Here is a 103,946-nt window from a genome sequence, read left to right as displayed (position 1 = left end):
CCGCTTAAAACCGGCTTGACTTGGCTTGAAGTGTGTAAGTAGGTGGCGGCAGAGTAGCGTTCAGGCCCGTTTGTGTGGCCTGCGTGTGGTGAGTGTTGGCAGAGGAGGCACACTACTGTTATCTACTGTACTGGTGTTGATATTGAGCGTGAACTGTGTGCATCATGGTGTACATTAACGAGAACTGTGTGTGTTGTAGAAGTCGTAGCAAGTCGTTGCCGCTTTTGTTGCGATGTCCTCCGGTTCAGTGGAGCACTGCCAAATCTATAAGCAATGATAACGAGCTGTACGAGCATGAGATAAAGGCCATGAATTACGTGACTTGTGAATGTCTGTCTGACGCACAGCTTGTACTGTGGCGGACGTGTATGTGTGGTAAGTGCGTGCTTTGCGTGGATCGATCGCTTACAGTTAGAAAGTCATTTGGGCGAAGTGTACTTGAACGATCACTTTTATTTAACGGTGCGGCTAGGGTTACGTCCAGACGCAACTGTAGCCGTCGCTATCGTTACGCCCAGACTTAACTATAGCCACCGCTAGCGTTACGTCCACGGGCCCGGGTCCACGGTGCAATTCTTCCTCCGTGGTTACGCGTCCTATGCGCAGACTAAAACAACTCCTTGCTGTTTGCAATCTACTGTCCCTGAGAATATTTGACGTAAGTTAGGGGTGGTCACCTTGTGGTCGGTGTGAAAGGTTAGACGTTTACACATAGCCACTGTAACTGTAACGTTCAGCACGGCCGCTCGCTGAATTAAGCGGCCATACATTCGGTATCACTGTCGTATCACCGATTTACCAGCATCACTTGTGTATTGAGACGTCCGTGGTTTGTTTGCCGGACTGTTTCGCGTATCAGCAGCTCTGTTGTCGAGACAGACCAGGAAGACGTTAATTTCGGCCTTCGCCGGAGCCACGCTGCCTTCAGCCATCGTCTCGGGTGCTGCCTTTTCCTTAGCTTCGTTGAGGCGGTCAACCTCAGTTTGGGGCAATCACGGTTAGTGAAATAACTGCAGGTCTCCATCGAACTTGATGTAAGTACGGTTTGCGTGCCCGTGTTGATGTATCACACGTCCACTAGGGTTACGTCCATACAATAACAATCGGTACAGCTGCCCCGCGTGTGTACACATAAATGTCGTCTTTAGAAAGCCTCCTTCCGTCCAGTTATGTTGGTGCAGCCTACTTGGCCTACTCGCAACACATTGTTGCGAGATTGGGCTCACCGTCGCGGCGTTAGCAGTGTAGTATGGATGGGCGGTCGGCGGCACATATCCAATCAAGTGTTGCACATATCCAAGAAAGCGCGTTGACTACAGCCCAATGGTGGTATATACGCCCTACATTGCCACATTAATGCACGAAGCCGTCCTAACGTTCCTATTACGTGTGTGAGAAGTGCAATCCGCCAATCAATGGGGTACTGGCCTTCGGCGACAGTCGTGTTTTCCACTGTGCTCGATGTTTTTTTTTTTCTTGCTTTATTTGTACGTGCTTAGGTTGTGTTCTGCCCATACTACAATATAAATGGTGTTGTGCGACTGAACCAATATACTTCTTGCTGTAGCGGCTACAAAAAAAAAGCCTGTATTTCTGTGTAATTATAGTTGAAGTGGAACTCTGTGCACATCTGCTTTTCTGTTTGCATGAATCCGTGTACCTCTCTAAGAGTGCGTGACTTGAGGTCTTTTTTACTGCTAACCGGCTTTTGCAGACTATAGTTCATGCTTGGTATCACAAGGATTTCTAAATCGCCAACACTTCACGAGATTGCGAACAGTCATTTACGAAAAGTCCTTAAAACACAGTTCTCTCCCGACTGATTGGAAAATGGCATCGGTTGCCCCTATACATAAATCTGGCCCGCGCAACGTTATCAATAACTACCGCCCCATTTCACTCACTTCTGTGTGCTGCAAAATTCTTGAACACGTTTTATATACCGACAATGTTAAGCATATAGATAGTAATTCTTTATTGAACTCAAACCAGCATGGATTTAGACATGAACTATCGTGCGTCACACAACTGGTAGAGTTCACACATGTTTTAGCAGCAGCACTGGACGATAACTCTTCGGTTGATTGTATTTTCCTCGACTTTCAGAAAGCGTTCGACACCGTTTCGCACTACTTATTACTGCAAAAACTGTCCAGCTTTGACATTAATCCCCAAGTTATTGCATGGGTTGCTGAATATTTACGTGAGAGGCGTCAATGCGTAGTTGTAAACGGCGAACAGTCTGCAATAACTGATGTTACGTCAGGGGTGCCTCAGGAATCAGTTCTGGGACCCCTTCTTTTCTTACTTTATATCAATGAGATTAACGGAAACGTGCAATATCATATTAGGCTATTTGCAGACGACTGCATATTATACCACAAAATTACCTCTGAAACTGACTGATCGTGATCCAAAACGACTTATGTGCGATACACGCATGGTGTGAGCGATGGGAAATGAAACTGAAGCTTAAGAAAACGGTGTGCATGAGGTTCACCAGAAAAAAAAAAGTGGTGAATTCGAATACACAATAAACTGCTCACCGGTAAAAATGGTGTGCGAATACAAATACCTAGGCGTTTACTTTTGCCCCTCTTTATCATGGAGTCGGCATGTGGATTATACCGTAGGTAAAGCTTGTCGGAGTTTGGGATTTTTGCGACGAAATACACGTGCATTTCCACAGCAAACCCGGGAGTTATTATATGAAACATACGTAAGATCAGTGCTGGAATACGCGTGCTGCGTGTGGGACCCTTCAACAGCATCAAACAAAGAAAGATTAGAAAAAGCTCAGTCCATGGCGGCAAGATATGTGCTTAGTGCAACGGAATCTAAGGCGATATTAAAATGGAAGTCTCTGCAGCATGCGAAGAGCGGTCATTTCGACTGAAGCTATTACACAGCATATATTATTTTGTGTATACATTAACCGGCCTCACTACACATCAGCACGCAAAGATCGCGAACACAAGATAAGAGAATATAAATGGAATACATCGTCCTTCAGCAACTCGTTTTTTCCGAGAACTATCAGTCAGTGGAATCGACTTCATTCCACAATTGTAGGAATTTCGTCTAATGACGCATTCTTTTGTGCAATAAAAGTGATTGAATCTTTTGACCACTGAGCCTTAAAAGAAATCATGCGTATGCCTGGTAATCACCATGGTCTATAGCATTTGTAAACTGTGTTGTTTTCTTTTAGTGCTCCCTTTGCATCTTGTGCTGTACTATATATGTACCACTGCCGCACTTTGTTGTAATTACTGTTCGCATTGCCATTAACTATTATCACTGCGTTTTCTGTTTATTTTAGATTGTTTTCCCAATGTATACGACATTTTTGATGTAGCTGTGTTCGACGCAGCTGTGTACGTTTGTGTCGGCGTAGAATAATCTACATTTTCATTTGCACCTGCAACTTCCATGTTTGTTCTTCTTCTGTACCCCCCCCCCCCCCACTGTAATACCTGTATGGGCGCTATGGGTATTAAATAAATAAAATAAAATAATAATTGTGTCTCAAAAATTCTGCATTCACACCTCCATACCGACGCATGCATGCACTACTTATTAAAAATATAAAACAGCGCTTTTTTAAACACAAGACGAAGGAAAGAAGAGACGTATGTGTCCCTCCATTCTTTCGTCTTGTGTTTAAAAAAGCGCTGCTTTATATTTTTACCATGGAACCTCACCAACTCGCCCAATTTGCGTGTCTTCCTCACTTATTAGTCTGCATACAAGCCTTGGAAATTGAAATGCTTGTTTATATCGTGCAGACATACGTACAAGCATTTGAGGACGCGCGCAGGACGTTCGCACACTAGCGAACACGGTGTGGCTAGCAGACGACGCAGGGAGCCATAATCAGCTGCTAAAGTTACGTCCACCGTGTGATTCACAATGCGCACTTAAGTTTAATAATTATCTTGCCAGTCTCAGTGGTTGGCTCGTGTCACTGGGACGCTGTCGCTTCGCGGTGCGCCGTCGTCGCTCCACTATTTTGCTCGAGTGGCTCGTGTCACTACACAGCAAGAGTACGGAGCGCCAACGACGTGGGCTGGGGCGTCCACCGCTGCCACCAAGGCGATTTCCTTAAACAAAAAAATATTACGGCGCCCGTGGAGCACTTAATAAAAAAAAAGAGAGAAGGACAACAGCTAGGTTCGAACCAACGTCCTTGCAGATCCGAGCACGACACGTACTAGCCCGCTGCGCCACTAGAGCCGATTGGTTCAGTGCGTCTAATCTCACGCTGGACATAACTTTAAGACTTGTTATTCTTACGTCCAGACGTAACTGCAACGGCTCCTATAGTTACGTCTAGACGTAACGCTAGACACTCCGTTCTTCCTTTCCATCAAGAACCAATTATTATAGACATTCACAAATCGCATAACACATATGGCCTTTATCTCACGCTCGTTATCGTTGTTTATAGATTTGGCGGCGGTCCACTGAACACGGGGACATCGCAGAAACAAAAGCGGCAACGACTTGCACATGAATAACTTTCTACAACACTCCACACAACGCGATCACCCCCACATGTCCATATCCCCACGGTTACACCACGGCCAGAGGCGGTTCTCGCGCACACAGTTCACGCTCAAAACCAACACCAGTAGTGCCTTCTCTGCCAACACCCACCACACCACGCAGAAATAAACGGCGGCCTGAACGCTACTCTGCCGCCACCTACTTATACACTTCAAGCCAAGTCAAGTCGGTTTTAAGCGGCTATATGGGTGAACCGAACGCTTTACCCCACCTACCGTCTCCTGCCACCCGCGCGCAGAAGACGCGGCCAATGAGAACTGCGCTATTTTCAACAACGTACTAATTGCGTGCTCATTTTTTCCCGGCTGATAAAGAAAGCCCGCGAAATATGAAAATAAGACGTTACAACGCTCCCACCCGCAAAAGAAAGCAGCGCAGGGTTGCCGTTGGTGGCTACTTTGCGCCAAATTGGCTACTTTACGACCCAGTCTGGCGACAAAAATTTCAGGTTGGCGCCATGGCTACTTTCTGGCTACTTTGAACCTCTATTTTAGCACATTCAGTAGCCATTTTTCTCATTATCTGCAGATAAAATACCAAGCAAGCCTGACGACTACCCTTTGTTTCCAAGCTTTTCTGACGTGTCAGCCAGTGTATAAGCGCGTGTCCTAGCCCCGCCATGAGTCTGGTGCTCATCGAGGCACCCGAACGCAACGCGCGGTGCGCCTGCCGAGACGGAATGATGAAGTTCTTGTTCGCCCAGTCAGTGTCTCACACCCACTATGGGGGATAAGCCATGAATTCGGTGGTTTTAAGAATTTAAATAAAAATTAAGAAATTGGAAATATAACTTACAAATAAATTAAAGATGAAATTTAAGTACGCCTTTTGGCTAAGATCAAACTGACGAAGTTGCGCGCATGTTGGCAAACGCGTGCCTAGCACGCTGTTCACGCTGCCCGCCATCGATGCTGACGCTACGAGCCAGTTTTGTAGTGCTGATGCACGGCGCGTGTTTTCGGGTGAACTTGACAGACACAGAGATCCGCTACAAAATGAAGCTGGACCGGTCATCTTCAAGCGGATATTGCTACTTGAAGCTGGTCGTGCTTGAAGTCGCAGACTTCAAGCACAACCTTCTTCTGCCATTAGTATTCCTACTGACTGGTTGGCTGGAATGTTTCAATCTTACTGTCTCTCTGGCAATTACTATATCTATTCTATATAAAATGTATACAGGTGCACGGAACTTATAATATGTTCATTTATTTGCAACTTGCTTACAGCTTGAAGACCAAGCATGAAGGAGAAGATAACTGTGCTCGTATGCTATTTTATTGCTGACACAAAATGGTATATATTGTTCAATGATAAAACCTCTTTTCATAATACCGCTTTTCTGCCATTTGGCTACAAGTTTGGCGATAAGATTAAAAGACCTGGCTACTTTGGCTACTTTTAGCTTGAATTCTGGCTCCTTTTCAAATCTACCCAACGGCAACCCTGAAGCAGCGCCCTCAAATGAGCTTACTGCAAGCAACCGCTTTGCCTGTTGTCCGCTGCCAGAGACAGCGTTTCGCACTTTGGTAAGGTTTCAGGTCGGGCGCCAACATGCGTCACAATCTTACAGGGATGCGCACGCTGCAGGGATTCATTCCACTCGATTGTAACATCACTATCATTATCCAGATCTCACGACACACTGTTCTCATTGATAACTTGCCAAGAGCACCTTTCTGATTACAGCCTGAATGTGTAAGATCAAAGCGGCGCGTTTCTTCGGCCGGGGAATGGCAGATAGGGCGATCCATATATATATATTTTTGTTCTGCATATTTTGTCCCTTTATACTGGCTACCTCACAGTGAGCCTGTACGAGGGCGCAGCTTCCTGATGCGCGCAACAGTCTAGCCACGTGTAATCTTTCAGACTTCGCTGGCTTTCTTTATGAACCGGTAAAAATGAGCGCGCAATTAGTACGTTGTTGAAATTAGTGCGGTTAGATGCACTTGAACATGCCTACCAGGCCCGTAGCCAAGGGGGGGGGGGGGCGCCCCCCCCCCTCGAAATTTTGGTGAAATATGTGTTTTTACCAAAAATAAATATTAAAAATAGGTGTTTTTCTCAAAAAGTCAAGGTTTTCAGCAAGTGCCCCCCCCCCCCCCCCGAAAAAAATTCCTGGCTACGGGCCTGATGCCTACATATGCCTCATTGACATTTTGATAATTAGGAGAGTACTTGTCGAGTTACAAATATAATTGACTAATTAATTGAACTTGATTAAAGAAAAAAAAGTGGTGGCTGCTCCAGTGTACTAGGAACAATATGAACTAGGTTCAGATTCAGATTCAGATGCTTTATTTTTCTTGAATTACACCTACAAAGGTACAGAAGCTAAACATTTAGCAGTATACCTGACAAAAGGCCTCTATATCGGTTTTATAAAAATATGGAACAACAAATAGTTGTTAAACAAAAATATTAAACAACAAAGTTTGCTTTGAGTAACACCCTTCCTCTTTTTTTAAATCGTGCTGCGTGATAGTTGGGACACCCTCTATATTTCTCAGGCGTGCCAATGCAACCTCCTTAGCAGGGGCGAACGCCCCTCCAAATGTGTTCACCCGCACTGCATAGTCTGTTCGGCGACTATGGATCGCGTTTAGTCGCCAACGTCGCCATGTACCGTTCTAGAGCAACGTAGCTCCTCGTAGCCTGCATGTGTACACCTCCAACGTCTGGTCATACAGAATGTTTTAACAGCAGAGCTGCATGTTTGAGCTTGAGGTTAAGGTTGAGCCGGTCGTCGTTTCAGAAAACTCGGTAGGTACGCGCCACAGAAAGCGGGTATGGGCCAAGCAGCTGCTAGCATAGCATAGCCATGCATAGTGTTAGTATACCAAGTGGGTGGGAAAGGGAAGAGAGGATGAGTGATGTGAGGGTGAGGAGGAAGAAAATGAGAATGGAAGAGGGTAAAGCATGCATGACATAGCCTTGTATAGTATATCTTATTAGGCACTGCGCCGTGCTCCCTATTGGGCTGCAGAAATTAGGTGCATTTTTCCCTTCGCTTGAATCGCCGTATATATATTGAACAAACAGCGCAGGAGGGAGGGACAACGCACAAAAAAAGAAACAAAGACAGCGCGTGTCTTTATCCCTTTCTTTGTCCGTTGTCCGCTCCTGCGCTGTTCGTTAAAGATGGATTACCAACTGGCCCAATCTCAAACCTTGCTTTTATAGTACAGTTTAGCAAGGGAATGGGAAAGTGAGGGTGAGTATGAGGAAAAGGAGGAGAGAGGACAATATAGAAAGAGATAAAGAAAGAATAAGATATAGAAAGAGGTAAAAAAGAAAGATGACAGAAAGAAGATGTAGAAAGATATAAAGAAGGAAAGAAAGATGACTGAAAGAAGAAAACGAAGAAAGAACTCAATCTTCTGTTCTAAACAACACATACTTTCAGCACCATGGGTTTTCGTGGAACAGCACATGGTGCAGTACAAGGCAATTGGAAGTAACGTTAACTAGACTGCGATGCAGAATGCCGTCACTAAATTTTTATTTACACAGGCCTGGTTTCATTCCTTCCCCTAACTAATTATTGTAATCAAGCAGAAACAATAGAGCACTGACTTCACAGAATGTCGAAGATACCAAAGCATAAGGCAAAGATTTCTAAAACCTCCTTTTCAAAAACTTGGCCTTGAGCTTTCCACATCGGCATTACTCTCCCTGGGGGCGTCGGCACTAGGGCAATGCAACAGGGGCATATATGATGCCATATTCATTTATATTAAAGAAACAAAGAGACTGCCATGTTAATATTATAAGTAGAAATATATCATTTCATTCCCTTACTTAAGCTTGTGTAATTGCTTATTTATTTAATTCTATTATTTAACAATCGTTTAATTAACATTTCATTAAAAAAAGAAAAAAATCAAGATTGCCCCAACATTTTTTCTTTACTATAAATTATCTTTTTCGCATATTCCTTTTATTTTATTTTTTCACAAAGTCTACTGCCGCACGCTTCGTGGCCGATCCCCCGTAGTGGGTTGAGCTATTCCCCTAAGGAACCAACCAGCCAACCAATCTGCGTTCGCCAGGCGGTGGCGCTTGCTTGCCAGCTCCGCTGTTTACTCGCATTTCACAGGCGTGGAACTGGTTTAATTTTTTTTTAGACAATGCAGATTTTTTATAAAAATGCTACGAAAGTCAGGCACCTGTCGTCTTCACACACGAACTCTACCTTGAGGCGGAAATACTTTGTGGCAGCTAGAGTTACATTGAAAGGACTAATTAACAAAAAAATCCTTAGTTGACTTTTAGTAATCAATTTGAGGAGAGTTCTTGATGTGGGAAAGTTCTAAGCCGTGACAATTTATGGCATACTCATTTTCTTGGTAATCACAAAAATTGCACGTAAAATTGCACGAAATCGAACTAAGGACGTTATCGAAACCGAGCGCGCCAGGCGCACAGGAAACGCGGCCGCTCTGTTACGTACACGCAGTAAGACCCGACAGGAGCGCCGACTCCGCTCGTCTGGAAGGGACGCATTCTGCAAAGCTGGATCTTGTGTCACAGCGTGTTCGCCAGATGGCGCTACGAATGAAGAAAATCTGCAGAGGAGAGACGCCGTTCCTCGAGCAGAGTTGCGCGCAGGGGTCTCGCTGTGACGCGTTCCCGCGTCTGCTTGCCTACCCGTTTTGTCGTCTTTGCCGCGCACACCGCTTTCCGCGCCGTCGCCGCCACCCTCCGCCAGTCAGCGCATGCGCTCATGAGAGCAGGTTGCTGAATGATTTCCAAGCGCCTCGACAGATGGCGCTACGCGTTGTGAGTGGCGCAAGGGAAGGAGAAAGCATGCGCGAAAGCGTGAAGAGGAGCGGAGAGAGAGAGAGATCAAAAGAATGAGCCAGACCCCCCGCACCGCACGGTTTGTTCCGCCATGGTTTGTCCTGAGCGAATGCGTTTCGCGGCAGCGGAGGCGGCACTCTTGTCTTGCTCCGCGCTCAGTATGAGCTACATCATGCGAGCGCGTGGCCGAGCGCTCTGCAAGGTTAGGGTGCCTTGATGCGCGTTTCCTTGAGGGGGGCGCACGCATCGAGGCACACTTAGAGTGCCTCGATGCGCGCGCCCCCGCTTAGAGTGGTGTCAGCTTTTGAAAGGGCAGGTGCCGCCTCCTCGGCCTTGGCGGCAGCGTGGCCGCCATGTTGACTCCCTCGCCCGGTCTCTTGTGCATGGCGCGCGTGCTGTTTTTAGGTCGGCGCTCGTTTCCCTCCAGTTTTATCGCTCGCTACCGTCACCACGGCCGGGTGTTGCGTGCCGCAGTGCACCAATCATTCCAGAAACGCTGGAGCTGTATCATTTTAGAAGATACGAGATTTCTTTGGACAGTAAAAATCAAAGGTGACAAGCGGCATTCGAAGAACACATTATGTACTTGCAGAGTAAGTTTCCGGCCGGTATTTCGAATGCACATGCAAGGATAACTTCTGCCGGTGTTAACTTTGCGTAATAAATGGACACACTGATATCAGCTACATGCTTAAAATGCTTTGGTTCACGTGTGCATGAATCCTGCATTTTCTTCGCAAACATTCGTTACTGCATTTGGTTGGTCCTGTATCTGCCTTTCATTTTTGCTATCGCTATTTTTGTGATTTGAAATGTATCATGGAATATATTATGCGTGTTTGTCTGCAGATGAAATCCTTCTTTTTTCCTAATAATAATTATTTGTGAGAATTTACGTCCCAAGAACCCCGACATGATTATGAGAGGTGCCGTATATAGTGGAAGGCTCCCAAAATTTTGACCATCTGTTGTTCTTTAACTTACGCCTAAATCTAAGTACGCGGGCCTCTTTCATTTCACCTCCATCGAAATGGGACCGCTGCGGCCGGGATTCGATCCCGCAACCTTCAGGTCACCAGTCAAGCACCATAACTAAAACCACGGCGGGTTCTTGTTCTTTATATTCCTCTCTGTGTTTCAAGTACGCCTCCTGTGCTGGTCTGATGCCCATGTATGTATGTGTGCAGTTAAATGTTTTTATCCTTCCCTGTTTCTGTGGTTCAAGGTTACATTTTCGTCCTCTCTTAAATAATTACGCAGTTCCTGTTTTTTTAATCATTTACGATCACTGTGAATCGACTAGTGGCAGTAGCGTTTTATTGTGTAATTTGCGTTTTACTTGTGTAATTGCTTCTGTCAGCGCAGCATTAATGCGCACAAATAAATGGCCTGGATATTAACGCGCGCGCACACACACACACATTCAATGAAAAAATCCGTAAACAGGGGGTGGGTGCTCGAGCCAACGTTTCGACAAGTGGACTTGTCTTCTTCAAGGCTGGAACTGGAAGACAAGTCCACTTGTCGAAACGTTGGCTCGAGCACCCACCCCCTGTTTACGGATTTTTTCATCGCAGCTTCCATCTTCCACTTCCTGCCGTTTTTTGGACGCACACATTCAGTATTTTATTTCTTTGAGCAAGCATAATTTATTTATTTATTTATTTATTTATTTATTTATTTATTTATTTATTTATTTATTTATTTATTAATAATGTAAACCCTGAAGGCTCATACAGGAATGCGCATACAAACAGTTTTCGCGAAACTATACAAGTCTATACAAATAAGACGCATGAAAACAAGAAGAAGACGGGGAAGCATTGTGTACAGTAGACACGCTATGTCAGTAAAAAAATACAGGAAACAAAGTCAAGTTGCAGAATGAGTACGTCATGAAAAGCCAGTTAATGAAATAAAACTCATACGGTCCCTTATGCGTTCGCTTAAGACGGCTCGAAAGCGAAAACCATGCATCTTCTTAGTTTTTTGCGCACCTAACGCGGTTTTGCATTGCCTCCAAGATCGGAGGCACCTCACCTGGTTTTGCACTGCCTCCTTGATCTGCACACTTTTGACCAAGCTACGATGTCATGTGATAACGGCATCATATGACGTCACGCCAAAACTTGTGAAGCCGTAATGACGTCATATGGTGACGTCATCACGTGACGATGACTTTTTGCATCCCTCGTCCCCGACGTCGTGGTACGCTGACGCCGTAGACGCGGGACGCCGACGGTCAAATTTCGCGTTTCATGAGGCATTTAAGGCTTTCGCGTTAAAAAATACGTCCGCCACGGTGGTATAGTGGTGACGGAGCTCGGCTGCTGACCCGAAAGTCACAGGTTCGATCCCGGCCGCGGCGGTCGCAATTCGGTGGAGGCGAAATGCTAGAGGCTCGTGTACTGTGCGATGTCAGTGCAGGTTAAAGAACACCAGATGGTCAAAATTCATGGAGCTCTCCACTACGGCATGCCTCATAATCATATCATGGTTCTGGCAAGTAAAACCCCAGATATTATTATTAATAAAAGAGACACATAAACGACGCCCTGCATCTGCCGCACAAAGTGTAAAACAGTATTGGAAACACTCAATAAAATGTGCATGCAATTGGGCATGCGAGAAAACCTGCAGATACAAAAAAGTCACAGTTTCGCCGCAACGGCGAAGCAATGAATGCGATAGCAATAAATTGGAATGTAACTCGACGAACGGAAAGCAGCTCGAAATTGCCAGCGCGTCGATCAAGCCCAGAGGACGCACGTCCTTTGGGCTCGATCGACGCGCTGGCAAAAGAACGCGCACAGGACGAACGCGAACTATCATGCGTCACAGCTCGACATTTGAAGCGCACTGCTCAAAGATAAAGCAGGACGCACGAAACAAACTAACAGGTACACACAGGACGAGCGCGAACTTTCAGAGTTCTTACTTATTTCTGTTTGAACAGCGCGCTCCTTTCGCAAACGTGGCCGCTGCGAAGTGACCTTCGTACGCTCTGTGGCTTCAGCGCGGACATCGCGGGGAAAGCACAAGACATACAACCGCCCGCTCCATGCTTCCTTAATAAACATTTAGGCAAAAACAGCAATAAAAGCTGCCCAAGCTTCAAAAAAGAAAAGAAAAAGAGAAAGCTCACTAGCGTGCACTTATTTCCGGACGTATCCGCGCACCGCAAGCGCTTTGTGTAGCGCGTTTCGCATGCTGCCGAGCTGCGGCGGGATTCGCAATGGCGGCCGTCGTAGCAGACGACGCGCCTGTCCTCACCCTCAGCGGAGCGCGCGGGCATCAAGGCACCCTAGGCACACTATGCAAGGTTGTACAAGGGCGCCGATGATGGCATATTTTCGAGTTATCGGGAGAGAGTTTGGCTGCTCGTGCGAGCGCGCATCGCCCCCACTTGCTTGCTTTCACCTTCGAAGTTATCATTTTCGAAGCTGATATCACCGCAGGGCAAAAAAGAGGGCGAGGGTGAAAGCAAGTGAAGGCGATGCGCGCTCGCAGGAACAGCCAAACTCTCTCCCGATAACTCGAAAATATGCCATCATCGGCGCAACTGTACAACCTTGCAGAGCGCTTGGCCACGCGCTGGCATGATGTAGCTCATACTGAGCGCGATAGTACATCATAAACCTCAAGCGTAGCCACTGCGGTTGGTACTTCTTGAAAACAAGCGAAAAAGTGCTTTGTGCCTATTTATAATTTAAGAAGGAAACACACACGCAGCAGTCGTCGTCGTGTTTTCTTTTCTTCGTCCCGTGTTAGCGCTGTCAAATCCCTTCTTTGAGACATACAGGGTACTCAAAGTTAAGCTTTACGGTATTGTTAAAATTCAGCACTGGGAAGAACGTGAAAGCCACCTTTGCGGGTATCTTTTTTTATCCAGGGGGACACAAATTTAGATAATAATTATCGCTTTCAGCCGCCCAATTGACTAATATTGAATAATGAAATTTTTAATGAGTGCAGCAAGCGGGCATGTTTTTATTCAAAAGTTGGAAGCAGTCGAGTTTCTACACAGTTCCACTTGGAAGACCTCTTTTACCATTCCTGCGTTCCGAGATACCAGGCTGCGAAGTTTAATTGCGGTTTGCGTGATTACGCATGCAAGACAGTGAGCACTGGAGCACTGTTACGTGACGAGCAGTCACGTAACATCTCCTCGATGTGACGAGCAGTCATTGCTTGTTATCGCCAGCCGATAGCAAAAGGGTAACCGTTCTTTGCCTATGCCTTTGACCCGTTGTGAGAATAAACGCCGCATGCAACTGCCGCGGCACATCGGGGAGGAGCTTTGTGCCAGTGCTCACCGTCTTGCATGCGTAATCATGCAAACCGCATTTAAACTTTGCAGCGGGATATCTCGGGACAGAGACACGCTGGAAGAATTCTTCCAAGTGGAACTGTGTAGAAACGCGACTGCCTCCAACTTTTCAATACAAACATGCCCGCTGGCTGCATTCATTTAAAAGTTCATTATTCAATCTTAGTTAATTGGGCGGCTGACAGCGATAATTATTATCTCACTTTGTGTCCCTCTGGATAAAAAACTTATCTGCAGAGGTGCTTTTGACGTACCTCCCAGTGTTGAATTTTAAGAAAGCCATAAAGCTTACTTTTGAACACCCTGTATATCAACTACCCGCCTTTCGCCGCTTGTTCAGCACCACACATCGCACGCAAATAATATTTCCGATTGGCCGTCCGGCCTCCGCCGTGTCGGCTTCATACATCTCGGCCCTCCGCCTCTAAAGGTTGCCGACCCCTGGCCTATATGAAAAAGAAGCTCACCATGATCACCCACGTGCTAAGGTTTCTTGCAGGAAAATCAAGGGAGGCATCTGTACGAGCGGTGCTTCAACTTTACGCCTTGTTCCGTTCGGTGTATTTCAGGCGTTCTGCCAGAAATACACAAGTTTCAGGCGTTCTTGATCAAGAGTTCCTGATTTCAGGCCTTCCTGACCAGATTCTTCTTCGACGCGCCTTGACTGAAATTTCTTCATTTTCTCACCACGGGTAGTTTTATTGTGACGTAACCACAGAGCAAGATAAGAGAGAAGCGCTGACTCCGCCGCCGTTCAACGCATTCGCTCGGGATAAACCATGCAACGCGGACGCGGGCGTCTAGTTCATTCTTTTGCTCTTTCCCTCCGCAACTCTTCACGCTTTCGCACATGCTTTCTCCTCTCCTTGCGCTCCCAGCCGACTGGTCACAACGCATAACGCCATCTGTCGAGGCGCATGGAAATCATGCAACAACAGGCTGTGAGTGAGGTGGCGCCTAAATTATTTCCGTGCGCCTCAACAGATGGCGCTACGCGTTGCGTAAGAAGGATGAAAGGGCGGGCCATTAAATGTTCTTCCTTCCTGAACACTTTGCAGCAAACCGCATTAAAATCGGATACTTTGTCGAAAAACTACAGCCACTGAAATAGGACAGTTCTAAAAGAATCACCCTGTAGGAACAATGAGCAGCTCTAATACTGCTGACTGCAGAGTGCGGCCTAGAAGCAGGAAGTGAGGCGATGTGATGAAATCCGAGCGAAATGCTTCATGTGCATTCCCAAAGCATCGACGCGGATATATGCAGTGACTGGATGATCACACGCGATGATGACAGTCGCTGTTGAAGATGCACACCCGGCAAGGCCAAGGCAAATCCTCAGTGCTTGAGCTTGAAGCGACTGGAGGGCACGTACGTTTGTTCTTCGGGTCCCGCGCAGCACAGGTAAGCTGTAGCGCATGAAACCGACGAACGGAACAAGCACCGCTCGTACAGATGCCTCCCTTGATTTTCCTGCAAGAAACCTTAGCACGTGGGTGATCATGGTGAGCTTCTTTTTCATATAGGCCAGGGGTCAGCAACCTTTTGAGGCGGAGGGTCGAGATGTATGAAGCCTACACGGCGGATGCCGGACGGCCAATCGGAAAGAAGGGGGCTTTGCAGGCAGAGAGAAACGATTCGGCAATAATGTACAAAACTGGCTAACTTTTAGCTAAGTTATGGCGCAATTCTGGCTAAGTGTGCAGATGTGGGACAATGCCAAATGGAAGCGATCTTCCTTTGTTCCTGTCTAACCCCATTTGAGGTCAAAACTGCCATGTCGGCCTTCAGACAGGAAGTGACAAAGGAAAGGGGGGGGGGGGGCTGTTCTGACGTCGTGTTGGGGACCGCATAATACTGTCCTGCGGGCCGCATTCGGTCCGGAAGCCGCAGGTTGCCGACCCCTGATATAGGCGATATGAGGCAGGCGTAGCCAGAAATTTTTTTCGGGGAGAGGGGGGGGGGGGGGTGCAACCATACTTTGTGTATATTTGTGCGTGTGTTTGTATGTGTGCGTGTATATATACGGAAGCAAAATTGAAAAATTTCAAAGGAGCTAGGTTTGAACACCCCCCCCCCTCCCCCGGCTACCTCCCTGATATGAGGGCTCTGTGATACGCCGCGATCAATAACTTCCAGAAAGCGTTGCGTCTTCTCATAACTGATTGCGTGTCCATTGATCTTATTGACGTACGGGCCCATCGCTTTGCGCGTATAGGGAGCTGACTAACGAGCTCTTCTCTGATGATTACTCAAGACCCCGTCCTTGGAGGTAATGTGATGTTAGTGTTGCCGCTCTCTGAAGCCTAGCCCGTAAGTGGAGACGCATCGCCCCTGACGCCAGATTGCAGTGCCCATTAGAGTTATTGCATATGCTCCCTACGGGAGGTTCCCGCATCAATCGCCATGACGTCATAGATTTGACGGCCTCTATTGGTGCCCACGTAATTCCTAATCGGTAAAGATGAAGTACATTGTCCTCCGAGGGGGCCAAGGACTATCTTATCGTGCCAACTTCCAGGTAATTTCTTTGAACCAGTTGGGCGAAGCTACCAAAAAACTTTTTGAAATCCGTGGCGTCATCTGCAGAGTTTTCGCCGCGAAATTTAAGAATGAAACTTTGATCTCGCTTTTCTCTTGTATTAATAAAACCTATGATGATAAAATGAACGACACTAGAGTTTTCAGAGTATATTTTCTCAGTCTAAACTGACTCAATGTTTCACTTTAACGTCCCTTTAAGACTTCGTGTCTCTTAAAACACGTTGTGAATCATCTTTAGCGAAGAATGGTTGCGTTGGCCCTAGAAGACACCGTCAAAATCTATGACGTCATGGCGAGCTGTTGCGAGAAATTCAAAGCGGTGTCACCGGCTGTAGTTTCTTTTTGCGCGTTTTCTCACTTATCAAGCGTCTTCTCGCGGTAAGAGTGGCGGCTTTCGGTAATACGAAAAAAAAATGTTTTTCTCTTAGTGTCCTTTGATTCCCAAAGTGTGCAAAAAAACGTGAGTACAGTGAAACCTCGGTGATACGATTACAGCTCATACGAATTTCGGGGTGATACGAATTTTTCGTTGGTCCCGGCCAAGGTCCATTGGATTGCAGTGTAATGGAGTACGGTTGTTGCGAACCGATTTTCACCCAGCGACGTTTGATACGAACGTGCGCTACCCACCAGGTACGAAGAGGTGCTGTCCGCGCTGTCGCAGAAGACGCGCCAAGCACGTGCGAGCGCGGGAACGCAAGCGTGGGCATGCGCGCCGCACCGCCAAATCGTCAGAATCACGGTGTAAGAAAGCACTTTTTTTAGGGTCAGAATAAACCTTCAGAGACGCGTCACAGCCTCCGAGATTGTGTGCGTGAATCTCTGAGGCTCTTATGAGCCCCCGTTTCCCTTCGCGTTTCGATTACAGATGACATTAGCGCCATGCTTTTTTTCTAACTCGTCGACGCGGGCTGCTGTCGTGTTTACACGTGGCTGCCTTGTGCAGCAGACATCCTATGAAAGGTGGACGAGGACCGAAAGAAGGCGAGGACGGTCTTGGCGAAGGAGTCAGGCCTCACAACGTCCACATGTGCGACCTTTGAGGTCGCACTTGGGCGGGCACGGCCGTAAATCTCTCAAAAAACATCCCCAACCCCTCCGCGATAACAAAAACATAACACAGGACCGTGGTTCTGTAATTCTGTGGCCTTGATCCATTGCGTCAAAGCGCTTCTTTCGTTACTTACGCTGCAGTACTCCGGTGTTATGCAAAAATTGGACCATCTCCCCGAAGGGAACGCTGATGGGATGCGAAACAGCAGCGTTGCGCACGGGTGGCGTCACGGGTTGAACGGCGCTAACGCGGGTGCCGCGGTGAGCGCTGAAAGATTCGTTTGAAGCGAAACTCGGTGTAGCGTTTACTGATGTAAACATTTGTTTGAAACGCGGACACGGGAGGCGAGCGGGCGTTCGAGCCGGCAGCTGCGGCGCTCCGGCGGGCGAGGGAGAAAGTGACGTACGCGCGCACCTGCGAGGGAAGCGTGCGAGGGGTGCGTGACGTCAACGCTCAGCTGCGGCGTGACCTACTTGGCACCGCTCCAACACCTGCGCCGAGGGAAGCGCGTTGCCTCGCATTTGCGCGGACGGACAGCGTTACACAGGCTAGTCAAAGAGCTGCTACGCATCTAAAAAACATACTAAACTTTGGCAGCGGCTACTGCTGTCGCGTGTCACAACGCACCTGGTTCATTAATTAAATACGCGCGTACGGGCCGTATATTTACGAGTGCTGGTGTGATTGCCGACATTTAAAAATTTTACTGACAATAATTCACGATTCTTCCTGACGTTGCTGCGGTCCTGAAAAACAAGAAATGAAAATGTTCGCCAGCATTCTTTTGTCGGATGCTATTTTTCATGCTTTCTGGCGATACGAATTTCTGATGATACGAATATTTTTGGTGGTCCCGTGAGATTCATATCACCGAGGTTTCACTGTATTGTGGTTACTTTTATGCTTCAATCCCCGAAACGGCATTTTAATACAATAATCTAACTGGAAGAACAATACATCTTAAACGCAAGTTTCATGGGACATACAGGATGGAAGGAAAGTATACCTCCCTATTAATAATTGTTTATAAGTTTTGTAATACTTAACTAATTTTAATGAAATAAGAAGTATTTTGTTCCTTACAGTAATTCCGTGTAAGCACCGCTATTATTCTTTTTTTTTTTGTAAACGATTGGAGGTGTTTCCGACACAGTTCAGCAGATATTCATATGGCGTTTGCAAAACCTTGCTGAATTCGCTTCTCGAATTCATCAATACCCTTTTCGTGCTGTGCGATGAACTTCCTCTCTGTTCCACCTTAAGCGGAACAAGTCTATAGGCGTGAGGACTCCTTGCAGACCATTTTAGGAGACCACGACGCCCCAACCAGCCTCTGGGAAAACTTGTTCCGAATAACTTATGGATCGACAACTTTTGTTGAAGTCATGTCTCTGATACATCCAGTGATATGAAGGTGACAATAAGTTCTCAAATTGTAGGGAACAAAATATCTTTCTTTTATTAAAATTGATTAAGTATTTAAAAAGCCGCAGTTTCGCCGCGAGGGTGAAGTAATGAAGGCGGCAGCAACAAATTGCAATGTCATATGAAGAATGGCTAGCAGCTCGACTTGGAGCGCTGCTCTAACACAAAGAAGGACGCACGAAACGAACACACAGGTATACACAGAACGAGTGCGAACTAACAGCTGGTTCGCACTCATCCCGTGTATACCTGTGTGTTCTTTTCGTGCGTCCTTCTTTGTGTTTGAGCAGCGCGCTGCAAGTGTCGACTATGCACAACCCCGCTTTGCACAACCCGGCCCCTGCTTTGGCTCTTCCAGCTAGCAGTTGACCCCTACTGCAAACACTGCCGCTGCAGCGAGTGAAGTGACTTTCGTGTGGTCCGTAGCTTCAACGCAGGCTTTGCGGTGAAAGCACAACACGTACAAACCTCCCCCTCAAGAGATAAGCGCGCGATCACGGGCGCCCACGTCCTGTAGGTCAAAATACAGGGCGGAGGCACGCATCCCAACTTCGGCGAAAGACGAGCGGGGCGACGACCCCTGATAGGGAAGTTTTTGTTTGTGCTTTTTTATTGTAATTTGTAGCTTTGTCTCTGATAATCCTGAGATTGGATCGGAAATGCTCTACGTATAGTATAATTAATGCTAGCGTCGTTAATTGTGACCAGTTTTAGCGTCACTTCGAAACGCCCGCCTAAAATCATAAGAACTAGCGCCCCACCGCGGAGTAGCGCCTAAGATCACAATACCTCGCATAAGGGGCGAAGTATTGTGTGCGCCCGCAAATCTTCTGCGACGTTGACAGTACATCCGCTTTACTCGTGGAAAGTCACGCAGGGCACCGACCTACATACCAGTGACGATTTCGCGAGGTGCTGCCAACTCAGGTCAGCACTCACGCTTATTTTAAAACCAAATCAAAATACCTTAAAGGCAACGTTCGTCACTAATAATAGGTCAGAAATGCCCACGTATGCAGGAAAATCAAACAACACAAACATCTCGAGGTTTCAGCTTTAGTGCCAGGGGTCCAATAAAGCGCACCCTTTGCGCCATCTCGCGAGTGATAGTGAACAAGCCTCTGCCACGCTGAAGCATCTCAGAGCTCTGCGCACCGCCAGCGGGGAATGGTTTATATAGATATAGCTCGCCGTTTTTATGCTAGGTTGCGTGGCGGAGTTGTTTAACGCGTCGCGCTGCGGAGCGAGAGGTCGCGCGCTTCGGAAAAATTTTCTTCTGAACTATTTTTGTTTGTGGATTTTATACATAACTTGCAACTACGTCACACCGCGGAACTCTGGGATACGATTTCGCGGCATGTGCCGCCATTACCGAGCACATGGCAGCAGACGACACCGACTCAAGCTGTGCGGCTCTCGCATTTCCCGTCAACGCTGCACATCGCAACGGCGATTTGCGCGATATTTGGCTGCTGCACGAGAAGTGTAAATCAATAATAAAAAAAAAAAACAGACGTGGGGACGTACTGTTTGCCAAACGTGATCACAAACCCGTGCGACCGCACGAAAGAGCTGTCCGAGAAGCGGATCACATGGCTTATGCGCGCGTAAACAGGAAGGACCTCGGTGCACAACGTTTGTGTGTGTGGGTGTCACTTCACAACAGGCAAGTTATGCTTCCGAATCTCCTCACCTTTTTGCCGAATGTATCACCACGGAGTTATGCGCGAGGTCAATTTTTGTCGAAACGCGAAGCACCGAATTGAAGAGAGCGGTCGCGCCTTGGTTTTCGGAAGGCCGTCTTAGCTCTTCGGTGAAACGAACCCCGACTGGGCGCCAAACATGTTATTGGGCCATGGTTTTATGCAGCAATCGGCGACGAAATCTGTGCAGTTTGAGTGCCGCAAGATGCAGGCGGCGAAGAGCGCCGCTGTAGGTGATTCGTGCGAAGTTGTTTGCGACACCACTGACGACACTGCAGGCTGCATAATGTCCTGAACGATTCCCGTTCGTCATAAGCGCAAGGCGAACGATCAAAACACGCTCACTACGCCGAACTATCCGCGCACGAACGTAAACATAGCGCGGTCACTGAGAGACTGAGACGAATGTGCTAGGTGATGGTGGACGGAAGACAGGAACTGACGTCACTTGCAAGTTATGTATATTGGCCTCGAGGAGTTACGGAGTCGCCCTCTATCGGACGCGCCTCGATTGCGTGCTAGGCAGGATACCGCCGGCGCGCTCCCCATAGGTTTTGCTGTCGGCGCTCTACAAAAACACCTCGCGGAAGCCCTCCAGGGCATTTCTGTAAGTACTTTCGAAATGAACTGTGTTCTTTAATGTCAAAATAATCATTTTCGACGAACTGAAAGCACAAGATAGTCTACAGTCGCTGTCTCTGCAGAAAACCGAGCACCGCTTCACGCTGTCACCGCGTTGCAGACCCCTGAACCGTTTTCTTGCGTGAAAGGTAGTCACTCGTAGTGCAAACTGCCGTGTGACATGGGCAAACAGAAAGAAGCCTCAAGCATCTCCGTCAAACTCCCTCTGCGTGTATGAGCGTCTGCAGTTTTCGTACATTGATGGAGTTTAACGAAGAGAATTCGGTGAGCCGTGTGACAGGAGTAAAAACAATTAGCTCGGCTTCAGTGCGCATCTTTAACGAATGCATAAGGGACCCTGTGCGTTTTTTAATTCAACGTATCTAAACATGTTGCGCATTGGGCCAGCGGGCAAATGGTTTTGTTTCTTTATGCAGCGTTTGGTGCTCACGGAGCCGACGAATGCTCCTTATTATCGTGCATTGGAGGGTTCCAGTGAGTGCATCGCAAAAATGATGCTGGTGGACCATCCTGGAGAACAGATAAGCATCATTTGAAGAGCATGCCGCTGGAAAAGAAAGAAAATACTCACCGTAACGCGGGAGAACAAAAGTCAGTCGTGGGAAGTTGTTTGCGACACCACTGTACGACACTGATCGGCTACTCCACCGAACATCGCAGGCCCGACGCAGTAACAAAGTCTTCGTCGGGGAAGTGCTTGTTGCACACAAGACTCCGTAGCGGATGGCACTTGCCGTTATTAGACTATCAAAACCCTGTCCACGCTGTTTCTTGTCCCGCGGTTACACAGTGCAGGATGACACTGGGCTCCTTTGCGTAAGCGCGGCGACTGCCGGCACGAGCGGTAGACCCCAGTTCGTCGCATTCGGGAGGTCAGCAATCTATACAAGGTTTCAGTGAGTAGAAAATGAGAGAAAACTCCGCATTTGAACCGACCGCGTCGATGTGGGACTTGAAATCAGTTTTCAAAGCACGCGGCAGTGCGCCACAAGCAGCCGACGGCGGCCGCGGAGACCACGTGATCCTGCCAAGTACGCCCTGCCGACGGTGGCGCCGCGTTTCCAGTGGTGGTGCCTCGAGGCCAATATACATACATACCTATACATATACAGAACGGCACGGCGAAGCGACGACAAAAACTCACCGAGTCTCCACATAATTACTATCGTAATGAGAGTTATAAACAATTCTTAATAGGGAGTTACTTTCCGACCACGTGTACGTATATCTCAAAATCAGCGTAACCCTGAGATTTCATTCCAAGTGGATATGTGTAGCAAGCTCACCGACTGAAATTCGTCAGTCGTGTGGAGTACGCAATCTTAATTTTGTGTTTTTCCGCGGTTTGTAGTTGGGGGTACGGGGTTATATGCAGGGGCGGGATATACGCAAGAAAATGCGGCATCGATGTAAATAGCGCCTCAAAATCTTCATACGCAGCTGTACGTACTCGTCGGGCGCCGGAAGCGTCTAGTCTGCCCTGACCCTAATGTCGGCCTTGTTCTTCGATATCATACTTAGTGCGCTTCTTGAGATGCTGCACGCAGCGGCGACGTAAGGCTTCTTTTCCCCACGTTCGACTGTATCGAATTATCGCCAGATGTGCGGAGTACAGCAGGTTCTTCTCTTTTACGGCATCTATCGCGTTAACGAAACGAGCGAAGAAGCGAACGGCGACCGGGCTGGCGCCGCAACAACGAGGAATCGTGTAGGGGAAAAGCACAGGCTGGCAAGCGGTAGTTTCTGCTCGCTCCGCGTAGGCGCTCTCCTAATGAAATTACACTGCTCGCTCTCCCAAATGCACGCGGGAACGTCCCCCACCACGAGGAAAAGCCAAATATTTGTGAGGGAAAGCCAACTTCTTGGGGCGTTTCGCGCTGCCCGATGTTTGATATACCAAGTGTTCCGGCTATTTTTGTTTGATATAGCCCTAGATTTTCCTATGCATTGACGTTAAAGCACGGCTGTGCTCTAAAATAGTTTCATATAAAGGATAATTCGATTTACCCGAGTCCGACGGTATCCGACGCGGCTGACGAATTTCAGTCGGCGAGCTTGCTACAAATATCCACTTGGAATGAAATCTCAGGGTTACGCGGAGTAGGTGCTAGTTGGTTGTGCACAGTCGATATTTGCAGCGCGAGTTCTGAAGGAACAAGCGCTGTGGTTAGGGTCGGTGTAACTATTTCATTCTGTTTCTGTATATTCCGTATCAGTGATTCATCAACATCCTCAGGTCACGCCGACTATGCTTGTCGGCGTGTCGGCGTCGGAGGCCACGTATTTCAAAACTGTATGTGCACGATAAGGTGTAGTACAAAAAGAGAATTAAATTATTTACGCTTCTAGATCTTTCCGCCTCATTACGCACGTAAGAGCCATACGAATTTTTACAAATGCTTTAATTTTCGAACCTTCGCTGTAGTCGTAGAAATTAAAAGAGAATGTGTGGCTTGGCTTGAATGCATGACAACTGGATTAGACATATTTTGTTGGTAAGTGGCTAAGGCGATTCCTGATAAGTAAACTGTGTTCCGTAGCCATGGATTATTTCGTGACGTACAGCTTTCTACATATATATTAAACGTGTTTTTTCTCTCCGAACACGTGCTCATTTTATATAGACTACTGTACAGAAGCGTTGGCAGACCCAAAACCACCCGTATAAACCATGGCAAATCTGCATCGTGTACGCGTTTAATATCGTGGGCGTGAAGGATAATACCTATATTACTGTTTCAATCAAATCACGACTAGGAAATATGTGCTGCTACAGCCACTCTCTAGGCTGCAGTCATCGTGTTTATTCACAATTTCCCGGGACGCCGCGTAAACAGTCCTCTAATTTCGCTATCGAGGATTGCGCTTTCCAAGGTATAGCCTAGCTTACCTTAGGAAGCTCGGCGGCTTTGTATGTCCGTGCTCACTGAATGTGCATCTGATACTCATTTTCGTCGCACAACGCTATCAACACGGGCGCTTTCAACAATAGCTGTGCGGGACTATAGGATCGACTCGAATGGGTGAAAGACGATTGTATATACAGCCGTATTCGGTGTTTCAGAACCAGATTAAGTTGCCACTGCTCAGCAAAAAATTGATAAATTCTTCGTGAATTTTCGTATCCCGTACTACCTCATTTTCTAGCTAGGCCGGCCCGCTGTGTGGCGCCGAGCTGCCCATGCTGCGGCGCGTGGTGTGGGGCCACGAGCCTTGCGCCGAAACAGGCATCGAAGAGGAGGAAGTCGTGCAAAGGAACGCGGCGGCCGCAACCCAGCCAGGTGTTCCAGCGTCTGAGAGGAAAGACCGAGCCCGCGGCGTGTATCGGCGGGAGCCATGATGCCCTGGGGCAGGCGGCGCCTTGTGCGGGTGCACTCGCAAATCATGGGCAGCCAGAGCGCCGAGCGGGTCAGTCCAACCGCCGCCGGCGCCCCGTACTCGGAGGACGAAAGGTCCGCCTACGGTTCTCGCTCGACCACGGGACCACCGGTGCCCAAGCAGCTCAGCTACGATACGGGGGTGGCCGGGGACTGTCCCGTCATGCTGCTTAACGTCGAGGTCCTTGATGAGGACAACCGGCCACAGCAGCAGCCCCTACCGCCACTGCAGCCGCGCTACTCGGTATGTTCATTAAGTTCCTCAATGCGCGACATTCCGGGCTCTGGTGAGCACGTATATATATATATATATATATATATATATATATATATATATATATATATATATATATATATATATATATATATATATATATATATATATATATATATATATATATATATATATATATATACATTGGCGAGAATTTACCTGGGTTACCATGCTGCGCGAAATTTATTACGAATGTAACCTAGAACGCGCGTAAGTTCTGTCAAATGATATGGCGTCTACAGATTATCTCGATATGCGAATACGGAGAGGTTTACAAAAAACTTGGACGGCGCTTGAGCGTCGCCTTCAAGAGTAGAACGCGATAGCGTACTCTGGCCCCGTTCGCATCGTCTTCTCAACCGCTCGCCTGCCTTCGCTTCTCGGTGGACGCATCAATCGTGTCGCAAGGAAACGATCATCTGTGCGCGTAACATTGGCCGTTTTAAACTATCCAAGAATGCCTACTGCAAGTACAGTTGCGAAGTGCCCACTACGCCGTTAGCCTTCCTTTTGAGAATTGACCAAGTACCCACTATGCGACTGTAAAGGGACACTAAAGGCAAATATTAAGTTGGCGTTGATTGTTGAAATAGCGGTCCAGAAACCTCGTACTTTTATGCCAAGGAAGTGCTTATTTTGAAATAAAATCACGTTTTAATGGTCCGCATCGCGTTAGCGCACTTCAAATCACCCGCCTGAAAGCGGTATTTCGCACGTCACTGTTGCCGTGCCCAGCGTTGCCCGCCTTTACTGCGCGACGTGCACTGGCGGCGTGCACCATTCGGGCATTCGGCAACATCACATGCATGCGGTATTTTGTCGTACTTTCTGTCAGAGCCAGGGGCGTAGCCAGAAATTTTTTTCGGGGGGGGGGGGGGGGTTCAACCATACTTATGCATGTTCGTGCGTGTGTTTGTATGTGTGCGTGTATATACACGCAAGCAAAACTGAAAAATTTCGGGGGTGGTTTGAACCCCCCCAACCCCCCCCCTTGGCTACGCCCCTGGTCAGAGCGACTTTCACGAGCGTGCAAAACACACGCGGCAGTACGCGATACCGAAACTACCACTGAGACGCGACCGCGTGAGCGTAGCAGGGCGCCGGGCGAAGCGCAGTTCGGCGAAAACGGAACTTTTGAACCACGCGCGCCGTTCCCCATGGCAACGCCAAAGAGGTTCTTTTTTCCATGAATCAAACAGAAACGAACAAGCAGCATTCTATTACGTCTCTTGATGCACGGAAGGTTCTTTTTTTATTGGAGCTAGTTTGATTACTAGTGATTAATTGTATTCAGACTCTCCCACGGGACTTCCAAAATGTCCCACCCGTGGCGCTCATCGTGTGATACATTTAGCCTAATTTCTCGGTAAGTAGGGACACTGCTGTTGATAATACTGCCATTTTAGACGTTGTCATACATTGAGCTTTCACTCTGACATAAATTATTTGCCCTTAGTGTCCCTTTAAAGGGACACTAAAGGCAAATATTAAGTCGACGTTGATTGTTGAAATAGCGGTCCAGAAACCTCGTAGTGCTGCTGTTGTGGAAGTGATTATTTTGAAATAAAATCACGTTTTAGTGGTCCGCATCGCGTTATCGCACTTCAAATCACCCGCCTGAAAGTGGTCTTTCTGACGTCACTGTTGCCGTGCCCAACGTTTCCCGCCTTTACTGCGTGGCGGCGTGCACATTCGGCCATCCGGCAACATCACATGCATGCGGCATTTTGTCGAACTTTCTGTCAGAGCGACTTGCACGAGCGTGCAAAACACACGCGGCAGTACGCAATACCGAAACTACCACTGAGACGCGACCACGTGAGTGAAGCCGGGCGGCGGGCGAAGCGCAGTTCGGCGAAAACTGAATCTTTGAACCACGCGCGCCGTTCCCCATGGCAACGCCAAATAGGTTCTTTTTTCCATTAATCAAACAGAAACGAACAAGTAGCATTTTATTACGTCTCTTGATGCACGGAAGGTTCTTTTTTTATTGCAGCTAGTTTGATTACTAGTGATTAATTGTTGCCGGACGCTCTCACGTCATCGGGATCATTTCCAAAATGTCCCGCTCGTGGCGCACGTCGTGTGATACATTTAGCTTAATTGCTCAGTAAAGAGGGCACTGCTGTTGATAATATTGCCGTTTTAGACGTTGTCATACATTGAGCTTTCACTCTGACATAAATTGTGATTTGCCTTTAATGTCCTTTTAACGCCATTGCGTTAAAATGAAAACATTGACTATGTTGTAATGCCTGAAGAAACAAATTGCAGTTAAAGTGCGAGGAGTGACGAGGCATGGAAAACATGCCTGGTCGCGCATACTTTGCGTCGCAGTAGCCAAATTTTTTTCTTGTACAATGTTTACTTTTTGGGGAGCAACTAATTAGTTCTTTTGTATAGTCTGGTGCAATCAAGTGAATGACATTTTCTTACGTGACGTGGAATACTGTGAAATATGCGGCACATGTTATTTGAATATACAGTACACCAAGCCTACTGAGCGGTCGTGGATTAACGTGCGTTAACGTATATCCCATAGGCAGCCAGGATTTTATTCCCGGAGGCGCCCGGCCCCAGTACGTGGCGTATGCGTGTATATACCGGGTGTTCCAGCGAACACTTTTAAATTTTCTAAAGATAGTTTGTTAGAGAAAGAAAAAGCAATGATCTCAAGAAGGGAGCTGCCAGGTTCGGCAGGTGGCAGTAATTGAGAAACATGCGAATCACATAGTAAATTGTTTAAAAGACCTTTTAATTAGCGACGTTTGGCTGTTATTGCCAATGGCGAGTTTGTAGCCATGGAGACAATGCCGTATCAGCTTTTGAAGCAAAAAAGTCTCTCTCTGAGGCTCAGCAGCCTGCGAAAATCCTCTTCTTTTTTTTCCCCCCGCATGAAACAAACTCGGCGCATGAGGAGCACTGGAAGCCTTGAGCCAGAGCAAACGCAACGTCCACTGGTCACGTGCTGCAATGTCTGCAGCAGCCATTCGAAATATACGTGCTATTTTTCCTATAGCTATCTCGAAACTTGCGGCCGCGGATAACCGGCCTCTTTCTTGCGCCCTGCGAATTAGCAAAAGGTAACGCTGGCTGCTTCCTATGCTGAGCGCCGAGGCTTTCTAGCTAAAGGAAAATAACACGTACAGGGTGGATGAAAAAAAAAAAAGCGCGAACAGCGCGGCACGCTGTTTTCATCACGCTTGATGCCATCACGCTTGATAGCATAGCCATCACACTTTGATGGCTATGCTAGAATGGTTCTTGATTGTATCATGGATGACTCTAGCGGTTTTTTATTACGATCCAGGCTGCAACCGCTTGAAAATAAATTCGGAACAGCAGAGAATGTAGATGCCACTCTGTTCGCGTTTCTTTCCATTCCCACTGTACATTTCGAATTCGCTGCCACAGCCATTGCAACATCGCCCCGCCACGGTGGTCTAGTGGTTACGGCGCTCGACTACTGACCCGAAGGTCGCGGGATCGAATCCCGGCCGCGGCGGCTGCATTTTCGATGGAGGCGAAAATGTTTGAGGCCCGTGTACTTAGATTTAGCTGCACGTTAAAGAACCCCAGGTGGTCGAAATTTCCGGAGCCCTCCACTACGGCGTCTCTCATAATCATATCGAGGTTTTGGGACGTTAAACCCCAGATATTATTATTATTGCAACACGTCAGCAGCGGACGTTGCACTTACTCAAGACTTCGATCCGGCGCTTCTCATGGGCTGAGGTCGTTTTGGTGTGCATGTCCTGCACCACTCTGAATGTGCGTGGCTCACTCATACCCGTGTTACACAGACAGCCTAAACCTAGGTTAGTGTAACCGCAGTTACGCGTAACCGCGTTTCGCTTACACGGTATGCGAAACCGCGGTTATGCCGCTAACCGCGGTTGTGCCAAACCGGGCTTGGCGACCTCGGTTTGGCAGTTAACCGAGAAAATGGCAGCCTCCATGGAGGACGTGTGCACGCCGACGAGCGTTCGTGAAAAACGAACGAATTGCACTGCACGAACCACGGAAAGCCTGATGGCTTTGGGAAAACAATTTGCGTCATCTACGGAGCACCTCAAGGAATGCGAAAGTGGACGCGGCAATAACAGCCAAGTTGAACGCCGGACTTCCGCCACACGCAGAGCCATTCACGCCAAAGCAAGTCCGCTTTAACCGAGGACGATTGTGCGCCGTGTAACATCGGCGAACCGTGGTTGGCGCTAACCGTGGTTCAACGCGGTTAACCGTGGTTGGTCGTAACTGCGGTTATATCAAGCGGTCGCGTTTCGTCGCCATCTGCTCTGGGCGTTAAGAAAATCAAAACATTACTACTGCGCCTGTGTGCCCCACTTCTCTCGGTCGTCATTTCGTGCGCTAAAAGCAACATCATGTCACGCATATCAACACACTTCTTGCGAATAAACAAACAAACAAACAAACAAACAAACAAACAAACAAACAAACAAACACTCAAACAAACCGAGTGCGTGTATATAACTGTGTTCCGTCGAACCCTGGGGTGATATGCAGGATGGCCCGAGTTTGGCGAAACTCGGGATCTTTCCGAGCTCTGGCGACACCCCCTTTTGTACGAGTTAACAGTACGAGAAGGTGAAATCCATCCCTCAGCGCGCGCTCCGTTCCATTGGTTACGATGGAACGCGGCGTCACGTCAAGGGCGGTCGAGAAGGTTGGGTGGTGTCCTCAAGAGGCACCTTCTTTCATTTGTTTGTCGTTCCACTGAGTGCAGAAGTGCACCCATGCAAGAAAAGTGACAGAAAGCTCTACTAACTATATTTTTTGTGAGTGCGCAGGCCGTTTGAATTCATTTTCAAGCGTTTAATGTCTGCACTAGATATCCTTTAGGATAATCAGCACCGTGGCCTCTGAAATTAGTTCCGACCGAGCGCCTTACAACACCGCGGCTGGAGCTAATCGCCGAGGCCACGTGTATAATCACCATGGTCGGCCTGTACATTCTAGCGCGTTGCTCGGCCGGCGCGCGCCCTCTTCCTCTTCTTCATCGTCTGCTCGCTCCCCGACCATGTGCGCCCCGCTGATTAGGCTAATTGGCTGGGCGGTATACCTAGCTAAGTCAGGACATGCTATGACGAAGCTGATTAAGCCAAATCATGCTAAGGCCGAGCTAATTAAGCCACGTCTTACTAAGACCATGATGAAGCCGTGTAAAGCTAAGAACAAGCTAATTAAGAACATGCTAATTAATGCGACGTTAATTAGGAGCCTGTAAAAACAAGATAATCAGGACCTTACTCACCGAGATCGTGTTACTTAGGGTCATGCTAATTATGGTTATGCTAATTACCTCTGTACTGTTCAGGACCTTGGGAATTAAAACTGAGTAATTAATATCGTAGTAATCAAACAATTAACAATTAAGGACATGACTATTCAATATGTTATTCAAGACCTACCTAATCAATAGCACCATTATTGAGACCGAACTGACACGGTCATTACTCCGAAGCAGACCAAGCATACTGAGTAGATGAGCCGCGTAAAAAGCTTGAAGAAGCTAGGTGATCACAAGCTCCTCCGATGGCCCCAGCCTTGCACAAGTAGTGCAAGCTGACCAAATTATTTTATATGCAAAGAAGCTGCTGAGTAGCGTCCACTGCATGAAACACTTTACAGGCACACCGTCACTATGGCAGTCACGAGTTGAACTGGGGCCTTTTCAGAATCAACGAGTTTGTGCCCGAGTTCGCGCGTCAATCGATTTGATTGACAGACGCCCGCTGCGAAGATCGGGCCTGCCCACCGCGTTTGCTCTTGCCGAGGAGCAGTGCTCACGCCGCAACGCCAGCGAACGGCCCGGTTCATCTATGAGTTTGATCGCACAGACTATGCACACACGCACGAAGAACTAAAGGTTATGTCATCACGTGGCTACGATGTCTCGCATTCAAGTTTCACCGCGCTCACGACGTATACCACTCACAGCCTAAAGTCACTGGATCACTGGTTCCCATTCCAGTGACTTTATCACAGCCATGAAGCAAGCGCCCCTGGTGGGATTTGCGGCGAAAAATGTTACTATTTACCGATTCGTTACTACAGAAAAATCTTCAGACGTGTAATGTAAGTATAGCAGTAATCTGTTCATTTATTTATTTGTAATATTCAGAGAAGCGAAACGAGCTGCACAAGAGTGCTCCCTTGTTGCATTCGAGAGTGGAAATTTCCATGCTGCAGGTGGAACGAAAGAATTTTGCGAAAGAGGACAAACGCCCACGAACACGCCCGTGGGAGGCGCGATGATCAGTTGGCAAAAAGATAGCGCGACAATCACGCTGACGTCGCTGCACTGTCAAAATGTTGACTGAGTGGTGGCGCTGACGCGTTCGCACGCGGTGTTCCTTTGAAAAACACCGCAAATGCGTTTGTGATGCCATGCTCGTTCTTGTAGCCTTTTTTATCAACGCTGCTATCGCGTGCTCCACACTGTCTTCCTGTCATGACCGCAGTAATGAATGCGAGCTCGGAGCAAACTGGTGTGCCCGAGAAGCTCGGGCCAGCACCCCTGGACTATATCAACACACTATACATTACTGCCGTATTATCGATTTTTTTTTTTAATGCGTAAGCACTTCTATGCCGGCCGACTCGAGAAAACTGCGCGTTAGTTCGTCTATCAAGTATGACGAATCGCTACAAAGAAACAACTCTATAAATGAAGTTTTCTTAGAACTGCTGGATTTCGAACCTAGGGCCCTATGCCTTGAAACTCAGTGTCTCAACCACTAGACTAAACACCCACGCTTGCGGAATGTGAATATAACTGAACTACATGAATGCGTTGTACCGGTGGTTACAACGTACTTTCTACGAAGGCTTCGCTGAAAAATTTCGTGGTAGTGTAATAAAATACCTATGTAGGACAAGAGGTAAAGCCGACATGTAGGATTGTGCGCACACGTAAAATTTCGACTAGGAGAAAATTTATTGCCTAACACGCGTTTCGGTGGTCGCGAGATGTGCCTTCCGTGGGGCCGTCCCAGACGCTGAGGAACACCAGAAATAAAATGAAAGACGCCGTGCCGATGCCGCCCGACAACAACGTTTCAGGGAAGGCCGCAACCATGGATGGAGTTTTCTGCAATAAGAGCTGTACGCTTGCGCATCAGTTAGAATCTCCGAAAAGAGATTCCATTTGGATTTCTTTAATAGCTATTACGATTGGACAAAAATTGCTGCAGAAACTACCTAAACGATGATTGTCACAGTCAATATGTGTATAGCACTGTCGTTGATGTATTTGCACACACATTCGACTCGACGACACTTTTCCAACGTTGTGGGAAACGCGCCACACGTGGGACATTCTGAAATGTGGTACAGTTCCTGAGATATAAAGATAAAGCTGCAAACAGGATACCCCCTTAAACGATATGGGAGCGTATGTAGACTTCACCCCATATGTGCTCACATGCGTGTGATTCTGAGGTAGCCGTCGTTTGTGCTCGAAAATATATAATCAAGCTTATTCGGTAAAATATTATTGCGTATTTTAAAGCATAGCCGTATACGTATGCTGGCTGCTGCGCTCGAACTGTTGCCCTCTCACCGTTCCCCGTGTTTCATTCGCAACGACCGTCTATTTCTACTTCCCGCTTCGTTCTGTGAAACGCGAAATATTTACTATCCATTCACAAGTGAACGCCAGAACACGATCAGCGCGCAACCGGTAACAAGCGCGTCGCAGAAGTGCACGCGTTTCCTCCCCAATTACACTGAAGAGCAGGCCCGTTGAAGCAGCGAAGAGCTAGGCCTCGAACCGGAAGTACCCTAGCAGACGACGAGACACGATCGCTACCGAGCGATCTACGCACCACGTTTGCTTGTTTGTAATGCCCAAACTTGGTTAAGGGCCCTTCAAAGGTGTTCCATACCATCTGATGAGACATGGGCCCGTGGCCTAGTGACTAGAACTTCGGGAGAAGCCGAATACGATAAAAGGAAATGTACAATTTATAGTTCATGTAAATGTCGCATGAAGACGGCCACTGCGGAGCATAATAGACTGTGTGAGGAGGAGGTAGTATAGGTTTTGGCCAATTGAAGTACGTGCCCTCGTGGTTCTCTTTCGCTAGTGATTAGCTGGCAAAAAGTAAGTAATCGTTTGTGGGATGTAGTAAACACTGCGGTGACTAGCCTTTTCTTTTTCACTATCGTTTTCAAGCTCCTAAACGCTGTGGCATGTCTTCCGAGGAACCTCCGTAACATGCAGTTCTAGTCATTGTCTTCACTCTGCAACATGCACGCCAGTGGTGAATTTTAAGCAAGATGCGTTGTGCAGGAGCCAATATCCCCAGATCGACTGGAGAGGGAGCGAGAGCGCATGGAGCGCATGGAGCGACTGGAGCGGCTTGAGCGCGAGGACGAAGACCGGCCTCGTTGGCAGCGCTCCGTCGAGCGGCCGGCCGCGTCACCGCTTGCCGGGGCCATGTCACCGATCGCGGGCGCCGCTTCCCCGTCCGCCGTGCAGCAGCAATACATGAGGCCATCCGTGATGGCATCGCCACGACCGCCCATGGGAGTCATGTCGCCGGTCGGCTCACGACCGCGGCTGGCCATGTCCCCGCTGATGTCTCCGCGCTCACCGTCGCGCCAGTTTCTGTACGGTGGCCCACCACCCGTGATAAGCCGACCCTTATCTGGACGCGTGAGCCCGCTGACGCCAAGGTCTGGGGCGCGTTCGCCGTCCTGGCCCTTCATGTCCGACCGCCAGGTATGCTGATTGCGCTTATGCAACACAGGCTAATGGGGTGGGTAAACACTTCATGGCTGTCCACCTGGCTATCTACGCGGACTATGCGAGTACTGCAAGACGTTAGTAAACAGTATTTGCTCGCACACACCGCAGGTGATGGCAGCGCGGAAGTATCGCAGGGAGCGACACAACCTGCTCGAGTGGATCATGACCTGGGTGTTTGTGGTGACGCTGGCTGTGGTGCTGCTGGCCATCCTCGTTTTCTACGCCTCATGGCAGACGCGGCTGGACAAGAAGATGCAGGAGCACCTCAACCTGCTTCAGCGGCTCAGCCACTCGCCACGCTTCGGAAGTGCTGTCTTCAACGAGCTCTACAAGGTCGACCTGCCCACTGAAGTGTCTCTCCGCACTATCCTCAAGTACGCTGTACCCTGACTTGCACGTCTTTCATTGCGCCGCTACATCGCTGGTCTGCTCGTGCTTGAGGGATTTCGTATCAGTGAAAAATCTTTATTATAGAGTAGCGTGCTGACTCACGAAATTGGCGATAAGGTCCGTAACGTCCGTAATCATAGCACGGTCTTCTTGCTATGTGTACTATAGTTGAAAAGCGATCAGTGGACCCCGCACGCCTGACCAAGTCGATCAGGATACCACGACCTCGGGAACAGCTAAGCAAATTATGCAGAGGCAGAAAATTTACGTGACACAGGAGTACCACATGCATGTCACGCGTGGAGTGCATAGCACGAATATTTTTAAACGATGTTTTTTAAAGGTGAAAAAAATTCAGCGAAGAACACGCAACCGATTTCTCTCTCCAGCTCCGAACACTTGGCGGAAAGTTTGAACGCAAGCTAACGGTAAAATTGTTATGAATCTGCCTATAAGAATCAGGATAAACTACACGCCAAAAGTGCCATTTGATATCGTTTTTTTTTTTTTATCCTGTTTCAATATATTCACAATCACTTACTTCAAGGTCGGTGCTATACATAGCTCGCGACCTTGCGGGGAAGGAGTCTGTGGGTCAAGCCGCTAGGTTCAGCGATGTCGCCATTTTCAAACGATATATCATAGTAATATCGATGGGGGAATGGAACGGGTGCACTTTACGGGAATGCGTCACCACGGGCGTGATACGATACACTATAGGCAACTTGATGTGCTCGGCATTTCGTGCGATGCAGTGTCAGACTTTACCGAACGTCGCGGCACATAGCGACCTTACCATATACATAGACAATCTATGGTGACCAAAATTTTACACGTTAAGCATACTCCGGTTCACGCTGTGACTTTCTATAGCATTATGGTATGTATCCTGCAGGACGATAACAGACCTGAGATACATCGCCGGCACAGAAACGGAGTCTCCAGTTACCACCTACGTCGACAGGTTTATGAAAGACAATAAGATCAATAACACGAAGATCTTTACCTACGTTGTCAGCCTGTCTCATCCAAGCACAACGGAAAGAAACAAGGTAAACGCGCGATCGTCTTAACCACTATATAGATATATAGCTAATTGAAAATCTATTCGTAGTATACATCTGAGTGGACTCGTTGCTGTATTCGCTGTCGTAATATAGCGTGACATGACCTACACACTTATGCAGGAGTTATCTAATGTTCAATTCAGTATATCGTTTAGATTCATCTCTAACGAGATATTTTGATAGTCAGTGTATGGGGGCAAAATACAAACATGCTCGTAACACTGCCGCTCGATGCCCATTTGTGATCCGATGATGAACAGGGTGGCTCACTTGCCCTTGCATAAAATTGCTGTTCCGGTAAGGTTGTTCGCAGTGCGTCATTTTTCAGCAATCACGTTTTACACAGCGGCATAGCGCTCTACAACCGTGCATTGCAAGGCAGGGTGTCTGAATCGACCAACCTATGATCCATTATTGTAAATGCCTAGCAACGCTCATTGTTTGTTCGCGTCCGCTTTGCAGTTGCTGTTTAATGATTCAAGCGGCAACATTTTAGACATCACTGATGAAGAGCCGTCATATCTGGGGAAAAACATGGGGCCTCAGCTGGCGTACAGCGCATTCGGAAGGGCCGGAACTATAAAGGTAAGACGCGCTCGTTTCACACACGTGTGTGTGTGTCGCAGCTCAAATATTCGTGTGCACAAACGTGTGCACACAAAGGAACATCCAACGTCGTATTAAGGACGATACCTACGAACTTTCAAAGTTACCTTGACGAAATGTTACGTTTCAGAATTTAACACGGTCAAAGGTATTAGTTTATACAGCATTATCGCTATACTGACTGCAGCGCGCTGCTGGGACACAAACTCCAGGAAAAACCCATGCACTGACTCACATGACTGATGAACAAAATCGACAGACTCAGAAATAGCGGGTACCCCGATCGGTTCTGTTGTCGAGAATCGGAAGATAATTATGGAACTTAAACGAAAATATGAAGAGCAAGAACGCCATGAGATGGTCCAAATTTCCGGAGCCCTCCACTACGGCGTCCCTCGTACTCATATCGTGGTTCTGGTACGCAAAACCGAAGCAATTATTATTGTTCTAAAGAACGTTGCAGGCAGGCACGGCACATCTACAATCTTCACGGCTCCCGATACACTAATTTCACTTTGTCATGGAGGCAACCAGTAGACTAAAGCTTATTTGTGCGATGTAACCACTCGAGCAAGTTTGCGCAATGCGACAATGAAGTTGTATACTGGGCTCCACTTTCTTGCGACAGAAAGTACATTGGTAAAACCGGTAGGTTTTACCAATGTAACACATAACTGTCGGATCAGTTATCCACTGCACATTTCAACACACTGCAGCAGATGTTCCAGGCGCTTTTACAGGCGGCCATTATTTTTTACTTCGTTTTCACGCTGTTGTTTCAAATAAACAGTTGCTAGGATGTGCTTGTTTTGTTCGTGCATCTGCTTTTCTTGCGTTATTTTTTCTCAGTCGCGTTGCAATCAGTAGCTATGTATAATTAACTATGCCCCAACTTAAAATTATCGCTCGGTTACCGTTGCACATCCGGTGCGCAGCTTCGGCTGCAGGTGTTGCAAAAGAGATGCATTGGTAACGGTGTTACATTGTTTAATACTTCGAAAACCTCATAAAAATGCTCATCACGCCACTCTTCTGGCAGCATCGCTATAGCGACGGCATCTTGTGACGGCATCAATGCACAGAAGCGTTTTTTGCACCACATTCTCAAATATAATGCACAAAAATGGCGATTTAATTATTGAGGATACTGACATGTTTACTTTAACAGTTTAATGCAATGCATCAGCCTGTTACATTAACCTTTCCATTAAATACCGATGAACCGTGGCCGAACATGGGATGCTTCATGCAGGTTGCAAGCGTCTGGACTGTATAGATGTGGACTATATTGCTTGCATTGCTATCAAATATAACTATCTCGGAATGCATGGTGTAGAGCGCCGGTGTCCCCGGTTTACATTTTTCTGCTGCATATGGAGAACTGGAAGTGTTTCGAACATACGGCACTGTTTTTCGCAGCATATGATAACGCTGAAACGAAACGAAACGCAGGGCGCCCTGTGTAGTGTTTTCCCTGGACTTAAGGGCTGTTTCTGTTCAAACCAGCGCATTTATACAAAATAGTGTATATAACCAACTGGCTTCGATTGGAGCCCTGCTTAAACTAGGACATCAACGTGCTTTGCAACGCATTTTGATGCAGTATCTAGCATAATAGCGGACTCACTACTGCACTTACAATACCGACGTTACAACACCTGAACAAACAATCTAATAATTAATTAGTAATAAGTGAAATATAAGTCGCATTTATAATCATCACACGAATTCTGATGTCAGCCCTCTCGCGCTATGAACAGCCAACAAAAAGTAATAATTGCCTCGTTTCCCCCATTTTCTAAAAAAAAAAAAATAATGGACAGTCCTGTTGTATACCGCAAGCAGTGCACGAACTGCGTTCATGAAGGTACAGACAACCGGCTAGAACGTGTGATTTGATTATAGTGGAAATGGAAAGAGTGTGAATTATCTTGACAGAATCGAACATTCTGTATGATGATTTAAATGGAATTTGTATTTTTCATGTGCGTTTGAAAGTCACAAAAAACGGTACATCGCGCGCTGCCGGTGAACAAGTCTTCGCTCCGCGCTCGGGAGTCGTTCGGATTGCTGTATGTAGTCTGCTGTTATTTAGGCGCACCATAATTTTGTGGGGGGCACGGGCCCGGTGTGCCACCCCCTGGCTAGCGCCACTGTGTTTAGGGGACCTTTAAAGTCCAAACATCGGCGCAGCACAGAGATGGAAGACCGCACCATAAGTGCTTACTGATAACAGTTGTCGGTCAGCGCTTGTATGTGTTTTTTCGTTGTCTTTCGTCGTTTTAGCGCCGTTTTCATAAACATGCGTAACAAACCAGCCTCTATATAACGCAGCGAATTTCTACGAAATGCGTGTAGTTGGCTGTAACTGAGAAGCTCGCAAGTGACGGGCTGAGCTTGCCGGCGTGCAGGAGACAAGGATCATGTACGCCAACCGGTGCTTCAAAGAGGACCTCGAATACCTGGGCACCCTCGGTCCCTCTATGTGGGCCTCCGCGCTGCTCTGCCGCTACAGCACAACCGAGAGCCCCGGGGTGGCGGTGGCCGCGGCCGCGAAGCTAGGCGTGAGCGCCGTGCTCCTGTTCAGCGACCCGCACGACATCTCGGGCGGCGGCGGAAGCAGCGCCTTCCCGCAGTCCTGGTGGATGCCTCCCACGGCCATCCGCCGCGCCAGTGTGCGCATGCCGTACGACATCGGGGACCCCGCCACCCCCGGATACGCGTCCCGCTGTGAGATGCCTCGTTGTCACGGCACAAACGACGCAGTTGTCCATTTGTTCGAATTCCACATATGCAGCCGCGTTCTGCGGAAGTCGCGAGCACGCACTCCCCGAGGAATGTTAGTGGAGGAAAAAAGGATCGGCAACGCAAAGTTCATTCTCCCCAGTGTCTGTTATCGAGCACTCATCTAGCCTGCTTGTGAGCCGCTAACGTATAGCTCGCAAACATGGCAGGCGTCCATAACGGTTGCGGTGAACCGTGAAGATTAGATCTGAAGCTTCCTTTCTTTCGGCGCCGAAATCGATCCCCCAGGCCTGAACAATACCCGAACGCACTATCCGGCAATATTAGTTTAAAACAAGGTGTTTCGCTCGCACTGCTGCCTCCCTCCCCCCCTTCCTGTTTTCCTTCTGTTATTGATGTGTTTCCCCCCTACTCATCCATTTCTGACAGGTCCATACTATCTAAATAGCTACCCTCCGGTATTTTAAGGAAAGCATTTGCTATCTTGACGAAGACAACTGTCGCTACAGCCAACGTTGTCGCAACGTTGGCTGTAGCGACATCCCTGTTCATTGAGTTTTCATCTCTTAAAGCCACCCTTTTCTGCTTTGAATAGAAGCGTCTGCTTTGAATAGAAGGAAAGCGTAGTGGTCGGGAACAGCGTGCAGGCAATTAGGTGGCGTGATGTAATTAGGAAGTTTGCCAATGTAAGATGCGATTGCATCTTACGTCTGCATGACTTACTCGTTCAGGACAGTAATAAGTTGAGATCTCTCGGACAGACATTCGTCTCAGCCTTGCTAGGCTTCAAACAGTTATACTACATATACAATACCAAATCTATGCATAAAATTTAAAAACTGCGGGGAAAAATATTTCGTTTGTCGCGCTTTCTTTCTTTCTTTCTTTCTTTCTTTCTTTCTTTCTTTCTTTCTTTCTTTCTTTCTTTCTTTCCTTTCTTTCTTCTTTCTTTCTTTTTCTTTCTTTCTTTCTTTCTTCTTTCTTTCTTTCTTTCTTTCTTTCTTTCTTTCTTTCTCTCTCTCTTTCTTTCTTTCTCTCTTTCTTCCTTCTTTTTTCCTTTCTTCTTTCTTTCTCTTTTTCCGAAGCTTATACTTGCTGTAGCGTTTTAAATTTAAACAGATGCCGTCGGAATACAAACAAATCTACATGAATACTCTGGTGAAATGCTATTCACGTTTCAAGAGCTCCTGCATAATTTTCTCGCAATAGATGGCGATGTTCGAGTGCATCAGCACCGCGATTGAAATAAGTAAGAGACGGTTGTAGTACTGGTGGCAGAAAAATAGAGAGAAAGGACAAAAATAAATATTGGGGAAAAAATAAGGACATTCAGCCGTAAAGGACGGAGAACTGGGCTGAGAATTTACGTTCTTTTCCCTGCAGTAAGATAGATTTAATTGAAGTGGAGACGTTAGGCCAGCATTAAGAAAAAGAAGAGAAAAGGGAAACTTTTTTTTTTTTTAATCGAGCCTGGTGGCACACTTGTCACCGCCCCGTTATAAAGGGGACGCTCATAGCATCCATCCATCCAGCTAAGACGTCCGGGATAAAGTGCCTCCCGCAGTTGCATGAAACCCTCTTTGTTAATCATAATCCCGAGTGATGCAGCTGATGATCAGCTCCTCTATTTTTTTTTCACAATGTTCATCTGTTTTCCCACATTTTTTTTAGCCCAGACAAGACGCCAGTGAGAACGCAGGAAAATGATACAACGCGCGTTTTAGCCAGGGTAGAGAACAATTTTTTTTTTTTCCATCGTCGCGTGTAGTGTTTCCTAAGCACGAGTAGGCAATCGTGTCCTTCAACAACCAGTAACTGGTACTAGAGTTAAACCATCTCATTTAATACTACCCGGGGCATCCCGGGACTGGGCCGGGATCTTGTAGCCTTTCTAAAACGGAACATTTTTGCCGCACGCGATTGGTCGATGCTCGCGCATGCACGTCCCCCGTTCGTAACGAAGCGCGAGCGTCGACCAATCGCGTGCGGTGAAAAAATATTGGCTCGTTTTACGACAGCTACAAGGTCCCGTCCCCTATCATCTCGCACTGCCGGCGTTACTAGCCATTTCGCTTTTTTTTTTTTTTTACAGACGCCTTCAGTGACCTACACAGGACGCATATGAGTGAAACGTTGGTGCCCAAGATCCAAGTCCACCCCATCAACTCCATCGACGCGGCGGAGATCCTCAAGTATGATGTTTGAAATGCGGAAGGAAAGTAAAATTAGAGGGGGGAAATGTGCAGGCGCATCAGGCATAAGTTTAATAGGAGCTAAATCACAGAAAGCGCCAGGCATGACGACATGTCACTTAAAAGTCGGATTCAGATGACGAACCAAATTGTGACTGAACCCTCCTGCGGTGCTTCCGCCCTCGGAGTTCACCTCGGAGATTTCTGGCACGGATAGTGAAAGTCCCTCCCCGATTCGGCTACCGACTTTGAAGACTTGAGAGGGTGCCGTGCAATGTCGAAGCCGATTCCCTTCACGACAAAGTTTTGGTGAAGTTGGTCACGTTCTCGACACGTTTCCTTGTCGCATTGGCGCTCTTAAAAAAAAAATCAGGGTGACGCAGTAACGACTTAACTTTGAGAGATGCGAAATGACATGCATTTACCTATGCCGCGTTAATTTTTTTCTTTCGATTGGCACAACATAATGGCACGGCGCACGCGTGGTGCATTCTCTCATGACGTAATTATCACTTCGGGTATAATAATTGCACTTAATAGGCCAATACCCGCGTAGGTTTTTCAAAAGAGTGCTAAGCCGGGCTAGTTGGTAAGCGTTCATAGTTAATTTACAGGTTTTTCCTTTCTTTGTTTTCTTTTTGCGGTTGCATGCAATGTCTTTTGTGGGGTATAGCATGCAGTTAGAACCATTTGCGTTGTCTTGTTATTTACTCACGTTAATGAGTACTGTTTCCCACGCGCACATCAGCGTTCAAGAGTCTTGAAAATGGGGAGCGAAAGCCGAAAAATGCGGCAGATAATGCGGGAAATACATGTGCTTTTTTTTTTTTTTTGGCAAAAACTACGTTCTTTCACCTGTGTCGTGTTAGACTGCGGACGTAGCCGGGGATCGTCTCCTGTCCGCACGGGCGCTTCCGCGAGCTCACCTGGCATCCTGCAAACTTATTTATCTGTTGAACTACTGCTGTGCTGTGGACATCAGTAGATGTGCTGGACAGGACAGAACGCCGACGACTTGATGTTTATTGAGTCAGACCAAAAAGCCGGTATATATATATATATATATATATATATATATATATATATATATATATATATATATATATATATATATATATATATATATGCATGCATATCACATTCGCCACCCAACGCAAAAAAAAAAAGACAGCAGCACGATCACTTATCAACACCATCGCAAGGTGGCGAAATATACGGCCACCCTTATCAGAAAGCCCAACAGTAGAGTTTCTCTACACGATCACAATGTGAACAAGTTACCTTTCTGTAGCAAACATTTCTTTTTTACTAACTGCAAGCTCATGATGACTTTACTTAAAGGGACTGTCTACCTCGCTTTATTGTTTTTTTATTTTGTGTTGCAATAGAAAGTGTGGGATGCGGAGTCGGTGAAGGACGGATCCCAACATAAAACGAAACGATGTTTATTAACGTAGTAGCGGCAGCAGGGCAAGCATGCCGATGCTGCGCTTCGGAAGGTTAGAGGAACAAACATGAAACCAAGCTTGGTAGCTTGGGTTATATAGCCAGCGGTGGTGACGTAAGCCTCCGGTGAAACTGCGTGGCGCTGTCTTTTATCGGAAGCGTGTTGCAGCAAGTAGCTGTGTCACGCCGGGCTAATCAGTGACGAGACGGAGGCTGCGTAGGTCTGTGCGCAGTGGTCACCACAAAAGCATACCATCTGAAGTGTCGAACCGTGCAGCGGTTTCTATGGAAAGCGAGAAGATATTTGTAAAACAGAATTTTTCGATCTACGTTTTACCATCTTCAAATGGTGTAGGAACGTGAAAATGGAGGTGAAAGTCGAAAACTGGAACCACATGCAGTTTTTTGCAGGCCTAATTAGGTTTTGTTTAATAATAAAACGGTTGCCGTAATGGTCGTTTAGAACTCGCAAACTGTCAAATAAAGTATTATTGCCACAGTCTTTCCAGCTCGCTTAGTCAGCCTGAAAAGCCACCGCAATCGACGGAAAACTTGGTGTCTTCCAGCCACACTGGTGCGCCGACGCTGTGAAACAAACTTAAGTGGTTCCATTCATGCCAAGCGTACGACAAAAACGAACTTGAGACGTTCTTCACAGAAGAGAAGGTCCGTGCTGTTTTTCAGTTATATTTAGGTGTTCCGTGTTGCATATGCGACATGATCACAGCCAACACGGACGCTTTGGTGAAGTGGAACCTGAAGGCAAAATCTTCTTCAATGTAGAACTCATGGGGTTGACCGTTTAGCGATGTGACTTCAGCCATACTTCAGCGTCGGTGAATACTGGTGCAGTAAAAGCTCTTTAAATCGGAATTCACGGGACCGGAAAAAAATGTCCGAATTAACCGAATGCCAAGTTATGAGAAGTATCAAGAAAATAATAAACAAGTGTCTCATTACATCAATGCATTTTCATTTGCCTTGATGAACACGTAAATCCAGTACTTATTTTGCATAAGAGCACTGTAAAAGCCGCAATTTTCGTCATTCGCGACTTCGTTCACAATGTGACCGCTGCTCGAGACCCCCGTGTCTGAAGCCGAAACGTACTCTGAACCCATCCCTTATTACCAGGCCCGTAGCCAGGGGAGGGGGGCTACCCCCCCCCCCCCCAAAAAAAAAAAAGATTTGGTGAAGTAGGTGTTTTTACCACAAATAAATAATGAAAATAGGTGTTTTTCTCAAATAGTCGAGGCTTTCAGCAAGTGCCCCCCCCCTCTCGAAAAAAATTCCTGGCTACGGGCCTGCTTATTACGTACCGCCACCACCAACACCACCACGCGCACATGACGATAATGCTTTCGCCGGAAAAATGGCCGACAACTGATCGTTCGTCCTCGTCCATCACAATGTAGCAAGCGAGTTTTATGCCATATGTGGACCGCGGCTGAAGCTCTTCATCATAGCCATGATGATCACTCCATCGCCAACGAGCGCCTCTTCGAACGCGTAAGAAAAAAAAAGCAAAAATTATTCTCTGACGCAAGGGAAAGCTGCCAAAAGTGCATATTAAGATATACATATTTGTTTTGAAGCAAAATAAGTCTACCTGCGAGAGTTTTTTGCTTCTACCAATAGATTGAACCATATCGCTGTTGGGTACGCTAGCGGTCATACTTTCACGACATTCAGAGCCAAATTAAAAATACATTTCCTTTTTTATTGGACAAAAGTATGCTCATTGCCGCCGATGTGACAATCTTCTCGTTTTGCCCACAACAAAAATAAAATTTCCGGGTGGTAGACAGTCCCTTTGACACCAGAAAACAGACTACTTCTAGTAACAACGAAAAACAATCAACACCGTTGCTAAGAGGAATTGATCGCAAACAAAATGAATGACATAAGATGAAAACAAGACCAATGAAGGTCTAAAACCTAGCAGCGTTACACATGGCCATCGAGGAAGGCAACTTCCGCCTCCGAAATGAAAATCAATAATGCGTACGCACTTGCACGATAAAATAGTCTTCATTGATTTTCTTTCATTAATTATGAGCGATTTCTCTTTCACTCATATCACGTGACTTTCACACTACTCTCGCTTTGTCGAACTGGGCTCAACTCGTGCAATGAAAATCCAAGTGCTTACCATTGTTATCCCTTACAGCCAGACAGTGCTCACTTATGCGTTCATTAATGCATATGTCGCCCAGTTTACCCGGCGTGCGCTCTGTCATATAATGGGGTGCGGTCGACAACAGTGTAAAACTCATTTACTGAAATAATTTGCGTGCTACTCTGCGCACTCCGCCATCTTCCATTTGTCCAACTTGCTAAACACATCTACACCGTACCTGCTCTCGACCTTTGTTTTGAGATTAAGATTCACTACGAGCAATAATAATGGTGTCGGCAAGAACGATCCTGAAGTTTGACCACCGATGTCTATGCTTCGACTCTATAGTGCCGTTAACTTTGACCATATCCGCCCTCTTATCTTTTCATAAATTTTTATTTGTGGTCACCTACAAACTTGTATTCCTCTCGTTATTCATTTCAATCTATTTTTTCCCGCTGTTTTTACACGATGCAGGCGACTGGATGGACCAGAGTGTCCGGAAAAGTGGGTGCCAGAACTGGGCATAGGGTGTCGCATCGGAGACAAAACCAAAGGAGTGTAAGTGAACTTCATCCAATACCTGTACTTTTCGCCTTCTCATTTAAACGCTAGGTTATTTCATGTTTACGAGTGTAGCCGACCGAATCGTCTCTCGATGTAAATTCGCAATTAAGACTGGGAAATTTACCCAGACGCGAATGACTCAAAAAGCGCCAAAAAAAAAAAAAAAGCAAGACTTGGGCGTACAGTGTGCAAAACAAACCTTTTTTTTTTATCAAGCTTGGCTGTATATTGCGTACTGCAAATATGTTCTGCGGGAACTTATAGGGAAGGCGTTCCCGCTGGCTCTACCACTTGACCTGAGCCCACAACAGCGACGAATTCGGGTGCAGGAACAAACTCCCGCATCAAATCTGCGCGGCAACACGAAAATGTCGAAAGACGCGGAACGAGCCATTTGTTCGTGCACCGCAGCATTCGCCCTGTGTTCAGCTGGTGTAGCCACTAATTCCTGCTCTAATTTCAAGCATGGGCTCGTTTGAACTATTTTCGTTTTATGCCGTATGGCATAGTAAACAGTCGCGGTAACTGCTTGCGCGCGGTATCACGAGGTACTGAGTGATTGTTTAGCGTTTAGTGTGGAACGAAATAAAATCCTTCTCGCGACGTCAAAGTGCTTTTCGCTAGTACGGTTTTTCGCTGATCCTGTACTCGGCTATTTCGCTCAGGTCATATTATTCGCCCGTGCAATTTAAGCGCTGTTTTACATCTGCACAAATCTATCGAGTTAAAACATGCCCCGTCGCCTCTATATATAGCTTCCCCGCAGCGAGTAAAGTACGGTCCACTGTTAAAGGGAACACTCGAATGAGCAACTTTCATTTTGTTGGCCCCCTAACGGCTAGTGGATGCGGAAAGATTGTTCGTCTATCATAAGGGTTCGGAACTGTCAACCACTAGTAGCGTTATGCAAATCTAAGCCATTATGCTTTTGCAGGAGAGCGAAATACGGACATACCCGAAACGCGAGTGTTCCTTTTAACAGTGGGCCCGTCTGTACATGTGTCCGCGCGCTGTGTCAGCGCCTTACCACGGCGATATTATGCGAGACCGGTAGGGCGCGCAATGCATCTCCAGTGCAAGCGTCCCCCACTGCGCTCTTTCATGACTATATACACGCTCTGTCATACAGTGTCTGGCTTGGTCTCTTTAAATGAATTCAAAGAAAGATAACAAAATATGCGTGAAGAACAACATGCGTGCGACTAAGATTGGCAGCATGCATTGCCGTTGCTCGCGAATGTTGGATTAAAGAAGAAAATGTTTCGTAATATTGCCATCTGTTGCTGTGACTGCGCGCAGTGCGGCCCGTACATAACATAGGCAGGGCGCATTTCCTTGCGACAGAAACGGCCTAGCAGACGACGCTTGCACTGGATATCGCTCTGTGGACATATTTCTGCCAATCTCGCAGATTATCACCGATAACGACGACGTAAGGCATTGACCTAGCGGGCCGTCAATGTATCCGGCGATATAGCTAAAAATGCGGGAGGCGGCGCTGTTTCGTTAACTATGCGCATTTTGACTGTGAGGTTATAATATTTTACGTATATTTTTCCACCCTTGTCGCTTATCAAGATCCTGCAGCGGCAAACTCTCCGCGGCTCCTTCTAGCGCATTATACAGCCGAAACACATCACGCACCGTGTCGTGTCTTTTTATCGCCCACCCGCCGTGGTAGCTTATAGCAGGCTGAGGTGTCGCGCTGTTAAGCTCTAAGTCGCTGGCTCAATTTCCAGCCACTGCGCCCGCATTTCGGGGAGAGCGAAATGTAATAACACCCGTGTACTCCGACTAAGGCGCGTGTTAAAGAACCCGTGGCGATCAAAATTAATCCGAGTCTCTCACTACGGCGTGCCTCATAATCATGTCGGGGTTTTGCCATGTAAAACACCAGCATTTATTATTTTCATCGCCATCCTCTGTTAGCATGCATCGCCATCACCGTTGAAAAATAGACAAGCGCAGACCCAGTGACAACGCACATCGGCAAAGTGGAGAAAATTCACGACTCTCGAACGATAACGACGACGCCGAGTGTCTGCTCTGGCTCCGTGTTTCCTTCTCGTCACCGGCAGAAAAAGATAAGAATTGCTTGAGGTGATAACACAGGGCGCCGCTGGTATCGAAGCACACGCGTGTGTGCCGTTAGTCAGTTCGGAAACTTCCGTGTCGAGTTGCACATAAGAGTCGAATGAACCGCATTGGGAAATAGAAAATGGCAGTAAAAAACATGGCTGAATCCCTCCGTCGTAGGACTCGGTATAACACAAAAGTGAAACGTGTCTTCACAGAAGTAGTGCTTATTGTGTAGTGATATATGAGAACATGTACAATGTCTGTTCGTGTTTGGCAGCTATAGCACCGTTTGACGTGGATGCACGCATGTTGACGCCTAGTGGCATGTCTCGATTGCGACGACTAACGCCCATGGTCATGATTAAACCGTTGTGGTAGCTCAAGTTGTGAAAATATATTTGGACACAGCGAATCGTGAATCCCGCGTAAAGATGACATCAACAAGCTCATAATCAACACTGGTACTCGACATGCACTTCTTCAAAACGTCGTGAATTAAGGAGAGAAACGGCACGGTGTGCGCTTTCTAGTAATGGGCATAGGCGTGCGCAGGGTTCCCCATAAGGGGGGAGGGGGGCGAAGGTTCATCGCAGCGCCCCCCCTCCTATTAAGTCAATGTACGAGGCAGATTTCGCGACCCCCCCCCCCCCACCAGGTGACTAGAAGGGTCAATGTACAGGGCATATTTTGCGCCCCCTCTCTTAGGTGATCAGGGGGGCGGCCGCCCCCCCCCCCCCTGTGCGCACGCCTATGGTAATGGGTAACCAACACCTGTGCTCATGCATACATAAAACACTGCGCTTCAGCAACACGGGAGGCAGAGGTTCGTAGCTTGAGCCGCAAACACGTGCGTCCCGCTGGCCTCTGTCTCGCTCCACCAAGGCACCACATTCACCCGTCGAAATCGTGTCCTTTCTGCAACGAGTATTGCAGCTGTTTTGCTAGTCGGTGCTCTCGCAGTCGAAGCGGTCGGCGGCGGAGAAATCCCGTTGGTGCATGTGGAAGCTACACTACTCCGATGAGCCAGCGCACGCCTACACGAAGCGAAAGGCAAAGAACGTAACTGCGCCTAGGGTGCCTCGTCGACGCCAGCGCGGCCAGTGTCCCTCGCTGGTATCGAGACGCTTTAACCATAACCTCCGATATCGCGTGCAATCTCGGAGTCAGCGCTAGTAAGTGTCGAGCGTGTGACGCATTACGTATTTTCACCTCACAGACGGCGGTACCGCCCCTCTCCGCCCCGCCTACCTACACCGTCATCAGAAAGAACCGTGCGAGAGAGAATGTGTGAAAGATATAAGGCGCGTTCGTGAAATGGCCACCGGTGCCAAGGTAGCTTAGTCGGTTGAGCGTCGGGTGCTTACCGTCGTGGCCGCAAGGTCGTAGGTTCGATTCCCAGCAGCTTAACTTTTTCTTGGTTTTTTCTTTCTCACCAGTTGGCATCCATTTTAACAACGTCATATCCGTAACGGAAGTACTTGGTGGACCCCGGCATAAAACACTTTCGTGTTAAAATGAAGATATATGTTCATCATATACGAATTGAAGAATGCGCATCGAAAATCGTCTTTATTGCTGACAAGGCTTAGGGCAAACTCTGCGGTGTATATACGGCTTCCTTGGGCGTGCACCCGTCGTGGTGGTCTAGTGGTTATGGTGCTCGTGTGCTGGCCCGAAGGTCGCGGGATCGAACTCCGCTCACGGCGGCCGCATTTCCGTTGGAGGCGAAATGCTAGAGGCCCATGTAACTAAGATTTAGGTGCACGTTAAAGAACACCAGACTGTCAACATTCCCGGAGCCCTGCGCTACGGCGTCCCTCATAAACAGATGGTGGTTTTGGAACGTAAAACCCCAACAATTATTATTGTTCCTTGGGCGTCGTGTCGACATGATATGACGCAGTATTCAGACAAACTTACAAAGTATCAGTACTGTGTGAAGGGCTCGCCCTGCGATACCAGAGATACGAGTGTTACTTGGAAGCGTCGGTTGCATGTTAGCACGCATTTAAACGAGGAAAGATACTTTATGGGATTTATAGCCGTCAGAACCAACTGGCATTGACAGAAACTTTTTTCACCTCATACATGGAACTCTTTGAGGGGAGTTGAAAAGAAGGAATAAGAAATTGCGTTGTCCGAAGATCGTCGGAGGCGAAGTGGACGCAGTGGGCGAAGTGGACGATGCATCGTCTACTCCGCCTCCGCCGATGTTTGGACAACGCGATTGTTTACAAGCTTCGTTAGGTTGATCAGGGGCGGAATCTTCACCACGTTCGGACTTTATGCGGTCTTCGAACATTTGGTTTCCGCTCGTGCACTTAGTAAGAAGCCAGTGTCGTTGAACAGCTGGCCAATCGCTCATGCGATTGGCCAGCTGTTCGAAACCGTTCGAAACTAAAATGATTGATCGTATAGGAGATTTCGCCCCAGCTGTACCACGGCAGCTCGATGTGACGTTTCGCCAAGCCGCCGTGGCTGTATGCTGACCACCCTGTGAAATTGTGATATCTTGACACTTTAGTTGCGAAAAACCATATATCAGACCCGAAAGGACAGAGATTAAATAACGAGATAGAGCCACTAGTCTCTGCTGTGAATAGAACACGCTTCGAGACACAGCCACGTCATTTTGCCGTCCCGAGTCACACTGGCGTCATTGCTGAGAATTTCCACCAAAATTGTGATGGTGGCACCTCGACTGCCCTCGCTGGTTGCCTCCATCAGACATCGCTCTACATCGCAGCATCCATGCTGATTGTATAAGCCATCATAAATGTTCCCAATCTACGAACGCTCAGATGCCATGCGGCCTATCGTGGAAAAAAAATCTGTTTAACTGAAGCGTAGCCAAGACAGCCTGTCTGAAGCGTGTTTCAAATGCGAAGCTTTCCTTGGTGATCCAAGAGCACAAATTTGAGTGCACCTATCTAGTATCCTGCGTTTTGGCGCTCTAGTGGTCGTTTCATGAATTCGGCATATATATCAAGTTTTGAATGGAACGAACACGAATGACAGGTCGCTACCTATGTATAGCATGACATGCATGTTATGTATGTCGACGATATTTACGACAAGGTGGCACCGCGATGGCATCGTGGTCGCTTCATTACCTTGGTATGCATATTCTAGAATGGGCATGGTATGACGTGCATGTCCCATAAACCTAAAAAGGCAGGTCATAGCAAGTTGGCGTGACATGCATGTCTCAAATCTCATAAATGAATGGCAATATAACATGATGATGCTGCTGTCGTTTCTTTAACTGGGGGGTCGTAATGTGGATAATATGGCATGCTGTTAGAAACGGACCATCATCTGTCAGGTTCTTCGAACACAACCAATCGATACTGCATGGAAATTATGGTACGCGGGTACCCGACGACCATGCTGCCGAACCCGTCAGGTTGGCTGGCCTGGCAGCATCCGGGTGCCCTTCAAGAGCGACCTTCCTCCAGTAGCCGAGCGCCTTCCAGGAACGAAGAAAACGCCGGAAGGAAATGAGCCACGGAAGAACAGAATTCGCGGGGTTTCCCCACGGGCCGAAAATGACGCCACATGCACCGGATAGACGACTGCATGGCTGAAAATGACGTGAACCCGACAAATTGAAGGGATTATAAGCCAAACGCATTGTGTGATGAGAGACTTAAGCCTGCCGTGGGTCGCAGCATCCAATTTGCTGCCGGACGTAATGATCACTTCTTCCATTCCTGTACTTCACGTAAATAGTTTCCCTACGTCTTCATCAACGTCGGCTAACTTCCCGCACGCATAATATAATTTAATAATTGTTGGGGTTTTACGTCCCAAAACCACGATATGATTACGAGGGACGCCGTAGTGGAGAGCTCTGGTAATTTTGACCATCTGATGTTCTTTAAGGCGCACCTAAATTTAAGTACACGGGCCTCAAGCATTTCGCCTCCATCGAGATGCGGCCGCCACGGCTGGGATTCGATGCCACGACCTTCGGGTCAGCAGCCGTAACCGTGCACTAGACCACCGTGGCGGGTCTTCCGCACGCACTGTCACATGAAATGATGCATAAGTTAATGTAAATTACATGACAAGCATGTCATGACATGAATTGCATAAATCGCACCGTACTGACATGGTCGTTGTTTTAAGCGAGCAATAAAAAACATGGGAGCGCGCACGTACCATGAATAAGATGTAATGACATCGTTATGCATGTCACTGCATGAACGTCATGATGCAAATGCATCACATAACATGAATAACACGACACGCGTTGCTAAACGTAATTGACATTAAATGCTATGACAGCACATGTCATGCCATGACATAAATGCGTCAAACATGAATCACACGTCACCAGATATGTCGCGTATCTGGAACGTATGTCATGACATGAATAGCATAATTTTCATGATCTCATGTCCGTGCTACCGCCATGGTCTCTGCATGGTCGTCATTCGACCATTGCTCTCTTATTAAGGCAGCCGCTCGATAAACTTTTCTACCGACGTTTCCTGGAAATGCCCCACCTTGCGTCGTCTTCTACGACGCGCGACGCCGAGACCTAGCACGTCGTTATCTGGGCGCTTCGGCTTGTCGCATTCGTCAGCGTAGAAGCCGAGCGACGACGAGTGACGTCGGGGGATGAGACGCCCGTAAAACGCTGAGTGCATGTGGGGCGCACTCAAGCGGCCACGCCCGACAAGGTCAAGTTATACAGTTGAAACGTGATTTAAAGACCACGTTAAATCGGGAAATTTGTAAAATAGAGAAAAGGGTTTTCCGGTCTTTCGAAATACCGCGGCATCGCATTCGCCGCTAACCAATGTCTGCGCGTGTGAAAGACATGGAGCCTACCATGCATGACATGGGAGACTCTTGCAGGCTGCCGAAATGCAAATGCGTGGAAAATGAATGCCATGATTGTGCGAGTATGCCGAGCAACAAAGTTGTTGATGGTGGCGATGATGATGATTTGCTGCTGCACCATTTCTAACGGGCGGGTGTAGTGACACCCTAGTACATACATATGAAAGAGAAAAATAACGCACATCACACTGAAGAAACCCAGCAAAAACAAAGAAAAAGAAAGCTTTGTAAAAGCACACACAGGCATGCGTGACACGCTCTTGTCGTTACATGTTTTAATGTGTCACTGTTGCACTGCATCGCGCTGCACTGTGCTCTCGCCTGCTCTTGCCCGTTGGGAGACTACTGCCCTCCAGCGTTCGAGGCGCCGCATCGTCACCTTCATTGCCCGTGGACCATCTTCGCCCGCGAAGCCCAGCGCTGTGCGCAATGACTGTGCATGCGCACGGGAGGCCTGTCTGTTCGCACTTTAACACAATATGTGCAATTGTTTTGTCAGCACTGCCACACGCGCGACACAACACCGAAGCCCCAGCATCGTCGAATATTCTTCTGTACGTGAGGGTTCGAAGCGCTCCCGCGCGAGCCTCGAACAGAAGTGAGCTCCCAATGCAATTTTCGTACAGACGAACTGAGTCGATGGTGTCTTTGTATGTGCAGTAGAATCCGAGGGTGGTTTTATCACTCATTGCGTGATGCCACATTTCATATGCCTTCTCACGCAACGCTCTCGCACTTACTTCGAATAGCAGCGTACGGTTTCCGTCTGTACAGGATCTGCGAATGTTAGATACGCCCGGTTCATCCAAGTCGGACGGAGGACATGTTGCCGCAAGATATTCGAACACCTGCCTTGTCCAGCGACCTCGACGTATGAATTGTACATGACCCCGGTACGTCAACTTGCTGGAGGCCTCGCGAGCTTCAAAGCCAGACCCGCTGGATTGCCTCATTCGCCAGCCTTCCATGGCACTCAAGCGCCGTGCGGCCTACATCTCGTTGCCGTCGCTCCAACCATTCCCTGGTTGCCGCCGTCATGCATACTATTGCGTTGGTGAATGTCAGGCAGGGAACGTGGATGAGCTTCCATAGGTCTCCGACCACGATGAAACGGTTGCAACCCCACAGTGAGCAGCGCCGGACGATGCATTGTGCCTGAAGAGCGGTTTGGCGGATATGGGCTTCTTGGCGGTCGTATATGTTGCCCTCGGAACAGAGCTGCACGCCTAAATACTTACAGGAAGGTATCAAGGGCGATGATCTCGCTTCCCAGCTTGAGGTCTGTAACCTCGGTCATCTCGGGCATAAAATAACGAAAGCAGTCACCACCGCCCTTAGCGCCATCTGTTACGTGAAAGCGCTGCCGATTGCTGTGTCCCGCCTACTATGTTATTCATTGTTTCAATGAGTTATACCGGTAACAATTGTGTTTTAATGTATTAGAAGCCCTCACAGAGAACTGTGCTTTTTACCCTATAGTTACGCGCCTTCTAGACTTAGGAGTAATAGATTGCGAGCGACACGTATCGTACAGCTGTGAACCTATAGAAACTCAACACAGCCAGTTCTATCTTATAATGGTTATAGTTGACATCGCCTGTGGATTTAACGCTGAGACAAAATATTATATACCTGGATATATCTTATACAATCATCAGTAATGCGTACTCATTTCCAGCATGGACTTATTGTTCTTTTGTTTTTGTCTTATTTTCACTATACGCACCGCAGGTTGTATGGTCAACTACACAACGTAATTCACGAGAGCAACATCCAGAACATCCTGGCTTTCTTCCCTGGAGAAGTCGAACCAGGTTACATGACTTTTTTATATATCTCGACTGCTGGTCTATGAAAGGCTTGCCATTCCGATCACTGAGCGTGTACATTTCTTAGGCTCATCTAAGCGTGATAGTAGCAACTGTGACTGTGCGGATTGCTGAGTGTTTCGGTACAAGATCCCTTCGTCGTTATAGCTGAAAAATAAAGTGTGATACAAATTAAGACGTCATATAACAGCAAATGCACTGAGGGATGCCGACTGCATGGATGCCCTTTCTCGAAGTTCTACTCATTGCAGCAGTGTCTTATTGCGCTATGGAAGCGGCAGAGCTTTCCCCTCCTAGCAGAAGCGTAGCCAGAAATTTTTTTCGGGGGGGGGGGGGGGTTCAACCATCTGTTTTGTATGTTCGTGCGTGCGTTTGTATGTGTGCGTGTATATTATACACATGGAACTTTTTTTCAAAAATCCCCCGGGGGGAGGGCAGTTTTGAACCCCCCCCCCCCCCAACCTCGCCCCTGGCTACGCCCCTGCGTCCTAGCTACAGTTTTGATGTTCTAAAACAGTCTGATTTTTATCAAGCGCAGCCTAAAGAAGAAAGCGTGCCCTGAGGAACTCGAGTGCATTGAATCGTGTCCCATGGGAGAAGCAGTAACTGTTTGAACTTTTTCGTGGAAGTGCTTATGGAGCTCGAAAACTCGACGGACGAACTCATTCGGCCTCATCTACTTATAAGAGCTCTAGACGTAAATCCATCAACGTTGTATTTCAACATTTTAAGTTTTGTTTACGATAATTTGTCTATATCTTTGCTGCAATATTCAGAGTGAAAAATAATTTTTTCGTAGTCTTTGACATTTGCCTTCCTAACAAATACGAACAAATTTTTGAACCCAGAACCAGAGCCTAGAGGCTGTCAGTAAATATTAGTTTGTCAGGGCAACTTAAAGTGTATCGCGATAATGAGGCACGAATAAAATATAATGTAAACAAGTATTCAATATCAGTGAATAAGTCAAGAGTAAACTGTAGAAAATAACAGATGCGATAAAGGGAGAATCATTGTTAAAAAAAAGTGATGCATTCTTCTCAAAAGTAGGATCTTTTAAGGCTGTTTAAATAAATAGCTGACCTTTGTGGTTACTTCCATATTCGGTGGCGTAATGAGGTTATTGTTTCTTTTACTTCATTTTTTATGTCTACTTTTTGTAAGTAAACACTACTTTCGATAGTGTACTCTAATTACTTACTAGAATGCAGCCTATAAAGTTATTCCACTAAAAATACTTGCTTGCTGTATGTTACAAATGTCAGCGTCTTTAATGTACAGTTTATTACACCGAATCTCATTTTCGTACGTTGCGCTGTTCCGACTGCCTGAGCTTGTTGTGGAAGCGAGCGGCATAAAGACACGGTGCGTACGTTCGGCGCCCAGACCGGTACGTTGTGTTTGGCGTGCCCCTGGACTCGTGGGGCGGTGGCGCCGTGGCCCCGGGTTCGGCCTTGGCGCAGGCTCTCGGTCTCTGCTACATCATCAACAAGCAGTACATGAGCAGGAAGCACCCGTGGCGGCCACGCAGGACCATCGTGTTCGGCGCCTGGGACGCACACGAATTCGGCGAGGTCGGAGCCACCGAGTTCCTCGAGGTGCGACCGTTTGCCTTCCAACTTCCTCGCGTAACCCCATTTTGTGACGGTTTGGGCGGAAATTGGATGCGGGTGTCTTTGGAGATTCCGCGCCTGCCAGCTGCGAGTGATAGAACAGACGCGAATGCGATTAAACGGTCTTTTTTTTTTAATCTTCGATAGGGTCAACTCCACAAGATGTCAGCGAGAACAGTAGCCTACTTCAACTCGGACATCTGCACCTCAGGTCAGTCAAAACTTTGCGTGTGTCGATCGATGCATGCGGAATAAAGAATGCTCGTGATATATAGACCTTGTATCGCCTTATACGCAGTCAAGTTCCGGTCCCTTTGCTAGAATCTGTACTGTGGTCGTCTGAAGGGCCATCACTGACGCTTTTGTCTCTCCTACCGACTGCAGGTCCAGAGTTCTCGGTGACCGGTTCGCCCGTGTTCTCGAAGCCATTCAGAGAAGCGACCAAGTGGGTAAGACGATTACCGAAAATGGTTCCCGCGGCATTTTACCGTACCGCCGCGGACGGATCGGGAACGAGTCTTCTCGTAACCTTTGACGTTGGCCCCTTGAAGGTTGTCTGCTCCCTGACAGAAGGCGCTGCGACGCATATTGCAGAAAAGCACCTATGGACTGCTTCACAATAACTGGGCGACGCACTATAGGTACTATAGCCGACGACAGTTGATCACTATGTGCGAATGGACGTATCCTATAATCCACGTGCCTTTATACATATCAGAGATTCGCCCCGTCATGCATTCCTGTAATTTCTTACTTCCGTGACGCAAACAAGGATGCAGGTAGAAATAACAAAGGAACAAAACCGAGCTTCATCTACTTTCGCAACACCCATCGCTTTGGAAAATATTGATGCAAAGGAAATAAACTCAAGAAGCGTACGGTGGGGGGCCAGTTGGTAAGACATCGAAAACATAAAATCGCGCCTACATACAGGACACAAGAAGAAAGGTGGTCGCTGGTCCCGTCCACTTCTTTCTTTTTGTGTCCTGTATGTAGGCGCACTTTTTTGTTTTCCATGTTTTGCAAAGGAAATATTTGACAATTTTCCCGTGCGAGTGTTTCTTTCGCATTCAATCAAAACTTGTGAATGTCAGTAAATGATTTGGCAAGCTCGTTCGCAAGGGTCACGTTAGGAGGAGGGCCAGTCTTCCTGTATGCACACACACACACACCGCCAGGAGCAACGTCACATCCCGATGTCGTTACTTTCTGCAACTTCCCTATAGACGAGCAATGATACACATACGATTGTGACGCATTCAGTGTCCTACATCGAGGCCACCCGACTTTGGTAAGTTGTTGGTACGCGCACCTGTGTGGTAGAGCATCCGGTTGCAGCTGTTTGCTTTACGTGTCGAGACATACGCAACGAAGCGAGTGAGCGTGTTTTTTTTTTCTTTTTAATGCAAAGCATTTCTTTGCGAACCGAACACTTTGACTATCTATCTATCTATCTATCTATCTATCTATCTATCTATCTATCTATCTATCTATCTATCTATCTATCTATCTATCTATCTATCTATCTATCTATCTATCTATCTATCTATCTATCTATCTATCTATCTATCTACGTCTGTGTGATCTCGTGGTCGCCTCCTTATATTGCTATAAACTAAAAGCTTATGGATGCTTGAGCTTCGCCTTCAAAAGTGGAACACGATAGCGCAATTGTATTCCGTTCGCATTATCTTTCATTCGCCTGCCATGCTTCACGGTAATCCATCTATATACTGCTTTGTTTCATTAAAGTTTATGCTCTCTCTCGCTTTTCGATGGACACCTCAACTGCGCCGCGAGGAAAGGGACGCCTGTGCACTTAACACTGGCCGTCTTCAACCCTCCTAGTTGCGAAGGGCTCACTACGCCATATTTCATCATTTTGTGAATTAGCGAAGTACTCGCTGTACCTGTGCAAGGCAATAGGCGCACCTACGCAAGGCAATAAGCGCACCTACGCAGCTGCGCACTTTGTTGATGCTGTGGCTGATGATCATTTATGCCTACGCGCTTTGTATTGCGTGGCCATTTAAACCACCCACTCGTTGCGCTATTCCCATGGTGCGATTCTACGCGTTTGTCACGCAATATTACATTTCTTAACGCTGCTCGTCGCACTACATGACACTTGTATGTTTTGAACGCGATAGCGTTAAAGAGCTCGTTTCGCAGAAATTCGGGTGTCGACGTCGATAGTTGTGAGTGAAAAAACCCCATAAGCGAATACATGACCGAATGAGCGAAAAATCCATGAGCAAATATTCGACATAGATGTAAATAAAGGAACAATAAAAAACCTTTGGTTCGAGTGGGAATCGAACTCGGGGCTTCTGCTTGGCAAGCAGGTGTTCTATCACAGCCCGTGCACGAAATTTCTGTGGAAGAAAACACTATATGAATGTTATGTCAGTAACATATGCAATATTGCTTGGCAGAAGCGTAGAGTCACACCAGGTGTCAAAACATGGGAATTGCGCAACGAGTGAATGGGTAAAGGCCCGTCATTTACAAAGGTATAACTAAGCGTCATTATCAGCAACAGCATCAAGAATGTGTGCAGCTGTGCAGTTTCGCGTTCGGACGCGTAATGGTTACCTCGCCAACTCGCAAAAGGCAGAATTATGTCGTAGTGGGCACTTCACAACTGTACTTGCAGTAGGCATTCTAGGATAGTTTGAAAGGGCCAATATACAGGAGCACGGACGTTCCTTTCCTTGCGGCACGGTTTAGGTGTCCACCGAGGAGCGAAACCAGGCTAGCGATTGAGAAGGTGATGCGAAGAGGGTCCGATTACGCTATCGCATTCTACTCTTGAAGGAGAAGCTCAAACGTCCTCCAAGTTTGTGTTTTTTAACACGAAGGTGCTTGATGCCGGGGTCCACCACGGCAGGGGCGTAGCCAGAAACTTTTTTCGGGGGGGGGGGGGGGGTCAACCATACTTTTTGTATGCTCGTGCGTGCGTTTGTATGTGTGCGTGTATATATACACAAGCAAAACTGAAAAATTTCGGGGGGGGGGGTTCGAACCCCCCCCCCCCCCCCTTGGCTACGCCCCTGCACCACGGCTCCACTGACGTATATCCGTCACGGATATGAAGTTGTAAAATAAGACTAACAGATGGCAAAGAAAAAACTAGAGAAAAAGTTCCGTCACCGGAAGTCGAACTTACTACTCCTCGCTCCGCAGCGCGCGGCTCGAAGCGATTCGGCCACAGATGGCACGTTCTTTGCCATTCTAACGGCGAGCTATTTATATACACCATTTGCCGGTGGCGGTACTCAGAGATCGGTGGTACATCAGCGTGTTTTCGTTATCACTAGCGAGATGGCGCGAAGTGCTCGAAAGGCGCGTTTTAAAGGTCGTCGCCCCACGCGTTGCGATGAGTGCGCGCCTCTACAGAGCGTGGTCGCTCGTGCGCGCGCGCTTATCTCGTGATGGCGGTGGTTTTTACGTCTTGTGCTCTCACCGCAAGTTTTCGTTGAAAGCACGAAGGTCACTTCGCTCACTGCAGCGGCCGCTTTTGCGAAAGGAGCGCGCATCTCACACAGAAATAAGTTACAACTATGACAGTTCGCGCTCATCCTGTGTATGTTCGTTCCGTGCGCCCTTTCTGCTTGAGCAGCGCGTTGCAAGTGCCGAGCTGCTTGCCGTTCTTCGCGTGATATTACAATTTGTTGCTATAGCATGCATTCCTCCGCCCTTGGGGTGAAATAATGCACAACAAACGCTCAACTACCTCTGTGAAGACACGTTTAACTTACGTGTTATACCGATTTCTATGACAGAGTGATCAGCCATGTTTCTTTCGAAGCAGTTTCACTCACAGACGTGGCTCTGTGGTAGGACACCTGACTGCCACGTAGAAGGCTTGGGTTCGATTCTAGCTCGAATCCCGGGTTTTAACTGCTGAGCTGTTTAAGCTCGGAGTAAGGCCGGTGTCGTACACAGAAAACTCGGCGGATATGCTCCACAGACAGCGGGTATGTGCCAAGCAGCTCCTAGCATAGCGTAGCCATGCACAGTATAGTACAACAAGGGGGTGGGAAAGGGAACTGAGGAGGAACGATGTGAAGGTCAGGAGGAAGGAAGGGAGAGGGTAAAGCAAGGCATAGCCTTGTATAGATTAGAGAGGGGATGGGAAAGGGAAGTGAGGTCTAAGATTGATGTAAGGGTGAGGAGGAGGTGAGAGGGTAAATCATAGCATAGCCATGTACACTATATCATTGCAAAGGGTGGGAAAAAGAAGTGAGGCTGAGGATTGATGTGAGGAGAAGGGAAAGGAGGAGAGAGGGCAATGTAGAAAGAGATAAAGAAGAATATCTAGAAAGAGATGATGAAAGGAACATGAAGAAAGAACTCGAAGCAATCGCCAGGTGGTGGCGCTTGTTTGCAAGCACCGCTGTTTACTCAGATTTCCCAGGCGTGGAACTGGCTTTAATTTTTTTTTATTATTTGCAACAATCGAGGTTTTTCGCTCAAGGACAACGCTGATTTTTCGCTCACAACCAACGACGCCAACACCGACACCAAAATTTCTGCGACACGGGCTTTTTAGTTAAAATTGCCATAGGAGGGTATGACTGTGTGACGAACATGGCTGGCAGGTCATGGCATTATTAACATGACATGCCTGGCGCGTACGATATGAAATCATTTCCCATAGCCACGTGTGGCGCATACCCACAGGTGATTCACCGTCTATATTATCTTTTTGAGGCCAGGGCATTCCCCAAGCAAGTGGTAGAGATTGAGGTTCGTTCCCATGTTCTATGTCCTACATTGCTGTGTACGTGTGAGAGGGATACATACGGAGAGGGAGAGCATGTTTTATTTGTTTGTTTGTTGTTTTTGAGGGGAAAGGGGGTTGGTGTATAAAGCAGTTATTACGTTTAATGAACAATGTCTTTACAGATGCGTGCGTTACTGGCCCGAATACATGCGAGAACTAAATATACGAATTCCTTAGATCACAAACGATTTATGTATATAAATTTTTATTGCAGATACAGTCAAACCCATATATTGTGTATATAAAGCATACACCGAACAAAAAAAACGGGAATGAGTTCGATATATCGTATAACTCGATATAAAACTTTTAATGAATTGACCATATTTCCGGTGCGAATTTCGGCGCGCAAGTTGGCTTCATGATAATGCGAGGAGTGGCTTCACGGCGATACGCGGGGATTTTTTTTTAACTTTTATTTTTCCGCGGTTTGTAGTTTGGCGTGCGGGTTATATGCGAGAAAATACAGCATCGGGATGTAAACAGCGCGTCCATATCATTTGCAGGTGTGCGTACTCGTCAGGCGCCGGAAGCCTCTAGTCCGCCTTGGTCCTAATGTCAGGCTTGTTTTTCATTACCGTACTCAGCGTGCTTCTTTGCATGCTGTACGCAGCAGCGACGTCAGACTTTTCTTTACGTTCACTTGTCTTGATTATCACCAGCTTTACGGCGAGCAGCAGGTTCTTCTGGCGACGGCACTCCCACGAGAAAGAGATTCTTTATTTGGGAAAATTAAGTGAATAGTGGGGGTAAGTGACGCAGTAACTGTCTCTCAGGCGAGGACACCACAACCGCGACACCTGGGGGGAAAGGGGAGAAAAGTATAGGAGAAGTTAGACGGGCGCGACCATGAGGAGTCGTGGGAGAAAGCACGTGAACCGGTAGTTTCTACTAGCTCCACGTGGCGCCATATTCATGCGGGAAAGCCCACTTCCGCGAAAGAAAGCCAATAACTTGTGAGGTTCGATATATGAAGTGTTCCTGCTATTTTTGTTTGTTGCAGCCGTATATCTACCTATGCGTTGACCTCCAGGGATCACCGTGTTGGAAAATAGTCTGATATGAAGGATAATTCGATTTACCAGAGCTTGATATTGTCGGGTTTGGCTGTATTGCAGTTCGGAGAGTAATACTGCTCTCGAAACCCGCTTATTTTTTTTTCCATTTATTGCGAAAAGCGTCAGGTGAGGCATTTCGTCGGATTCATCGGTTGTTTCTTTTCTGCTTGCGCTGTGTACCGCTTTGAGAGCGAGCTCGAGGACTACAGCTATGCTGCCTTTCACAGACATTTTTTGTTTTGTTTTATTTCGGTATTTCTTAGAGGGAAAAAAATACCCCGCATATACCACGCCATGTTTGCACCTTTACCTCTCCGATTATATAAAACAACTGCTTTAGTACAAGGAAGGTGAGAAAATGTGAATATTCTCGAAACGCATAGAGATGCTATACCTTCAGTGCCTTGCCTGAATACCTAAACAAAATATTCATGACATACCACCAGTCTGCATTAAGGAGAGACTTCAATAGCAATTTCTGAGCTGTCCTTGGGTCTCTATGAGGAAAAATAGTACGAGTTTGAAAGGGATTACAGATCACGTACTCGAACGCTATACAATGTCGTTTTTTTTTGTTTGTTTTTTTTTTCCTGTTTCCTACTTCGTGCCTGTGTGTGCTCAGAATGCTGCAGCTGTACACTGTGTGGCTATTACTGACTCGATTGCACAGTCAAGTTGCGTGCCTTTACTAGAAGTTCTGAAAGTGTCACCGGTGACGCAGTGCGACTTCGCGACGTGCATTGCGCAGTGTATCATTCTATTCTTCTTACTCTATTCGGTGGAGGGACTTCAATAGCGATTGCTGAGCTGTCTTTGGGTCTCTATGAGGAAAATAGTACGAGTTTGAAAGGGTTACAGATCACGTACTCAAACGCTATACAATGTCGTTTTTTTTTTCATTTTTTATTTTCCTGTTTCCTACTTCGTGCCAATGTGTGCTGAGAATGCTGCAGCTGTACACTGTGTGGCTATTACTGACTCGATTGCACAGTCAAGTTGCGTGCCTTTACTAGAAGTTCTGAAAGTGTCACCGGTGACGCAGTGCGACTTCGCGACGTGCATTGCGCAGTGTATCATTCTATTCTTCTTACTCTATTCGGTCTGTCTTGGAGGACGCGCAGGTGCGTTTCTATTGATAGCCAGGCGCTGCGTACGACAACCTTGGCGCAAGACGCGTACCTCCGTCTACTCATACAATCGCAAAGGGCAGAGAAAGGGGCAGGGAAAGACCACCGTCTACCTCGCCGTGCATGACGCTCGAAACCAGTTCGCCACGATCGGCTGTCCCTTTCGTTGGCGTATTACACGGATCTCGAATGCACGCCGAACATTCCTGCTCGGTTCGTGTCCGATTCGAGAGCACCCTTTCAGCCTTCACGATTAATACTACCTGAACGCAAAATCGGGCAGTATGCTAACCTCTTATAGTGCCCGACTGAGTGTAGGAAGCGCTCCTGAACATCGGCGTAAGAAGGATTTTGTCTTGGGCGGTGTTAACGTTGGTTGCATCGTAGTGGTGGAGGGGAGGGGGGGGGGAGCGGTGGTGTTTAAGGCTTGGGGGGTAGGGGCGAAGTGCCCCCTTTGCACCCCCCTGCCGACGCCTATGCTCCTGACCCCCGCTCCCCCCCCCCCTGCTCTTTCTTTTTTCAGATGAAATACATTTTTGTAGCAGGAGACATCATATGGGCGCTCATACTACTGATCACTTAGCAAAGATGCGAAAGAGCCCTTGCTTTTTTTTTTTTCAAGCGATATATCTTGTAGAAGTTTGAGTGACCCAATAATTAACGGTAGACCGTAGCCCGGGCTATAGTTTATTCGTTACGTTTCAAGCGCTCAACAAAAAAATTCGGCAGATCCCACGCGTTGTGGGAATCGGTTTCACACGAAGCGTTCAGCGAGTACTTTTATGCTGTATTTGATGTCCTTGCGCCGAGCGTTACGATGTGGATCGACGTGCTTTTGTAAGTGTAGTAGCTGTGTGCACATCGTGGGCTTACCAGGCACGTCGACAACACGGGCGTTTAAAGGGTAACTTGTGGTGCGACGTAACGGCAGCTCTCACGTCAGAGTACATGCCTCAGTATTATCGAAACTAAGTGCACTTTATGGTGCAATCATGTGAATATCACACGTAACTTTCGTTAATGTATTCCTCCGGGGTTGAGCAAAGCTTCAATGTTTCAAAAACTTTGGCCTGATGTGGCCAAAGTTTTTGTTGATTTGGTCCCTCGTGCCTTTTGTCTCCTCCTTTTTTTGCCCTCTCTCGCTTTTTCCTGCCCTTTATATTGCCTCGTTCTTGCAATAAAACTTCAGTTGATAGTCTGCGCTTGTTTGTGCTTTTCTCGCCCTTCGTGTTTCCGTCCGTTTTTTGCGCAGTTACAATAAGTATGCTTCAATGTAGCTTGCTGAATCATAGAAATACAAATGTAATGTTTATTAGACTGCTATAAAAGCCGAGCCAACACTGTAACCACAGACGTTAATCTGGTATGATGCCTGTATCGTAGGAGTAGATATGTAGTGTTTAGCGCTTTCTTGTAAAATTAATAGCCAGCAACACAACCACAATTGACGTTGCACCGACATTATGCCTGCATAGGCTGTTGTTCCAAACCAGTTTATAGACGTGGCGTGGCTCTGTGGTAGAATACCTGACTGCGACGCAGAATGCTTGGGTTCGATTCCTGTTGGGATCCTAATTTTTATTCTTTCCATTCGTCGGGTCAACGCTGGCGATGTCGGTTTTTCTTAACACTCTCTCATTTAAATTACCAAATCATGTTCTAGCCGCTCCTGGGTAGATATAAACTGTCAATCACCTGTGGCGCATACCCTTACACCGCGGCCCGTGGTAAACGGGTATGTGCCACACGTGTCTGGGGGAAAAGGTTTGACGACGCACGCGAAAGGATTTTTACGTTATTCATGTCATGACCTGACAGTCATATTCGTCAAATTCTCTAACCCACCCATGCCAATTTTAGTCTACACCAAGTAAAGGAGGCGATCATGACAGCACCTAGACTTAGGCGGATAGATAGATAGATAGATAGATAGATATAGATAGATAGATAGATAGATAGATAGATAGATAGATAGATAGATAGATAGATAGATAGATAGATAGAAACGCTCAAAGGGCCAAAGATTCGCTAAGAAATGCTTCGCATTTAAAACACGGCGGGCTCAGGTGACTCACGTTTTCATCTTTTACAATTTAACTGTATTAGAATATGGTTGAGCGGCATCGTATTTGAAATACCTGCGTCGCATACAAGCAAAGCGATCTCGACGTATGTTACTGGTAATGCCCGGTATGCGCTTGAGTTTCCAGTTTTCGCTCACTTGGGGCGTAGCCAGAGATTTTTGTCAAGGGGGTTGTCTATCCTTTATGTATGTGTTCGTGCGTGCGTTTGTATGTCCGCGTATATATATATATATATATATATATATATATATATATAGATATATATATATATAGTATTATATATATATAATATAGTGTGTGTGTGTGTGTGTGTGTGTGTGTGTGTGTGTGTGTGTGTGTGTGTGTGTAAAATTTAAAAAAAATATTAGGGGATGGGTCTGACACCCCCCCTGCATGGCTATGCCAGTGTCGCTCACCATCCGAGCGCACAACGAGGAAAGAAGTGAGCTCGGATGACGACAAACGTAGGTTTTCGCAGATAATCCAGCAAGCAGGAACCTGCTTGACCGCATGTCGTTCCTGGGCTACACTTAAACGTTCTCGAGCGCGCAATGATACTGCATGAGCGGTTTCGATATGCGGTGCTCCCGATTCTGTCGACAGGTGCCTCACTACCGGAACACGAGCTACTACAATGCCTGGTACACTGACCTGCACGCAGCGGCTGGAGAGAGCGGCCAGCCAGAGTGAGCTTACTCCTACAGTTTGCCGATGAAACAACGCAACGGTGAAATTAGTCGCTTGAGGCTGCTTTTAAACAAAAAAAAAAAACAGAAAAAGAAACACCGACTAAACGCTCAGTACAAGCGACACGTAGGCGTATTTCCTGTTAACCACGTTTTTTTTTCGTTTTTTTTTTTGCGTGTCAGTGTCAATTCACCTTTAAAAAAACGGCGCGTTTTGCTTTTGCAAGCGATCTATATATATATATATATATATATATATATATATATATATATATATATATATATATATATATATATATATATATATATCGCGAAAAACTCACACGTGTGGCGCCATGTGCGAGGAAACGCGATCGAGCAATGCATGCCGCGTGGGAACTCGTGGCTTGAGGTCGAGCACTTGCGAAACTGCATAAATTAACATCCGTGTAACGGCTTCCTGCCACAGCACCTTCACAAAGCACGTGATTCCGTGCGTCAGGGTTTGCCAGCCAGCATGACCAACGTCTCGACAGAGGACAGGGGAACATTTTCGGCAGAAACGCAGTTCAGCTTGACCGTCCTTTCTTGAGATATGTGCCATGATGGTTTTACTATACATCGAAAGCACCGCGCCCTGTAAACGAAGTGTCTGTCGAACTGCAAGAGCGTCTTTTCCCTTTCTTTCGCGTATAACAGCCGGTCAGGATGTTGCTCTAGCGAAGCTTTTTTTTTTACTTTTAAGATGTCGCAAACGCAATAAACGTCGCTGCAGAAGTGGATTCGCCGCATCCTTTATACTAAGTAAAACTAGGGCGCTGGCACCAATACGGGCCTCGCTATAGAAAAAGAAACGTGTCGGAAGCAGCAATGCGTGAATGGCCTAAAGCAGTCCTGAAAGCGTCAGCATAAACCAGTGCCGTTGTGGCAGAGCACATACCGCGGATTTCCATGTACAGCTCTTTTCGAAATTTGCTGAGTTATTGAGCATGGGATCAAAGCCGCGAACCTTCGGGCTGCACAGTGAGGCTTACATCGTAACCTAACGCCACAAGGCCCTGATGGGGCGGCACCAGGAAAAAAATCGCTTTCTCCGTCTCACCTTTGGAGTACTCGGCAGGTCTAGGCGCGAAGCAAATCTGGTCTTAATTTTGGCAATTTCTTTTTACTGTGCATCAACTCATTCGGGTAATTATGAATCATAGATACAACTTAGCATATGCCGATCCTTCATGCCAACTAGAGCACCGCTATGAGCACTCGAATACCATGACATCGTTCGGAGAGGCCAAGCATGCAAAACACAGATACAATAACGTCAATAATAACGCAAACGCTCGCTCTTCTTGTGATCGTGTTTACGCACATTTACTTATTACGAATCCCTACCAACTTGCTTAGCTTACTGTCAATCTAAGCTAATGATGGTCCCGCCCTATTTTAGCGGGAGATCTTGTACAGTGTTGGGCAACAGTTATATGCTAAAGGGAAACTGTATGCCTAGTCCACATATTCGAGTGGGCAGCGTGAGACTGCGCTCGGGTGCCCGCAAGGGACCTCGTGAGACTGCTGCGCCACAGCACAGACAAGATTTAGCATATCAGCCCTTCATAACCCGTCTATTCGTGCACAGTCATCATATTTCGTCACTTGTCATCATATTTTGTTATATATTTTATTACCTTTACTATCACTTGATTTGAGGTCACTATATACAGCCATATTACATTGCCATTCGCACTTAAAAATTTCATTGAAACCTCATTATTACTTATTTGCTAAGAGTTTCTTAGCCAGACTAGGCCGTTGCGCTATCTATACGTAATTCATGACCATTGAGCTATCTACCTTCATAAAAGGTTCCGCTCAAACTACCTCCGCCTTGGGCATAACTCACTGGGTTACGTTTGCATCCATGCCAAGTATAAGTGTGTTCCACCAAGTCTACTGTTCACGAAGACGGATGCTTCGTTTACGTGTACAAGGTTAGCTGCACTCATACCATTAGACTTGGTTGCACTGATTGGATGTCGTGTTCACTTTTCAGTCTACCAATGCTGAGGAAGACCGGGGGCTTCACACCGTTTGTACAACTTGCCGGAATTCCGAGCCTCGACGTCGCCTTCGGAGTAAGGAACAAAATAACCGTGTGCATACTGTAGTCCGCGTTCTTGAATTTCCTTCCCTGTGCGAATTCACCCTCTGATGTGCCGTCGAATAGCGCATGCACAGGACAGCATTGTCATCTTATACCAACACTCAAGATGTCCACTGGCCCTGCTTTCTAGGGTATTACGCAGTAATACAACAAATGATGACTAAATATTCTTATTGAAACTGAACATACGTATGCCATCAAGAGCACAAATCTTTTATAAAAGCGAACTTTTTCAAGCGTAATTGCCCGGTGATTCTGTTTCGATGCACATGCTTCGTCGGTTTCTCACTGAGTAAAGCGCAGTTTACTATGATGCATAATCTCTTGCAACGGCTAACTGTATCTGCTCGTACAATGGGCATGTGGCACTCTGTATACGTAGACAATTCTTCCGAGGAACAGTGTCGGGTAGAAAGCAACTGTTTGCGTAAGGTAGCGAGGCACTAGAAGTAGTAGTAAAGGAATACGTCTGTTTAAGGCAGGTAGCGACCGCAGGTCCGAACCGTGAGACTGAAGTAAGCTAGAATAATAAGAATGAGGTGGAAAGCATTTGGCGGCTATTCCCTAGATCATGAATGGCAGTTTACCAGTATCTCTCAAGGGGAAATGATCTAACAGCTGCATCTCATACCGGTATTTACCTATGAGACAGAAACCTGGAGGCTTACGAAAAGGGCTCAACTTAAATGAAAATGATAGGTGTAACTTTAAGGTACGGGAACAGAGCAGGGTGGGTCAGGGAACAAATGCATGTTTAGGGTAGCTAAGTCGAAATCAAGGAGATATGGACATGGGCAGGGCATGTGGCGAGAAGGCAAGACAACCGCTGGTCATTAAGAGTAACAGACTGCACTCCTAGAGAAGGCAAGCGCGCCATGGGGAGGCAGAAAGTTAGGTGGGCAGATGCGATTGAGAAGTTTGCGGCAATAACGTGGCCGCTGCAAGCACAGGGCCGGGTTGACTGGGGAAACATGGGAGAGGCCTTCCTAGCAGTTCGCGTAGTCAGACTGCATGATGTGTGGCGTAAATTGAGTGAGAATTGTTGAGCTGCATATAAGTGAAAAGAAATTTTGAAGTGATCACATTTTAATAAATATGAAAGAAAGCTTTTTTTAACCGAATCACACATACGCGTGAGATCGGCTACTTTTCGGCCTGCTTTGCTTCTGTTTTCACTTACTGATGCATCTTGCAAATGCCCGTGTTTTATCGAAGCCCACGCCGATTTGCGACAGCTTTGTATAAAGTAAGTCGTGGCTCCGTGCGTCAGCATGTGTGGTCAGTTTAGACTGTACACTAAAATAAAAAAACTTTGTCCATGGCTGCTACCGCTAACCACTGGACCTCGCACAACCACGCTTCGACGCGGAGGTATACAGTAGCGCGAAGCAGATGCGGTGCTTGGTGCAGCAGTTGATCGTGCGGCTTTGCACGAACTCGGTGGTCATGCTCAATGTCGTCCATATTGAAAAATGGAAAGAAGAGTAAAAACATTACCGCGCAACCAGACCGCATATGCTGCGAACGACCTAATTATCGCTCAGAAAAAATCAGTTAATATCACTAATGTGTCTTATATTTCTTTACGCAACCTATAGCATTCTCGCAGATGTATTGACGTAGCTGCAGTCGTACACAAACGTATGCACCTTGAGTACATCTAGTTGCTGCCCACGCGAGAGAAATTGTTTTATTTTCCTCGTAAAAGCTTATTGTAACAAAGGCGCGACGTTCATTTACTCCAGCTTTAATTCAGGCATGCGTATGCACAATCGACCAGATTTTTCACATCACGGGAGCGCCGAATTTTCTATTTGGCATCGCCATATATCGACGAGAAATGGTGAGACTGGCGATAATTGGCGCAAGCGCACTGTGCGAGTACAGTGCGAGCGTCACCTGTTAATGCAGTTCACATCGGCAGGGCACACTCCCCGGTTGTGTTGTATAGTACGCTTGGTGCCTCATATTGAAAACAACGTGAAGCCGAACACGTGCACGAGTAAGATGTGACATCTGTAATGCGCTCTGCTCTCTTCATTTTATAACGCATAGCGCATCCATCACGAAGGTGAAATGAAGAGTGGTAAGTGATCACGTGCTCCCACCGATCTCACCGCTTCTTGCCAACGATAACACGCTGACGTATATATACACATCGTGCGGTCGATGCTCGGGCGATCCTGTTAAAAATGCAGCTGGTCGTTCCGTAAACATGCTCAATCTGTTGCCCCAATTCCACTTGACTGAGAATAAGCTGGAAGCTCGCGTTGAGTGAGAGAGAGAGAGAAAGAAACAGATGGTGAATGTACACATTACGCATAAATGCATCGAACGGACTCGTGGCTCTGTTTTACAGCGGTTGCTGCACGCGTGCGAAACCGCCCTACACGTTACTTTAGCGGCGCAAGTTGCCTACTACTCCTTCCACTCTTGCGTTTGATGGAGAAGGAAACCGGAATAACGTATCCTGCAAACAAAACACTCGCACACCCGCACGCAAGCAGGCTGGCACTGTCGTGGCAGAACATGCACACAAAACTGTGGTACACGTTTTTTTTTTTTTCTGAAGTAGCAAAACCGTGCCAGCTGTGCGATTTATTACACCACTCCCCGCATAATTGGCAATGCATAAGGTTTACCGTAACGCCAGAACATGGTCCGAAATCGCGAAGCTTCGAACTCGTAACAAAATATGAAATGCGCACTGGAAGGAGCGCATATGTACTGGTCACGCACTTTGGACACACTCCGCACGCGGTGTAATTCATTGTGCACGAGCCGGCTTTGTACATACCCTTGCTTGGTTATGCCAGAAAGGCGGTCGCCACATTTTTGTGGCGACCGCCTTCTGTGTAGTAGGGCGCCCATTAGTGCAATCAAGTATTAAATGCTGTCGTTGAGCCCAATACTGCATCATGCATAGGGAATGATCCTAAACAGATAAAGGAGGGGGGGTACAACTTGGCTGGAAGGCGTTAATCTCTCGAGAGAGTCCTTACGCCGCAAGCACACGTACGTCCCATACACGCTACCAGTGTCGAAAACTCTGAACAACGTTGCTTCTCCAGTTAGGATAACCACATGGCCGGTTGATTCTTTTTCTTTTGTAGGAAGCTCTTTGCTCCGCGTGTTGGGAAATTGACCGTATACGAACGCTGTAGTGCCTTGGTGCTAAACGAGAGAGAGCGTTTGTTCGCAAAGTTCGCAGTCACGCGTACGCATTCAGCAGCATTGCGCGGCCGGTCTCGGTGCAGAACAACGCGAGCAAGGGCCTGTACTTCCCGGCGCTAGGCACGTCCTACGACGTGTTCGAACTGGCGGACAAGTTCATCGACCCGGGCTACCGGGTTCACCGCATGTGCCGGGAGCTGCTGATCGCGCTGCTGTGGCAGTGGTCCGAGGCAGTCCTCCTGCCCTACGACCTGAAGGAGCTCGGTGCGCGCCTCAACCTCGAGTTCAACGAACTTAGCACCCGCCACAAGGACGTCCTGGACAAAAATAGCATCCGCTTCGGTAATCACATTAACAATGTAACGTCTTAGTTCATAATTGGAGGGAAACGACGTAAGCCTTAGGCTTATGTACGTTGTTTGTCTCTCATTTTGCTCGCGTATTGTTGTGATGCATGTTGGCAATGGAGCTTGCCCATTCTTTTTTTCTTTTGTTCATTCATAGAGGAAAATCGTTTGGATGTATTTCGAATGAAATGAATTTATTTGAGTGCAATCACCGGTTCTACGGCTCCGTATCTAACAATCCATTTTATGCCCGATGTCGTATCAGGCCAAGCTGGTTCTGCCTTCTGCGTGCGTAAAGAGACTCGTTTCAGCTTTGTTGACGCACAACGCTTAAGATTTTAAAAGGCTGTATGGAAACCATCCCGAGTGTCACAGAAGGTATACATGCTATGTAAATATATAGCCTGCGCCTGTAGGAAGAACGGGCGTTTGTGTGAAAGTGAGTCAGTTATACCCCTGTTGTATATCGTGTCTGCATATTCTGCTATTCAGCTAAATCAGTCCGAAACAGTGCCACTCAGCCTTCTTGGTGCACTGACGCAAGTTGTTGACGAGCTGCAAGCGCGCAGCTGCATCGACTCGTGACGATGCATGGTTCGGTGTTGCATCGCATGTGCGTCATGTGCACAGAAACCGCGTGGCGCAAGGGATGTCTCTCTCCGTTGAAGTGAGCAACCGTTGTGGCGAAAAATTGTGCTGGTGGCGGCGGATCCGACTAAGGGTGGGCTATAAAATAAACCGCAAGCGCGTGCTATCGAGCGCAACCATTCCTTGCGTCGCCAACAACGTTTGTTTGTTTCTTTGTTTTTTTTTTTCGTGTCGCTGATTCATTTTGCCTGCGTAGATTTGCGTAGAACTCGCTGCTTTGAACGTTGCGTCTAATAAATTCTAAAAGTAATTCCAGAAAGTAGGCCGCACAAAAATGATCGGGAAGTCGGCAAATAAATGGGTGGCTCATTTATTACCGCTGGAGGGGAGAGGAAAATAAGATATTCACGGTATTTGTTTTGCTCCTGCCACGGCAGGGCATGTGCTACTCCGTCGTTAATGTGGCATGCGAACTGTGGATTCATGTCTGGCGTAGGCTCCACGCGGACACGGTGGCAAATTGAGGGAGTCCCGTGTAAGATTTGAGACGGTTGCTTTCGGCGGATCTCAGAACTACGAATGTGGAATAAAATAAAAGCTACCAGGGAATGAAAGCTGAATTAAAATTCGATAATCATGCTGCAATTTTGTTTCTTGGTGTTATAGTTAATTCAGCTTTAGAAATCACGGACACGAACTGCTAGCCTATACCATAAAGTATAGCTAGCGTCACTGCGTACGCGAAGTAATCACGTGCGATCTCTTGAAAGAAAGAAAGAAAGAAAGAAAGAAAGAAAGAAAGAAAGAAAGAAAGAAAGAAAGAAAGAAAGAAAGAAAGAAAGAAAGAAAGAAAGAAAGAAAGAAAGAAAGAAAGAAAGAGAAGGAAGGAAGGAATACCTTTCGTTCCTATTTTCGTTATTTTACTTGCGACGCCGATAATGCTTGCTAACTTTGAACCTGTACCTCTACAACTCACGAACAACTTTTCCCACGCATGCTAAAACATACTCATTTCTGCTTGAAACTACCATGGGAAACTAAAAGCAGCGCGCTGCTTGGCTGGAGTTACTAAGTCATACTTTGCTAGAATCGCTTAAAGACTTCAACAGTGAATAAAGGCACAAATACAGATAAGTAAATAGGATAACCATCAGGCGTATAAATTATCATCCGCAGGCTCTTCATCATATATAACCTCTTCTCGTGCAAGTTGGTGCATGTCTTATTTTGTGCGTGTGTGTGTGGTGGGGGGGGGGGGGGGGCAGGCAGGCAGGCGATATTTACGTAAAGAAGACACAGGCAGAACGATCTGTGTTTGTGATCTTTAAATATGTCTCGAGTTCGCCCCCCCCCCCCCTAAAAAAAACAAGTTTACGATTCATCATCATTTATTTTACTCTGTAGGACCCTTTACAGTGCATTAGAGTCCATAAAGGGGGGAAGCGATACTAAACAAGGGCATATCATAAACCGAATGGTCAAACTGTCTTACGCAATCCCGTGTGGCGAAGTACTGCATTGTTTCTCACTAGTGCAGCTATTTCGTGGCGCCAAGGTTACAGTGGTTTGTTTCTCACCGGCATAAACGTCCACGTGGCCAGTACGTATGTATATGAAGGATGAATGTGCACAGGTGACTATGCATTTGCGCAAAACCCTTTTGCGCTCTCAGTATGCATGTAACTCATATGCCAGGTACAATCTAGTGCGACAGTTTCTGGACCACATGTTTTGCTAACTTTATTTTTGTTTCAATCATGCGTAATGAGGCAGGAGCCCCTACTAGTTCATATTTCATAACCCAGTGCTGCTTTGAGACGTAAAAGCTCCTTAACAATAAATTACACGTACGTGAGCATTGCAAGTTCATTTCATAACTATATATAAATGGAAACGACACGAGCGCCACACACAAGAAATAGATGAAAGCAGAGGCCTGTAGTTCCATTTTTCACGAATGGGAAACCGGGGTAGCCGACCTGTGTGCGCACTGAAGCAGGCACACAAATTAGGCAGTCATTGTTGTGATCTAAATGTGAAGTGTATGCATGCACGGTTCCTCCTAGCAGCATATTACCTGTCCAGAGTAAAACGCAGCTGTTACTTGGGGCTGCCTAATGTTTGACATTAGGCAGCCCAAATAACAAAATAAAGTATACATAAAGAGAGAGAGAAAGAGAGGTTTTATGGAAACATTTTGCGTATATTCAATTCAATTTGCTTACTCTTTTACACTTTTACGAGCCGTTGTAGAGCGTCCACGGTAAGTGATCACCCTCTAAACCTCTTCGTCCCTTTCACTTTTGCAGACAGCCTTAGCCACGCCGTCAAGCTTTTCACGGCTAACCTGAACCACTTCGAGGGAGAACTCACCAGAGTCGACCTGAAGAAGTAAGCCGCATCAGCTGATAGTTCGCCTTCATGCACAGTGCACAAAGTCGGGTTGACGCGTAAACAAAAGCGACATGCGTGGCTGCGCACTTGGTCCGCTGTATCACATCTATTCTTTTTATTGGCCGACGTACTCACATGTCCGGTGTAAAAATATAGTCGAAGCTTCAGTCTAGCACAACGCCCCTAGGTTAGTGCAACGAAAGAAAATAAAAGAATTTGCAGTGGCTTAGCTCGGCTGTGCCAGGATATACGTAGCGTTAGCAAAGGTTCAGCTGATTATTCTTAGCTTTCCAGGTTGTCTAGGATTATTAGCCTTCTTCTGTTCATTCTTCGTACGCTGCACCACTAATAGCCAGGCAACTACTTCGGAAGCTTCTCCGTTCTTCTGCGCCGTTGAACAGCATTTGCGCTATCCTTCTCCATGGCGTTACCCACCTGCAAACGCCAGTCAGAGGCGCTATCATTCGCTGCAGTGTCAGACAGCGACTGCGCAGCGAAGGCGAATAGCTGCGCGCGCGTGCGCCGGCGTCAGTACGTCTACCTTGGCTACGACGTCACTCCTCTGGAGAGCGCAGACCGGCGGCAGGGAGTCACGCGCGGCAGCGGCGGAGTGTGCGTGAGATCGCGGCGGCGGAGAGAGCGCGGTGGCGGAGAGCGCGGAGAGGGGTGAGCCAGCTGTGTGACATCACTGATCCTCGCGCATGCGCGGCACGGCTCATGAGGATCCACGCGAAATCGGCTCCGGCTAGGCAAGTGTAGCTAACGCTACAAAAGATGCGGCCAGCTGCACTTTGCGAACACCGTCGTAACAGCGAAGCTGATTCCCTCCTTCGTCAGGCTCACCGTCGCCCACCTTTGATGCGCCTATCATCGGTTCGCCCTCTCCGCTGAGCCTTTACACTCCCCCTCTTGGCGCGTCTTTAAATTGTTCCCCTTTCCACCGAGCCTCACAGCAATATGGGCCGATATGGGCCAGTGTGAGGCTCGGTGGGCCAGTGTGAGGCCTTATTACCGACTCCCACTCTCGCCACACCGCGAGGCCACGCGACCAGCGCTATATACGCCATCATCGGACGCGGAAACCTCAACTAAAAGCAGCTTCGCTGTTTAAAAAAAAAAACGTCTTGAATTGCAAAGAGCAGTTACGAGCACGAAAATCCCTTGAACGTGTTCTTCCGATCGTTCGCTATACGACCGCTACATTTGCCCTGAGACTCGTCACGTCAGTGGCGTACCGCTAGGAGCCGGGAATTACACGGTCTGGGCAGAGCACGGATCAGTAGCCTTAAAAAGGAAAGTGTTTTGGCGCTATAGTTGTGAGGTAGCGAGTAACAACCCATATAGTCATTGTATTTCTTTATTGCTTGCCTGAAGCACAACGAGAGCAGTGCGAATAGTCCCATTACATGAGAAATTGCGCATGTAGTCATGCATGAATACTTCTAAAGCCCCCCCTTCCAAGTACGCCTTCTTTTCCTCCAGAAACGGTGATCCCCAAAATGAGAACAGAGATGGTATAAACACAGAGAGGACGTACCTGGATTGCATTAAAAAAAAAAGTAATTTTCATCGGTTTGTCATGTTGATGTTTCAGAGCATTTGTCTCTTTTCTTACGTTGACAGCCACAGCGTAGTGTCTGCGCGTTTGTCGTCGTCAGAATAACTTTGTCCCCGCATGCACGCTGTGGTGTGCTGCTGGGAAGGAACAAAGCGGTTGATCTGAAATATTCACTCACGTTGTTTTCTGCTACGTTTTAACCCTTCTTTCAAGCCCCCTGGAAGTTCGGCGGTACAACGACAAGATGATGGGCTTGGGGCGCAGCTTCGTTCAAGAAGTGGATAGCACCACAGCTCAGGCAAAACTGAGGTTAGTGATACGTGGTGGCTGGTAAACCCCTTTTTGACTTAGGCTGTGTCGCAGATGCTGCCTGCAGTATATAGCTTGGCAATACTTGGTGTAAGAGTCTGCCTCAGCTGAGCTCAGGATGATACTTGTTCCGGTGACATGAAATCGGTGCCGTGGTATGTAGTATGTACTAGAACTACGAAATAATGAACATTAGTTTCGTCACTGGCTTCTTAACTAAGGATGTCTTCTAATATAGCAAAGGAAAGGAATGCTGTCACGGCACGCTTCAGGATGAAAGCGAGCGTCCGAAATCTCTGGCGACGTGACAGAAACGAAAGAAGACAACGCTCGAGCAAATAATTCACAAAGAGCCTCCCGACATTTTTGAAATTGCTTAGGTTGTTCTGCATAAGTGAGTAGCTACTAAGCGCTACATTGCAATATTTTCAAATTAACGTTTCGGGTATTTTCTAGAGCGTTACCTTGTTCGCCATTGCAGTTACCGTTGCAAAGGGGGCGAGTCAATGCGGACCGTCAATAAGTCTTAACTGAAGTATGTTTTAATTGAATACACGTTCTGTGGATGGCTGTAGCGTTTGTGGTGCACAATGTCCGTATCTACGGAAATCGGTGCGTATTCTGGGACCACGTGACGCAAATTCTATGTTTTGGAACTGAGCCTTTCGCGATTTGCACCCGCAGAAACGTCGTCTTCGGCCAGTCAGACACCAACCATGAGAGAATGGTGGCCTTCCCAGTCGTCCGGGACAAGCTCGAGCATCTGCGAACAGCCACCATGTCCATTCAGATGGAAAAGGCGAAGGCCGCCGAAGAACTACGGCGCCACATCTCTCTTGCAGCGTACGCCCTCTTGCAGGCGACTCTGTTCGTCGAGACAGATGGCTTGGTCTGAAGCTCACAAATAAAACAACAGTTGTGTAACACCCACAGGCGGAGAGTACGGGGGGTGGGGGCTCGACCCCCCCCCCCCCCCCCCACCGGTCGAGCTTGGCTAAGGTTCCCGTCCACTGATAACAGAATATTTGGCCGTCCTGTCTGGCAGCCATCTCACAGAGGGCCGTAGCTCTCTATGCCCGCTTCTCCATTTCAGGCTTTTAAAATTCGGATCATGGACCAGTGAAGTCAAACGTTCAGTTGAAAATTTCCCTCAAACGGATTTGTATGTGCAGAATATGTTGTGTTGATAAACAACTGAAGCGACCGCTTAAGTTATGACAAATTAAAAGAAGTCATGAACGTGACGTAGCGACTGGTTTTCAGAACACAAGAATGCTACTGAGAATTATTCTTTAAGAGAGTTGACTGTTGGGCTAGTTGGTGTTTAGACATGGGAACCATCGTTAAAAGCGCAACACCACACAAGCACAAGATCTCGTCTGGTCTTCTCTTGAGTTTGTGTGATGTTGCGCTTTTAACGATGGTTCCCATGGCTACTGAGAATACAAAGAAATCCCGACGCCAGGGTCGTACCCAGGAATTTTGAACGGCTAACTTTGGCAAATGGTGGTCGCTGTGCAGGCGTGTAAATATTTTAGCATCGCCCAAAAAGTTTAAGCATTGGGGGGGGGGGGGGGCTAACCCCTCACTCCCCCGCCCATTGTTACGGCCCTGACCGACACAATCAGTAAGAGAATTCTTTCGCACAGACTTAGTTGTCTACAAAGAGGTACCCTTCGACATGCCTGCCTATAAAACTGCCGAGAAAAGATGGCACGCTTTTTTATTACTTATGAGCAAAGGGTTTTACTATATGCTCGGTGACCGAAAAGCAACTGAAATACTGCTCCAGAAAACAACCTTCGGCGGAAAATTCGTAACTCTAGCTGCGCACAAGGTCTATAGTGGTAGCAAATGGTATTTGCTACCGTCTCAGAATTATTTTTGGCCACCTTAAATTGAATTCTCTTACACAATTAAAGCTTCCTGTGCCAGGATTAGCCAACTCTCTCCTGCCTGGTGCATGATTTACCAAAGAAAGTAAAGCATGCGAATAAAAAAATTCGGCAGATCACACGCATTGTGGGAATCTATTTTATACGATGCAGTCTGCGAGTAGCAGCTTATGCGGCCTTTTTCGCTTTGAGCCAAGCGTTACGAGGCGGATCGATGTCTTTGTGTAAATCGAAAAATAAATGTGGAGTCTCCCACGAGAAATCTTCGTAATGATATCGCGTTGTCGGCACGACTTAAGTTGGTAAGTTGAACTCTCTCTCTCGATATATATATATATATATATATATATATATATATATATATATATATATATATTATATATATATAATTTATACAAAAGCACCCGTGTATACTGAGATTAAGGTAAAAGAGCCCTGATGGTCAATATTAATCCAAACGGCGTACTTTACATTTATGTCGTAGTAATTTCACGCGAAACCACATCTTTGTTTTTTACATTATCTTGAGCGTTTGAGCATATATATATATATATATATATATATATATATATATATATATAGATATATATATATATATATATATATATATATTATATATATATATATATATATATATATATATATATATATGTGTGTGTGTGTGTGTGTGTGTGTGTGTGTGAGAGAGAGAGAGAGAGAGAAATGTGGAACAGCAAGTCAGGCCCCCGCCCCCTTCGGGAATATGAAAACCCTCCGCCTATGGTAACCATGGTAACACCACTCGTTCATTGATATTGGCCGTGAGGTCGAGCGGAGTCGCCGCCTGGCGGCTTCTGGCTGAACCGCGCTTAGTGTGGATTGCTCCATGCGTCGTCTGTGCCACGTTGTGTTTGCATGTGCGCGTACCTCATGCAGGTCCTCAAAAGGCGGTTTGTTCCGTTGCGTTTAGTGCAACTTTAACCGCTCGCACGTATGCCTAACACGATCTAAAGAAGCATTTGGCCTTGATCGGCTGTATATGTACTGTAATAAGATCAGAGAGTGCACTTGTCGAGAGTGCTGTGTGTGGTCGTCGTTCACGAGAGTCATATCAGTGTAGGTGGCGCTCTGTGGTTCAAGCGCATTGAAAAGTGCACTTGGCGTTGTGCTAAAGATGTGAAGTATTAAATCTCATGTGAATATAGCCTTTTAGCGGCTCGATTGTAAAAAAAGAATACTCTCATGAACTTGCGTGTTGTGGTTAGATGTATAACTTCGGGACTGTCGTTTATAGGTTACGCGACGAGCTTTAGTTGTGTACGGTCCTGGTCCCACTACAGAGAAATATGTGAAGTCACGTCTGACCCTTCTGTACTTAAATTGTCGCCTAAAAAGAACAGAAAATGGAATGACACGGAAATCGCAAAACTGAGTTGCCTTGCGGAATTTTAACTTGTGGCGAAATTTATACAAAAGCACCCGTGTATACTGAGATTAAGGTAAAAGAGCCCTGATGGTCAATATTAATCCAAACGGCGTACTTTACATTTATGTCGCAGTAATTTGCACGCGAAGCCACATCTTCGTTTTTACATTATCGTGAGCGTTTGTGTTGCGCTGTTCTAGACTGACGGAAGGCAGTGGACATTATTCGCATGAAAAAACGTACTTTGGTCCCGTGACCAGACCTTTGTTCCAATACTGTCGTGCGAGTAATCATCGAAGAAAGTTCTGTGCTGTACAGTTACCATTGCGTACTACTACTGGAATAAAAACAAGCGTGTGCGTGTTAAACGTCTACGTAGCCACGTAGCTTTCCTCCGTTAAAAACCTATCTGTCCTACATTTGATGGAGAACTGAGTAAGAAATGCGGATGAATATTTCAGCACGCAGTGCACAAGGTGCTATTTCAACTCATCGTGCCGGAATACGGGCTTTCTTTCTGTTGGGGGGTATCCAGATGAACAAGAAGTAAATACTTAAAGGGACACTAAAGGCAAATAACAATTTATGTCAAAGTGAAAGGTCAGTGTGTGAAGACGTCTAAAACGTCAATAGTACCAACAGCAGTTCTCTAGTATTCGAGAAATTAAGGTAAATGTATAAATGTAGGACACGATGTTCCCCACGAGTGGGACATTTTGGAAATGATCCGATGACGTCAAAGAGTCCCGAGTACAATTAACCACTACTAATTAAACTAGTTGCAATAAAAAAAGAACCTTCTGTGCATCAGAATACGTAATAAAATGCTGCTTATTCGTTTCTGTTTGATCCATAGAAAAATGAACCTCTTGGCGCTACCATGGGGAACGCCGCGAGTGGTTCAAAAGTTCCGCTTTCTGCGTGTGCTTGGCTCCCGCTATTTTCGCCCTGTCGATACTCTACTTCTGCTGCTGCTGGCCAAGCTAAACTCCGTTACAGTGAACTATACAGTTTCGGAGTGGTCCGTGGCTGCGTCTTGGCAAGGTGCATGGCCGCTGTTGCGCAAGAAACCGTAGCTTCGGCGGCCGGGCCGTAAAGGCGGGCAACATTGGGCACGGCAACTGCTACGTCAGAAGGTCTGTTTAGGCGGGTGATTTGAAGTGCGCTAACGCCGTGCGGACCACTAAAACGTGATTTTCTTTCAAAATAAGCATTTCCTTGGCACGAAACAAGCACTACGAGGTTTCTGCAACGCTATTGCAACAATCAACGTCGACTTAATGTTTGCCTTTAGTGTCCCTTCAAATCAGTCACGCTACAGCAGTGCGTAGTAGGTGGAACACACGCTAAACATATACAAATAAAACAACAAGAAAACGTCACCCATTGCGAAAACGCCGACTGTTGCCGAAGGCGAGCAACCCGTTTGTTGCAGGATGCGCTTCTCTCACAAGTAATAGTAATGTTCGGCGAGCTTCGTGCGTTATTTCGGGAATGAAGAGCGTGCACATTACCAGAACGCTGCAGTCAACGCATTTTGTCTGCCGAAAATCGGGTCGAATCGCTCACAACGAAGCGCTGTTGTGTGCGTTTGTATACGCGCTGACAACCGCCTATCCACACTAGCGCGGCGACGGTGCTGCCACCTGTAGCCAGATCTCGCGGCGGATACTTTTCTTATGCTACCTCACGTTTACGCAGTCTCCTGGTGCTTGAGGAGGTGGAGGTGGCCACGTGCACTCCATGCGGCGTATATCGACTAGTCTGCAAATTGTGAGGTTAGCGGTTAGCGCTGCAACGTGGACCACGAGCGACGTTGAAGTGAGGAAAATAAATGTTTACGTGGTCCTCCTAATGAAAGCACGGTACCCGAGCGTTCCGGCATTCTGACCCGATCGGTACGCGGCCACCGAGGTCGGGCAGTCCCAGCAGCCTCGAGTAGATGTCTAGAGCATGTCAGTGGCGCATCGTGCTCGCTAGCCAGGGGCGTAGCCAGAAATTTTTTTCGGGGGGGGGGGGGGGGGGGGTTCAACCATACTTTATATATGTTCGTGCGTGCGTTTGTATACACGCAAGCAAAACTGAAAAAAAATTTTTTTTTGGGGGGGGGGGTTGAACCCCCCCAATCCCCCCCCCCCCTGGCTACGCCCCTGTCGCTAGCAGAACGTGATGGTTACTGAACCACGACAGGGTTTGCCAGTAATGTGGGCCCGATGCCACTATAGCACCTATCATGCCTGATCGTATGAGATATATATATATATATATATATATATATATATATATATATATATATATATATATATATATATATATATATATATATATATATATATATATATATATATGAGAGGGAGAGGCAGGAAGGTTAACCGTGATTGCATCTGCTTTGCTACCCTACATAGGGGGAAGGGGACAGACGAAATGAAAAGCGGAGAGAACAAGCAGGCGTGAACACGCACACAGTAAAATAAAAAGTGAGGAACGGGAGCATTATAGTATGTGTAATAGGTCACTACTCCGTAAAAAAAAATGGTAAAGCCTTGACAGACTTTCGTGGAGACGACAGTTCAGGTAGGCATTCTAAGATTGTCTTTCCGACAGAGCTCTCTTACCATATAGAGACTATATAGTAAGAGAGCTGACAACGCTTAAAGTGCGCTTATTTTCTGTAGTTGGGTGATTCCACGTAAGATCGAACAAACGATGGCTGGTCGACCTCTTAAATTTATTTCAAAATTTTAATATATTGCCTGATGAGTGGAAAGACGAGATCCGCAATTTGTTTTGCCGCCAAAATTTTTTTCGAAGCACAAGAAATCAATAATGACGAAGAGGTGGAGTGGAGCGCTCATCCGCTCTGCTGTTTTGACCAACTTTCGTTATGAATTGCAGAAAATATATTAAAGTTAGGTAGCTGAAATTTCTTTAACTAAATATATGCATGTTTTTGCTTCTGTTCAGGTATTTTTAGTTTTTATGTGTAGTGTAGATGTTTTTATAAAAAACCTCAAGATTGGCCCAGGTAACGTTATTTTCTTTACTTTGAAGGTCTTTATCTCAAAGAAGCCTTGTAGCAGAGCGACGAAAATTCCGCATTACGTTCTTCGCATGCTTATCTACCAAAGTGCCTTATCTTATATTTATATAACTTTTCAGTAATGAGATATGATCGGGCTAAGTTCAAGAAAACACCAAACAATGGAAACTTCTGACGACAATTAAAAAAAAAAACCATTTTTTTATATTTCTTAAGCTTTGTCCACTTATTCTCCACATCAGCTTTCACAATCATTGAAAACACGTTGCATAATGTCGTTGCACTAATAGTTACGGCCCCTCCAATGAGACCCTTAGGCAAGGATTGGCAATTCCGACTTCTTGACCAGCAAGTGTATAAAATGCAAGCAGGATTGAATTTCTTTTTACTAAAAGGCCAGCAGGTACCGAAAAAGGTGTCGCCGGCACTGAAGACGTTAATTTTGAAATTCACTGCAGCGGCCACGAGCGCAGGGCTACCGAGCAGGCGCGCGCGCACCCGAAATGCTCGTTGTAAGAGACGGCGCAGTGAGAGCTCGTTCTCGCGTCCTCAGACCGTTTGAGTTCGAAACAGCAACACCTCTCGGGTGACTTGAACGCACGTGCACTGGAGCTTCGCTATTCTATCCGCCCTCTGTTCGTATCGCAGCTAAGCGCTGATAATACGGCGGAGTTGGAAGCACTCGCTTCACGCACGCTGCTGCCAGAGAAACTGCGCTGCGCCAGTTGCGATCAGTGGAAAGCATGAACGTGGCGCTCCAGTGGCAAAGCAAAATATGGAACGTCAAAGAAAAGAAAAGCAAAACTATCGGTAAGCGGTTGTGCTTGCCTATCTTAGATGTCGGCAGCAGACGGCCTGAACTGGCCGCGCGTTCGGTCCGCAGTTCACACTTCATTCGACGCCGATAGTGCTTGCGCTTTGCTCTTACTCTACTCCTCCTGTGCGTCTCATGGCGAGAAAGTGTAGCTCTGAATGAGTGTATTGTGGAGACTACCTTTCGAAGCACAAGAAGCTTAAAGGAGTACTGACACGAATTTAAAAAAATTTCGGATTGTTGCTTTGAATAAAAATACTGGTGTCGAGAAACCTAAAACGACTATTGTGGTACCTGGGAATGCATCGTACATATTTTAATTAGCGCCACCTTAAAAAGACACTTTCGGTTTCGATATCGAGGGGGTGGCTTCTCAGTGTCGTTTCATAGCAGTGTGACGTCATGGAGATACAGATACTCGCGACGTACTAGCGGCAAATCCGTCATCTGCTCGTGGTGCACATAAACAACGATGAGTGAATTGTCTTCCACTGACCCTGACAGTGATTTCTACGATTTAGGCTGCATGCAGGACGCAGAACTCGCAAACTCGGGGGAACTGTCTTGCAGTGGGGCTGGCTTGCAGATGCTCAGTGACGAAAACTTCAGTCAAATTAAAATATTTTATACGTGTTCTCCGACTCCAGTGTGTGGACAGCGTGGACACTGCATACCAACGAAGCAAAAAATGTCCCTTTTACGATGTCTCAAAATCGTGTCAGTACTCCTTTAATTATTGCAAAGAAGCCAAAATTTCGCAGTTACCGACCTAGACATAAATGCTTTGAAGGAACGTTTAACGCCCGAAAGATCAGTGACTGTCAGTGAGACGAACTACTATGTGCTACGCGTGCTTTTGCTACCAGTTCAATGAAAGATCTTCACGGAACGCACAGTTTAACGATGACATTCTTATGTCCCCTGAAAAAGAAATCGACGCAATTAACCAGATAACTGCGACTACCGGTGCACGTGCGTTCAAGTCACCCGAGAGGTGCTGCTGTTTCGAACTCAGTTGGTCTGAGTACGCGAAAACGAGCTCTCACTGCGCCGTCTTTTACAACGAGCATTTCGGTCGCGCGCGCGCCTGCTCGGTAGCCCCGCACTTGTGGCCGCTGCAGTGACCAAATAATTTCAATATTAACGTCTTCAGTGTCGGCGACACCTTTTTCGGTACCTGCTGGCCTTTTAATAAAAAGAAATTCAATCCTGCCTGCATTTTATACACTTGCTGGCCAAGAAGTGGGAATTGCCAATCCTTGCCTAAGGGTCTCATTGGAGGGGCCGTAAATATTAGTGCAACGACATTATGCAACATGTTTTCAATGATTGTGAAAGCTGATGTGGAGGAGAATAAGTGGACAAAGTTTAAGACATATAAAAAATGTTTTTTTTTATTGTCGTCAGAAGTTTCCATTGTTCGGTATTTTCTTGAACTTAGCCCGATCATATCTCATTACTGAAAAGTTATATAAATATAAGATAAGGCACTTTGGTAGATAAGCATGCGAAGAACGTAATGCGGAATTTTTGTCGCTCTGCTACAAGGCTTCTTTGAGATAAAGACCTTCAAAGTAAAGAAAATAACGTTACCTGGGCCAAATTTCAGGTTTTTTATAAAAACATCTACACTACACATAAAAACTAAAGATACCTGAGCGAAAGCAAAAACATGCATATATTTAGGTAAAGAAGTTTCAGCTACCTGACTTTAATATATTTTCTGCAATTCATAACGAAAGTTGGCCAAAACAGCAGAGCGGATGAGCGCTCCACTCCACCTCTTCGTCATTATTGATTTCTTATGCTTCGAAAAAAATTTTGGCGGCAAAACAAATTGCGGATCTCTTCTTTCCACTCACCAGGCAATAATATATAAAATTTTGAAATAAATTTAAGAGGTCGACCAGCCATCGTTTGTTCGATCTTACGTGGAATCACCCAGTTGGCGAATTTGTCACTGTGGCGATGGGCAATTTTAGACAGAGAAGATGGACAACTGAGGAAGCGTGACGGGGGTGAAGGGGGAGCTACCATGGGCGTAGCCAGAAATATTTTCTGGGGGGGGGGGGGGGGTTCAATCATACTTAATGTATGTTCCTGCGTGCGTTTGTATGTGCGCGTGTATATATACGCAAGCAAAACTGAAAATTTCGAGGGGGGGGGGGTTTGAACCCCCCCTGGCTACGCCCCTGGGCGCTACCCCTGCGCAGCGCCTCCTTACCTTCGAAAATTTGTGCGAACGTGTTTGTCGCAACGTGGCTAACCCGATAGCGTTGAAGAGCCCGTGTGGCAGAAATTCCGGCGTCGGCGTGCGGCGTTGATTGTGAGCAAAAAATCTCGGTGGACGAAAAAAAAACAAAATTGGCTCAGCTTGCACTAAGTCGCGCAAGGCTTGAAACAGCGAAACTGGACGATTCTGAAGTTGCTTCTAGGTTGCTGCTAGGCTTTAGCTAGGCTTTAGCTAGGTTAGCCACGTGACGGATGTCCAAACTCCAGAACCGAGCGTTCGCACCTCTCATCGATCTACCAGCACGTCGTCGTTTGCGTATGGGCTTCCATCGCTTCGGGCTGTTCTCGCAGCCGCCGCTGCCATTCCCGTTCCCTAGTATGGCAGCTTCGCACTAGTCGTTCCAAGCATTTCTATATTTTTGTCTTTGTTCCCATTATTTCTCTCTGTGTCTTTCTATCTCTCTCTCTTAGTGAACCAGTGGTGAGTAGTGGGATTTCCCTCCTCCTCATCATCGCATCTCTCCTCCTCACACTCCCCTTTTCTCATCCCCTTGACTGTACTATATGCTATGCTCTGCTAGCGTGCCTGGATAACCGAGCGGTTATGACGCTCTCCTTCGGATTGAGGGTACGTGCGGGTTCGAATCCCGCCTCGTGGAGATTTTTTTTTTCGGCGATAATTTTTCTTTTTCTTTATATCTTTCTTTCCGTCCTGTTCCTTTCTTTCTTTCTTTATACAGTGAAACCTCGGTGATACGATCACAGCTCATACGAATTTCGTGGTGATACGAATTTTTCGTTGGTCCCGGCCAAGGCCCATTGGCCTGCAATGTAATGGAGTACGGTTGTTGCGAACTGATTTTCACCCGGCGACGTTTGATACGAACATTCGGTGCCACCCAGGTACGAAGAGATGCTGTCCGCGCTGTCGCGCAAGACGCGCCAAGTACGTGCGAGCGCGGGAACGCAAGCGTAGGCATGCGCGCCGCACCGACAAATCATCAGAATCACGGTATAAAAAAAAAACGCTTTTCTTACGGTCAGAATAAACCTTCAGAGACGCGTCATGGCCTCCGAGTGTCGCGGGTCACAACGCACCTGGTTCACTAATTAAATGCGTATGTACGGCCGTATATTTACGAGTGCTGTTACGATTGCCGACATATAAAAACTTCACTGACAATCATTCAAGATTTTTCCTGACGTTGCCGCAGCCTTGACAAACAATAAATGAAAATGTACGCCAGCTTTCTTTTGTCGCATGCTAATTTTCCATGCTTTCTGGTGATACGAATTTCGGATGATACGAATATTTTTGGTGGTCCCGTGAGATTCGTATCACCGAGGTTTCACTGTATCTTTCTTTCCGTCTCTCTCTCTCTCTTTCTTTCTTTCTCTCTTTATCTCTCCCTCTCTCTGTACTCGTTCTCAGGGTTATTACAGGCCGCGCCGTAGCGGTGAGTATTGGGATCTGCCCAAATTCTGCGGCACAATCCCGTTAATGATGATGACAGTTTTCTGATCGGCCGCACATTACGGCTAGCTTAAACAGCTTCGCTGTTAAGAGGCAGTTTTAGAATAGCGTACGCAAAGCTTTGCGGTGGCCTTTCGCCCATCTGCGCATGCGTCGTACGCTAACCGCTTGCGGGCTCCCGTTAAGTGACGGAAATAGCGGGCCGCAAACGCTAACGCTAACTTAGCGTACGCTATTCTAAAACTGCCTAATAACTCAAGTCATAAGTTGGAGTTTGAATCGAACCCAGGCTTTTCGCGCGGCAATTCGGTGTTCTATTACAAGCCGCGCCGGTTCCTTTTTTTTATTATTGATTGAAGAGCCGGGCTAGTGAGTTGAACTGCGACAGAAAAAAAAAAAAAAAAACTGTATAGGCGTCATGTAGTGCATGGCAGAAGCGTATAGAGTCGCACCAGGCATTGCACCATCTGAATTGCGCAACGAGTATAGGCGGTTTAAAGACCTTACAAAGCGCTCTGGCATTGTTGATCGTCACCATCAGCCAACATCAATGAAGTGTGCAGCTGCGCAGGTACGCATATTGCCTTACGGATGTGTAGTGATACTTCGCTAAATCGCAAAATGATTGATTATGGCGTAGTGAGCGCTTCGTAACTGTACTCAAAGTGGGCGCTCTAGAAGAGTTTAAAAAAAACGGCCAACGTTACGCGCACGGACGTTCCTTTCCTCGCGGCACGGTTGAGGAGTCCGCAGAGAAGCAAAGCCCGGCACGCGAATCAGAAGGCGATGCGAATGGGACCCGCGGGCTACACAATCGCGTTCCGCTCTTCAAGGCGAAGCTCAAGCGTCCTCCAAGTTTGTTTGTTTTTCTGCACTTATCTGTAAAGAAAAGGGAACAGAGAGGGCAAGTTGGTCAAAATATGACATTGCGTGCAACAGAAGCTTTTTGCGAAAGTGATAGTTTGGCAGCGCTACCGGCGAAACGCAGCAAGTTATAATATGATGATGCCGAGCTGTAATGTGAGGCTGAGGTAATAATCGACTGAACGCAACTTCACCTGAGCTATCAGTCTATTAAACCTAAGAGTCCTGTTTTGTGTAGTGATGGTCGGCGGCTGAAACTTCCTCTATGCTGACGCAAGGGTGCTTCCTTTCTCGCAACTGAGTTCTCGGGCGTGTTCGACTAGCACGCGCTGCGCTGTCTTGGACGACAATTTTGGTGCGCTTTCGTACCACCGAAGTCCACTGCGCATCTCTTCTCGCGACGCCCCATCTGGTCTTTCTGGCTGACGACAGCCTCGCTTAGACCGTCTCCCGTAGTGCGTCGGAAGCCGCGAGATCGACCTACAGGTGGCACCACCGGCACTGCCGCCGCTGCGTTAGTGTGGATCGTCGCCCGTGCGCTCTGTGTACTATCATCATTCACTTTCCAAAGAAAGCTATTGTTCGGTCCCGCAGTGCCGCACATAATGCTTGCATAATGCACAGAGCCAGAGATAAGATTTCGTTCCTATCCCGGGGACGCGCAACAATGCCGAGAGTGGCTCGTCAGGCGTCAGAACGGAAAGGCGCTTTACGATGGTGCGCAGCAAGCACTTCGGTCACGGTGGGTTGAAGCGTTCGCTGACGAATAGTGATGCTCAGTCAAGTACGCTAACACGTTTCTCACTCTTAGTCTGTAATCTGTGCATTCATGCTTGTTGTATGCGTAGTTTCTGCGTGCTACGTGCGTGAACATCGTTGCATGATGACTGAGGGGCGCGAAAAAACGGCGCACAACGAAAAGAAGTACACGGGACGACGCGCTACTAGCAACTGGAATATTTTTATTCAGGAAAGACATATTTATAACGCAGTGAAAACAAATATAAACCAACAAGTCGACCAAAAAACCATATGCTCAGCATGCCTGCGTGAACTAACGTTGTAGATAGGCTATCTCCCCTTCCTGCAGACTGATAGAGGGGTGACTGATGCAATCCGGCCCTTCTCTCTGGATAAAGAGGACTTCTATAACCTCCCTCTCCGCGGATCCCCTGTGCCTGTAGATTACAGTTGTCTGTTCAAATGCAGGCTTGCAGCTACCCTGATCGCATCCTCTGCAATGCATCGCCAGATGCGTGAACGGCCTTTCTATTAAAGAGCTGCTGTGCTCTCGCAAACGCACGTTGAGGCATCTACCAGTTTGCCCGATGTATGCCTTGCCGCACGACAGTGGTATTCTATACACAACACCACGTGCGCAAGGAACGAACTGCCTTACGTGCTTAATGGAACATCCTCTTTTTTCACACTGCTTTTGCCTGCCTATCTTCTTATCAACCGCTGCGCAGATGCGGCCCACCTGTAACTGTAATCTACAGCACAGGAGGCAACTGTAATCTACAGGCACAGGGGATCCGCGGAGAGGGAGATTATAGAAGCCCTCTTTATCCAGAAAGAAGGGCCGGATTGCATCAGTCACCCCTCTATCAGTCTGCAGGAAGGGGAGATAGCCTATCTGCAACGTTACTTCACGCAGGCATGCTGAGCATATGGTTTTTTTGGTCGACTCGTTGGGTTAAATTTGTTTTCACTGTGTTATAAATATGTCTTTCCTGAATAAAAATATTCCAGTTGCTAGCAGCGCGTCGTCCCGTGTACTTCTTTTCGTTGTGTGCCGTTTTTTCTCGCCCCCCAGTCATCATGAACAAATACCAACTCGCCCAACTTTTTACTTTAATGAATGTTGTGCGTTGGTGGAGTGAGACAGAGGCCAGCGGGGCGCACGCGTTTGCGGCTCAAGCTAAGAACCTCTACGAACTAGGCGTCAACATGGGTGCATCCACGCCAATCGGTGCTATAGCTTCCAAACACGAATAGACATTGTACAAACTCTCATATATCATTACAGAATAAGCACTACTTCTGTGTAGATACGTTTCACTTTCGTGTTATACCGATTGCTATGACGGAGGGATCCGCCATGATTTTTTTTTCCACGACCACCCACTTATCCGCTAAAGAACTAACAAGTATTTGTAGGACTCAAAAAGAAGCGTAAAACAAAATCGACAAACAAATGCTGAAAACGAACGTAATTTGCTCACACACAAGAATACAAAATATCACTGCATTTTCAATGTTCCTCACGGAACACTCACTCTGACCACGGCGCTCAGTCTCTCAGCGAAGGCACAAAGGTGTGAAAGTCTCAAAGTGTGAAGAGATGGTCATCATCCCAATCTGGGCTAGAGTCTCTCACATGGCTAGACTCTACACGTGGCCCAGCAGAGGCTCTGCCTGGTGTGGAGCACCTGTTGAATGCGAGGGCTTACTCACACTTGCTTTGTATACATCCCGACTTCCGTTGAGGCGGATAGTTTTCCCTGGCACCTCCTAGTCAAAGCACCCCTTTTTGTGTCTTTTCTGCCCAGCTCTGATTACAATGATGGCGTTAACTGCGCTGGGGGAGAGCCTGTGTCAGAGCTCTGTCTTCAACAAATTCATCTGGCTGAACGATCGCTCAACTTAAGCATTCGAATAAGGTAGTGCTAGCCTGGAGATGGCGAAATCTGCTAGTTCCCCGAACGGGTTTTCACCATTCCGTTAAATAATCTGCTATCCGCTAAAAACAAATTTTCGCCGCTAAATTTATCAAAAATCGGGCAGATCTAGCGGAATATCCTCTGAGATGGCAACACTGCGCCGGCCGTTGTTGGATTGCATGGGCGTAGAGGAGAGAGAGAGAGAGAGAGAGAGAGGTTTATTTATAGAAAGGCAGAGACGTCGGCCTGAGCGATAGCATGCACTAGCCTGCTACTCTACACCGGGGGTGGGGAAAGGGGAGAAAAAAGAATAATGGATGACGACGGTAAGTAAGGGAGGTGAGTATGTACAGTCCCGTCTAGGTGGCGCAGTGCTATAGCCGCGCATCCAGTCCTGTGGCTTGTAGCAAAGCTGCGACCGCTCTTATGACCACAGTTGTACTGTTGGCGTCAGGCCAAGGACCCAACACAACCTCAGCAGTTAATGGCCTATTATGCACTCCTTCAGTTGAGGAAATCAGCGGCGCGCTTTAATGTCAACGTGGTGTTCTCAGCCAAAAATAAGCTGAAGGGGATTTGCCCGAGGCTGCAACATCGTGAGAGAAAAGGAAGCGGATGCAAAAGGCGAGTGCACCATGAAACATGGCATGCAGTTCGTGTCATGTGTAAAAGGGGTGGTGTACGAGATCCCCTTCTCGTGCGGTCACGTTTACGCAGGCCAAACTGGCCGTTGTCTCAACATTCGTCTGCGGGAGCACCACAGCTCGTTGAAAGGTGCGCCGTCGACCCATTTGGCCTTGCATAGCCGTCAGTGTGGCTGCAGTCCGATGTGGAAAGAAACCTCTGTGCTATTTCGTCACAGGGAGAGAGTAACCCGCGAAATAACTGAGGCTTACGTTATCGAAAGACAAGGCTCGAAGTGCGTGAGCCAACCATCACTGCTCCTTCATCAAAAAGAATTTTCGTTTCTTAACATGCCTTCGTAGGGCCGCACTCGACAGATTAAGGTTATTATTTTTGCGCAGCCGGCATGGTTGCGTCATTTCGCGTGCGTTCCGTATATTCGTCAGATGGGCGTGCGTGATGTGTTGTAATTTCGATTGTATATTTGATTTACTGGGTTTTCTGTATGATTTGGCATTGCTGGATAACACGTGCGAGATTCCCTGTCTAGTTGATGACTGTAGGCGTGTTCTTGATAAAACATCATGTTTCTTGTAGACCTATATTTGTAAGAGAGCGAGGCGTGAGCTTGCTGCGATTAGAGTTTTATATATATGCATGTGCGTTCCCAAATAAACGTGGTTTGAAGTTAGCGCATGTGTTGTCTGCGTCTCTTTCTTGTGGCTCCGTGTTATTGCGCTGAACGTCCCTAGTTATGCATCTTTACCAACCCGCCCAACTCGCCGCACTTGTCAGTCAGTTTCTGTCGTTCGCGTGCGTATGCTGGGCAGGTACAAAATATGTGCTCAAGTGTTTCTGGCACTTCACAGTGGTCACAGTTGGGACCGGTGTCACTGCAGCCGATGACGTGTGCATGACGTCTTGTGAAGGCCACACCAAGACGAATTCGGTGAATCATACTTGTGGCTTGTCGTTTTAATTTACGAGGCATACAGAACCTCATTTCAGGGTCCCATTTGCGTAATCGCCGGTGTCGTCGCTCCGGTTTGGACCAGTGCTCAATTGTGAGGTTACGCATTACGTACCGAAGCAGGGCGTTCGTGTCTGGCCGTGAAAACGCAGTGCGCACTTCAGGGCCACTGGTCAAGGCTCCTTTAGCTTCGGCGTCTGCGTCTTCGTTTCCCATTATGCCGCAGTGGGCAGGAATCCACTGGAACGTGACGAGGTGGCCATTTGTTGAAGCAACGTGAAGGAGCTCCATAATTTCTATGGCTAAAATATAGTACTGACCTTGTCTCATGACGCAATTAATGGTTTGCAAAGCGGGTTTTGCATCGCAGAATATCGTCCATGTACGAGGTTGCTCTCCAGAAATGAATCTGATTGCCTCCCGGATAGCAACAAGCTCTGCGGCAGTTGATGTGGTCTTGTGGTCTATTTTGTAGCGTCGAGCTATAACCATCTGTGGGATGACAAAAGCTGCAGCAGAGGTACATAGCGTGGTAAATCCATCGGTGAACACGTGCACGGTGCCGCCGTACGCTGTATAAATGTGATGTAGGGTCAGTTGTTTGAGGCCAATTGGTGAAACTAGGGACTTCTTCGTAATCCCAGGAATCACAAGACTAACAGGCGGTTTAGGCAGGACCCACGGAGGTGTTTCAGGAAATCTCGGGGAAGAAAACCTTAATGGTAGAATGTTTTCATGCCGTGATATTGCTTTTGAAAAACTGCAGTTTGGGTGGGTGGCGCGGAGTGCTGATAGCGGGTGCTGCCTGTGTCGGGTCAACAGGCGAAGATGCACTCGAAGTGGCTCGCAGCGCATGTATACACTGATGGAACAAGCCGGAGCTTCCGCGATGGTTCCATTCGTTGACGTGCAGCGTGGTAGGCCCAAGCATGTTCGCAATCCTTGAGCTTGAATAATCTCTAGCGTGTTCACACAGCTCGGTCTCATGTTTGAGAGCACCGGCATGCTGTACCGTATATATCCTACCAACAGCGCATTGTAGAGTTGAAGAAGTGACGATTCTGATGGGCCCCATCTTGCTCCTGCCACAGTCCGAAGAACGACAGCAAAACTTTTCAATTTTGATTTCATTGCTGCGACGTGTCTCGACCATGATAGATCCCTGTCTATGATTACCCCAATGAACTTGTGGTGCGTTACAGTAGGTATCGCCGTTCCATTAATAGTTATAGGGTATCTTGACATATGTTTGCGCGTGAATGCAAGCACTGCGCATTTGTCAATGGAAAGAGTGAGACCCTGGCGCCGTAAATATTTAGCTGTTAACGTCACTGCACGTTGAAGTCGAGCACGCAATTGTGGCGTAGCTTTCTTTCTGCGGCAGTGTTATGTTTCGTTATGCTACTCACACAGTGTATTCGAATCGCAGTAAACATTGCGACGACACAGTAACGACTGCATGAGCTGTGTGTCACAGCGCACAAATGCAATATTCAAGAGCAAAATTTAGGGCAGCTTCGCCGATTTAACGTCTTGAAGACTGATGAAACAGCGGATGCAGGGCCTTTTTTACTAAGTACTATTTTAGCTGTGGCATATCGATGCTATTGTGAAGCCATTAAACCGTCCCTCAGCTCCGGCTGTAGCCACTCTGTCTCGGAGATGGAAATTTTCCAGGACTCGCAAGCGAGGGACGTATTCCCTTCGTTGCTGGGCGGCCGAACGTCTCTCTCATCGATGAGCCTTGTCGTACAGTTGCAGCGACGAAGCCTCCTTCACTCGAAACTCGGGGTGTTTGTCTATTCGCTGTCGCTTAGCCTCGGCTTCCTTAGCTCGAAACTCTAGGTCGGCATGTCCTCGTTGGGTCTATGCTCTAGCTACTTGCGGTCGTCTTTCCTGTCGCACCGCTACGGAGGCAGTTGCTTCTTCCTGACCACACTCGTCTACGAACGTCGTAGCGCTCTGCGCCGACAGTGCACGTTTTTATTACTGCTTTATTCACGCGGAATTTATTCTAGCAGTAACAACAAATTGAAGCATGGTCACATATGAAGCATACAGTGTTAGTGCAGCAAACCTGCAAAATTCCCAAGCCACACACTTGCAAAATCAAGATGTGTGGCCTGAACGCGGAGGGCACTTTTCTATCAAAACATTGATATAAATACAAGCTACATGATGAATTGACGCGCGCAGTGTCCTGACTTCCGAAAAAGCTCGGAATCAAAGCGCTTAAAAATTTGAACCGTCTGTTGCGGCAACAGGAAACGCTATCTTGAACAAATTTTGAATTGTGCTAATCATTACTACAAAAGGTACTTGTCTTGCGAATTAAAGTTATTCAACTTGTGTAGACGTCTACACGCCATATTTATTTAGGACTGGCGCTGATTCTATAGGATAAAGGCCAGTCCGGTTGTGTCTCCCGTCTTCGTAGTTTACGCGCTTTATGAATGAACACTGTGTAGCAGTTACACTAATTTTGCTTCGATCGGTTATTACACCTAAATTAGTAGTTTGACACATTGTTGGTATCAGGATGGTTGATATATAGTTCACATAGAAGCAAACACTACGAAGAATGTCGTAAATTTGTATCCTTGTTCATTAACACCCCTCCAATAAGGGCGTAAATGGGGTGTTGCAAGGGTGTTTTACTTACGAAGACCGAAATTCTTAACACAAGGCTGAAAAGGAATGCTTACAAGGGTGTTTTTAACGCGAACACCCCTGTTACACCCTTAAGGGTGTAAAAATATTTACTGTCTATGCTGTGTCCGGGTGTTAACAACTTCAGCTACCACAAGCTTCAAGTCAAGTCAAGTCGTCGGGATGGATATGCACCACTAGGCGTCAGCGTGGGTGTATCCACGTCAAAAGTTCCTTGAGCTGCCAAAAACCACTAAACATTGTGGAAACTCTCAAACATCAATGTACAATAAACAATGAACTATACTCCTGTGAAGAGACGGTTCACTTTCGTGTTATACGGATTCCTACGATGGAAGGATCAACCTTGTCTTTTTTTAAATACTCTAGGCCACACCCAGGGCTGATTTAAAAAGAAAAACAAAATAAGACAAGCCTCTCGTAGTTGCCCAGTTTCCACCACACAGCCGTCGTCCACTAGCGAGCGAAAAGGAAACCGTTTCGCTACGCCGCCTGGCTAGCGTGGCTGGCAGGGTTCCCCGGGCCATTACGCGCGCAAAGGGCATTTCGCCATTCTTCTCCCCGCTTTTCTTTCATCACTTCTGTCGTTTCCCGCATAAAACAAAAAGTGTGCACTGAGTGAAGTCGAAAGGTTAAGCGTACTATTGAACGCCAGCCATCGCGTGCTCGGATATGGGAAGAAGAGTAAACGCCACATTTGCCATTAATATGTAAGGAAGGAGCCCCCAAAGCCTGCAACCGGCATGGCATCGCCACAGCTTGGCTAAGCTGCAGGGGCAGGTTTAAAAGGACTGTGCAAAGCGAGAATACCGAAAATATCCACACACAGCTGTCGACTGCTGATGATTGTAATATTTCAGCCGAAAAGCTCGTACGAATGGTTAACTTATGATCGCTAACTATCGCCTCATTGGGCTTTGCCCGAGCGGAAAATGAAGATTACGTGAATGAATATTTACGCCACGCTAGCATAATCTGTTTTATAACAGTGGATGCGTGAAATAATTGTATCGCAACTCGCAATCTCTTTACTCATTGTGGAACTTCGATTGCATTGTTAAAATAACATGTCGACCGCTATTCATTGTAACTGCTTTCCTGTGTTATCATCGTTTTCATATTTTCCACTTCAGGCCTCTTCCGCTTATCTGACCGTTCCGTTTCTATTATCTCCCTGGCTTGCAGCGGGCAACCATTTCACTTGTATCGGTAGCCGTTGTCATGCCTGATCTATTCACATTTCCTTCTTCTTCCTGTATATTTTATAAGAAGTATAAAGGACCGTACATTCCGAAAAAGCATAGCCACCTTGCAGGGTTTGTAGCCTCGCTTGCATTGAGGTTGACTGCATATTGACAACCCTACTGGCACAAAGTAAACAAGGCGTCGGTGAGTACCGTCCAAGTATATGGCGAGGCGTTCCACAGGGAATGGTATTGTCGCCCTTTGTATTTTATATTCATATTTAACTGGCCAGCTTTGCCGGGAATCAAACCTGAAGACTTATGCTAAGCATGGAAGCAGAATACCCGCTAAGCTGCCATGGCGGGTAGGACCTGACGGTGAAAATGTTTTAAGAAAATTTATACAGAAAGTTTCTGCAAGAACGTGGACAATGGACAACAGTAAGAGATAATTTTTTTAAGGTAGAGATGAATTATCAGAATCATAACATTAGCCCAATAAATTGACAGCAAACAGTCAATGGCATGACTCAGCACATTTTCCAACGAAATGAAGAATGCCATATGAAGTGACTGTCTCGAGAAATGAAAAATACATTACGAGACTGCATGCTGAGAGAATGAATGTATGAAAGTATCGGTACAGGCGAGCTGTAAGCCGATACTTCTACTAACATACAGAAGGCGATCTCTACCTTCTGTGCTGCCTTTATCGGGAAAGCGCCGTAGACATATTGCGGTAGATGAAGCTTCGCCTTTCGCTTACGTGAAGTTTCAATGACTTTAATTTATCTTTTCATTGTGATTACTTCTTTCAGACTAAATGAAACAATAATTTGTCTATGGTGATTCTGTATTGCCCGGCGTAGTTGTATTTAGCGAGTAACTCTTCACCTTATCCACGCTCCCCACCGTATAAGGATTGTGACTGAGAATTCGTTAAAATGTGTGTGAGAAAGTGATTCTACGGCGCATTTTTTACGAATTCGCTCCAAGCTTTAGAACGGAATACTCAGCGTTGCGTTAGCGACGATAATCATCGACGGTGGGGGAACGAAGATACGGGATAACTGAAGAGACCACGTGGACATTATTATAGCGGAAAAGCACGGCGTAGCCTTTCGGAACTTCGTTAGGCGACCTCAGGCACGGGTGGACTGATTGCACAGACTGGAGGTTCTCTGGAGAAAAAACAAGGGGGGGGGGGGGGTGCGTTGGCGTCAGGTATGCTTTCGTGGGTCGTGCGGTTGACGCCCCTGGCCTCTTTAGGGCGCGCGTCGTTTGTGGCGAGGAGTGGTCGGGAGGACCGCTCGTCCTTTTCAGCGACACGGCCTAATTAGGACCGCCTGTGTGCTTCGCCTGGAACCTCATGGGCGCTTTAGCCAACACTGGGCAGCGAGGAAGGTGGTAAGCTGGCATACAGTTACACGTTACACGGAGGATCGGAGGCTTATGACCGCCGCTCCTGGATCCCTTGACACCTCGATACACTGGCTTACCACTGCAGCGTAGCAATATTTTTATTTTATTTTTAGCGTACTTATAAGAAAGCTTCTGGAATGGGTAAAGATTTATGTAACTAGCAATAACAAAAGAAGAATCGTCCATGTGCGGCAGTTCTTTTCAATGTAAATGTTGATTTACAGTTTGCTATGCTTTTCTACAAGCTTATCGGTATGTTCGTTTATCGCGGAAGGTTAAATGGTGTTTCTTTCTTTAATTTTCTTGCAGATATTCAAAAAAAGAGACAGTAGGTCTTGGGATGCGAAAGCCCCTTTCACTCCTGTAAGTAGCTTTTCCATGTTGTTCCAGTGTTTGCCGGTTCTCTAATATGTAGCATTAGTGTTTATCGACGAATATATGCGACGTTTGATATTGCGCAGAAACGCGCCGGCAGCCAGATACAGCAAGGATGTGTTCCGACGGACAGTGACAGAATATTTTATCGATCCGCAGCAATGGCGTTGGCACGCACGATTAAAATAGAGATCAAAATACAACTATACCGCAGAATAAAAAATATCACGGCCAGCCGTTACGCAGCCCGTAGCCTAACCTTACAATAAGCTGTGCGTTACATCGTAGACACGCCCAACGGGTGTCGCTAGAAGCGCTAAGGAACCACCTTTTCATGATTTCTCATGGTGAGTGCGAGTGAGATTACGGGCAGTGCGGGGCATAGCAAGCTTTTTTTAAATGCGAAGCATTTCTTAGCGAACTTCTGCGACTTTGAGCGTATCTTATCTATCTATCTATCTATCCTATCTATCTATCTATCTATCTATCTATCTATCTATCTACTATCTATCTATCTTCTATCTATCTATCTATCCTCTATCTATCTTCTATCTATCTATCTATATCTATCTATCTACTCTACCTATCTACTATCTATCTATCTATCTATCTATCTATCTATCTATCTACTCTATCTAGCCGCCTACGACTTTGTGCTCTCCTGACCGTTTCGTTAATCGGATGTATACCAAAATTGGTGTGTCATAACATGGCCTTATTACGAACACACTTACAAGTCATATCATGAAAATCATGACACGCATGTCATGAACAGCATGATTTACATTCCACGGCCTTGGGCTCCCTGGCCGTTCCGTTAATCGGATGTATACCAAAATTGGTGTGTCATAACATGGCGTTATCACGAAAAAAATGACAGGCCATATCATGAAAATCATGACACGCATGTCATGAACAGCATGATTTACATTCCACGGCCTTTGGGCTCTTACAGCCGTTCCGTTCATTTCATATATACCAAAATTGGTACGGCGTGACAAGAGTTCATGACGAACATAATGACAGGTCCTAACATGCAAATCATGACGCGCATGTCATGTGCAGCATGATTTACATGACATGGTCTCGGGGCGCTCGCGGCCATTTAAATGAAGGGATACATACAAAAACTGGTATGATGAGAGATTTCTGTATGAGGACATAATTGACACGTGGTACACATGAAAATCATGATATGCATGTCATGTATGACATGATTTACATGCCCGCGCTCATGGCGCAGTCGCGGCCGTTTCGCTAGATTGGATATACACCAAATTGGTATTGTGCGATGTGCCTTTATGAAGAACATAAATAACAGATGGTAGCAGAAAACCATTACATCCATACATGTATGTCATGATTTACATGCCACGCTCGTGGTGTATTCGCGTCCGTTTCGCTTGCGTGATATACACCAAAATTGGTGTTACGCGACACGACTGTATGACGAACGTGAGACGTGGTAACATGAAATTCATGACATGCAATGCGACCTGATTACATGCCACGCTCATGATGCGCTAGCGGCCGTTTCACTAGATTGATATACACCAAAACTGGTATTGCGCGATGTGACTGTATGAAGAACATGAATAACAGTTGGTAAGATGAAAACCATGACATGCATGTCATGTATGTCATGATTTATTTGCCACGCTCATGATGCATTCGAGGCCGCTTCGCTAACTTGATGTAACCAAAATTGGTATTGCGCGAAGCGACTGTATGACGAAGGTAAATGAGACGTGGTAACATGAAAATCATAACATGCATGACATGCAAGACATGATTTACGTGTCATGCTCATGACGCACTCGTGCCGTTTCGCTTGCTTGACATACACCAAAATTGGTATTGCGCGACGCGACTGCATGACGAACGTAAATGAGAGGTGGTAACATGGAAACAGGTTATGTATGTCATGATTCACATGCCGCGCTCATGGTGCATTCCCGGCCGTTTCGTTTGATTGATATGCACCAAAATTGGTATTGCGCGATGTGACTGTATGAAGAGCATGAATAACAGGTGGTAACATGAAAACTATGACATGCATGCCATGTATGTCATGACTTACATGCCACGCTCATGGTGTATTCGCGGCCGTTTCGATAGCTTGATATACACCAAAACTGGTATTGCGCGATGTGACTGTATGATGAACATTAGTGACAGATGGTAACATGAAAAACCATAATATGCATGTCATCTATGGCATCATTTACATGCTCTACTCATGGTGCACTCGCGGCCATTTCGCTCCTTTGATATACACCAAAATTGGTATTGCGCGATGTGACTGTATGACTAACATAAATGAGAGGTCTTAACATGCGAATGATGTTATGCATGTCATGTACGGTATAATTTACATGCCACTGTCATGGTGCGCTTACGGCCGTTTTGTTAACGTGATATATACCAAAATTGGTATGGCATGACACTAGTGCGTGCTGAACATAAGCGACAGGTCATGCGTTTATATACCAGAATATGCGTTTCATTGGCATGGTGTACACTAGATTGTGCATGCATGCGTGCATGGCAAACATGCGATATATGGTGGACTAGATGCCATGGCATGAATGATTTCATTTGGCTCAAAGACAAACAAGGCGATGTATGCAGCTCTTTGCTGGCTGCTTCGCATTACATCGATTCCCACAATGCATGGGATCTGCCGAATTTTTTTTATTGCTCCCATCCTGGTTTTCTTGAGCGAATAAACTGACAATTTGTGACTCTCGATTCCAGAGGTGTCTATTATAGAGGAACGCAACGCGTTTCTACGGCAATTGCCGTAGGTGATGAAAACAGCCTCTGTCGTCTTTGCGACAATGAGAAGCACTCGCACTGTCCTGGGATTCTATATTTCACGTATAGAGCAGTTCGCGTCGTAAATGATCAGTAACTTCATTGCTCCAATGCTATCCGCGTAACCGCTTGGAACCTTACAACTATTTTGGCCGGAGCCATATCACTGCCACAGGAACATGCCCGTGATGAAAGCTGTGTGTATTACAACGTAACTGTTGGATAAGGAAAAGAAAAGTACCAATCGCAGGATTACCCTGTGCTGCTTTTTTCAGTGTAGCGGAGCTTTCTGTTCGGAAAGCTTTTATTTATTTCTTGATGCCTCAGGCCAATATGCTGGCGCATGCAGGAAGGGGCAATACAATGACAAAATAATTGCAAAATAAGACAATGCTAGAAAAAAATAGAAAATATAAACATGAATATGATGCAACCTATTGTCATATTGCAGAAGTGCTTGCTTAGCACAATAGACGAAACTACACTTTGGTGACAACTCTTTGCAAATAACAGCAGAAAACTGAAACGTAACACACAAAATACAAGAAGAAATAAAAGAAACCCACGGATAAAATCACACTTTCATTAAAAAAAACGCTCTCCTAACAATAACAGGGCTCAGCACAGCAAGGAGTTCACATTAAAATGAGAACACAAGTTTCAAGCACTGCTCAATTCTTCGCTGGATTTTTGGAAAATGGTCTTCTAACTCTTTTGCTAAGTTCCTTGATTTTATGACATGAAGTGGGAAGGAATTCCACTCGGTTATAGTGCGCGAAAAAAAAAAATGTTCGTGTGAGACTTAGTCTTGGCAAATATTGGCGTAAGGGAAAAGGGTGTGTCTATGTCTAGTTGTTCTTGTCTTTAGAGGTGCTACATAGTGGGGCAATTTAAGCTCAGTGTCCCTTTTTATGATGCTGTGTAAGAACTGCAGACGACTAAGTTTACGCCTATGTTCCAGTGAACCTATATTATTGGTAAGAATTAGTAATGAAGGGAATGTTCTCTTTTATATTTTCCAAAGATAAATCTAACGGCCTTCCGTTGCACACTCCCCAATTTAATAATGCCCTTCTTGGTGTGGGGATCCCATACAACCGCCGCACATTCAAGTTTTGAACGCACGAATGTGTTATATGCTAAAATATCGGTATTTACCGGTGCTTTTGTAAGTTTGCTTTTCAAAAACCACAATTTGCGCAAGGCCAGCAGAACATGTAAGGAATATGTGGTCTGACCAATTAAATCTGTTGTTCAATATGACACCTAAGTATTTGTACTTGCCAACATCTGGTATTATCGTGTCGTTTAGAACTTAAAAAATATGCCAGGTTCCTTTTTTCGTCTTACTCGCAGCAGGACTGTTTCTTGTACATTTATTTCCATGCGCCAAAGTTTACACCAAACTGAAATTGCTATTACTGAATTCTGCAAGGAATGGGGATCGTTGTGCAAGGCTACTTTTTTAAACTGATACAGCCATCCGCAAATAAATTTACGTGCACGCCATGAGGAATTTTTTCTATTAGATCATTTATACAGATCGAGAATAAGGGTGGTCCCAATACGCTGCCTTGCGGCACGCCCGAAGTTACGTGGCGCGCACCGGACGAACATTTGTTAACTTCTACAAACTGCTGCCTGTGCCGAAGATATGCCTTGATCCCTAATATAATGTTTGAAGGGAGGCCAATGTACTCGATCTTGTACTGTTGCAAATCAGTTCTGCGGAATCCCGCAAGGTGGCGGAAGGGTTAAGAAAGGGAAAGTAGACAACCACCCATTTGTAGCACAAAGCCACAAGGAAATCCATACGGATTTCTCAAAAATAAAGCCTCTTAGTTGCCGAAAAATTCGTCCTGGTCCGGGGTTCGAACCCGGGACCAACGCCTTTCCGGGGCGGTCGCACTACCAATTCGTATGGATGTGTTCACAAGGAAATCCGTATGGATTTTCTTGTGGCTTTGTGCTACAAATGGGTGGTTGTCTACTTTCCCTTTCTTGATCTTGTACTGTACATTGAATTTCCATGGGGCACTTTACCGAATGTTTTACTAAAATCAAAAAAGAGCATGTTAACTTGTCCGGACGAGTCAAGCACCTCGGAGATTTATTGAAGAAGTGACAGGAAAGACAAAAAAAAACAGGAAAGACAAAGGAAAGACAGAAAACTTCCGTCATTCCTTACGCCCACGGTATGAGCCATGCGCTCAAGAAGATCGTTCGCAAAACAGGCGTAAGGCTCGTATTTTCGGCCCCTGTAAGCTCGGCCGCCTATGCAAACAAGTAAACGCTGACGACCCCAAAGAGCACGCGTGTATCAAGAAGCACAGGACGCAGTACGTGGAGTGCCTATACAATCTCGTTTACACCATTCCGTTGTCATGTGGCCGCACTTACACTGGACAGACCGATGGCTGTTTAAACGACCGTCTGATGGAGCACGCGTGCAGTCTCAGGACTTCAACGAGCACCTTATCAGCCCATTGTTTCTCGTGCGGCTGCGTTCCGCTCTTCCATAACTGTGAGGCTCTCTCACGATATCGTCACAGGATCGAGCGCGAAATCAACGAAGCTTTCCATATCAAGAAGAAAGGGAACATGTGCGTCAGTGAGCCTTCACTCGCCCTCCCCGAAAAATATAGCATGTTTTGGAGCTGTTAGCTTGAGACTTTTCGACTCGTGGCAGATTCATCTTGCATTTCATCATTATGCGCACGTGATGGTTTTAGTCTTGTTTCTTGTTTATTTTTCAGCTATATATTTTCCGGTGTAATAAACTTACGCACAGTTGTTCGTGTGGTCATTCTTACTTCGTCCCGTTTTTGCGCTGTTTCCCCCTCAGTGAATCTTATCATGAATGTGCTTGACTTTTTTACCGCTCTTTCTTTCGTCTTGCATACTGCTCCACAAAAGTCGGCTTCTGCGCTGTTAATCTGCACAACAATGATTTCGCGACGATAAGCCCGTTCCCTTCAGTTTCCGTGCGTTCTTTAGGAGTGCTTGTTTTTCAGAATAATTCTGTAAGAACGTAATGACCGGCCTTCTTGAGGATGCTTTCCCAAGTCTGCTAATACGCGCCACAGATGTACAACTGAATCCTAATTTATCTTCAAAGACATCAGAAACAACCTCATGCCGTAAAGAAGTACCAACTGCTGGACGAGTTGGTAACTCATCTTAATGCTGTCGTGCGCGAGCGGAGCTTGTTTGCGCCTTGTTTCGTTTGCCTTCCTTCGTGTTTTCGTTCTTTTGCGCACCAGAGCATTAAGCTAATGCCGTAGTTTCGCCTCGGTTTCATTCGGCTCTTCCGGAATTCCAAAAACTATCAAGTTCGAACAGCGGCTGCGGTTTTCCAAACCACTAAGCTTTTCTTGGTGAGCTTTAAGGATTTTCTACACTGCATCCACAGCCGCATTTACTCCGTCGTTTTTGCATTTTTTTTGCTTTAATTCAAGCATGCTACATTCCCAGTTGTTTAGAGGGTTTTCAATACCATGTATTGCTTTCTCTGTGGATTAAAGTCGTTCTTTCAAGGGAGCGATGCCTTCTCCAATTGCCTGTTGGCCACTCAACGATTGGAACATTTCCCCTACAGTAGGACACAGATTCTCTTCAATAACACCGGAAAATAAAAGCTTGTATGAAATTAAGCGCTCATAGGCAATAGTTAAACACACAAGTGTGCACGGCAGTACAATCAAGAATCTGTCATCACTGCTTATCGTGCTACTGTAACTAACCTGTAGGAGAAGAACGAGGTGCATGGTCAGCGATCTGCGCCCAGCGTTCTCGTCGTGCCCACTGGCAAGTCCGTCCTGCGGTGCTGTCTTTATAGGAGTTGAATCCGTCGACGTCACAAACCCGTGACTTGTGTTCCTTGCATCAAAAGAAAAAGGAAGGCCGGTAAGGGCAAAAGATTTCATGTGCTCTTGGTTGAAATAAGAGTCACCATGCAGACTCAGTTAATCGATTACACCTCGCGAGAGTAAGAGAAAATCTCAGCTCAAAGATATTGTGCGTGTACATCGATATCACTTTCACTGATGCAGAAATTCCTTGCGATACACAGTCGCAAGGAATTGGCACGTGGCTTGCCTCATTCACATCCGGTTCCGATTTTTTCTTCCTATTGTAGTGAACAATACAGACGACGACGAAGCAGCCAAGAAAGCAAGCCACATCTTGAGTGGTAGCCGCGCGACCCGAGCTTGCGCTTGCTTGGATTTTGGACCCTCGACGTTC

At 46.8% G+C, this 103,946-nt stretch overlaps 1 protein-coding gene across 1 annotated transcript; it reads left to right on the top strand.

The window, feature by feature from the left end:
* Positions 1-24,287: 24,287 nt before the first annotated feature.
* On the top strand, positions 24,288-76,179 carry LOC119403212 (N-acetylated-alpha-linked acidic dipeptidase 2). The gene is made up of 19 exons (XM_037670161.2): positions 24,288-24,691; positions 33,039-33,470; positions 33,606-33,871; positions 34,783-34,939; positions 35,417-35,539; positions 37,972-38,290; positions 40,398-40,497; positions 44,540-44,623; positions 51,916-52,113; positions 53,291-53,373; positions 54,775-54,986; positions 55,149-55,212; positions 55,386-55,450; positions 64,663-64,745; positions 66,772-66,853; positions 70,140-70,398; positions 73,301-73,382; positions 75,157-75,252; positions 75,937-76,179. Exons 1-19 carry the CDS (start codon positions 24,407-24,409, stop codon positions 76,145-76,147), a joined length of 3,201 nt encoding a protein of 1,066 aa, XP_037526089.2. The 5' UTR covers positions 24,288-24,406; the 3' UTR covers positions 76,148-76,179.
* Positions 76,180-103,946: the final 27,767 nt, after the last annotated feature.

This window comes from Rhipicephalus sanguineus, chromosome 1 (assembly GCF_013339695.2).
Source record: "Rhipicephalus sanguineus isolate Rsan-2018 chromosome 1, BIME_Rsan_1.4, whole genome shotgun sequence".
In the NCBI taxonomy this organism is placed as follows: domain Eukaryota; kingdom Metazoa; phylum Arthropoda; class Arachnida; order Ixodida; family Ixodidae; genus Rhipicephalus; species Rhipicephalus sanguineus.
The sequence above is the reverse complement of the archived record's forward strand: the minus strand, read 5'-3'. Positions and strand labels throughout refer to the sequence as shown.

Excerpts from the sequence above, each read along its gene's own strand:
- LOC119403212 (XM_037670161.2), top strand. The coding sequence starts at position 24,407 with ATGATGCCCTGGGGCAGGCGGCGCCTTGTGCGGGTGCACTCGCAAATC. Across the intron at positions 35,540-37,971 it reads GAAGGGCCGGAACTATAAAG|GAGACAAGGATCATGTACGC; the intron begins GTAAGACGCGCT and ends GCCGGCGTGCAG. Across the intron at positions 75,253-75,936 it reads ACAGCTCAGGCAAAACTGAG|AAACGTCGTCTTCGGCCAGT; the intron begins GTTAGTGATACG and ends TTGCACCCGCAG.